General features: G+C 40.4%; 12 protein-coding genes across 24 annotated transcripts in view; 6 read left to right on the top strand and 6 right to left on the bottom strand.

Moving 5' to 3' along the window:
• Window positions 1-1,573: 1,573 nt before the first annotated feature.
• On the top strand, window positions 1,574-15,572 carry LOC124397359 (cohesin subunit SA-1). 4 transcript variants are annotated; one of them, XM_046866937.1, is made up of 32 exons: window positions 1,574-1,707; window positions 2,880-2,936; window positions 3,063-3,165; window positions 3,508-3,693; window positions 3,941-4,037; window positions 4,201-4,277; window positions 4,401-4,605; window positions 4,770-4,921; window positions 5,076-5,273; window positions 5,357-5,455; window positions 5,540-5,619; window positions 6,092-6,199; window positions 6,416-6,515; window positions 6,880-6,994; window positions 7,079-7,182; window positions 7,269-7,355; window positions 7,512-7,604; window positions 7,913-8,113; window positions 9,311-9,378; window positions 9,578-9,671; window positions 9,956-10,039; window positions 10,543-10,635; window positions 11,133-11,286; window positions 11,590-11,726; window positions 11,942-12,043; window positions 12,225-12,355; window positions 12,486-12,596; window positions 12,723-12,877; window positions 12,960-13,101; window positions 13,427-13,507; window positions 15,019-15,118; window positions 15,352-15,572. In XM_046866937.1, exons 2-32 carry the CDS (start codon window positions 2,908-2,910, stop codon window positions 15,397-15,399), a joined length of 3,534 nt encoding a protein of 1,177 aa, XP_046722893.1. In that variant the 5' UTR covers window positions 1,574-1,707; window positions 2,880-2,907; the 3' UTR covers window positions 15,400-15,572. The 4 variants fall into 4 exon arrangements, 3 of the variants coding, with proteins under 3 accessions (XP_046722893.1, XP_046722895.1, XP_046722894.1); XM_046866939.1 differs by having other exon boundaries at window positions 9,578-9,665; XM_046866938.1 differs by having other exon boundaries at window positions 1,624-1,707; window positions 2,851-2,936.
• Window positions 15,573-16,704: 1,132 nt separating this feature from the next.
• On the top strand, window positions 16,705-24,008 carry mcm7 (minichromosome maintenance complex component 7). Its single transcript, XM_046866697.1, has 15 exons — window positions 16,705-16,948; window positions 18,692-18,771; window positions 19,085-19,249; window positions 19,379-19,503; window positions 19,641-19,821; window positions 19,926-20,063; window positions 20,159-20,308; window positions 20,421-20,535; window positions 20,637-20,768; window positions 20,854-20,937; window positions 21,031-21,242; window positions 21,699-21,964; window positions 22,072-22,240; window positions 23,163-23,272; window positions 23,620-24,008. The coding sequence occupies exons 1-15, from the start codon at window positions 16,918-16,920 to the stop codon at window positions 23,828-23,830; spliced, it is 2,169 nt and encodes a 722-aa protein (XP_046722653.1). The 5' UTR covers window positions 16,705-16,917; the 3' UTR covers window positions 23,831-24,008.
• Window positions 24,009-27,265: 3,257 nt separating this feature from the next.
• On the top strand, window positions 27,266-32,072 carry and3 (actinodin3). The gene is made up of 5 exons (XM_046866470.1): window positions 27,266-27,285; window positions 29,273-29,326; window positions 30,315-30,359; window positions 30,461-30,606; window positions 30,936-32,072. The coding sequence occupies exons 2-5, from the start codon at window positions 29,278-29,280 to the stop codon at window positions 31,668-31,670; spliced, it is 975 nt and encodes a 324-aa protein (XP_046722426.1). The 5' UTR covers window positions 27,266-27,285; window positions 29,273-29,277; the 3' UTR covers window positions 31,671-32,072.
• A 2,110-nt stretch (window positions 32,073-34,182) lies between these two features.
• cops6 (COP9 signalosome subunit 6) lies at window positions 34,183-37,401 on the bottom strand. Its single transcript, XM_046866228.1, has 10 exons — window positions 37,285-37,401; window positions 36,605-36,730; window positions 36,379-36,510; window positions 36,125-36,213; window positions 35,960-36,022; window positions 35,791-35,838; window positions 35,584-35,698; window positions 34,822-34,914; window positions 34,632-34,732; window positions 34,183-34,497 (listed from the first exon to the last, which is right to left on the bottom strand). The coding sequence occupies exons 1-10, from the start codon at window positions 37,325-37,327 to the stop codon at window positions 34,357-34,359; spliced, it is 951 nt and encodes a 316-aa protein (XP_046722184.1). The 5' UTR covers window positions 37,328-37,401; the 3' UTR covers window positions 34,183-34,356.
• A 508-nt stretch (window positions 37,402-37,909) lies between these two features.
• On the bottom strand, window positions 37,910-46,353 carry LOC124396967 (ellis-van Creveld syndrome protein homolog). Its single transcript, XM_046866376.1, has 21 exons — window positions 46,216-46,353; window positions 45,071-45,230; window positions 44,163-44,258; window positions 43,972-44,061; window positions 42,546-42,730; window positions 42,197-42,281; window positions 42,011-42,076; window positions 41,414-41,542; window positions 41,168-41,320; window positions 40,807-41,023; window positions 40,513-40,655; window positions 40,037-40,135; window positions 39,733-39,945; window positions 39,547-39,656; window positions 39,339-39,468; window positions 39,104-39,262; window positions 38,884-39,019; window positions 38,693-38,795; window positions 38,350-38,455; window positions 38,172-38,251; window positions 37,910-38,010 (listed from the first exon to the last, which is right to left on the bottom strand). The coding sequence occupies exons 2-21, from the start codon at window positions 45,227-45,229 to the stop codon at window positions 37,968-37,970; spliced, it is 2,502 nt and encodes an 833-aa protein (XP_046722332.1). The 5' UTR covers window position 45,230; window positions 46,216-46,353; the 3' UTR covers window positions 37,910-37,967.
• On the top strand, window positions 41,484-64,386 carry LOC124396966 (limbin-like). Of its 4 annotated transcripts, none has more exons than XM_046866374.1 (22): window positions 41,484-41,576; window positions 46,617-46,781; window positions 47,629-47,683; window positions 48,433-48,489; window positions 49,269-49,449; window positions 49,609-49,709; window positions 50,066-50,131; window positions 50,213-50,347; window positions 50,434-50,582; window positions 50,816-51,026; window positions 51,123-51,263; window positions 51,363-51,538; window positions 52,020-52,179; window positions 52,265-52,432; window positions 52,571-52,854; window positions 52,962-53,169; window positions 53,261-53,467; window positions 53,934-54,130; window positions 54,230-54,317; window positions 54,389-54,527; window positions 54,609-54,704; window positions 55,551-56,446. In XM_046866374.1, exons 2-21 carry the CDS (start codon window positions 46,759-46,761, stop codon window positions 54,647-54,649), a joined length of 2,787 nt encoding a protein of 928 aa, XP_046722330.1. In that variant the 5' UTR covers window positions 41,484-41,576; window positions 46,617-46,758; the 3' UTR covers window positions 54,650-54,704; window positions 55,551-56,446. The 4 variants fall into 4 exon arrangements, with proteins under 4 accessions (XP_046722330.1, XP_046722329.1, XP_046722331.1 ...); XM_046866373.1 differs by lacking the exon at window positions 41,484-41,576 and adding an exon at window positions 46,402-46,496; XM_046866372.1 differs by lacking the exon at window positions 41,484-41,576 and adding an exon at window positions 46,417-46,516.
• On the bottom strand, window positions 60,716-68,569 carry otop1 (otopetrin 1). Its single transcript, XM_046866381.1, has 6 exons — window positions 67,395-68,569; window positions 66,452-66,588; window positions 64,676-64,734; window positions 64,338-64,471; window positions 62,808-63,721; window positions 60,716-62,720 (listed from the first exon to the last, which is right to left on the bottom strand). The coding sequence occupies exons 1-6, from the start codon at window positions 67,789-67,791 to the stop codon at window positions 62,550-62,552; spliced, it is 1,812 nt and encodes a 603-aa protein (XP_046722337.1). The 5' UTR covers window positions 67,792-68,569; the 3' UTR covers window positions 60,716-62,549.
• A 2,813-nt stretch (window positions 68,570-71,382) lies between these two features.
• tmem128 (transmembrane protein 128) lies at window positions 71,383-73,720 on the bottom strand. The gene is made up of 4 exons (XM_046866385.1): window positions 73,570-73,720; window positions 72,952-73,084; window positions 72,299-72,460; window positions 71,383-71,786 (listed from the first exon to the last, which is right to left on the bottom strand). Exons 1-4 carry the CDS (start codon window positions 73,670-73,672, stop codon window positions 71,687-71,689), a joined length of 498 nt encoding a protein of 165 aa, XP_046722341.1. The 5' UTR covers window positions 73,673-73,720; the 3' UTR covers window positions 71,383-71,686.
• Window positions 72,970-99,671, top strand: zbtb49 (zinc finger and BTB domain containing 49). 4 transcript variants are annotated; one of them, XM_046866378.1, is made up of 10 exons: window positions 72,970-73,100; window positions 82,774-82,840; window positions 83,314-83,483; window positions 84,512-84,674; window positions 85,060-85,969; window positions 86,158-86,204; window positions 86,328-86,401; window positions 86,533-86,615; window positions 98,368-98,529; window positions 99,127-99,671. In XM_046866378.1, exons 3-10 carry the CDS (start codon window positions 83,332-83,334, stop codon window positions 99,588-99,590), a joined length of 2,055 nt encoding a protein of 684 aa, XP_046722334.1. In that variant the 5' UTR covers window positions 72,970-73,100; window positions 82,774-82,840; window positions 83,314-83,331; the 3' UTR covers window positions 99,591-99,671. The 4 variants fall into 4 exon arrangements, with proteins under 4 accessions (XP_046722334.1, XP_046722333.1, XP_046722336.1 ...); XM_046866377.1 differs by lacking the exon at window positions 72,970-73,100 and adding an exon at window positions 82,110-82,229; XM_046866380.1 differs by lacking the exons at window positions 72,970-73,100; window positions 99,127-99,671 and adding exons at window positions 82,110-82,229; window positions 98,836-99,120.
• On the bottom strand, window positions 78,729-82,225 carry lyar (Ly1 antibody reactive homolog (mouse)). The gene is made up of 8 exons (XM_046866384.1): window positions 82,085-82,225; window positions 81,879-81,993; window positions 81,270-81,377; window positions 80,595-80,678; window positions 80,260-80,521; window positions 80,108-80,173; window positions 79,122-79,207; window positions 78,729-78,971 (listed from the first exon to the last, which is right to left on the bottom strand). Exons 1-8 carry the CDS (start codon window positions 82,204-82,206, stop codon window positions 78,837-78,839), a joined length of 978 nt encoding a protein of 325 aa, XP_046722340.1. The 5' UTR covers window positions 82,207-82,225; the 3' UTR covers window positions 78,729-78,836.
• A 1,607-nt stretch (window positions 99,672-101,278) lies between the features above and the next one.
• Window positions 101,279-105,935, top strand: drd5a (dopamine receptor D5a). Its single transcript, XM_046866382.1, has one exon. It carries the CDS (start codon window positions 101,553-101,555, stop codon window positions 102,918-102,920), a length of 1,368 nt encoding a protein of 455 aa, XP_046722338.1. The 5' UTR covers window positions 101,279-101,552; the 3' UTR covers window positions 102,921-105,935.
• A 29,326-nt stretch (window positions 105,936-135,261) lies between these two features.
• slc2a9l2 (solute carrier family 2 member 9, like 2) overlaps window positions 135,262-135,986 on the bottom strand; it is a 97,401-nt gene continuing 96,676 nt past the window's right edge. For all 4 annotated transcript variants that reach the window (XM_046865726.1, XM_046865724.1, XM_046865725.1 and 1 more), the window contains exon 13: window positions 135,262-135,909. In XM_046865726.1, coding sequence (XP_046721682.1) covers window positions 135,619-135,909 — 291 coding nt within the window. In that variant the 3' untranslated portion in view covers window positions 135,262-135,618. The remainder of the gene's footprint in view (window positions 135,910-135,986) is intronic.

Raw genomic sequence — 135,986 nt, forward strand, 5'->3', positions numbered from 1 at the left:
ACTATACTCAACATAGAGTATAAAGACAAAATATTCTTGTAAATATATTAAAATAATTATAGTGTTTTAAATTACGTAAATCATCAAGCTGATACATACATCAGGACACCAAACAGAACCTTTCCTATACGTTTCCACATAAACGTGAAACTGTACCTCTGCTAACTTTAATTGGGATGAAATCATCAGAGAATATTTGTTTTGTGAATTGGTTCAATTAAAAGTAGACATTTCGAGCTTTCTATTCATATATTCATTATGTCTGTTAGGCAGGTATTCACAAAGATTCAGGTTGCTTTATTTATGTGTCTGTGAAGAGAGGAGTCTGTTTTCTTTATTTTAAAAAGCACAGCGTTTTGTTGTTATTATGAATGTATACAAATAAAAGTACGTAGACCCTTTACAAATTTAAATGATATATTGCTCTTATCTAAACGATCAAAAAAGACAGAGTAAGTTAGCTTCGGCGTTATGAGGAAAAAAAATGCCACAAAACGAGCCGGTGCGTTTGTCGACCCCAGAGAGTTCATTGAAGGATGTGTGCATCATGGCGGATTTTGGTGCTCATTTAAGACTTAGCACATCAATAAAAACCAAACTCTGTGTTTTTTTTAATATCTTTATAATGTTTGTTGCTCTGCAAGTTTTAATTTCGCGTCTTTTATATTTGAATATTTTTAATAAAAAAAATTGCCAAACAGAAATGCATGCTGCATTAATCGCGCATCAATAATGTGTGTTGTTAATTTTGACAGCCATAATTAATATATTAACACAAAATGAAGTTCAAATTTTGTTACTTAATGAATGTATTCAGGCTGAACAACCACCATATTGAACACAAGCAGAGAAAAGATGATGACGATCAGGTGATCAGGAACGTCTCTGTTCTCAGTCATGTTTTACATTCCTCTGTCTCTGCCACGTTAGCCCCAGACTTCTTGTTTCCTTCTGACTTGCTCATTGTTAACTATGTAAACTAGCCTACATCTGTGGTGTGTAGGAGCCAGGAAATTATACACCTGTGGTAGATTGAAAAAGCCACACAATGACAGATATTTTACAAACTGAACTAAAGTAATGAGGCTGGTTTGAAAATGTAAGAAGTAGAAAGTACAGATATTTGTGTAAAAAATGTAAGTGTTAGTAAAAAGTCTACTTAAGTACAGTAACAAAGTATTTGTACTTCATTACTTCCCACCTCTGGACTGCAAGTCTCTGATATAATGATATAATGATAAAGACATGGCGTGAACTAGATATCAACAAGATGTGGTATATATTTTATAATATTGTATATTGTTTATATTTATATTTTAGATAGATATATTTATATATTCATTTAGAATCTATATAAATATAAAACAAGAGGAAAAAGCTCAGTATGGTCAGTAAGTTACACGCCATCTTCTGGAAACTTCTCAATTGGGCGCCAAATGTATGACCTGTAATTGGCGCGCAGTGCCTGGCAGCGTTGCTGGGCAGAACGCCCTAAAGCAACCAATCAGCGCTTTACCCTGTGTTGGTCTCGTCCAATCGGATTAAGTGACGTGTTAACCAATCAGAACGCACAATTTCTTTGAGGCGATTTTTTTTTTTTTTCGCGCGATTGAGGTAAAGTAGCTGAACTCCTGACAGACGTGAGAGCAAGGGTTAACAGGTCCGTGCTGTAAAACCAGTGCTGTATTGAATCAAAATATACTTCTGGTAAGAAAAATCACCACAGTATTCTGTTAGTAACAATAGCTAAATACAAGAATGCAAAATGTGTAGATTTACTACACAGGAACATGTAGCTGTGTTGTAATCCGTCATCTCTCTCTTTCTATTAATTTTAGTTCATGCGCTTTAAATAAACCCAAAAGAGAAATATCATTTTAGAGGTTTGACTATAATTGAAAACATTAGTTAACTTCTCCACAGTTTTAACTTTGATAGTTAGCTGAGAAAAAGCTAACAGTGCTGACTAGCCTAATATGCTCACTATTGATTTTGGCAATAATTTTGGCGAATTTTTTGTTAAAATTATAATTATATTGTATTATTTTCTTCTAATATTATTTTATTAAGCAAAAAAAAAAACTTGCACAAATTTGCAGGCTGTTTGAATGTTTTTCCCAGTCAGAGTATATATATACGGCGGTTATTAAAAAATAATGAACCGACTCATTGATTTAGTTCTCAAGCTTCGTCATTGAATGATTCAGTTTATTTATAATCAGTTATTTAAATAAAAGTTGATTGTGAGTATAATACTTGTGAGTTGGCTGGAGTTTTGTATTTCTTTTCCTTAATAAAATATTGTGTAATGAAATTGGTTCATTCCTTTTTAATAACCTCGTATATATTTCTGACTTAAAAAAAAAATGTGAACAGGATGTGAAGCTTTTATATCTGCAGGAATATATGCTTCTGGCGCTGCTGCCACGTGATTGGCTGATTGGATAATTGTATGAATAAGCATATGTACAGATGTTCTAGTTAAAGTGGCTGGATGAGTGTGTATCAGAGAACAGGGTTATCAGGGATATACTGTGATGTGATTGGACAGTGGAAAAAGCTTAAAGTTGGTAAGTATTACATAATGTGGTGATCAGAAGTGGACAAAGCAGTGATATAAACTATTTTGGTTCTTGTAAAAAATTGTATTACAGTGGTTTAATAGCTGCAAATTATACAAAAATGTAAAAATTATGCATGGTGTAGCCATATTTGTAATTTCCACTTATAGTGGATTGGATTTTTTTTCTCACTAGTTGGACTCCAGTTACTTGATCAGATTGCAAAATTTTTCAAATCTAACGAAGGAAAAATGGTAATGACCCAGATTGTTTTGTCATAAACAATAAGGTAATACAAGCTGTCTTATTTGGATAAAGGGCCGTCATTGTCTCCTCAACTGACAACATGGTGCTGGCAGAGTGTGACCTGGACAGGTAAATAATTAAGTAAGAAGTTTACGGCTTGAAGACTAAAACCATGGTGTCTGTATAACAGCTGGCTTGTGTGTGTGTGTGTGTGTGTGTGTGTGTGTGTGTGTGTGTGTGTGTGTGTGTGTGTAGTTTGAGTCATGAGGAGCCAGATGATCTTTTAGAATCAGATGACAGCTTTGAACCTAACATGAAAACTGCAAAGAGAAAACAGGGACCAGCTCCAGGAGCAACTGTGAGTATAAGTGCTTTTTAACTAAACAGAGGCAAAAAATAGCAACCTAGAGCCTTCTGTACCCCGTATGTGTGTTTCTTTCCGATTGTAAAACTCTACCTCTGAAAACATAGAGTTCTTCTGGAGATTATATGTTGGATAGTACTCAATTGTGCCATGGCTTGCTTGGGTATAGTAAACATAGAGGATTATGGGTATTTTTCTGATTGATGCCATGCTGCTCTGTTCACTGAAAAAGCATTACAGGCTCATTGTCTTTTACACACAGACACTATTGCAAACCTTGTTTGTATTTCGAAAAGTGACTGTTGTGACTAAGCAGTCTGGTCTTCTGTTCTTTAGCTTTCAAAACGACCTAGACTGAAAGCAGGCGCCAGCAGCACCTCTAATTCTTCACTCATTCGCACACCTGGATCTTCGCGCACACCAAAACACACGCTCGTCCCACAACCTGAGAGGGACATGACGGAAACGAGAAAGAGAGGGAGCATTTTTGAGGCTGTGATCTCAGGACGTTCTGCACTGGTGGTGAGAGAAAAGGGAACGTGATAAAAAAATCGGTGTGATTTGGATGACTGACGATGAAAACGTGCCTGGTGCAAGGGAAACTCTTTCATCGAGTTAATTAAAATTATGATTTTTATAATTTATTTACTTTTGCCAGTTCTGTGTGGAATTCTGTTCGTCTTTTATGGATTTTCGTATGCATTGCTAAATGCAAACGAGTTGTGTTGGTAAGATGCTTTGCACTGTATTTTCTAATTGGTTGCTGCAGACTGTTATCGATGATTGGCTGGACGATTATAAACAGGATCAGCAGGAGGGCCTTCTGGAGCTCCTTAATTTTGTTGTTGAGTGCTGTGGATGTAAAGGTAGGTACTCCTTTATCAGACTAGGCACCAGCATATGAAAAACAAGGAGTACAACACAGCAGCACTAGACGTAGTATTAACATTATGCCATCATCGGATGTATGAAAGATGGAGTATCTGAAACCTCTGATAACGTGTATGTGATTTTACTGTCGTGTCTTAGGCATCATAACAAGGGAGATGTTTGACGTCCTGCAGAATGCTGACATCATCAGTCACCTGACCAAAGAGTTTAATGAGGCGAGTTGTGTGTGGTTGAGGGGTGTGGGTAAAGGACAATTTAAATTGAATAAAGGAACCAGATTTGAATCGGAATGTATGTATCTAATATACAAGTCTTAGTCTCTGTTCTCTCTGCTCCAGGACTCTGTAAGTTACCCCCTGGCAGCAGGGGGTTCTCAGGGTCGACGCTTTCACGATGGACTGTGTGAGTGTGTGTATCAGCTGGTGCAGCGCTGCAGAAACAGTCTACTCTATGATGAGTATGTGTTTTCTGCACTGATTGCCTTCCTCACCGGGCTCGCGGATTCGCAGGTCCGAGCCTTCAGACACACCAGCACACTCATTGGTGAGGGTTTTCAGCAGTTTAACTAAAGTTTTAATTCCTATCCCAAAAGACAAACCTCGAACATTCTGGTGGAAAGAATAAAACATAAGGACGGTTGTGTGTGTGTGTGTGTGTGTGTGTGTGTGTGTGTGTGTGTGTGTGTGTGTGTGTGTGTGTGTGTGTAGCTATGCGCCTGATGTCTGCTATAGTGGCGGTGTCTGCAGTGGTGTATGCTCAGACTGACACAACACAAAGACGCTATCAACTGGAGAAAAACAAGAATGCTGCACACAGAGCAAACGAGAGGCTGGAGGAGCTCCAGATCTCCTACAATGAGGTCTCTCTCCAATACACACACTCACAAAATACTCAATGTTTAAACAAGTCTATAAAAGTCTGTAAAAAAAATTTTTTTATCTAGTAATAATTCAGCGGTACGATTATCAGTATACTAAATAAATTACTGTTTTGAACATTGTGTGTGTTTTTAGTTGTTGGAGCAGCAAGAGGAATTGCGCTCTCTGATGAACGGGATCTTTAAAGGAGTGTTTGTTCATCGGTATAGAGACAAAGTTCCAGAGATTCGTGCAGTCTGTATGTTGGAGATGGGGGTGTGGCTTAAAGAAAACCCTGCCTACTTTCTTAATGATGGGCACCTCAAATATCTAGGCTGGATGCTGCATGACAAGGTACACACACACACACACGAACTGCTGAATTACATAAGAAAAGTGTGTAATTATATTAAGTGTTGTTATTTGTGTGTCCACAGCAAGCTAGTGTTCGATTGCAGTGTTTGTTGTCCCTTCAGAAACTGTATGCAGAGCAAAGTTTCATTGGCCGCCTGGAGCTCTTTACCAGTCGGTTTAAGGTATTTGTGTACATTACGGGCTGTTTTAATAATTTTTATTTTGCTCAGTGTGTGTTATCCTTTAGTGGGTGTGTGTGTTTAAAGGAGAGATTGTTAAACATGGTGCTGGATAAAGACCCTGATGTTGCTGTGGAGGCTGTCAGACTTCTGCTGATCATTAAACAGTGAGTGTGTGTTAGTTTGCTTTTGCAACTGCGTGCATGTACTGCAATTTATCAGCATCATCGTAAATTTCAAGAATGATAATGATACAATAAGTGTGTGTTTGGGTCAACCTGGCTTCAGTGCAATTCAACTGTAAACATTTCTTCGATATATATGTATTTATATATTTTTGGGACACAATCTTAAAAAATATTAAATCCTCGTTAATTCATTCAAGAGGCGCATCATGGCATGGCTAATCTTATCATGTTTCTTGTTTTATTCAAACCTGATAAGAATATTTTTTTTTTCTATTTTGCATTCTGTCAGCAATCAGCATTATGTTAAAATGCCCAATAGTAATAGTTTTTCACAGCTGTGAATTGTCTGTCATTTTAAGATTAGGCTCACAGCATTGATATCTAAACATTACAAATATCCAGACAAGGATATAATAACATTGATTTTAATAGCATGTTTGTATTTGAGCAGAAAAACAGATGATGGTCTGTCAGAGGAGGAGTGTGTGCGTGTGTATCCACTAGTGTTTGCTGCACATAGAGGACTTGCTTATGCAGCTGGAGAGTTTTTATACCATGTGTAAGTTTATCACCATCATCATCATTAGAGGTCGTCCGATTAATCAGTTTTGCCGACATATTCAAAAGACCTGAATGCATGTCTTTTCTTGAGGAAAATAAAAAAACACCTGTAGTGTACATTCAAGTGTGTGTGTGTGTGTGTGTGTGTGTGTGTGTGTGTGTGTGTGTGTGTGTGTGTGTGTGTGTGTGTGTGTGTGTGTGTGTGTGTGTGTAGGCTGTGTACTGAAGTGGATAATTTACTAGAAGAAGGGGAAAAGGGGAAGCGCAATGTTATATTTCTCAACCTGCTCACATGCTTCTTTATTCAAAGCAAGGTAACATCAATATTACATCACATACAAAATTTTAGAATGTCTTTCTAGTTTTTCTTTATTTTTTCATCTGTGGAAGACGGTTCTTCCATCTACAAAAAAGCTTAGGATCTCAAACCAAGAACAACCTTTACCCACATCGGTTTCCTTTCAAACAGGGCAATTAATTTCTTTGATAGTTTTATTTTACTAAAAGTATTTTACTTTGACAAGAAAACTAGCATTTCCATAATTTGTGCTGTTTTTTCCATTCATGACCATAAATTAGTCATTTGTAAGGAAGCATGATATACGCAAACTTTGCCATCCTGGTATCTAATGTTCCATATTAAATTCTGTTTGTATTGTTGATGTTTGTGTGTGTCAGTATCATGAACATGCTGCGTACCTGGTGGACAGCCTCTGGTGTGTAGCAATGAAGGAACTTAGAGACTGGGAGACAATGACATCACTGCTGCTTCAGGAAAATGGGGAGGAGCAAGGTATGTCTTTGCAAGTACAAATGTTGAATATGTGTCAGCTATGGAGGATTATTAAGTGTTGGTGTGTGTATGCGTCTGTGTTAGGGCTTAATGATGATGAAGAGGCAGCCTTGATTGAGCTGATGATGTGTGCAGTCAGACAGGCGACAGAGGGAACTCCACCTACAGCTTCGGCCCCTGGGAGAAAGGTAGAAGAAGCAGGGACAGACGAAGGAAACATGAACCTGGCTGATACACTAACTGATGAATCAATGTGCCTCTGTTTGGTTTTTAGAATTTGAAAGGCAAAAAGCAACAAACTCTGGAGAAAAAACGCATCACCAATCACTTCATACCACTGCTGCCTCAGCTCCTCACTAAGGTAAACCGTCACGCCATATGCCTCAATATTTTAAATTATCAAAATAATTGATTCCAACACATGTTTCTGAGATACATCAAGACCCTGACTAGGACAAAGATAAATGAATTATATAATTCTTTGTTAATATTAATTTATAAGTGAAGATATTTTTAGTTCTCTGCAGATGTGGATAAAGTGATTCGTTTGCTCAAAGCTCCTTTGCATTTCGATTTTGAGGCTTATGGCAGCACAGGCCGTCTGGAGAAGGTGAGAACTCACAATGGTTCATTTGTTTACAAACAACAAAAATGCATAAGTCATATCAATGTAAAGAAAAAATTGAATCATTGTGAAAGGATGGAGCAATGGTTATTCGAGTTATATGGAGAATAATATTGGTTGCTAGTGGACATTTCTTGGGTTTCTTGTTATTTTTGGAACAGAATAACAGTAATAAATCTTTAAATCTTCCAGTTAAAAATAATACCTTGAAGAGAAATGTATATATTTAACTATATTCAAGTGTTAGTGAGCCTAAATCTTTCTTTCTCTTTTTCATGGATTGGCTGGCTCAGTATTTGGAGCTGCTGTTATCTCAGGTGTGTGAGATTGTGGAGAAGCATCATGAGGAGTGTGTGCTGGAGGCATGTGTGCGTGTGTTGTGCGTGTTGTGCTGTGACCAGTACACTTTCTCCATGCGTGCCGAAAGAGTCGTCAGCCAGCTACTCGACACAACTGTGGAAAGATTTAACACGCATCTCGCCGATGTTCTGCAGGTAACAAGTTGCAAACCCTGCTATAATGTGCACACACCTTATCGATGTACGCAAAATACACATACACCAACAGAAAATGACTGTAGAGATCCTCATATTGATATGTTTACATGTACACCAAATTGGTTCTAGTTTGGCTTGTACTGTAGTTCACACATTTTATTTCAGTTGAGTCTGGTGGTTAAGTTTGGCAAACCTTTTCGCCATATAGTTTTTTTAATTATTATTTGATTTGATTTGATATAGTATTTATCCCCAGATTTAAAACGTGCTCCACTACCTGCTCTACGCAGCCACTACGAAAGAACATTTTAAACGCACTCTTTGGCCTGATTCTACTCCTCGCCCCTCACTTTTTTCTCCCAGACTTTAGCGGGTGGTGCATCAGTAATAATGGTCCGTGGGAAACGCAATGCTCAGTGTTTAGTTAAATGGACTAACCGAAGCATCGAGGCAAATTAATTTGGCTTAATTCATTTTGATAATCGAATTGCTTAAGTTACTTGAGCCCTACTTGTCTATAAATTACTTTTCACTGCATTTTAACATTTGTTTCCATTATCGTTCTGTGTTTGTTAATGCATACATTTCTTTTTAGTAAACTTGTGTGCTTTTTACCCCTGTGGTCTTGCTAGAGGTTGGCCGATTTTACCTTTTTAAATCAGCACCAATAGTTGATTGCTTGAACTACTGGCTATTAAGGAAAATCCATACTCATATTTATTTTATTTTATTTTATTTTTTTCCCCTGATTCCAATGTCATTAGGGGAGTGGCCTCCAGAGGCAAATCACTGCCACCACATGCCGTTTGTTTTTACACTTGAGATGGAGAGCCGCATGGAGAGCGCTATATTATATTTATTCTTTCTTATTAATGAATATATTCATCCATTTATTTTATTTAGCACTTTTCATGAGTAGGGTTTTTTTTTGGTTTTTTTTTTTTAAATAAAGTTCAGTACCAGTTTCCATGGAGTGATATGTTTGTTTGTTTGTTTTGTTTTTTTTACCCAGTATCCATTTTAAAAGCTTTTAATTGAAAGGCAGACCTCTAGTTCTTGCTAATCTGATTCAAATCTCATTTACACTGAATAATTTAGCGTACTTCATTACTGAGAAGCCACAGTGCCCTCTGTTCTAAAAGTGTCTTTATGATGACGGTTGTCCAACATCATCTAATGGTGTGTGTGATTCAGGGCACAGCTGATGAGGACGATGTGTACAGGGCTGTGTCATCCCTGAGGAGACTGGCCATTTTCAGCAGGTGAGTTTGTGTTTTTTGATACACTGACACAAAACAAAATTTCAGCACAGCAACAATGCTATATGCCAACCGTGTTATGCCAACCGTGTTAATTGGAACAATAAAATCTACATATTTACAGTATTAAAATATTTTTAGCATTGACTGATAGATCTGAAAATACAAGTTATTAGTGCACTATGGAATTTGTGTCTGCCAGCGCAAGAGATCTGACTGGGCTGAAGCTATTTGAGCCTTGCTTCCTCCTGTTAAAGACTGGAGTGGAGTCCAGGGAAGTGGATGCCGAGGTAACGGTACAGTTCAGCTTTGTGATTGGGTGTGAAAATTCACATTTTTTATTATTATTTATTTATTATTGAAATACACTAAATTCTTAATCGGGCCTCAGCCAGGTCCTGTGTATTGCGGTAAGGTGTTTTCTGAGTTGTGTTTGAATGCGTTGACGTGTAGTAGTTTACGGTTATATAGTTAATAATTGTTTATGCAGGTTGTACAGTAATATTATAGTTGTATTAAACAATGGGTGCATTATATTTTAAGTCGAATTGTGTATTTTTATTTCTATTGTTAATTGCAGCTGATGTTGTGTGCACTGAAGTGCGCTGCTTTCCATTTGCTGTGGGTGAAAGTGAAGATCTCACAGACACCTCAACCTGAGAAGGTTCATTATCTCTAAACATTTGTTTCACACAACAAATAAGTCTACTTAAGTCTACTTTCTCAGTCCCAGTAATAGACTATTAAAAAGTCCGGACTATTATTATGCACATTTAAATAATGTGGCTAATATTTTAATAGTTGTATTTTGTTTATTAACTGAATGTGTACTGAGAAGCCGATATTAGTATGATGTTTATAATAAAGTGGCCAGAGTGTGTACATATATACTGTGTTTCTGAATCTGAAAGTAAATAAAGTTTTTCCTGTTTCTGGGTTGATATAAGAATCCTGGTTAACAGCAGCTGTAAATCAGACAACTGGACATATAATCTGCTTCATCAAAATTTTTAGTCTAGTGTTTTGTCCACTGTAGTGATATGACTGATCTTACACTTTGAGTCCAGTGTGTTTTACATGTCTGAGCACAATTGGACATGTTGATTGTTAAATACCTATTAAAGCATTTGTGTTTATTGGCTTTCTCTTTCTGTCTTTCTTTCTCAGGTGGATGTGAAAAATCTGTTAAAGCTGGTTCGTTCGTTTTTTGTGGTGTGCCAGAGTTGCTTATCTCTGAGCAGCAATGTCATCAGGAACCAGGTTCTAAGCAGCCACACACACAAATTTCACACACATTTGATCCTGTTGTGATAAACGGAATAAAATCTCTATATAAGGGGGTGGTAATGATAGACACATCATGTCCTTGGAGGCTCTCTTTTTGATAGGTTTGCATTTAACACAATACATTTAATCATCAACTTTACTATTATTAGCCTATTATCTATTATCTAGGGTGCAATAAACATAAAGCTTAATTAAACCCACACACCCTCTCCTAAAAAAAAAGGAGCTGCTTGTGTCTCGAATGAGTAGAAAAAAAAGATCATATTATATTTCTAATAATCACTGTGGTTTTCACAAGCCATTATGCTGAACAAGTATAAGGCATAAGAATAAGTATTAATTATACGAATAAGGCATACATTAAAACTGAGAGTCACTGTTAGTTCTTCAAAGGGGCGTTAAGAATTTAATTCTCTCTTTTTTTTTTTTTTTTTTTTTTGTCCATTACTTTCCCTGTTTGTCCATCTTAGGCCTTTGAGAGCGTGTGTGATGTGTTGGTGGTGTTTGGACACGGCAAAGGTGATGCTCAGAGTGTGTGCGTTTCTCCTGATGACACACTCCGAGCTGAGATGGCTTCTTTCCTAATGGATTACATATTCACTGATCCTGAGGAAGAGGACATAGGTACACTAACTACTATTGCGTGGCTAAAACCGTCTACCACACAATAATGGTTTTTCAGTTAAATGAAGAGTTTAAAGCAAGGCGGAAAAACTAGCGGTATATCGGCAAGACCGATTAATCTCTAAACCTCTACACGTTATCACACTTATTGTGTGTATGAACATTTTGTAGTGTGTGTTACTTTCTGTTCGTTCTTGATCGTTAACTTTTGCCAGTGTGACTAAGCATTGTATCTGATCAGTATTAGTATCTGTGTGTGTGTGTGTGTATATATGTTATATAAAATACAGTACTTGTGTGTAGATGTGGACGAGGAAGAGGAGCAGAAAATCCTTGCTCTCCAGCGCAGAAGGAATCAGCTGGCAGGTTATTGCAAACTTATCATTTACGGAGTGCTGGAGCTCCGAGCAGCTGCTGATGTCTTCAAACACTACAGCAAGGTTTAAAAATTATTCAAATTGACAATTTCTAAAAAATATTATTTTTCTGTATTTTTGTGTGAGAATTTGCCCTAAATGAAACAGTGATGTGTTGTAATAAATTATTGAATTAATAATAATAAATTGAATTATTTTTAATAAGAGATGCTAACAACAGCATCTGTATTTTTGAAATGGGTGAAATTGGTGTGGTCATGTGACATGTTTGTGTGTAGTTCTACAGAGATTTTGGTGATATAATTAAGGAGACTCTGAGTAAGTCTAAGATTATGAGCCCAGTGGAGAGTGCGAGGACGATCTGCCTCAGCCTGCAGCAGGTGTGTGTTTCTGCAAGTTTGAGCCCTGGAATTATAATTTTGCATCCATGTATTTGTGAATAACTTGGGGTTCACAACTGAACAATGTTGAGAAGCAGTGATGAAGATAATATCCGTTGCGCTTAAATTACCAAATATTATACTGTTGTTAATATTACACACATTGTGTGTGGGTGTGTAGCTGTATTCCTCATTGGGTGATGAGGGTAATGATGAAGAGAGGAAAGACATCAGGGATGTGGCAAAAAAACTGGCAATGAGCTTTGGAATTAATCTTCAACACATCCGCAAACCACTCGTCGCCCTGCACCAGTAAGTGCAAAAACACACACACACACACACACACATACACATCTAATTGTGTGCATAATTGATTTTCAGAATTCTCAATTTTAAAATTTAATTTGCATATGCATTATTGTATGGGTTTTGTTTTGCGTAGGGATGGCATCCGTTTTGCACTGAGAAACACTGATGATCATCCCAATACTAGCTTTCTGGAAATCCTCAGCGAATTCAGCCACAAACTCCTAAAGCAGGACAAGGCACAGCTGTGCGTCTCATGCCAACACTCACTCGATATTAAATGTGAAAGTGGATCATATTTTAGTCAGATCATCATCTTTACTCTAATTATGCTCTACTGAAATCTGCCCAATCTTCCTCTGTTTTGCTGCAGATCGGATTACCTGCACAGTGTGTGCAAGAGTGTGTGTGTGAGTGTAAACACCGAGTATGTGAGCATGTACGAGCGCTCGCTACGCTCGGGATCCAGAGAGCCACCTGTTGCCTCTTCACCACACACACCAGCCAAGAGATGCAGAACCACACAGAGTATATATACACACACACACACACACAGTGATTTTGGTTTTATCATGCTTATGCATTATAGTGTGATTGTGTGTGTGATTAGGTTCAATGAGTAGTGGTTTTGACACTCCGGCTCTCACCTCCACGGTCATACAGAGCCGAGTTACGCGCACACACCAGCAATCTTTGCCTCCGTCCACAGAATTCAGCTCAGATCAGGCATCAGATGATGACTTTGTAGAGGGGTAACATCTGTCTTTCTATCCCGTTTGTCTCTATCCATCTGTTGGTTTGTCAATCCTATGGTCTACGTAAAACATGAGTGTGCAAACTTTTTCATTACAGCAGCTGTATAGTAGCATTACAGCAGGTTCCTTAGAAATTAAAAATTTTCCATGAATGTTTTTTTTGTTTTTTTATATAAACCAACATGATTAAAATCATGTGTATTTCCTTATTGGTGCAGCTCTGACATTGTCAACCTCTCATTCATTCCTACTGTGTGTGTGTGTGTGTGTGTGTGTGTGTGTGTGTGTGTGTGTGTGTGTGTGTGTGTGTGTGTGTGTGTAGGAGTGTACAGAGGAAGCTGATGTCTAGCAGGAGGGAGCAGGAGAGTTCTGAACACAGCGACGTACAGTCTCAGCTCCACAGGTATGTGAACAGTGCGACAAGTTCAGTAACATTGGACGCTCCCAGTATTAGCAGCATGATGTATTTATTTGTATATCAGCAGTATATATTTGTTCGGCTGTCTCTCACAACCTGTTTGCATGGGTCTAAGTTTGGATCCTGATTCGATTCTCGCCAAATGCAACTATGTTAAGCTGGATCACAGTCTGATGTTTACCTCGTTTTCCAAACGAGCTCCATCTCTGAGCCAGTTCCAAAGGGGGATGTTTTCAGCCGTAGATAACATCAACTGACTGTATAAGACTATAGAAAGGACATGACTCATCATCACCCTCTGGTTCTCATGGCAGTTCTCCCTCTCCGGTGTTTTGTACTCTTTTAAGATTTATAATCACACTCTTGATATCACCCAAATGAGGATGGGTTCCCCTTTTGAGTCTGATTCCTCTCAAGGGTTCTTCCTTATAACATAAGGGAGTTTTTCCTTGCCACGGTCACCCCAGGCTGCTCATCAGGGATAAATACACACATCATTCCCTTTAATTCTTAAATTCTGTAAAAGTGCTTTGAGACATTGTGAAAAGTGCTATAGAAATAAACTTGAACTAGATATGTCTTACAAATGTGACCTATTTGTTCATGGATCTAGAATGAGCTTTGAGATGCAGCATGTGAAGGGTGGGTTACATCAGGTTAAGTTGTTTTGTATTTCTCTCTCTCTCTCTCTATAAATGATATTTATTTAAGAACTGCTAGAAAAGGCTACAGTCTTCTTTACTATTGAAGTGTGTTTGGCTGCCATTCTGAGTGAGAATGTGTGAAAGAAAGCATTCAGCACCACAGCTAAATCCCTCTGCCCTGTGAAAAACTGAAAATAAGGGGGTGTTATGCCAATGTTGTTTTTAAAACCTATGCATAACTCCCTTATTTTATTTTATTTTTATTATTTTTATCTATTTCAATCTTGGGATTTGGTGGTGTTAGTGACATTTGTAGCATTTGGCAGACGCCCTTATCCAGAGTGACTTACAACTGAGCAGGGGAGGGTCAAGGGCCTTGCTCAAGGGCCCAGCAGTGGCAGCTTGGTGGAGATTTGAATGTGTGAACTTCTGATCCAAAGTCCATCCATCATTCATGCTTTGACAGTAACTTTCCTATTGTTTATGCAGTATCTTTAGATTTTATATATATAATCTAAAGATGTCATCCCTTTGAATTAATCATGCAATAATATTCTTTTCACCTCCGAAGAGTAATGTCTAAGTTATTCATTTCTATAGAATGATTAGCACCAGTTCTACAGGATTTTGAAGATTATTGCTTTAACTGCAGCATGTTGTGGGCTAGTATGGCCATTTCCCAAGTCATGGGCATTGTTATAGGATCTGTTAACTGTATAGGATCTGTTAAGTTTTATAAATTGAGGTGAAAATATAATAGTTGACAAATCTGAACACCATCTGCTGAAGGTGGTGTATCTTATCTTTGTTAGGTGTTTAATAGTAGTTTATTTGTGCTGTGTGTTTGTCCAGGCTCTCTCTGATTGAGGAAGACTTTGAGGAGGAGGAGGAACCTGACATAGAGGACTATGATGATGATGAAGACTCAGATGGTGTTGGTGCTGTTTCTCTGGTGAGAAGAAAACAAATCTATGATTGGGTGTGTTTGTTTAGCTGAGCATGCGGATTTGTACTTTATATTTACAACTGTTAAGTCCTTAAAATAAGCTCTCGCTCCCCCTCTCTCTGGCGCCGCACTAGTGGCAGCCTGATGCAGTAGCGTCCACACCATCATGGTGTGTTTTTCCATTATTTCCCTTTGGGATTAATAAAGTTAATAGCTCTTTCTCGCTCTGTCTCCTGCAGCCATCAACACGCCACTCCACAAGTTACCTGGAAGAGCTGTTCGAGTGAGAAATCCACAACCTCGCACACTTCTTTACTATGAGACCACAACTGTTTGTTAGAGCTGTTTCTTTTTGAGTGTTAAATTTTGAGTTCTTCAAAACACATATTCACTGTACATGATAATGACTGTTGTCATTAGTTAAAAATTGCTTATGGCTTAAATAAAGATGTATAAAATATCCGTTGGCTCAGACCTTGAAATCCAGATTGAGTAAAAAAAATTACAGTGGACACTAAGCTTCACCCCGTCTTGCCCAAAAATAAAATTCTTCAGAAGCATGTCTGGGGTGAAAGGACCTCAAGAGGAACAGGAAGTTGGCTCAAACTAAAGTCACGCTGACGTCTACCTGTGGGGGTGTAAACATCTGCTGGGGTTTTTGTACAATAAAATTAAGTGAGGTTACAGACAAACTACAGCAAAACCATTAAGAGAATATGAAATAAGGGAATAATATCAATAATGAGTCAAAAAGGTTAATTATTTACATGTGCAGAAAGTATATATAGGATTAGGTACTTTTTTTTTTTTTTAAAAGATTGTATGTATATATTACAGTAGGTGTGCAAAAATACGTAGTGTGCAAGTAAAAAAATAAATACTAGAAAGAAAAAAAAAAAAGAAAATTAGGCAAATTCCATTTGACAATAAACTTCCTGCTGGTATTAACTCGTTAATGCCATTTATTTGTGCTTTCCATCAGTTTATCTTTTCAATATTTATATTCAGGTGATGGGCAGTAATAAAGCACTCTGAACTCATTCATAGGATAGCAAACGCTTCTCAAGGTTTCAATTTTATTTTACAAAGAGTTTTACACAGTTCCCCAGTTAATAGTCGTTAGTGGATGAGTTTCCCATACTGGCCAACAAACATGTACATACACAATATTGCAGGCCATTTAAATAGTTTTCTAATGTGTTTAGGCAGTAGTAGTATATCACAAAATTAAACGACTTTTCAATAATCCGATAACCTGTTGAAACGCCTGAAGCTTTTTAAATGGTTCTTCGGTTCTTATCTAAACACAGATCTTTGATAATAGATACTGGGCGCCGCCATTTTAATTTCGGCTTTAAAGCTCCACGCTCGCGCGTTCCAACCCTTTTGTTCCGGCAGCCATTTTGGCGCGCTTCTGAGCAAACGATGCGATTGGGCACCGCTGTCACGTGACGCGTTGCGTCCCTCTCGATTTTCGCGCCACGAAAAAATCCCGCCCACTAAAACCCAGACCGGCGTGTTTTCATTGGTTCCGACTGCGGGCATCCGGGCGTTTTCATTGGTCTGGGGCGCAGGCTGTCCGCTGTTCTCATTGGCGGAGAGTGGGAGAAGACTCGCGCCAGTTTTCGCAGTACTCCTTGCTTAAGAGAAGCGCGTGGATCCGGGCGAAGGAAAAGGGAGATTATATATTTATTTATATATATATAATTATTTTTTAAAGCAGTGAACGCGTTTAGGGCTGATTTGTGCCACATCCTGTGTGGATTTTAAGTGCTCAGGTGTCTGAATCTTGTTTTCGGTTAAAAATGGCACCGAAGGACTACGCGTCGGAGAAAGGTGAGTGAGTTCAGGAGCTCACAAGTTGCTCCATTTTTATAGTTGAGCCGAGATTAGTCAGTGCCAATTTGCTTTATGGTAGTTTTATAATACGGACGTTGAAATGCGTCTCGATTTAATGTTGTTTGTGTGTTGGAGCAGATCAGGCAGTAGTCGATTGATGAACATTTCTCTCTCGACTGCATTTCACTGCACCGGGTTGCAGTAACTCGGCGCTTTCACCATAAAGGCCATTGTTAGCTTTTCTGCTAATAAACACAGCGCCTTTAAAGAACCTAAACGCAAACACACTTTATTTCTTTTTGTAACTTTCCGATCTCTGTGTAACATGTCGTGCATCCTACATACATCAATTATTAATTAAACCCCGAACAATCCAAAGTTTGGTCTCTCCCATCCCGTGCGCTGTGAGTTATCCTGTAAAGAACCCGGATGGAGGGGCTGGACTAAAGGTACCCGGATGGACCTCCTAAAACAAAGAGCGGGGAGAGCGCGTGCTCAACCGTGTAAACAGTGCTCACGAGCTGCGCCTGCACCTTCCTGGAAATGCGTTTATACAACAGCGCGTTTTAAAAAATACATTATTTAATCATACACTTTTTAACGAACACGAAAATAAACCTCCATGTTGAAGGAAAATGCGGGTTTCGATTAAATCCCGAGCCGCACTGTGGAGGAAATTGTGATGCTTTGGCTCCGTCTCAGAGCAGTTTTAGTGCACTAGGTAGGGGCCGTGTATTAGCGTGTTTTCGGGCCGTTGTAGCGCACTATGTGTTGCGGTGGTGTGGCGTTTGGGACACGGTCGCACTAATGGGGGGGGAGCCGTGACGCAGCCGGAGCTTCATCTCCCCTCCCCCAAGTGTTCAGAGTCCGCGCGCGGTGTTCTTTGTCCCTCCAGTTATTAAAACCGGGTCGGAAAAAACGCTCCCGGGTGTTTGTTTGCGGCGAGGCGTATGTTTGTGTGCGTGCGTTTAATTTTGTGCAAATCTGTTATTACGGATTGATGGGGCACTATTTGAAGCGTCGCGCATCTGCGCGTGCGCACGGCGGAAGTAGACGCCTGCGTTACGGGGCTCGGCCAGCCATGTGCTCCTTTGTTTACAAAAACAGCGAAGTTGTGTGTACATTCACGATGCAGCGAGTAACGGGCTACAGACCTGCGGCTCACCGACTAATCCACCTCATCCTCTAATTTCCCAGCAGCGGGACAATCTCTGGATGCTGGTTTGTACAAAATCAGCCAAATCTGAGCTCTTTGTAGGTGTATGTATATATTGTTATTAGCTTTTAAAAGATGGCTGAGAGTAAGGCGGTGCTTAACTCTTTGAAGTGTGTGAATTCCTAAAAAAAGGTTTAAAATTCATCTTTAAAAATAAAAATTAATTATATATCTGTACTATCGGTATAATCTTATTATTAATAATGTATTTGGTTTGTCTCGTGCCCGAGTGTGCGTAATCTACAGTGATTGTATATTTATGTATATATTTTATTTCGATTATAAATGGCTGAGGGATTTTGGTGTTTGTGTACTACACTTTGTTGTTACTTCCTCTGCAGGGGGAGGGGGGTGGGGGGGATTGTGCTTGGCGGGGTCACGTGACTCACTGTTTGTCAACGGACGGGCTCGCGCAGTGCAGGTTTTGTGTCCCGCGCGCGCTCTCGCCCACCAGAGGCCCCGCCTACTCCTGCATGACGACTCCAAAGTTTGATTGTTTTTTTGTTGTTGTTGTTTTTTTGCAGAAAAATGTAAGCGCTTCCTGCAGGAGTTCTACACTGAAGATGACTCTGGGAAGAAGGTCTTTAAGTATGGCTCTCAGCTGGTGAGAACATTTGCTAATATTTTGTTACATTTGAGATAAATGTTGGCGAATAAAACACAAATGGTGTGGGTGATGCACACACAGAAAGCCGTACACAGTCTTTAAGCTGAACGCAGGTATTATCCTGCCTTTTATATATAGTGTTTTACAAAGCTAGATTTAAGTTTCATGTTACTCGTCATACACACACACACAAATACTGTTGGATGTGCATTATGGGAGCATTAACAAATTTGGGGTAGACAAACCATTTGGTATCAAGCCTTGGTGTGTTTCTTCTCTTACACAATGCCTTATTCTTCCCCTTTTGTAGGTATCCTTGGCTCACAGAGAGCAGGTGGCATTGGTGGTGGATCTGGACGACGTCGCAGAAGAGGAGCCGGAGTTGGTAGAGAGCATTTGCGAGAATACCAAGCGATACATCGGGTTGTTCTCTGATTCTGTGTATGAGTTGCTGCCCGAGTACAGAGAGCGCGAGGTACACACACGTACATACACACATACGTGTGCACAAGACCGCATTGCTTGGGTGCCCGAAATCACCCCAGTGTGCGATGTATGTCTGAAACTGTACATTTAGGGCTTCTTTTTGTGTGCCTAATGTCAGGTGGTGGCTAAAGATGCACTTGACGTTTACATCGAGCATCGCTTGATGATGGAGGGAAGAGGTCGGGACCCTGCAGACATGCGTGATCCCAAGAACCAATACCCTGCTGAGCTTATGAGAAGATTGTGAGTGTGTGTTTGGTGCTGTGTACATCAATGAATATATTAATTTTATTTGTTCTACACAAATATGACCGGGGTGAAACATGCCACCTGTTAACAAGTTATATACGATTTCTCTGCCATGTCCGTCCTCCCCTCAGCGAGCTGTATTTTCGTCCTCCGTCCGCCGCCAAGCTAAAGGTCATCAGGGATGTTAAAGCGGAGTCCATCGGAAAGCTCGTGACAGTTCGAGGCATCGTTACCAGGGCATCCGAGGTCAAACCCATGATGACCGTTGCCACCTATACATGTGACCAGTGTGGTGCGGAGACTTACCAACCGGTATGATGATTGAAAACGAGCGCAATATCCCCCAGTTATCTCATAAATATACTATGGGTTGTATTAAAATGCGTATAGCTAATAACGTTTTTCTTTTGCGACAGATCGCATCTCAGAGCTTCACGCCACTGATCATGTGTCCAAGTCAGGAGTGTGTGACCAATAGATCCGGAGGCCGTTTGTACCTTCAGACGCGGGGTTCAAAGTTTGTCAAGTTCCAGGAGCTGCGCATCCAGGAGCATGTAAGCAAGTTGCAAAAATCGTATTTCGATCTGTTTGGTGACTATATAATTGATCGAGTTTGTACGTTCTTTGCTTCCTTGATGCACGTGTCCAGAGCGAGCAGGTGCCCGTCGGGAATATTCCACGCAGCATGACCGTGTCGGTGCGTGGCGAGAACACGCGTGCAGCTCAGCCTGGAGATCACGTGACCATCTCGGGAGTTTTTCTTCCTCTGCTGCGAACTGGATTCAGACAGGCTGTACAGGTATGCACACGCACCTGTCTTCTATTCAGACAAATGCACATGCCATGTGTTGAAAACGATATTCCCTGCACAGGTTTTTTTTATTCCCTCAGCACGCTTATTTGTGTTTCAGGGGCTGTTATCAGAGACCTATCTGGAGGCGCACTCGATCACTCTGATGAATAAGACCGAGGATGATGAACTTGGGCTGGAGGAGCTTACAGATGATGAGCTCCGGCAGATCACAGGTATGTAGAATGGAGACGTGAGGATCGGCTCGCGAAATCACAGCTGGACATGTTTTCCCGTGCTGATGTTTATTGATCGCAATGTTCTGTGTTTGGTGTAGAGGAAGACTTCTACGAGAAACTGGCAGGTTCGATTGCGCCAGAGATCTACGGTCACGAGGACGTGAAGAAGGCGCTGCTGTTGCTGCTTGTAGGTGGAGTTGAGCAGAACCCACGTGGCATGAAGATCAGAGGTGTGTACATTCTGTTCTTTCTTCAGAAAACGTTTAACGACACAGAACTGCATGGGCTTGAACGTTTAGTGTGTTTTGGTTGTAGGTAATATTAACATCTGTCTGATGGGAGATCCCGGAGTGGCCAAATCTCAGCTGCTGTCATATATCGATCGCCTGGCACCACGCAGTGAGTACACTCTTCAACACCAGTTTTATTTACAGAATATCAATGTTTTTTCAAAGGAATCTAATGGTGAGTGTGATTATTTCCTCTCTCTAGGTCAGTACACCACTGGGCGTGGTTCCTCAGGTGTGGGCTTGACCGCAGCAGTAATGCGTGATCCTGTTACGGGGGAGATGACGTTGGAGGGTGGAGCTCTAGTGTTGGCCGATCTGGGCGTGTGCTGCATCGACGAGTTCGATAAGATGGCTGATGCGGATCGAACCGCCATTCACGAGGTTATGGAGCAGCAGACCATCTCCATTGCCAAGGTAACATTTGTGACAAGATATCATGTTGACCATGAAAAAAAATTGGTGATGGCAAGCCAACGGCTTCTAAGGATCAGATTTTTGCACATCACGACTTCGAGTTCTTTGTTATTGGTGCCAACCAATAGGTCCTCAGAGCTTATATACAGAGATGCCATGCTACTTTATTTTATTTATTCATCACTGTTGATTATTTAAACAATTATCTGGAAGTTTTATATACTAGGTACTACGTTAACACATTTTAATACAGCGTAAATCATTCGTCGTGCAAGTAAAGCGGAAATGCGGTAACGGTGGCTAAAGCTGTGTTTTGATTTATAGGCATTTTCCAATTAACGGTGTGTAGTGTCTGTGTGGTCTGCGATTATATTCGTTGGAATGAAAATTAATCTAAATAATTTACCCAACATATTTCTCCTCTTATGCGGTTCTTTTTCTGTGCGTGTGTTGCAGGCAGGGATAATGACGTCTCTGAACGCGCGCTGCTCGATCTTGGCAGCGGCGAATCCTGCGTTTGGCCGCTACAACCCACGAAAAAGCATCGAGCAAAACATCCAGCTTCCGGCGGCACTCCTGTCACGTTTCGACCTCCTTTGGCTCATCCAGGACAAACCAGACACCCAGAAAGACCTGCAGCTCGCACAGCACATTACGCACGTCCACCAGCACTGCAAACAGCCCCCCATGCACTATACACCTATCGACATGAAGCTCATGAGGTACACACGCAAGCTTCTAACGTCTTTCGTTCATACTTTTATCTGTTTACTGTCATGGGCCGTCCCCTTGTTTTACCACATCTCCGTTTTTTTTCCATCCGGTTTAGACGATATATCGGCAAGTGTAAGAGTAAGCAGCCCGTTATCCCCGAAGGCCTGAGGGATTACATCACGGCTGCGTATGTTGAGATGAGGAAGGAAGCACGAGTCAGCAAGGACACCACGTTTACCTCCGCTCGCACTTTACTGTCCATTCTGCGCCTGTCCACAGCCTTGGTACATACATGTGTACACACAGTTCCCTTTTTTATGTTTTTATGCGGTCACACCCTCTCTGGTTCGAGTTAATGGTTCGTGTGTGATAAAGTGCTTACAGTGCAGGTAGTGTGTCTCTGTTCTACTGCATTGTGGGCACTTCTGTCTTACACCAGCCGTGTCACTGTAACACGCCCACCATGGATTATCGGACTCGACTGTCCATGTGGGGAAAGTATGGTTTTATTGGTATTTAGTTGACTGTACAATTAGTGATTTCTGCACATGTCACACTTCATATTTCCAATGCAATGCAGAATAATTGGGTATGGATATTTTATACCAGTGTTTTTGGTGAATTATTATTTTTCTGTCCTCAGTAATGTCCATATTGATTAAAGCATTATTTAATGCAGGACTAGGAGTCATGACTTCTCGGTCTGTGAGGCTGGGTGTTAAAAGTGCTGTTTGTGCAGGTAGCTAAACACAAGCCCTACTGCAGAGCCAGCACTTCACACACACGGCTGCGCAACACACGCGTCAAAGCAAGAACGTTTCGATTGAGCAGCAGCTAGCAATTTTGACCAGCAGATGGAGCCACGCGCGTTCTCCACACTCTGGTTGTCGCGGCAGTGGTCAGCTTTGCGGGGTCGGCATTCAGCCTTGATCACTCGCCGCTGTGCAAACCCATGCAAAACTGACTACACCTCGAATCAAACGTATTTTGGGGGTGGAGCTTGGAAGCAGCACGAGGCCAATAGAGAGAGTAGCTGGTGTTGAGAGGCGGAGACTTGGGCAATTGCTGGATTTTCCATAAGGCATTGCACTTGTCTCGGTCTGACAGTGCCGGCACAACTCGCTGTGGAGCACCTCAACGGTTAACGCTTGTGTAACGGATGGTGTGTGTTTCACCGAGACTAATTGTGTGAGGTGTGGGTTGCAGGCACGTCTACGTATGGTGCAAGTGGTAGAGAAGGAGGACGTAAACGAAGCGATGAGGTTGATGGAGATGAGCAAAGACTCGCTGCAGCCCGACAAATCAACAACCACCAGGTAAAAGACGAGATGACTTTTGTTTAGAGTAATGCCTAAATATATGAAGTACACTGTGAGAAAAGAGATCCATCAAATCATTTGTTGTTGTTTTTTACTTTATGGGCTTTGCCACCAAACCATGTTCTACACTAAAATCATTCAACGAGGTCAGAACCTCCGAGAAAATGGATCTGGTAGAATTTGTTTTTGGACTGAGATTCCAGCGGTATGGTCAGACACAGTGTAGCATTAGATCATGCAAGAAATGGGTCTCCTCAACAGCACAACAGTAGTGATGGTGTCTGGAGGGATTGGTACTAGTTTGGGATTAGTCGTAACTCAACGTCTTTTTTTTGCGCCTCCAGGTCCCAGCGTCCTGCCGACGTGATCTTTTCCCTGGTGCGCGAGTTGGTGTCCGAAGGCGGGAAGGTCCGGGCGGTGCGCATGGCCGATGCCGAACACCGCTGTGTGTCGCGCGGTTTCACTCCGGCCCAGTTTAACGCTGCACTTCAGGAGTACGAAGAGCTCAACGTGTGGCAGATTAACAACACCCGCTCACGTATCACCTTCGTCTGATTCACACGCATACGCTTCTTCAGTCACACGATCCGTGTGTTCTCTTCTTAATTGGCTGTGGCTTATTAGCATATTGCTATCGGACATTTGTTATAGCCTTCCTGTTCATGAGCTAATGTTGAGTTTGTTTTATTCTGTACATATTTCTCCCTTAATAAAGCTTTGCACATAGATCTGACGCCAGCCTGTATGTTTGTGCAGGAATCATCGTCAGTCAACAAATCACATTCTGCTGATCTTCTGTGTATACGCATGGTTTCAACCAGGACAGAGAGAGAATTCATGTGCTTTATGTACTGCACTGTTGGGATGCTGTTGATACATGGATAGAAATAAGGGGGATGCAAATATCTCCTGAGTCAGACTATCATCTATCACTGTATATGGCTAAATAACCTTTTTATCGTTTAGTTACGTTAGCAAATCGCCTGTATTATTGTTTCTGCAGTGTTAGTGCTGTTTGTTTGTTGTACTAGTAGCGTCCTATAGGTAAATAAGTGAGTGCAAAAAGGGTTATTTGACCGACCTTTGACCATTTTGGATCAATTCCAATATCAAATCAGTTCACGTGGTGGTTACAATGATGATGATTGACATGATTCCTGTTAATGGGTGGATGAACTGGTGGACAGATGGAGAACATGGAAACAAATTCCTTGTTCTGTTAAAAATGAAAATATTTAGCCAAAATATGTAATAGCAAAACCATTGTTTATTTTAAATGTACCCAGAACAAAGTAAAACATATATATTCAAAACAAAGATTTCTCAGCTAAAACTATAATCATATTCTGGTTTATAATAATGCTATAAATAAAATACAATACCACAATAAAACCCAAGTGTTTTCCAACCCGGTCACCTCACAAGTGTTATGTAATACTTCGATTGATGTCTTGGATGTTATTTGCTACAATACATCATTTATTTAATAATGAATTTATTTAGTCTTATGTACTCTTTCAGTAATAATAAAGTCTCTTATTCTCACACACGATCATCATTAGGCTGGACCCAAGAACCAAAGCAGACCTATCAGCAGCAGTAGAAACGTTAGGTGTGGCCAAATCAGCAATCTCGTACCTTCTTAAGAAGAGGGACTGGCATCTTAACAACGGATAGTCAAACATTCTTTCCTTGGTGAAGAGAAACCACGTTACAAAATCTAGTCATCAAAACATTTGAGGAGGTGGGCATATCCTTGTCCGAGTCTTCAAAGCAAGGGATACTCTCACCAATATAAATACAGAGTTGAATTCAAGATGAAAACCACTGTGAAGAGAATATAATGTACAGATTAGACTTCTGTAACAAGATTTTTTAAGACAGATGAATCCATGTAAAATTTGTACTGGAATTACAGGAAGAGAAAATGGATTAAGAAAGGAAAGGCTTATGATACAAAGCATACCATTTCATCTTTTAAACATGCTAGAGGCAGTGTTAAGTCATGGGCATGTACCGCTGCCAATGGAACTGAGGTTAAATTTGAGTTAAATTTTCTGCTCAAGTTCAGTCAAATGCAGCAGTATTATAGGATGTAGGGTAAGGAGGCCTGGGTTACTTCCAAATTCATCCCAAAGGTGCTCAATAGGGTTGAGGTCAGAGCTCTATAGCAGGTGGTGCTTCGTAGTACATACTGTATGTTTGTCTGATTACAATCCAAGCTGCTTTTCACTTACTGAAGACTACACTGATGCTAGAAACACTCACAAAAAAAAACAGCTAAAGTAAAGACTTGGCAAAGCAAAGCCTGGAATGAAGTATAAAACTGTCTCTCATGCAGGTGTTACATGTAAAGTGCACGTTTTAAATCCTATTCACTTATCTATTCAAGTGCTGCATGCTTTGTCAGGACTCTCTAGTTTAAGATGAAACACATAAAATGCACACACACAAAACGCACACACCTGCATATCGTTTGTGTGGGTTGCACATGGCAGGGCAAGCGTTGTGTCCCAAACTGCACTGCAGAATATGCAACATAGTGTAAAATGCTATAATGTATTATAAACACCTACATTTTCCGACCATATGTGATTCTTTCCTAAACTACGAAGTAGGAGGCACACAATTGTATTGAATGTGTTTGAACAATTGTTTTTGGAGACCCAAACCTGTTTCAGCATGACAATGCCCCTGTGCACAAAGCCAGATCTTTGAAGATATGGTTTACATGGGTTGGAGTGGAAGCTCTCCTGTTATAGAGATGGCTGAACACCATTGGGATGAATTGGAATGCTGACTGAAACCGAGGCCTCCTCACCGCACCTACATCAGTACCTGACACCTACAACAACACTAACACCCTTGTGACTAAATGAGCACAAAACTCCACAAGCACACTCCAAAATCTAGTGGAACATCTTCACAGAAGAGTGGAGGTTAATATAACATTAAATGGGGATTAAATGTGGAATGGGATGTTCAAATTTGACCACAAACCTTTGTCCATATAGTGCATAGTATAATTTGGGACACAGCCGCAGTCTCTTCCTTTGCTTAAGAGTGTGTTTCGTTTTTAAATTCATGAACATTTAGCACTTGCATGTGAGGAGGCTTGGGGCCTATTTCATTATAACATCTGATTTACGGCAGTTTACCTAGGCACACGCGCACACACACACACACACACACACACACACACACACACACACACATTCCACAATACTGACCACTGACAACTGATCAAACACTATTATGTGTGTTTGGAGTACATGTGTGGGCATTTTATTTATCCCCACATGGATGGGGCCTTGTAAGGAAATTTTTTACATTGCAGCTTTATTATTAAAAGGGCCTTTTGGTTTTTGTGTGCATGTTTGGTTTTGTGTGTGTGTGTGTGTGTATGTGTGTGTTTGATCTCGCTACACCCTGTACTGTGGAGCTCTTAAATCATCAGCAGTGATAGTTACAATCCAGTTAAAGTGTGTTCGGCACTTTTGAACACATCCGGAATGCGGAGCGGTTTTATAACGTCGCCTACAAACATCTGGAATTGACACAACGCTTCATTTTGTGTGTGTGTGTCAATGCTGTGTTTGACACACACTGTCAGTTTTACAGGGCTGGACAGACACACTAATCACTACACACAAGTTAAAATTATGGCACCGGCCATTATTTTTCATTTTTCTTTCGCGTGTATGCGGTAGCCCCGTTCTTTAACGAGTATGTGTGTGTACACGTGTGTATGTGTGTACGTGTACCCTGCAGCTAGTCTGGTTTACTGCCTATGTGTAGAAAGTGCTGAGTGCAGGTTTTCCTTTACACTTTTATTAGAGCGCCATAGGGGAGGAAAGAGGCGGAGCCGTAGTTGGGGTGGGGCTGTTGTGGGTGGGGTTTCTGAATAACAAACAAGCCAATCATTTATTCGTTTTGAATGAGTGACAGGCAGGGCTGTATTTAACACACCTGAGCATGATGCTGAGCAGGAACAGTGGACTCTGTGCAAGGTGAGTTTACACTACACTACAAGCTACACACGTGAATTTTCTATGTATTATGATTATGCAGTGGCATGCAGGCGTTAGACACTATTAACAGTATAAAATCTCAAGACCAATTGTTCAGATGTGATATTAGTGATCAGAATCATTAGCTCTTAAAAATGGAAGCATAACAAAATACACATTTTTATGTCAATTTTGTATGGCAACATTTCTTATGTCAATTCTTACTAACCACTTTCAGGTTTGCAATTTCACTGCTTAGCTTGGGTGTTATAAACATCTACAAGCTGCCAATTTGAGGTAATAATAAAAAAAGCCTATTGAATACAATCAATCAGTTTTATGAGTTTGCCTTTATAAAATAAGTGTGCTTAGAATGTGCTTAGAAACGGAACGACAAAGTTTTCATGTATGAAGTTTTTTCACACCATAAGTCCATAACTATTACCATCACCTCCTATCAAATAATTGGCAAACAACTTGTACAAACAACTAAATATGTGTTGTATAGTTGGAACCTTTATTTTATAGACTGTAGTTAAAAAAAAAGCTCGCTGACGTTTAACCCTTAGCTTCTCAGATAAACCTTGAGGACTAGTTCTAGTAACTTTCTTGTTTCCTCATATATTTGCAATAAAATAGAAATGTAAATTAAAAGAAAAAATGATAAATCAAGCTAAAAAAATTCAATTTCAGTTGTCTGTTCAAGGACTAATAACCATGAATGGTTCTTGGATTCATGTTTTTTTTTTATTGCTCACACAATAATGGTGTCTTTGATTGAACCTTTAGTTTTTTCCCCCCTTAAATTACATTTAAAGTGTTTTTACTTTATTTCAAGGACACCTGCAGACACACCAAGCTGTAAAATCACTTTCTTTCCATTTTCTCTATCATATGTAATGTTTTTCCTTTTTCACCCATGTCCTCATTCCTTTTTCACCATTTCACCTTTAGTAACTTGGCTGTGTTTTTTTGAAAACTTTAAAAATTTTTAAATAGCGACTTTTTATTATTATTATTTTTTATTTTTTTTAAGCCCTTAATATTGCACTTTTTTTGTGCCATTGTGAATTTTTTCTTTTCCTGACATTAAAGTAAGTAAGAAAGTATTTAAGTAAATGAATGAAATAAAATACAAATAAATAAATACATACAACAACTACTACTACTAATAACAAATATAAGACACCTCATTATTACAATAATTAGCATGATGATAATAGCATTTTATACTTAAAAAAAATGCAAATGTGAATCTAAAAATGGATTACTGTTCTCCTTAATCAGAAACCATGCGCTCTGTTTACAACATCAGTTAGCAAGCCATAAATTATCAAACATCTGGACACAACCACGTTCTGAGGGTCTGTTACATTGTCTTGATATTTGTATATAAACTACATTTCCTAATTAGGTTTCATAGCAAATGATGACCAATAAAAAAGGGTGCATTGTAAAATATATACAAGCTCGGTTTTGTTGTACCTTGTAAATTAGATGCTCAGAACTTACAGATGTATTCAAACTGTTCCTGCCCTCCAGCGCTAGTTTTTTCCACACACTGAAAGGTTCCTCTACAGCTTCCCAGATGCTTCATGGGTTCTTGAAGGTACTTAAGGCTTCTGTAGTGAGACAAATTAGCTAAAAGAAACTTATTGTTTTTGTATCTGCAAAAGATAATCACATTTACAGAATGTGGTAGATGCTCTTATAGAACACAGAAGTGCATTATGTTCATCATCTCTAAATTGATCCTTACACCAAAAGGTCAACTTATAAGAAAATAATTATTTATTTTATTTAAAAAATAATGCAGGTATAAAAATAAACAATTTAATAATAATATAATTATTTGACCATATACAGAACCTAAACATTTGAGCTTGAGCTTGGCTTTAGCTATAGAAATACCATTAATAATTATGTCAGTAGAAGGTCTACACAATGACAGTAAATAGAACAATCATGTTTGTATGTCTCCACACAGCCATCATGGTCCTGAGGCTCCTTTGTGTGTTGTGTTGCGTCGTGCTGCTGCCACGTGAGTATCGATTTCCCATTCACTTTAAAAGATAGAATTAATAATGCAAACAATAAAATGTTAATAGATAATAGGCTTTCTCACAATTGAGTAAAACAAGGGGGTTCATATAACATTTTGTAATCCATTCACCATTCTGGTGTAAGGAATTTACAATTTGGAAATTAAAAGGTGGGGTGTATCGTCTTTTCATTACGTATGGTCAGCATAATTTCACGACTTAATATGCACAACATTGTAACACAGTTGTAATACCCGGCCATTAGACTGGTAACTGTATATCGTTTGAAAGCACTTTCACTGATTGGCTAAAAACTCAATTTAACGTGCAACTTACTATTTTCAAAGCAGTCTAGAAAGACTTAAATATTGTATTACTGGAATATGACTGGTGTGTAACTGTAACCCTATGTGTTACTGTAATGTGATTGGTGTGTTACTGTAACGTGATGTTTTACTGTAATAAAACATTGGTGAAGACAAGTAGTCAAGTAGGTTTTTATTATCATTTCAACCATATACAGTGTAGTACAGAGTGAAATGAAATAACTTTCCCCAGGACCAGTTATACATACATCGTAACCTTCTGTGCTCCTTTAATGTGATTGGAGTGTTACTGCAACCTGGTGTGTTACTGTAACATTATGTTACTGTAATGTGAATGGTGTGTTACTGTAACATTATGTTACTGTAATGTGATTCCTGTGTTACTTTCACCTGATGTGTTATTTTAATGATAAATCACTACTGTTACTGTAACGAAATTGGAGTGTTACTGCAATGTAATGTGTTACTCTAACCTGATGTGTTACTGTAACATGATTGGTGTGTTAATGCAAAGTGATATTTTACTGTTACTTGATCACTACTGTAACTACTGTTATTTCAACCTGATTTATTACTGTTGTGTGATGTGGTGGATTACGGTTATCTCCCACATATAACTGTAATGTAAATTATGTGTTACTGTGACCTAACTGGTGTGCAGGATGGTCAGAGGCGAAGTCGCTGCTCAACGCCATCAAACCGGAAGGTAGTCATCTTTGACAAGAAAGATTGTCATGCAATTACACTCTTCTCTCACTGAATTGACATTCATCCAAGTTCCTTTGCCCCTGTTTATCTCTCTTTTAGATTCGGATTCAGTGAGTATAGATGCGGAACAAGCTAATGGTTTTCTTTCACGCTCTCGGCGTAACGCAGACCCGCGTTGGCACCGGCAGTATCCTGACTTCCAGTCCTACTATCGCTACTACAGCAGCATCGGCCACACCGAGGGGGTAAACACTGAGCCTTGCACAAAACTTAACAATCTATACAAAAACTGTGTAAATATTGCAAGTTTCAAGGCTAGAAAGCAGAGTATTACAATTACTGTATCACTGACCTGAAATCCTGAAAAACCTGACCTGGAAAAGTTCTAGAAAAGTGCTAGAACTGACTAGCTAATAATTTTGGGTGCTCTATTAAATGCCTAAACATTGAGTGACCTCCACTGACTTAGCTAGATAGTTTTTTGGATGATGTAACAGCATTTCAGTGGACCAGTCAGAGTCAAGGTATAAGATATCAGAACCTATATTGATCTTGCTATATTCTCCCCACATAGCTGTATGAGATCGACCGGATCCGAATGCTGTATCAGCAAATGAGACACCTGGAGCAGGTGTACGGTCCTGACGCTGCCAATTTCCAGAACAAGCTCGGTGTTCCGGCGTTGCCCCGATGTGACCCGTCCAAAGACAAACACTGCAAACTGCTCCCTCCTGCTTCCTCTATGAAAGGCCCTGCTCCCCCTCCTGTCCCTAAGCAAACCCCTGCTCCACCCCCTGCTTTTGTGAAAGGCCCCGCCCCTCTGATTCCCTCCCAGGCTGACGTTATTTACCTGTGCAATGCCAAAGATCCTCTGTGCAAGCCTCACATTGTGTACCTGCCCTCAGGGTCAGTCCCTGTGCTCTGTGACCCCCGATACCATCCTAGCTGCAAGCTGCAAGGCCCACCTCCTCCTGCACCTGTCTCGGTCAAAGGCCCTGCTCCTGCACCACCTCCCGCCCCTGTAGTCCATAAAGGAATGGAGTATGACTGTGACCCCTACTGGGACCCTGACTGTCTGATCAACAACCCTCCCCGCCCCATGAAGGGTAAAGCTCTGCCTCCTCCACCTGAGCCTGAGCCTGATCCTGAAGAGGAAGACGAGGAGGAGGATTACGACACACCAGCACCACCTGCTCCCATTGTTAAAAAAACCGCCTACCCATACTACGGTTCTCCTTATCCATATGACGTCCACTCAGAGCTTTACAACCCCTCTCGCTTTACTTACCCTTCCACCAACACCAAATAAATTGGCATATAATCACAGGGTAGATATGATACTTGGGTATAACTATTCATACACAAAAAGGGTGCTATATCCCGAGTTTTTTTTCTCTAGCATAACATGATAAATCATCTATGTTGCCGCTAGGCATCAATAGACGTTGTTCCCCTCAACTTCTGCCATTGTAACTTTTTACAGGTCCTTGTGATGTACATGCATTTGCCTTTAAGCTGCACCAAAGTGGACACCTCTTTCCTGTGTCACTGCCACGTGGTTGCGCTGCAAGTATAACCCAGGCCTTAGACCATTACAACAAAAACACAACACTAAAGCTCCGAAATCGACACCGTTTGCCATCTTGACACAAGATATTTGTTTGATGTACATGATACACACCCATGTAAAAATAAACCTACTTAAAACAAACTCGATGTTTCTTGTATTGTGTTCTTTAGCAGTATATGTGAGCAACGTGGCAGTGTCCTGCAGTGTATGTAGCTCTGCAGGTCGTCCTGCTCGTTAGAGCTCTGCTAATAACAATAGTGTCCTGCGGTGTGTGTTTATTAGTGTTAAAAACAGCAGCTGTTTTCTGTTAATGCACTTTTTCCACTGATCCCTCACCCACATCGCAGAACACTTGGGTATAAGGATAAAAGTCACTGCCACGTCTCTTTTGCTCTTTTTTACACAAAAAAACGCTCACACTCAAAAAACTAATGAGAACCATACCTGTTGGGATAGACGCCAAGGTTATAATCGTTAACGAAAATCAGGAAAACTACAACGATCAATGAAACAATTGTTAACAAAAAAAAAACCCAATTGCAGTCATTTCTTTCTTTTTTTGGTGAAAAAAAAAAAGAATTAAATATTTATGTTCTCAATTTAAGTCGTTTTATTTATTGACCTCAACAACACCAATGTAAAATAACTGATCAACCATTAGTGGATAATCCAACAGTGACTTCATCCAACATTCTGGCTTTACTCCAAGATCTTCATATGGATCACTTAAGTGCTTTGCAAAAGCAAGAAGAGAGTGACAGGAAATTGGGAGTCCCACACATGTACTCTTCTTGTGTTGTTAGACTGTGTGCAAAATCTTCAGACATCCATGGCAAAACACCTCCACTGAACCACTCCTCCTCCGATCCTGCCCCACTCTGCTCTACCTGCACCATGTTCTACTAGATTGTCTGTAATTTCTATATATGAATTGCTCTAGTTTGCATCATTTGTTCAAACAGCTCCAGGGTGGACATTTCTTTGGGAGAAAATACCACCTGTGATTTAGGCTACCAGGACTAGTTGGATGTTGATATATGGTATTGTGAGATTGTAATGACTACACTCCAATAAAAAGCCGACTTTTTCTCCTTTTTGTACGTTCAGTATTCAAAAAAGGGGCAAAGGTGTCGTGATTCACATTTTGTTTTCCAAAAAAAAAAAAAACAGTGTATACACAGAATGTACTGTGATAGAAGGGTAACTGCAAGAGTAATAGAGAAAGTTTATAGGACTGGGGTGAGACCTGCAATGTTGTATGGATTAGAGACAGTGGCATTGAGTAAAAGGCAGGAGGTGGACCTGGAGGTAGCAGAGCTGAAGATGTTGAGGTTTTCGTTGGGAGTGATGAGGATTGACAGGATTAGAAATGAGTTTATTAGAGGGACAGAGCATGTAGGACGTTTTGGAGACAAAACGAGGGAGGTGAGATTGAGATGCTTTGGACATGTGCAGAGGAGGGACATGGAGTATATCTGTAGGAGAATGCTGAGCATGAAGCCAAAAGGAAGGAGGAAAAGAGGAAGACCAAGGAGAAGGTTTATGGATGTGGTAAAGGAAGACATGCAAGTAGTTGGTTTGAAAGAGGCAGATATAGAGAACAGAGTAGTATGGAGAAGGATGATCCGCTGTGGCGCCCCCTAATGGGAGAAGCCAAAAGAAGAAAAAGAAGTATAGACAGAATGAACCCATTAATGTTGCAGAACTATCAGAACTATAAATGACCGGCAGGTGGCGGTATACACATTAGAGCGCATAGTCGCCGTAGCCAATTAGCAGCAATGGAACCTCAACAGCCAAATCAACAGGTAAGAAAACAAATCTATTTTAAAAGTTTCAGCAGCGATGCAATTGACTCTTGAGGGTGTTAAGCATTGATTAACGTTGATAAAAAGTAAATAATATAGATTGAAATTCAGTGTGCTATTAGCATTCTGAGTCTTAATAGCATTAGCATCACAAAAACAAGCTGAATTGTTTGTTTTTGAGCACTTTATACTGCACATGTTGCTATTATTAAACACTAGAAATCTCGTGGTGCAGGATGTTTGTTAGCATCTATAATAAGGACCAAAGGGGATGAATGTTTGAATGCACTGCTTTCCGTGTCCAACTGATTCTTCATCCCTTATCATTTCATCATGGAAATCTAAAGTATGTTTTACCAAAACTTGAGGAGTATCAATAAAACTAATACTAATATAATTAATCAGCATGGAGTAATCTCACACACACACACACACACACAAGATTTCTCAAAAAAACAGAATGGCATTTATTAACTGAACACACACTTTACAGCACAATACATCAGTGTGTGACTTGATTGGTGATGAACTGAAGTTGTATTATTATATAACAGAACCGAAATAAATTTACACAATCCCCTATGAAACCTGTACGTGAACAGATGTGTGAGTGTGTGTTAGAAGAAGAGCCCCCTCATGCGCCGGCCGATCCCCTGTCTGTCGTACAGCACGTTGAACTTGTTGATGAACTGGTTCATGCTGTTGCAGGTTTTCGTGATGGTGCCGAGATACGCCATCAGACCCACGTCGTTACATTGCTGCGAACACAAACACACATATATAATAGTTGATCTAATAGGGAGCAATCTGATTATTGAAGAGATTATTTTTTTTTAAGAACACGCTCATGTCAGAAAGTGTTGTTCTGAATGTGTGTGTGTGTGTAACTTGCATCATAGAAGTCGGTCTTGAACTTAATTGTGCTCAGTACAGGGAGCCGGTGACACAGGGCGTTCGCCTCGCGCAGGATCTCGTGGTTAAATGGAACTTCGCCTACACGTACACACAATACAGAACACGCTCGGTGTGAGAAATGCGGTGATGAGACTGTAAAGGAGTGTGTTGTGCGTCGAGTGTCTCACCGGCCTCCACTGCTTTCACATACTCCAGTATCAGTTTCACTCGACTGTGCAACATCTTGATGGCACTGTGTTGAGCTATGAGGTGTTCAGCAACTAAACGAGAGAAAAGGAGAGCGAGAATGAAAGGGTTTAGTAACTCTAATAATAAGAAGATTCAATGGAAATAATTCTGGTGCACATGTATTTATAGAATGCCATTCACACTATCACAAGTATTGTATTTAATATTTCAAAACCTCCTCAGATTGACTTCAGCAATATTTCTGTCATGCCAAAGCATCTCTACTTACTTACCTTCCTGCATCTCTACCTACCTACCTACCTGCTTACCTACATCTCCTCCTACCTACTTATTTCTTTCTTTACCTAACTTCTTGCATGTCTACCTACCTACCTGCTTACCTGATTACCTATATCTCTACCTACCTACCTACCTACCTGCCCCACTCCCTTTTTCCTGTAAACAGAAAAAATCCAGATACAAATAAAGTCACTGTTCTGTTAATAATTCAAGAAATCCAGGCACCATGATGCCCCACCACCATGCTTCACAGGATGAGACACTAACATTTGTGTGAAGTGCTTGTGCTTCCTAGAAACGTAGCATTGCTTGTTTATGTCCCATTTGTCCTCTGAATGTTGTCGTACAGGCCCAGTGGAAAAATCCATTTGATCTTTTGATAATTTACTGTACAGATCTGGAGGGTGGTGTCGTTTCATTACAAACGCTGAATCAGCATGACGCTCGCTGATACACCGTACCTGTGGAATTCTCTCCTGTTCCTGTCGACGTCATGCGCGCTACGTGATCCACTCCGATTCGCTCGGCCTCCTCTGTCGCCAAAGTGTACGGCAGCTCTGCGAAGAGCATGGTCGCCTAGCAACGACACATCACCCCGATTAGAGTCAGGACATTAAAAAATAGTTTGCCGCTATCATCATCATCATCTTTATGATCCTTATCCTCACCTCCCCGTTAATGATGTCGATCACGGACTCGTACACGCTCACAGGCAACTGGAAAAAAAAAGACAGAGTGAGTTTGTGTGTGTGTGTGTGTGTGTGTGTGTGTGTGTCTGTGCACGTATCAGATAGCGTCTTGAGCGTGTGCGAGTGTGTACACGAGTACACGTCTTACGTCTGTGTGTTTAGTCATCGGGTTGAGCTTCAGGAAGAGTGGACTCTCGATGATCTCACACACCTGCAACACACACGGACTTAATGAGCTTTTTTTTCTTTTCAATAGAACACAGCAGACATTCTAATGATGTACATACTGAGCATGCTCCTCAGCCCCAGTCACCTGCTTATGAATGTGGATATCTGATTGGTCAGGAAGGCCACCGGTCGTGTACCAGCCGAGGAACTCCATGTCCTTAAACACCTGCTTGACTAACACACACACACAAACACGCACACAATGACAAAGGTCACTTTTTGTTAGAGCTGTGTAGCAAGTAGTTGTTTATTACTTTTTGCTCACTGGGCTGGGTTTGTCTTCCAAAGTAAGCTTTTGTGTGTGTGTGTGTGTGTGTGTGTGTGTGTATATATACTTACACTGCTCCTCCTTTGTGTAGTAATATTCCTTGTCAATGTGAATTCGGTCCTCTACTGTATGGAACAGCAACTCGAACGAATTCATCACCTCGATGTTGCGACCCTCCTGCTTCCCAATTAAAGCACCGATCACTGAGACACACACACACACACACACACACACACATTGAACAACTGCCAATGCATTATTACAGCTCTCAGCTTAGAATCTCTCTCTGTCTCTAACCTTGTATCACTCGGCCCTCTTGTGATCGTAGTCTGACCCAGTGGTCTGAGATGTTCAGGATCACGAGAGGATGAAGTGCCACAGACACGCTGCCGGTGACACCAGACGCCATGACACCGGGGCTCGCTGGCAGTACAAACACACACACACACACACACACACACACACACACACACACACACACACACACACACAACTGATCTTAGATCCATCCTTAAAACATTAAATTATTAAATTACATTTAATTTATAAACACAGCCTTTAGTGTTTTACATGCAGACTATATGATATGCTATATGCAAGATTATAGCTCGTAATCTTGTTCTAGAAAGGCATTTAAATGATTACTGATCAAATTATTAATATGATGTTATCTTGGCTGTTGTCAAAAACAACACAGTCGAGCCTATACACCACGGACCAATCACCACACAGAGTTTGAGGGCAACAGCGGCAGGCATCCAATCCAGAACGTGCTCAGGTCTGCGCTAGCCAATCATCGCTAAGCACAAGGCTCCTCGGTCAGCTATTTTTTTGATTGTGCAGACAGCTCTGATTTTAACGGCTCGCTGTTTTATTGGCCTACATACGACATTACAGAAAGATAGCAGTATGAACTGCGTAGCAATATTGCCGAGAGAAAGCGCGGGTGAACACAACTCGGGGACGGAAACACTCACCGGCCGCGTCCACCTCCATCCCTCCACCATTACTCGCCGCCATCTTTGCTTGAGTACGCACTACGCATGCGCGGCGTTTAGCGGGCGTTCACTGCCTGAGCGGTGTGATACACGCATGCGCAAAGTTGTTTTTTTTTTTTGTTGTTGCGCATATTCGCTTTCTCGCCCCTACATGGCGCTATTGATTTCTGGAGACGAATTTATTGCATTTATAAATTTTTTTTCAACATTAACAAAAAACTCTTTTTTTGTAGCCATCTCTAAAAAGATGTACTTTAATGAATTAATTTATAAAAATACGATGCCACATTAACACAGGAATTACTGAGGGTCCTCATGTGAGAATTCTCAAAATGCTATTATTCTTAAACGGAAAAATAAAATAGAAAGACTATGTGGTTTATATTAACTTTTTTAGTACAATTCAGTAGCCTTTGTATTTACCTTTTCTGGAAATTTTTTTAATGCAGCTTGTTATTTAAAAACATAATTCATAATTGTCTGCATTGCTTATTCTAACAAGAGGGGGCGCTGTTGTGCATTATTGTTGGTGCTTAATAAATGCAGCGTCGTTTTGATTGTTTTTGTTAATGACAAAAGATCATACAGTAGTACGTTTATAATATAGAAGAAAAACAGAAGGTTTTTTAAAAAGGTTTTATTAAAAAAAGTTAAAACATTGGTTAAGATTGCAGCATCTCTTCCTGGGCCTTTCTGTTCATCAATCTTCTCAGAGAGAAAAACAAAGAGAGAGGTTAGGAAGAGACATTAGATGTGGAACAGAGATGACAAATCCTTTTCCTTTAAGCAAAAGTATACATACTCGTGTTTTAAAAGACTGTGTGTGTGTGTGTGTGTGTGTGTGTGTGTGTGTGTGGGGCTCGGACCTGCATTTCTGTTCGTTTGTGTTTTTGTGACAGGAACTTGTTAGAGCAGAAAGTCGAGACAGGAAGCTCTCCTCTTCTTTCTAAACACACAACATCTTTCTATAAGTCTGAATGCTGTGTGACCTAAACAAACTAGTTCAAGTGTGTGTGTATATGTGTATGTGTGTGTTTGTCTCACCTGGAGCTCCTGACTGATGGTTTGTGTTTGGTGTTGAAGGTCTACCCTGTCACACACACACTCTTCCTCACAGTGCAGGAGAAAACGTTGCTTTTGTTGCTCAACTCTGAAACACACACACACACACACACACACACACACACACACACACACACACACAGATTTCCATCTCCTTTATTTCAATGGCAGCCAAGAAAAACAATAAAAACATGGGTATTTAGTGAAAACACTAGGTTGTGTGAGACACAAGATTAAGATGCTCATGAAATTGGGTGTACCTCCAAGAATACCCCCTCCAAAACCTATTGTGTGTGTGTGTGTGTGTGTGTGTGTGTGTGTGTACCTCCTGTAGAATTCAGCTGAATGTGGTTTCCTTGCCCAGTGGTTGAGCTCCCTCTGTAGAGATCTCACACACTCTGCTGTCTTCTGCCATCTCTCTCTCAACTCTGTGCAGCAACACACACACCATAAATCCGACAGAAAGATAGCTAGGGTTTAAAGAGATAGTATAGGACGTGTACGAACGATGCATACGTGAGTGTTGTTGCGATGGGCGGAGCTGCGTTGCCATGACGACTGTTTGAAGATGAGAGTAGTAGTTCATCACGAGAGTGGAAACGGAGTCGCGCGAAGCGCACACGCCGTCACACAGTGCCTTCATAAGCTGATCCTGTAAAGGCGGAAAGAAAAAAAAATTTGTATCCCTCGTACATCAAACTGCATTTTATCGAATTTTATCGGATCACTTCCCCACCTTCTGTCCATCATCAGCCGTTGTCTTGTCAGACGCTACCGAAGTGATCGATCGCAGTCGAACATTGTGGGCGAGGGCGTGGCCGATCAGATACTGCCCGTGGTTACGGAGGAGTTCCGAGGCTGCTTCGAGGTCCAAAAGGAGCTCCTGATGGAGACTCTGACCAATCAGAGAGCAGCGCAAGTTAGTAAGTATGTCAAGTGTGTACGTGAGTGTTCCTATGTGTATATGTTACCTGTGTGTCTGAGTCTGAGAGCCGTGTAGTCGTCATCTCTTTCAGTGTCGTGTTATAGAAGTGTTGAGTTGTTAAGTGGTTCTGGAGGTCTGACAGCAGGAGGCGCTGTTTTCCTCCAATCACCGCAACACTGACGGGAAAAAAAGAAGCTCAGAACAGTTCCGGTATCATCAAAACCAGGAAGTCAAATGAATATGTCACCTCTCACCTGTCCCTTAGGTCTTTCTGTTTACTAATTACCGCTACAGTGACCTTCATGTTCTGGTTGCCAAAGTGATTAAGTGCGGCAGTAGCTAATGCTTCCTGTTCAGCCCAAACCTACGAAAATATACATATATCCATTAATACAAGTATTTCACACACACACACACACACACACACACACAAAACACACCTGCTTGCTTTGCTCTAGCTGTTCTCTAAGCATCTGTAGCTGTCGGTCGGCGTGGCTTTCCTTCTGCTGCATCTGATTGCTCAAATTAAGTTCCATGCTGTTCAAAAGCGTGCAGCTGTGTTCCTCGGAAAGGGCGGAGCTTTTAGTGAGCATGCTCACGACACAATCTCGCCACAGCGTCCGGACACTTTTTGAACAACAACCCAACGAATTCTGAAACGTGCACACACACACTTACACGTTAAGATTTTATTTCGATCTTATACGGCTAGAGCTTGTGTAAGTCAGACATTCCAGCACCCACATTCCAAAGCTCACACACAGCATCGGATACCCTCCTGTCTTGCTGTAGCTCAAACTCTTGTCTCTGGGTCCAGTGCTGTAATGCCAGCTCTGCAATCAGCTGAGAGACAGAGAGTGACATCATCAGTACCATGGATTTGTCATATTTAGTAGGAAGGGTTTGTCATCTCTGTGTGCGGAAGTGAGATCATGTTGTTTCCGGCGTGAAACAACCGTGTGAGGAGAGCTCGGTAACACAAGTTGCTCACAACCACGTCTTTTGGCACACTGGCTTATGAAGGTTGGTGCTTCCTGTGACTGTGCGTGCAGCCTTGTGCTGCCATCTGTTGGCGTGTTACAAAACTAGTCTTGAAACTTTTTGATACTACGTCGTACTTCATATTCGTATGCTGGTCATATTTGACTACAGTTACAGGTTACATGGCAAGCTGCAGATCAACAGGCAATTATAGCGCCAACGGTATCCGGGTGTGTTACCTTGGCGACCTCCTGAGCGTTTTGATGATCATGTGTTTGGATCTTGTGACCCTCTTTGTTCTGAGTCTTTAGCATCTTCCTCAGCCTCACATCAGTCTTCTTACAGTGATCACTGACCAGCTGCACGGTGTGATCTCTGACCTCTATACACACACACACACACACACACACACACACACACACACACACACACACACACACACACAGTGTTGATGTTTCAGCGCTACTCGAGGTGTGTTAAATACTGTGTAGGGGTGTGTGTGTGTTATAGTTTGAAGAGTGTGTAATGCATACGTTCAGTGAAACGCTGCAGCTCATTACTCATCGCGCTCTGAAGCTCGCTGATCAGCTTCTCCATGTGATCAAACTCCAACTGTCCGTCAGCCGTCAGCTCCTCCACTGATTGGCTGGTGAGCTGCATTATATGTTCCGCCTCCTGGCTCATTAAAGCAGTCCTAATTCTGAGCCAGCCAGATAACTCCTCCCACCACTGCTGTCTGTCCCACAGTGTCTGTTGGAGGAGGAGAGAGAGAGAGAGAGAGAGAGAGAGAGAGAGTGTAATTTTCACTCCATCTTTCAAACATCTCTGTCTGTTCACCGAGCATGTTTATATGGTGTTTACTCTGTGTGTGTGTGTGTGTGTCATTCCGTAAACCTGAATGATATTGGAATGAATGGTTTTCAGCTGTTTTTCCACCAGCAACAGGCAGTTGACGAGTGTACGTGTCACTTCCTGTGTGCCTTCATTCAACTTGCTGCTATGGCAATGTTGACAAAGTCGTTCCAACTGTTTTGCAAAACTCAGAGCCTACACACACACACACACACACACACACACACACAGTTATGTACACTTACCATAATGCTGATCTTGTATGTGCACGTGCGCATGTTCAGTTACCGTATTTAGTGTGTGTTCCAGGTTCTCTCTTCCTGCTGTTTCCACTTCTTCCATGGAACACATTGGCTCCGCCCCCATTTTGGACCCGTCCAGTCCAGGAGACGGTTTCCTTTTCAGCTTCTCGAATTCCTGCACAGAGTGACCATGTCTTCTTCTTAAGCAGGTCTTTTTATTATTATTTCAAATGCACACACAATTTAGTGGGCACTTACTGATCATACCCATATGTGTGTATGTGTGTCTTGTCACACAGTTGGAATAGAATTGCAAGATCTAAACCTGAACACCTGGTATCCTTAGTGCCTGACCTCACTATTGCTCTTATTGGTGAATGAGTGCGAATCCTTACAGCCACACTCCGAAACATATTGGAAAGTCTTCCCAGAAGAGTGGAATTTATTATAACAGATAAAAGGGATTATGGGGTGTTTGAAAGGAAAACAACGTACGTGTAATGATCGGGTGTCCAAATACTTTTGGAGTTGCCTTGTTTATAGTTTAACCAACTTCATGTGATGCAACATCTTTTCAGTGTCCATTATGTAACTTGTGAACACACACACACACACACACACACACACACACACACACACAAACCTTCTCCTGCTGCTGTATGAGTCGATGGTCTGTGCTGAACAGAACTTGTACAATCCGGATAAAAATCTGTAATAATACAAATAATAGACTAGTTTATAATATGTGTGTATATTATATAGTATATTATAGTATATTATTTGTGTGTGTGTGTGTGTGTGTGTGTGTGTGTGGTTGTGTAGAACCTACTCCCCACTGTTCCTTTTGTAAAAGAGCCATATCTCGATGAAGGTTCTGCAGCGTTACACACAACAGACTAGGTCTTCTCTCGTCGCTACACACACACACACACACACACACACACACACACACACAAAATTTGTTTTGTTTAAAACCGTTTCAACCATACTGTATATTAAAATTACATTTATTCTATTATTATTACTCATAGGAAAAAAAAATTACAATAAACAATATTAATAATAAAATACATAAATAACAATAAATTATCTTTTGAGAACAGCTGTAGGATAAATAGAATAATATAATGAAATTAAATCTGACTTTATATGGTCCTAGTGTCTTAGTGTGAACTCACTCAGAATAGGACAGTGTGTGTGTGTAGTGTTGCGCTCTCCTGAACGTCAGGTTCGCAAACGTTTTGCGGACGGGACCCGACGAAACGCTCTCGCCTTCATGCTCATCTCCGCTCTCATCCGGCCAATCGGAAGACGAGGTGGAGGAGCCGTGTGGGGAGGGATCCGAAGCTCCGTCTGCTAGTGGCTAAGAGTCAGGTAATGCGAATAAGACGTGCACGGAAACTTTTATGCACAAAGCATGTTTACGCTGCACCACAGAGCACTCAAACTGTATAACAGGAAACCTATGTATTGTAGGTTAAAAAAAGATGTTTGAGATGTATCCATAGTAACAGGCGCATTACTGAATCGTACAAATTCTCGAAAACGAGAGCCAAAAAAGATAAAATAATGACCGGATTCACTAACTGTAATCTTATCCAGGCTATTTCGGTTCTTTCACAAGCACCTTAATATGAACTGGACCGAGTTTGAGATTCGTATTTCATCATTGGTTCGATTAATACATTGTTACATTGCCGATCCATCTAACATACTCGTCCACTTCACTGCTTCTTAATGAGTCTATACACTGCATTAAGACTTACGATCTATATTCATAGCCATAAAAATCTTATTGATCTCATTTTAAGAATAAAAAACTATGTATATATGTAAGATTAATATGATTGTTTGAATTTTTTTTCTTACATAGTAAATCATAAAATGATATGTTTTACCTGCAAATTAAGCTCAATTGACATCAGAGACATCGTTTGAGGCCTTTATTTTAGTTGTAATAACTGGTTTTAATGTTGCCCAGTAAAAAATGCTCCATAATCACACTTAGGACTTTAGTATTATTCATTCCAAATGCTCGTTTTATGTCAACACTAACCCAATTATTTACAACCTAATAAGCAGCAAGTTATAATTTTGCTTTATTCTTGAATCGTTGCTACTGCGTGCCAGAAGTCTTCATTTGAATAAAAAATTGTTGGCGATACGAATGTATGCGTGATCTTGATTTCAATAGTAATCTTGTTTTTAGTGTAAATGCTTTGCCTCATTTTAAGACAGAATATAAAATGATGACGTTTCTTAATTTAAGAGGAATTTAAAAGGAATTTAGTAGCTCTGGGATTAAGATCTGAGAAAGTAAGAAAAACAAACTGTGCGAGGAAATAATTTAAAAAACTAGTTTTAAGTTAATTCGACTCAATCGACTGCTTGGAAGAAGTGTTTTTATGCGTATTTTGGGACGTTTAGTTATTTTCTAAAGATATGTTCTCTTATTTCAAAAAACCTTACCGAGTGTAATTATCTTACCGCACTAGCAGATCATTCGACTTGTTTCTAATCTGTATCTTATGTTACTGTTTAAAGTGTAAACAACATCTTCAGAGGACAGAACACGTGAATATGAACATATTTCGGCGATCTTACTCTGTATCTCTGATTAATAGGATAGACCACCCTCGCCTTCAGTGCAAACGCACTGACGTCGTTGATTACAGGACTGTCCGAGTGGCTCACCTGAGAGACAAGTGGACAGAGAAGTGAATACTGAAACGATTAAAACAGAATTAGTTTTTGTTTATATTTAATTGCTTGTGTCGGTGTGCATGTGTACAAACTGTTTCAACAGGCTCCGTGTTCCATCCCATGCCACCCTGCTGTATTTCATCGTCTCTCTCATCCACATCCATAAGGCTCCACGGGTCACCTTTGGACTACACAGCACGGATGCAGCAGCATTACATTTTGCCTTCACTTGAAATAGTTTCATCATGACAAAGCAGGATCCTTGAAGATATGCTTTACATGACTATACGGCTCTGACCCTCAACCATATTGAACACCTTTGGGATGAACTGGAACAATGACTGGACCTCCTTACCTCCATCAGTACCTGACTTCACTAATGCCCTTGTCGCTGAATGAATCTCCACAAATTCTAGTGGAACATCTTCCCAGAGGAATGGCACACAGATACTAAATGTGGATTGGAATGTTCAAAAAGCACATACCAATCTCATGATAAGGTGTCTACAAAAATGTAGATTATATACATTGACGCTATGGAGTTGCTGTCACAGCTGTAGTTTGCCCTACAAATGTATCACCAGGGTAGAGCCAATTCTAGTGATATTGCGGCGTCCTGGTCTAATGCGATCGGAAAAGTACGACCTTTTTGGGGGAAAGGACCAAAATAGTGGACTAGAGACCTTATTGTGCAAAAGGTAACTTCTTCCAAAAATACATTTCCAAGATCAGAGAGTAGATTTTCTCAGTTAATGTTAATCTGGTAAACTATTTCCATGGAAAATGAGAAAAGAGTCCATTTCGTGTGCTGGATTCTCTTTTATGTGTAAAATCTGTCCCTGTCTTGACCACATTGTTTACTGCTATAGATAGTTCTTAATCTAGAAACACTTATTACAATTCAAAAAATTCGAAGGAAACTGATGCAGTCATGAGGGGAACATGCATGCTGAATGGCCAAAAGGACAGTTACTCTATAATGTGTGTGTATGTGCGAGACCTTTGCAGACAGGCAGTAGGGTTTGAAGAGGAGTACGTGTATAAGTATGGCGGCGATCATTCCCAGCAGCAGTCCGGAACACACACTTCCTAACAACACACCCGAGTGAAGAGACACACACTCTGCTTGCTGGAGCAGCATGTCGTCCGAGCACTCCATCCTGCACACACAAACACATTACACTCTGTTATCAACTGTTATCACTTATGTTTTTTACCTATTTATATATAATTGTAAACACTTGTTTGTGGATTTTGCTGTGGATTTAGTTATTGTTCCCCAGGGACCAATTAGCAATTACCATTTGTTTCCTACTGTTCCCCACTGACTAATCATTGATGACCTTTGTACCGTAATGACCAATCACTGATCAACATTGCTCCACAACAACCATATCACTAATCACCATTGTTCTCAAATGACCAATCACTGATCAACATTGCTCCACAACAACCATATCACTAATCACCATTGTTCTCAAATGACCAATCACTGATCAACATTGCTCCACAACAACCATATCACTAATCACCATTGTTCTCAAATGACCAATCACTGATCAACATTGCTTCCCAAATGACCAATCACTAATCACCATTGTTCCCTAATGGACAATCACAACTCACTATTGCTGCTCAGTGACCGATCACAAATCACCATTGTTCCACAGTAACCAATGACTTAATCACTGTTGTTTTCCCATAACCAATAACTGATCACCATTGCTTCCCAGGGACCAATCTCTAATCACCATTGTTCCATAATGGACAATCACAAATCACTATTACTATCACTATTCCCTAATAACCAATGACCACCATCCGTAATATACACACTCGAATCATCACAACAAATATTTCGTTATCAACACATTTTATGTATTTCTGTGTGGACCTTTAATGTAACAGACAAATGTGCAGATGCGCGCGAAATAATAAATCAACTTTTCTGACAGGACACGCCCACTTTCCGTTGCTACGGTACCTTGTAACGGGCTCAAAACTACAGTTAAAATGACACTGTGCGCATGCGCAGAAAGTTTGCCATCGACCGTAAGAGTTTTGCTAGATAGTTTTTATGATCAGAAAGGAATATAAACACTACATCTGAACCCACAGATATGTGTTAGGGTTTTCGCAGCTTACCTCCTGCGCGTAAATGTAGTCCAGCTTGGTTAAAAACCAACATGATCGAGCGCGCAGAGATTTGGGGATTTCACTTTTTCATCACACAAACGGAGTCCGATTGTGACCAATAGGACTTCCGGCCTTTCTCAGGCTAGCCAATTGGATGTAATGGGCGGGGCCTCAAGTTAGAATTCCTTAAGTTTTGGGGAAGATGAGAAGTCTCAGGCTCCACCCCTTTTTCCTCAAAAACTGAATAACATGGAGCAGGAAAAGCGGAAGTGCTTTTTAAATCCGTTGTGGTGATTTGTTTTTATTTTTTGTAAGCTTTTTAAATGTATTTTAAAGGTCCATATAGTGACATATGGAAGAGCATTGCGTTTATGACACTTTTTTTTCTTTCTTCTTTTTTCCCTTTTTAGCCCGGACGTTATATGCATTGGTCCCGCGCGACCTGCTCCTACTACTGCGCGTGCTGTGTCCTGCTGAGTTCGGCGCGAGCCGTTCACCGGCATCACGACGCAGCGCGGGCGCGCGCACTTAAACCGGAGGATAGCGTACGGGATGAGCGCGTCACCGCGGGCCAGGTAGCGCAGTGCACGCACACTGGGACGTTTTGCAAATGCGTGCATCTTCATAAAACGTGACAGTGTTGCGCCGTTATGGCTTCCAGGCTTGCAATCAATTAGTCTAATGGAGGAAGCCACTATAAGTCAGTAACGGTCGTGCATTATGACACCACGGCTATAGAATCCATCATTATTCACAAACAGGAATCTCATACAGCAGGGATGAATAGCGTCACTAAAGCAAGAAACCCAATGAACACAAAGTCTCCTTTCACTGCAGCCACAGCTGTGCTCACTTCATACATCATCTCTAGCAGTATCTTTTGAGATACTGAGATTTGCAGTATCTTTTGAGTTCTCGGCCCCTGGCTATTACAGTTTTCCAGGGGGTTTGAAATAAAATCAAACTGTGTGTTTATATTGTGTGCAAATTCTACAGGAAACCAAATCAATTTCTTGCTTGTGCAGTTTGCTACAGATTAAGTTGGTGAACTCTGACTAGTGCACTCTCTGACCATCCAATTAAAGGACCTGAAAGGCCGCAGTGTCTTCCAACTTGAAATCTGATTGGTTAAAGCAACAGTTTATTTGTCATGTATTGGAAGCTAGAGGCACCCACACTTCTCAAGGCAGATTTCTTTGACCCTGATTGAATAAAAACTCACTTAAGCACTCAAGCAACTACTGGAAGCAGTGCAACCAAGACATACACTAAGAAATGCAGAGAATAGACTTTTGGGATTAATTAAATACATATTTATTAAATATTATAATATACATATTCATCAGTGATTCCAATAGTGTTTATTCCAGCAGAGGATTTCTTGACTTGTGTAAGCACATTCTGTGTTACTGTTTTGTGCAGTGCTCCAGTGGACTTAATCAGAAGAATTAGTCTAATCATTTGGACCATGGTGCAGGTAAAACACACTTTTATTAAATTTCAGCATTCAACAGTCTTATTACTTTGAGACGGAGCCAGTTGATATAAACTGAAACTGTGCAGTGGCTGAGCTGCATTACTGGAACATGTATTTTATGTTGCACTTGGTGCTATTTAACTGATTCATGTGTGAAGCTTTATATAATATAAACAAAAATGACACACATTCTACATAGTGTAGAAAGCACTTTCCACTTTCACTTGAGTACAAGTACAAAAGTATTTGCCTTCAAATGTACTTAAGTATCCAAAGTACTATGATATATTATGGCTATAATGTTTACACACACTTACACATTTGTATTACCCAAATAGGGTCTAACAAATGTAGACTATTACATTTTTCCATGTTTTTATTTTTATTGAATTAATTCATTTTTGTTCTAATTTAATTGATTACTCAGTTTAATCAAAAAAATAAAAAGTGTATTGCATTAATTTGATTTATTCTATTTTATATGTATAAAATATTATAAAATAGGATTTTAGATATTATTTGACCAAACAGGCATTTTATTAAAAATTGTTTTAAAACTGTTCGAATGCTGATGATCACAAATGTTAATAATAATAAACTGCGTTAATAAAAAAAAAAAAAGACACTCGATTATATGTTTTGCACCGAAATTGAACCGACCCTTGAATATTGTGTTTTCTGTTTACCAGGTCGCCTCACATCAGAACTCTAGAATCTCTGTGTGATTTATATTTACTTCCTCTTTGCAGATGGGGTCTGCTGTAAAGTCAACAGAACTTGGGATCCAGTTCCTGAAATGCGCTCAGGTACTGCCATCTATCTAACTCTCTCTCTCTCTCTCTCTCTCTCTCTCTCTCTTTCTCCCTCTCCCTCTCTGACACAGTTTTCACCCATCTATGTACATCTTTTTTGTTTTTTGCCCTCACTTGACTCTTTATGAGTTATGTAAATATATAAATCTCCTCAATGTCGATCCCCTCTTGCACTGAGCACGGTCGCTTACTGAGAGGAAGCCGGCGTGCAGCTCTACCACACATTCTGATCGCTGTTGTCCTTTTCTTTAGATTCATTTCTGTATTTGCTATAGTGTCAGTGGTCCTTGTGTTTTCCCATTCAGACACACAAACAGAAAGACCACTGACAAGTCATGCTGACACTTGGGTGAAACATTACCACCCACTGCAAGCCACACTGGTGACCTGCCATAGCACATTCAGCAGTAGACCACCGAGAAGTACCACAGAGTGCCACAGGAGGTCTTTCTTTCCTGTGGACATCAAACATTATAACTCCTCCCCCTTCTGTGGAGGAGGGTTAGTGGTCATAGTGGTCATAGTCAAAGAATAATAGATGCACTTGCTTTACCTCTGTAGGTGTATGTTTTTGTTTGACAATATCATGTGCAACATCTTTTTTTGTAGAACTATAATGTGAAATAGCAGTAATACTATTACACGTTTGTATTCATTTTGCTTGGAGCAGTCTCTGGCACATGAATTTCCTTCGGGATTAATAAAGTGTTATCTTTTCTTATCTTAACATGTGCTTTTACTAGGTATAATCTTTTTGTGTGTGTGTGTGTCAGGTGGTAACAGAAAGTGAGTTTCCCCTGGTAAATGTCTACCTGGTGGTCAAAAACCTTGAGGATGGAATAGAACTATCACAACTCAGTATACGCGACACCATCTCTGACCTGATCAGCATGCAGAGCAATGGGAAAGTGCAGGACAAACAATACCAAACCTTCAGCACAGACACACTGCATGGTAAACACAAACACACACACATACACACTTACCCTATTCTTTGAACACACTGAACTTACTGCCTGGTATATTATTCCTTTTATTTTTTGAACATCAATTTCACTTCATAATGTGTGTGTGTGTGTGTGTGTGTGTGTGTGTGTGTGTGTGTGTGTTTAGCTGGTTCCAGTTATTCTGTGTCATACACAGTGAGTCTGAAAGGAAGTACAAATGAAGATCTGTTTTTGCCGGCTTTCCTCACCTTCTCTAGCATATCTCAGGTACACACACACACACACACACACACACACACACACACCCTTGCTGAAGTTACATTTATACTAAACCCAATTTATCTTTATTGCTTAAGAATCACAAACTCATCTCACTGACTCACTCGCTGAGTCTCCTATACTGCTCTATACTTTAACTCTGTATTTCCTCTTCATTGACTGAGTCACTGATCCACTCATTCACAGTGTTTCATTCTCTGATGTTCCAAAATTGACCCACTGACTGACTCACAGAACCACACACCCACTGTATTTCTCACTTTCTTTCTCACTGACTCACTGATCCACTCCTTCCCTCATCACCCACAGATTGTTCAAGCTTGTGTTTTGTTTCTTTCATCCAGAATGATATCAGTTTATTCGGCCCCGTGGTGGCGAATTTCACTCTGAGGATAAATACTACAGACAAGGTGAAATGCATTGAAGTGTGATTCTGACATCGAACACGGGCGCTACATAAGAGCGATACATTTCTGACCTGTCTTCCGCAGGTGTGTGCGGCTTATGCCGTACACTTCGCAGGATTCTGTGTGGCTTTTCTGATCTCCACACTGCTGCTGTCTTTCGCACTGCTCACCGCCAGCTGCTTCTACAAGAAGTGCTTAATGCGCACTCGTCATCATGGGGTAAGACGCACACATGCTGTGCACAGTGTTGATGTTTCAAATGAAATTTTTGGAATAAATGCTGATTAGCACTGCGAACGATTTAGGAGAGGCGGCGCTTCCGTGTAGAGGCGGAGCCAGAGGAGGCTGTTTCTAACACCAGCGACACAGCCAGTGAGGACGCTGCCTTTGAGGATCGAATCATTGACATCATGGCCCTTGAGGATCCACAGGACATGTTGCATTCTCTGGACAAGTAAGAATATGACCTTGATGATTACCACTAACCCCACTAACCATTCCTGAACCCTTGAACCATCAAGATTATTAATAAGGCTTAATAATACTTAGACTTGTCCATATATACACACGTGTTCCTTATGTACATTTAAAGAATTTCAGTTGCTGTTAGGGGGGTGTGGAGTAGAGCAGAAACATGCATCATGCCAGAGTAGCTTCTTTGACCTCTCTGCCATGTGTCTTCTTCAGTTTGGAGATGTCCTGTCTGTTGCGCGGTGCCGTGATGGCGGAGTGTCTGCGTGCACAGATGCTGAAAGGCATGTTCAGGGTGTTAACAGCCAGCGTAGGCGGTAACGAAGTAAGCATGGTGGACCTGCTCAGTCACGTGACCGACATGCAGGAGGACCAGAAGTCACAACTTAACACGCACACTGCCGTGGAAGCGTGCGCCGAGCAACAGGTGACACAGACACACACTATATATATAATTTGGCCTGTTTGAACCAGTTCCGGTCACATGATTTGTCCGAATATTTGTGCGTATGCGTGCACGTAGGATGCGGATCATCGGCGCTTGGAGGCGTTACGCAGGAGAGAAGAACTTCACAGCATCATTTGCGAAGAAATAGAGGAGGCGGCCATGTCGGGAGGAACGCACTTGGCCAATCAGCTACTCCACAGATACTATACCTGTCAGGTATCTCTCCGAAAGGTTTACGTGATCCTAGCAGTGATCCACATGTTTCAGGGTGGATTCTTTCTTTAATAGCTAACTTTTGAGATGCTCCACCCACAGGATCAGCTGGAGTCCTTGCTAGATCTGTTCATAGCCAATCAGAGAGCGGCGCTGAGCGAGCAGCATGCGCAGCGGCGCTTCCTGTTGCAGGGTTTGCAAGATCTCCAGCGTTCAATGTGCGACATGTTCAGCGTTTTCTCTCGACACATCGACAGCTGGTTTGGACGCATCCGCAGGTAGGTTCCTTCAATTAAACACAACCAGTTGGAGATTTACATCCCCTTGTCCTTTTTAAACTACACTAGAATCCCCCACTTTATCTCTGCTGATAAAAAAGTAACAATACATTTTTTCATAAACAACATTTTAATTGAGTTGCTTTTTACTTTTGACCCGTAACTTTACTTGTACTTAAGTAAAATTTCATTTAAGTAACAGTACTTTTACTTGAGTTGAATATTTAATTACTCTTTCAATCTCTGGCAGAACGTTTTCATTGGCGTTCACGCATGATGAAACGCTGATTTAGTGTTGTTTTGCATGCATTCTCATTTTGATATGTGTGTTTGGAGCCATCATCGTCTAAAACACGTGTAACCTCCTGGCAGATGCAGTTATGTTGGTAGAGATAGAAACAGTTCGAAGTTTTGACTAAAACCAAATAATTTCTATTCGCTTGTTTAAGTTTTTGTGTTCGGAATATTTGTGTGTGTGCAGGGAGGGTGTTCTCTCCGATCAACACTGTGTTCAGCAGTTGGAGCACGTCCAGTCAGAGCTCCAGCGTGTCCGAAAAAGTTTTGAGGAAACGCTGGGTAGAGAGCGTAGCTCGGCTCATTGTGACATCATCAAAACGAGACGAGCGCGCATCGCTGATGCGGTACATACCACAGAATTTACAGATTAGCTTTCACAGAATTATGACTTTACATTAGTTAATGTATTTCTGTTTTGTGTGTGTGTAGCTATGCGAGCAGAAGCGTGAGCGGCAGGATATGGTGTGTGGGAGTGTGTGTGTCGGGCCGCTGGAGGACTACCTGATACGCTGGCAGTCACTCCTTTGTGCTCAAAACACACACCTCTCAGAACTTATTACACACTTGGACCAGGAGGCAGCAGCAAATATACGCCGGGTACACACACACACACACACACACACACACACACACACACACACACACACACACTATCATGCGTTATACACATACATACAAATATACTCTTATTTCCTGTCCTCAATTCCGTGTGTGTGTGTGTGTGTGCGCACGCAGGTATTGGTGTGTGTATTGCGAGATGCTGTAGCCGACCTGAAGCAGGTGGAGTGCGAGACAAGTGAGTCACTGCAGGACGCAGGTGTCCCACGTTGGCTCCTCCTTCAGATGAGGGCGGGATCAGTGGTCGGCGGATGCCTGGCCGACACCGAGGCGGAGCTTGGCGTTCGGAAGAGGGAGGCGGCTAAAACGCTGCGGCTGACACGCAGCACAATTCAGCAAATCCGAGAGCAGGAGCTGAAGCAGCAGAAAGAAAGGAGGGAGAGGATACACACATTCTGCAGGTGTGTTTGTGTGTCTCTGTGTAACACAACAAAAAAGGCGATTCGCGAATCTTTTCATCTCTAGTGTGTGTCATATTGTTGTATATGTACCTTCATCTCTTTTTCAGGAGTGTATGGGAGGGTCAGTGCTCTCTGTCTGAGATTGATGTACTGCGCTTGCAGTTGGAGTACGTGAAGAGTGCGTGTCATCTGGATCGCTGCCTGGTTCTGCCACGAGAGTGTGGCTGCAATACTCCGACCAATCAGATCACACAGAACAAACACGCTCTCGGCCATGCCCCTGGTGACCCCTGCCCGATCTCCACAAATGCACAGGTGAAATATCAGACTTGTGTTTTCATCCGTGTTTGTATGTGTGTGTGTGTGTGTGTGTGTGTGTGTGTGTTTTAAAATGTACCCTTTGCAGGTTTGCGTGTGCGAAGAGGAGATGAGTGCGTGCGAGGACAGAGTGGCGATGCAGGTTGCGGCTGTGCAGTGGGACAAAGCGGAGCGGAAGAACCGGGTTCTGGAAACGCACTTTGCTATGCTGACGCTGCAAATGCTGCTCATGCAGACCGTCTCCTGCACACCTGCCGAGGAAGAGCTCTCGCACGCCATACACACACACAGCCTGGTGAGCCCGAATGTTGCTTTCCTATTAAATAAACCATCATTTGCATTTCTATACTGAAAAACACTCACCTAGTTTCACCACTTTACATGGAATCTGACTGTGGTAGCACATTTACTACCGGTTTGATGTGATGTTCTGTAAAGAATATTAATTGGTTGATTTTGCAGAGACTGAGGCCATGTCCAAACTAATATGTTTACGTTTGAAAAACGTCCATCGCCTTCTGTCCACACGTTTAGACGATGTGGAAAAAAGTGGTGGGAAAAAGAATGATAGAATTCAAAACCAATTAGGTGACCACTTGTTTCTTGTGGACGTGGCTTTTTGCTTGTCGGTGTGTAGCGTAATTGTGGGTGTGTGATATAAATATACCTTTGTTTCTAATCTATCAGGAACAGAAGAATATATTTACACAGCAAAAAGTTTGACATGGCTCTTACTTTCTCGGCATTGTCTTTCCATTCAGGCATTGGAGGAGGCGGAGCTACTTTTCCAGAAGGAGGAGTCTGAGTGGGAGCGCTCCATGGATGCGCATGGTCACAATGAACTCTTGAACCCTGATGAGGAAGACACGTTCCGAGTGAACACAGAGTGCCCAGTCGCCGAGTGCCTGCAGGAGGCACTTTGTAAGAGACAGCAGCTGACACACACCCTCACTGAGAGGTAAGATCACACCGGGAGGAGGTCATGTAAGGAGTTAAGGTGTGTGTCGAATATACCTACTATATAAAAGTGTGTGTGTGTGTGTGTGTGTGTGTGTAGGTTGAGGATGGAGATCAGGAGGCAGCAGGTGATGGAGGATCTGAGGGAACAGCATGAGTTAAAGAGGCTTTACACACATTTTGATCAGGTAATGTGTGTGTATGTGTGTGTGTGGAGGATTTACATTCGACTCTGTTGAACACAATTGTGTGTCTGTAGGATCTTCTCCTTGTTGCCCTGCTCGTCAAAATCACTGGTGTTTCAGAACCAGTTCTCCAGCAACTCCTGTGCCTCCTGCTGCCTACACAGACTGAAGAAGAACTACAATCCTCATACACACACTTGCACCTAAAGAAGGGTAACACACACACACGCGCACACGTAAATACATTCTCAGTCTTGTAATAATGCATATTGTGTATTTGTTTATCGTGTGTAGACGGATATTTGGACCCTGCTGCCATCTGGTGGACAGACTAAGGAATGAGGTTGTCAGCAAAAACAAGTCACATGGCTCTTACACATATAGCGACAGGTGAGGAACATTTCGAATGCACTTCTTATTAGTGTATCAGTAACAGATAAGTGAAAATATAATGCACACCAGATCTCTGTGTAATTAAAAATCATGCATTTTAAGTATATTTTTGCCGACATGAAGACAAAAGTTAGCAATACAGAACGTAGTAAATGTCGAACAAACACAAAATTCTAACTTTGAGCCATGTTAAGAGTTTAGTTGTGAGTGTATGGTGAGTATTTAATAATGAAATTGGACATACTGAGATGCATGAGACACATGCATTACATTACATACTCAAAGTAGTATCATGTGTGGACAGATGTGCTGGATCACCACAGATGGCAATGCTCTCAAATCCATATGTTTCTTTTTACCGTTTCCACAACGTAAACTATCCATCTTTTTAGTGCAGCCTCCTCATCATCCTCATTTGCGGGATTTGTAAAATGTCCTGCGACTGAAAATAGTTTTCAAAAGAAAACCCACCACTTCAGGTCGACTCTGCACCATCATCTGCAGACTTATTTAAATATTGCGTGGGAAAGACAGATCTCATCGGTTTTCCAGATAGAGAAGACAACTGAGGTTGCCAAGTTTAAAACGTAAAAACGTAGCCTAGGACTTTTCAGTTGTGAATAAACTGTGATGATGCATGCAGGTAATTTGCATAATGTCAAAATTCTCCTGGTTTAAATATTGACAAAAACTTTCAACTCCAGTCTCTGATTTTAAATACAACCCTTCATTGTTTATTAACGCCATTCTGTTCTTTGAGATTTGGTGTACTTGGGAGAGAGAAGCTGTGAACCTTCAGTGAGTTAAACTTCCCTGACTCCTGTGATGCCCTGTACTCCTCAGAATGCACAAGAAAAAGCAGAAGCTCATAGAAAAGCTCTTCTTGAGATCACATGCAGACGATTTAGAACACAACCCGCTGCCAGCAAACAGCCAACCCATTACTGCACCTACTACACAAAAGGAAGAAGCTTCTGCTGTGGTGGGAGAAACCAAAACGGAGGAAATAGTGTGTACAAGTCATGCTGGTAAGGTGGAAGTGGCAGCAGGTATTGAAATGACAGAAGAAAGACTCTTCACTGTTTGTTGTGCACCAGGAGGAAACCTGGAACACACACACACGGGACCTGGTACACACACTACACAAACACAGCACAACGCAGAAGCATCCCACGTGTCACAGAGTCGCAGGAGGCGGCGGAAGTTCAAGTTGAAAAAGGGAGCAGTGGCTCCTTTAGAGCAGACTTGATGAAGTTGAGAGATACAAAGAATTAGAAATCAGAAGCAAGAGAGAATGATGGATGGAAACAGAAATAAATGTAAGAGTGTGTTGAAAAAAAAATCTTTTACAATCTTTTGTATTTTGTCCAAACATTTCTTTAGTTTTGAGCACATGAGGTTTTATAAGAGGACCAGTATTTCCACGTTGCACATTTCCTAAAGGATTACCATTTGTAGCTATAATACAATCCTTTCAGACCTCTATTGTGTCTTGCTAACTAAAGGGTTGGCAAGCATTAAGCATGTAACCAGCATGTAATTAGAGGGTTCCGGTATCTCTGGCTCCAGCTGGTCCTTCTAAACGCATAAAGACTTTCTCACCAAGGATTATGTTTGTGATAAGGTCTTGATTAGGAGTGTGTAATGGGCACATTTTCACTCACCCTGAAAATCGAGTTCATGTACAACTTATTTGCTTCGACGGCTTCACTACGTAAATAAAAATTGATTTGTAATAATTACATGTACCCAGTTCTTTTAGTAAAGATAATTGCATGTAAAAGTTTACGTAAGCCAGATCCAAACAAAATAATTACCACAGAATGTTTTCTTGTATTTGCATGTGTATGTGTTCATGACAATAAACCATTTGCAACAACACTTAAAAATGAGCTCAGGTGCCACCCAACTCTCTTGATCGTTGCTGAAATGTTACTACAACTTGATTGGAGTTCACCCACGGAAAGGTTTATTGATTGGACACGATTTGGAAAAGGGGCACACCTCTCTATAGAAGGCGTCAATGGTCACTGTGACTGATTGGCTACATGGAAGACTCTCCTCAGCACAAAACCCGAGGAAGCTTATTTGGAGTTTGCCAACAGGCACCTGAAGGACTTTCAGACTGTGTGGAACAAGATTCTCTGCTCTGATTAAACCAAGACTAATTATGTGTGGAGGAAATCAGGCACTGCTAATTGCCTGCACAAAACCATCTGAACAGTGGAGCTTGATGGTGGCAGCCTGATGCTGTGGGGGTGTTTACCTTCAGCAGGGACTGGGCCACTGGTCAGGGTCGAGGAAAAGCTGAATGGAGCAAAGAACAGAGAGATCCTCAATAAAAACCTGTTTCACAGCCACTCAACACTGGGCCAAAGTTTCAGCTTCCTACATGTCAATGACCCTAAGCAGACAGCCAGGACAACACAGGAGTGGCTTAAGGACAACTTTGTGAATGTCTTAGTGTCCCAGCCAAGCCCTGACTTGAACACTATTTAACATCTTTGGAGAGACCTAAAAATGGATATTCATCCCCATCCAACCTCAACCAGCTTGAAAGGATTTGCCATGAAAATTTGCCAGAAAACCCCCCATTCCTGGTGTGCAAAGCTTGTTGCATCATAAACATAAAGACTTGAGACTGTAATTGCTGCCAAAGGTGCTTCAACTAAGTACTAAATAAAGGGTCTGAATATTTATGTACATGTGATAATTCAGTGTTTTTATAAAAATAATTTACACACATTTTTAGAATTCTAGAATTTCTAGAATTCCCTTTTCACTTTGTCAAGTACGATGGTTTTGCTGACAGCTGCCGTGAATTTCTCCGCCAATGCGACGTGTTTAGAGATAAAGTGCGCCCTCCTTCTAAGGCTGCTCACTGGAAAAACTGTGAATGGGTGTCGGCTGTCTGGGACAATGATGAGGTGCGAGGCTTCTATGATAATTTTACCCAACTTATTCAGAATGTATTTAAATATCCAGCTGGTGAGCTAGATATTTCGGGACTATTAACTGCATCAAAAACTGAATGGACAGGGACATTTGCCTCCCCTGCTGTTCCTTGTCAATAGAAAGCCCAAAACCCACTAAACCAGTCCACATCCAAAGAGCATATAATGACCTGAGGGTGGTCTTTAATAAGGAGCGGGCTATGACATTACCCCCTCATCATCCATTGGACTGCAAGGTTGAACTGCTCCCCAATATGGCACCAGAGACCAAAGCAGTAAAAGAATACATAGAGGAGGCACTGGCAGCAGGATTTTTCCATCCCTCCACGTTCCCAGCAGCAGCAGGATTTGATTTAATGGAGAAGAAGGATAGGGGATTGAGGCCCTGCATTGACTATTGTGGCCTGAATGTCGTTACAGCTTCCACTAATACCATCTGCCATTGAACAGCTATGGGAGGCACAACTTCACCCGATTAGACCTCTGCAGCACATATAACCTGATCCGGATCAGGGAGGGGGATGACTGGAAACTCCCCTTCCATACCACAAGGGGGCACTATGAGTGCCAGGTAATGCCTTATGGCCTGACAAATGTGCCAGCTGTATTCTAGGCCTTAATTAATTAAATATTTTGGGGGCCTACTAACCTCTTGTGTCATCGTGTATATTGACGACATTCTAGTATGCTCTAAGGGCCTATGACCGCCACATCCATCAGGTACGCTTAGTACTAGAATGGCTGTTGCGGCACCAACTCGTATTAAAAGCAACGATTCACGTCTGCTAGCATCCCCTCATAGTGGAGGTAGATACCTCCAGCTGCAGTATTAAAGGCATAATGTCCCAAAATCATTGCAGCCCAGGAAAACTCTTCCTGTCTGGATACTTTTCTAGAAAATTAACCCTGGCGCAAAGCAATTATGATGTGGGGAACCGGAAACTACTTTTCATTAAGGAGGCACTAGAGGAGTGGAGACATTGGTTCATAAAGAATACCAAGTATTTGAACCCCCATCAAACCAGGTGGGCCTTATTTTTCTCCACATTCAACTTCAATCACCTACCACCCAGGCACAAAGAATGGCAAATCAGACACTCTTTTACCCATAGACAAGAAACTAATGCCTGAACCATCTTGCCATCTTCGGTAATCATCGCACCAGTCCGCTGGGATCTCATAGAGGAGATACGACAAGCACAAGCCAACGAACCCGCTTCACCAAACTGCACGCATGACAAGCAGTATGTCCGTGCTGAGCTACGTTCCAGAGTCCTAGAGCGAATCCACACCTCAGTCAACACTGGGCACCCAGGGATCCACCTTACTACCAGCGTTGTTCAAAATGCATTCTGGTGGCCGTCACTTCCAACAGACATGAAATGATACTGCGAGGTTTGCGCTCAGGTCCGCACTCCCTAATCCCTCAACAACCATGGTCCCAAAAATCAGCAAAGGTTTATGAATATACTGTATATATATTCACACTGTCTACTGGTGAAAATATGGCACACCTGCTCAGTAGATAATAGATACTATGTGGAAAGTGTAGGTGATGTTTCAGACCAGAAAAACAAACTTGTTTTCAGTAGGGAAAGAAACAGATATTATATCGGATATTATTAAAAAAACAAAAAAACAATACAGAACATACATTCATTGTCAATTAAAATAAATCTATTGAATTTATTTACTTTCATGCCTTTTAACTACACTGACATCAGCATGCATATATTTGTTAAAAAATTCTGAAATGAAAGTTTGCAAATTGTACCAAATTGAATAATAAAGTTACTTTTAAATTATAAATATGAATAGAAATTTAAGGTAAATTTTTATTAGATTGTTTTTTGCTTTAAATTTTATATTTATTATTTAAAATTTATATAAATACCCTTTATTATGTGTTTATTATCTATATTTATTTCCTATATTTATTCTCTTTTTTATCTGTTCTCTACTGGCTTCAGCAACTGAATTATTGTAAAAGAGTGTAACATGAGGTGATAATTCTCTAAAGAAAGTGTGAAAGGTTTTAAAGACTCACAGTGCATGCATTACACTGTAATTTATGTTAGGGGTTTACAATAAACCAAACCTATCTAGAGCAGTAGATCATTTTACGTGCCAAATCGCAACCTGAGATACACAGTGAGAACCATAATATAAGAACAAACCCACTACAAGCATTGTTTCTAAATTCGCATTACCTGGATGAAGTGTCTGTACACTGACATGTTCAACTACAAGTAAAGAAGAAAATGTTCTGATATGCATTAGATTACTGTTAACTCTCTATAAGTCTTACTTAAAACTACATTGCACTATAATCTGAAACTAATCCCTGGAATAAAAAACAAACTCCTGTTTGTATGGATGTGTGTATGGATATACAGATAAAAGTATTGGAACACCTGATGTTTTTCAAGTTCTTCTCCAAACTGTTACCACTCTACAAATTGTACAGATGTGATATTTTTTCTTCACTTGAAATAGGAGACCCAAACCTGTTCCATTATGCCCAATGAAGATATACTTTGCATGGGTTGTAGTGGAAGATCTCTTGCTGTGAAGCTCTGACCTCAACCCTACTGAACACCTTGGGGGTGAATTGGACCGCTGACTGCACCCCTTGAAATAGGACCTTGAACTTTACTGACACTATTGTGGCTGAATGATCAAAAACCTCCACAAAATCTAGTGGAACATCTTCCCAGAAGAGTGGAGGTTATGATAATAGTAAATCAGGACTAAATGTCAAATGGGATGTTCAACAAAGCACATACCAACCATTTTGTCAGGTGTCCACAAAATGTTGTCCATCTAGTTCATCTATACCGAGAATAAAGTCTACATGTCTTTGGAAGTGTTCTGAAGTGATGAATAGCATGGTCCTAAATATATTTTTTCCAGAAGAACAGCAAATGGGGACTATATGTGGAATGGGTTGTTCAAAGAGCACATACCAATCTTTTCTATTCCTGAATTTAATCCCATACAGCAAGAAGAACCCCAATCCTACCTACAAGAATTAGTTTCAAACACAAAGGCAGATTTCATTTCATTGCTTTATTTCGTATTGCTCATTAATCATGTTTGATACTTATAAACGTATGCAAAAGAACAAAACAAAGAGTTCCATTTCCAAAAGGGAATCAATCTGAATCATGAGTTTTAACTTCAACTCAATATAATAATTGAATGAATTTGTCCCAAATCAAATTTTTACCTCAGAACTGTTTCTTCATATAAGTTAAAACTGTGCATAGTTGAATACTGTCCATTCAGAAACCCGGACCAAACTACTTCTTCTCTAATGAAATTGAAATAAATGTAAAACCATATCTCAAGGCTTATGTCAGACCTACATAAATCCAAAGCACTGGTGCGTTTCTCATGCGAGACATGTTCTGTGTGACAAAGTGTGCAGAAAGAATTCAAATAACACCTTAAAGCTTCACACATTAAACAAACAAACAAAATAATTCGCTATAGTGCTGTGTGCATGGCTGTGGTCTCTCGTAGAAAAAATTCAAGTCTTCAGCATCACTGGCACCGAGACGCACAAGAGAACATGATCCATGATCCTTCGCAAAAAAAGTCATAACAGTGTTGTTGTTCTTTTTCTATTACAGAAAGACATCTGAAGTAGAAATGGCTAAGGAGAAGCCGTGGCTGATTTTCATGAGATGTGAATTTCTCATATGAAAGAGAGAGAGGGAGAGAGCACACAGCTAATACATTGTACAGCTTGCATCGTAACGTTTCTCCCAGGTAATGAGAACAATAGCAGAGATTCAAGTGATTCAAATGAAAACAAAAAAAACTCCAGAATGGAGTGCTGAGATATTAACCAGCACCAGAAATTGGGAAGAAATGAAACCCACTAGACTCCCTGAAAAGCCCAGACTAACCCTGCTACATTTCCTTCCTAACTGCTTTTCTACACTGAGTAATAAATTGTAAGGAATGAATAATATGCTTTAATATGAAGAACTCGCTCACAAAACCGGGAGTTTAAAAGGTTAGGATTGTCAGAAGACCTGATGTGTGTGTAGACACTCCTCCAGCCCTGCTCACTCTGGTGCTCAGGAATGAAATCGTTCCCTTAGATCTGTGTTTGTCCTTTGCTGGTTGGAGTTTTGTGTTTTAGAGTTAGCACCAATGAGCACTGAGAGAACACCTGTGGTGTAAGAGCACCTGTGGAGCCGAGTAATGATTTGACGAGTGTGTTGCAGAGTGTGTGCGAGTCTCTGAAAGGGTGTGTCGTCTGTTTCAGAAATATAGGATTCTTCTCACTGGAGGAGGAAATCGACACGCTTTTCATTCTGAAGGCCAAAGGTTTGTCTTCTGTCCAACAGAAGGCGAAAAAAGGACCCAAAAGATCTCACCATTTAGTTCAGTGGACAGAAAATAAAACAGATGGCTTTCTGACCAAACACAAATCGAAAACATACTGTATATATATATAGACTTTTAGTATAACTACTATAAAGAGAAAGCAAGCTCTTGCTTTTTCATCTCATCAAAATTAATAAACGTTCTGTTAAATCGCAGCCAGGAGAAATCAAGTGTGGCAAAAGTGTCGAGATAGTGCCAATAGTTATGCTTTTTGTCCAGTGATGGACAGAATACTCAAGAATTTCATCATCACAGAAGAGAGAAGCCAAGAGCTGTGCTTCCTATCCAAACATAGCTGAATAGTTGACTAATACATTCATACATCCTCATTACTGATCATCGTCTTCTTCATCTTATTATTGAGGAGGATATATGAGAAAAAGGGTATTTTTTTTTAAAAGAAGGTACCCCTGGTTCTGAGAACTTAATGGAGGGAACGGTTGATAGTGTCTGCAAAAGAAACACCACACAGGTATGGAGGCGGGGCCTAAATTTTCCGGAAAACTTCGAAGAGGACAGCGACGGAGTGCATGCGGTAGAAGAGGCTCATGGGAAGGGCGAAATTCAGCACCGTGCTCCAGATGGGGAATCCGAACGACTGTTCCTCCAAACCGTTGTCAAACTGTGGACGGCATCCGAATGCAGGAAGGATCCAGAGCTACACACACAGAAGCACTTATTTGAAACGATTACAGGTAGTGAAATAGCAAAGGCGATTTTACAAGGCATTATTGACGAGCCTTACCGAAATGTTGCACATAAACAGGAAGATAGCGATGTTTTTCAGGACCTGCCTCTGTCCGTTGGGCGTCTCAGGCACTACGAGTTCATGAGGGCGCAAAACGGTCCCGTTGTTCCTGTCGAAAGTTTGCTTTTCGTTCTCGCACTGTTTTTCCGGTGACTCGTATGCGTGGTTAATGATTCCATCGTACACGGCAAAGATTTTCTCGTTTCCTTGATTCGGGCTTAGGATGGAGTTATGGTTGGCGCGGAGGCCAGGCCGATCTTCATGCTCGCGTCGTCGCCTGTAAAGCGACTCGATGACGAACAGGTTCTGCACGCACTTCTCCAAAACTAAAAGTATGGCATATGCTAAATTGGCCCATCGGTAGATAGGTGAATTGGCAGCCCCACCCGTGGCGATGACGCTGCACCAGCAGACGAGCCAGGAGCCAATGGAAGAGCCGAGCAGCAACTTAGAATCGAGCGTCCTGGCTGGATTTGGTGTTGTGTCCGTGGGCCAATCCTCGAGGCGGTAGATGACCAAGCCGACAGCGCCGGCGACACTCATGCATGCCAGAATGACGATTTCGAACCAGTAGAACATGGAGATGGCTGCATGGCGCGCCTCAAGTGATTCCTCCACGTGGATGATGTAGATGACGAGCACCGTGATGGCACTGGCAAGCGCCAGAAGCCCGAGCGCTGGCCCAAGCATCAGGAGGGGTCTGTCTCCTGAGCCGTTTATGAACTTTGAGGATGAGGCGGGCTTTTGATTGGTGCGTTGGTCAAGGTTTCGACCGACATTTTTCCACATGACGAAAAGAAGCACAGAGACTAAGATGTGGTACTCGATATTGAAGGGACAGAGATAGTACAGACTGCTGCTGAACATCGAACATGCACTGGTGGTACAGTTGCAGTTAGGCTGATTGCCCTCTGAGAGAGAGAGAGAGAGAGAGAGAGAGAGAGAGAAAAGAAAACAATTCACTGAAACATGACTTGGCATAAATTACAGATAGAATTAAATTACAAAGATATAAAAAGTGTATATGAATGTAAATGTATGAGGTGGTATCAAAAAGTTTTAAAACTAGTTTGTAACACGCCAACAGATGGCAGCACATGGCTGCACGCACAGTCACAGTGACCACTGACCTTCATAAGTCAGTGCGCCAAAAGACATCCTTCTGTGTACATCAGAAGCCATGCAACTGGTGCTACTCTCACCACGTTTGCCATTCTGACCACGTTTGCACCCTGTCACCGAGCTCTTCTCACACGTGAGTTTTTTTGCTGAGAACAGCACGATCTCGGTTCCGCACCCACCCTACTTGCCAGATTTCCAGCTCAAAGGACACATTCGAGAAGTGACACTAGGGGACTATTTTGAAGATGCTAGTTTGTAAACGTAGATTAATAAAGTACTTTCTTGCCATTGGAGCAAGTGGAAAGATTTTGATAGCACCTCCTATATGTAGTAGAAGTGATTGTATATGTAGCATCTCAGCTACTGTAACTTCTGAAGAAGGTGTGTGTGTGTGTGTGTGTTTACCCCCGACAGTAAAGTTGTAGAATCCAACTGCTGATAACCGTCTCTTGTGGTCATTAAGAGCGTGTTCGGCTTCGGTCATCACTCCGTTACTCCAAATGAGCAGGTTAGTGAACACAGCATGAATCACGCCAAACCTAACACACATTTACATTTCTCTCATATGGCTGACGCTTGTATTCAGTGTTTGTAAACAGGGTACAACTGAGCAGTTCTCGGTTAAGAGTCTCAACAGGACTTAACAAATGGTAGCTTGGAGAAAGTTCGGGATTCGATTGAATGACTATTGCACTAGTAAATGGTTTTGTTAATACAGAATTGCATCGTTAATACAAACTTACCTCTCGAATGTTTCATAGCGCTTGATGACATCCTTTACATGAAACCAGAGGAAATGAACCTGCAACAATTTGAAAGAAAAACACCATCAATCACTATGTTGTTTCAACAGATCTGAATGATAAGGTTAAAAGAACAATAGTTCAATAGTTCAAAAACCTGAGCATAAGATTGCTATGTGCTTTTTGAACATTCCATTCCATATTTAGTGCCCATTTGCTGTTATAGTAACATCCACTATTGTGGAAAGATGTTCAACTAGATTTTGTGGAGATTTGTGCTCATTCAGCCACAAGGGTATTAGTAAAGTCTGGCATTAACGCAGGTGAGGTGAGAAGGCCTGGGGTGCAGTCTGCGTTCCAATTAATCACAAAGGTGTTCAATAGGGTTGAGGTCAGGGCTCTATAGTAGAGGATCTTCCACTCCATTCATGTAAAGCATATCTTTATGGAACTGGCTTTGGCTGGAAAAGGTAATTGTCCCAATACTTTTTTCTGTACAGTGCATGTAGAATTTGCTAAAAAAAAAAAACGGTGGCATCAGCACAAGGGTATTACGTGGCTGAGAAATCCGTACAGATGTATGGAAGTTCTCGTAACATCATTACTGTTTGACGATGCTCGTGCTCCTCATAGCGTTCTCCAAATTGTGTCTGCAGTTGAATAACTGCTGTACAAAACCAAAGATCATGTTGCTCCACCTACTTAACAGTTCTTACTTATCCCTACTTAACTTCTTTACTCATGATTTATTTCTTATTCATTTTATTATACAAATATATATATACAAATATATATAGTCAAATAGGGCAGTGGGAAGTGCTACACAAACACACTGAAGGGATATAATCATATAGGAATTGCATTATTGTGAATGAATAGAGCATGTGTTCTCAATAAATACACAAATAGAAACGCTTCTGCATTAAAAAAAAAAGAATCCTCCTGTTCTTTGCCACACCAGCTTCAGGTGTACATCCGAATCCAGTCCCAGATACAGATAGTGGAATTCTGTTACACTCCTAACACACTCTTTTATTTCTATAGGCACTTTTTTGCGAGGTAGGAAGAAACCGGAGAACCAGGAGGACCCCACACAAACTCGACCCGGGTACTGTAATGCTGTGTGGTGTTAATTTTTTACTTGACAACTAATTTCTAATTCAAGTTCAAATGGAAACCGTTGTCTGATTCACAGATACTCGGCTTTTTTCTTTTTTTTTACGAGAATCAATTTTAGCAGAATGAGTCATAATGAAGTTTACCAGGATCAGCGGCGACAGAGAGCCTTTTATCGGAGCACAGAGCACTCGTTTGTTCTCCGCAGACCCCTCACGATATAAGACCCTCTGATTCAGAGATCAATTACAGCCCTGAGCAGCGAATCAATTACGACTCCATATTTCAGCTCAAACTTGAAGACATGTGATCCCTAGGAGAGCTTTCAGGCTACATGCACACAGATAAGAAACGATACGCGCAATGTCACAGTCAAATCAAGTCATGCATGGGTGGTACTTCATGTCTTTCATTGAACCTACATGAATACACTCTAGTGTCAATAATGACCAGTAATAGCCATTTCAGCGCATAGTCAAATTTTATTTAAATAGTGCAAAGACAACAGTTTGGTGCTTGGTGGAAATTCTCATGGTGTTTTAACACTTTGAAGAGCGATGTGCTGGCTATCTCAATCACAACCCTACTTCATACACACATATCAGCCATCTGAACCTGCACTATGAGACACACACATACATTCGCCCAGGCCACTCTTACCTGTGACACTGTATGAAGTGCATGTATGACCGGGTAGACGCCCAGCACAGGAGACACGCACTCCTGATAGCCTACATAATTCCCAACACGGAAAGCATCTGTGATGAGCGAGAGCAAAGCCAGCAGAGTCAGACCACCTGTATTCAAAAACACAAAAATCATATATATCAACTTTTTAACAGGAATACATGGTGTTGAATGAATATTTCATCCTCATCAAACCATTCAGTGACCCCTCATGACCTGTACATGGGGGTGGGATCATCTGAGATGAGACCACTCCCTATTAGGATGGAAATGTTTCACTGCTGGGACTATAGATGGAAAGATTTGCACTGACCCTTCTATGTTGTACTCCTATCACTATAAGATGTGTCTCGGCTCGGCTCGGCTCGGCAAAATTACCCCCAATCCACAATGTTTCCGCTGTTTCCACTTCCAAGCAAATCATGGCACAAATAAAGCTAAATTTGGTTACACTTTTGGTACCATGCAAGCCAAGCTGGGAGCCAAGCGTAGCATTGCTTTGTGTATTGTTTGAACAATTTCATGATTCTGATTCACTTTTGTTTACCCATTGTTATGATTAAAAAATGTTCCTTGGTGGTACTATCAAGGATACACCTTTTTAATACCTTCAGTATGTAAGGTATGGAAGTGTATTTGAAGGACCATTGACAGGCAATGGAATCTAAAAGACCAAAGGATGTTATCTTGAGAAAAAAATTTAGTTTGGTTAAGAATATAAATCATTATCATGGAACCAAAAAAAAAACATTGTTGGATGCTTAATGATGTCCTAATGGTCCCTATTGGTGTCCAGTTGATACCAAAATGTGACCTAGATTTGAAGTTGTGTATTACTGGTATCTATCTGCCTGTTCTTTTGGTGGATTTTAGTTACAGTGTTCTTCACGAATGCGCGTCAAGCGCATCTGGGTACCTCGTATCCAGCTGGTGGCCGCGTTCGCGTCTCTCTCCGGCGGCGCGTTGCGCTTGCGCTCCAGGCGCACCACGTAGCAGATCATCCACAGCAGCTGCACGAGCATGAGCGTGGACAGGAAGGACAGCACCGTCTCCTCGGTCACGGTCGGTCCCTGGTACGCGAGCGCGAGCATGAGCGCGAGACCCACGAGCAGCAGGTTGATGCCGTACTGCGCGCTCAGGACCTCGCCGTTCTTCTGCGGGTACTTCCGACTCAGGCTGCCGCGCAGTGTAGCCAAAATCTTCATCTCGCGCGCCGAGGAAGTGGATGATGATGAGGAGGATGAGGAGGCTGAAGACGAACTGGGACAGTACTTGTTTACAAACTTTACATCGGGCCCGCTGTGCTCCACCATGGTGTCCTGCAATCCAAACGCGCTAATTGGTGTGATTGGAGATGTCTGCTAAGGTGTTTGTAAGAGCGCGTTTCCAGCATCCGGTTCTTGTTCGCTGAAATCTACCTATATACCCCCTCCTTCTTCCACCTGTAAATCTGCAGATTAGGAGCTGGAGGTCGAGTTTCAGTCCTCTTTAGCGACTTGGAGGAACCGGCGTTGCCAGATATTCATCCAACACCATACATCACTCCATCCTTTTTTTTTTTTGGCTTGAACAAGCTGCTTAAAATGCGCTGAAATCCGATTTACAGCGCGTTACGCAGACGTGCCAAAATAAAAAAAAGATAACCTGAAAAACGCTATGAAGCCTTTCTGCTGTGCGTAATAACGCGCGTATGTTATCTTTCCATCTGGCACGAGAGCGTGCAGAAAAATGTATGAATATAGGCGCTTTTTTTGGGCTTGCACTCTTCACCTCTGCGCAGCTCCGTGTGGGTCCAGTGGAAATGAACTGAGGCTTATTTAGCTTTTCTTTCCTCCTCGGGTCCTGATGGGAAAAAAAGGGGGGAAGCGGGGTTTCGCGTTTCACTGGTCGATGGTCAGTCCGACAATGGCCCTTTATGAAATCGCCTTTGTGCGACACGCAACGCCGACATGGCTCAGGTAACCTTCCAAAAAAACGCAAAAAAAAAAAATTCCTTTTCTCCACATCTCCATATCCCATCCCGAGTGTTTATTTGATTATACCAACAAGATCGAGAAAGAAACTAAATACCAAAACAAATCGGAAACACCGTGAATCCAATAAACTGTTGGTTTGCTTTTATTTGATACCAAAAGAATGAATCCGGTTTAACTGCGCGTGACATTACAGGGTCCACCCTGATTAATGTGAAATAGATACAGGTGAACAAAAACACCTATTATGACAACAATCATAGGAGAACTTTCCGACCCTTAAGAGTCTCTCTCACACAAACACACACAAAATAAATCAAAGGTGGGCGCGTAAAACCTGCCCAAATCCTCCATCAATACCATTAACACTCCCAATCCAACTCCTGAGCACGTCTGGTAAGATGGCAATCTTTTTTTTTTCAACAAACATATAAACCCTCGTCTGCATTTATCCAATCAGCCTGACTTGTCGTCAGTGGTGGATAAAGAACACTCAAGAATCCACAAGTGGCTCAAAATGATCAAAAACCCGAATGCAGAAACGTGTTAAACTTGAGGCGGATAGACTACAAAAGACCACATCAGGTTCTGCTCTGGTCATTTATGAACAGGAATCTGCATAACATTATGACCACCCGCCCTAATATTGTGTTGGTCCCCCTTTTCAGACCTTGACCCATTGAGCATTACCAGCATTGACTCCTTCAGCAATGAGTCTGTCGGATCGGACCTCAGGGGCCAGCCTTCGCTCCCCATGTGCATCAGTGAGCCTCGGCTGGCCGTGACCCTGTCGCCGGTTTACCACTGATCCTTTCTTGGATCTCTGATTGATAGATACTGACCACTGCAGACCGGAAACATCGCACTAGAGCTGCAGTTTTGGAGATGCTCTGACCCAGACGTCTAGCCATCAAACTCACTCAAATCCTTACACTTGCCCATTTTTCCTGCTTTTAACACGTCAACTTTGAGAACAAAATGTTCGCTTGCTGCATAGTAAACCTCACCCGCTAACATGTGCCATGATGAAGAGATAATCAGTGTTATTTACTTGACTGCTCATAATATTATAATGTCATAATGTTATGCCTGATATGTAGTGACCAGTTTTTGAACTTGATGTGCAGGAAGCAGGAAAAATGCTATAAGGATCAGAGTGACTTTGAAGAGGGCTTAATTGTGATGGCTTGAAGACTGGGTCAAAGCATTTAAAACTAGTGAGCAGTGTTTAGTACCTACTAAAAGTGCTCCAAGAAAGGATAGTGAACTGGTAACAGGCTGGTGGGTGACAGAAAGCCCTTCTGGTCAAATCTCACAGATGGGCTACTGTAGCACAAATCTGTGAAAAGGTTCATACTGATGGAAAGGTGTCAGAACATCACCTGGTGCGCTTGTGTCGCATAACTGAGGCATAGAGATGCCATCTGGAATACACTATGCAAAGAGAACACTCAGGCTCTGTTTCTTTAGGACTCATGGAAAAGAACATATGTGGGCAAGGAGCCAAGCTGTGGCAATTTGAGGGTATCATGTGGCTGAGGGAGTTGGCAGTGCTGCTTTCTAGCTTCTTGAAGCACCAGCGGTGATTCTACGGTTCGAGTTTATTGGTTGGTGTGTGGCACAGAAGTTGAAACTGGGTTAGCAGTTGATGGAATCCAGTGCAGTTTGGTGCTTTGTGTAAAATTGGTTTTGTTTTCACTCTCACGGTGCTTTTACATTTTGAAAAGCAGATGTGCTAGCTATCACAATCACAACCCACCTTCATAGTCAAACATCAGGCATCTAAACCTGCACCACGAGTCTTTCAGAATATTTAGCATTGTCAAATTTAGCTGCAGATGCTTTTTTTGGTCTTCTGGGTCACTCTTTACTGAATAAAGTCATTCAATAAGTTTTCAGTTGGATTGAGCTCTAAGCTTTGAGCTCTGACTGGATCATTTTTGGTTTTAAATCACTCACGTGAACCTTCTAGCATTCCCTATAACACGCCACTCTCCAATCCTTGGCCTCTTAGTTGTTTCTCTAATGCCCTCTTTACTCACTCATTGATTTTTGGTGCATTTAATAACCTTTAATATGCAACATCATGGTCATGCCACACTGGCAGTTTGATTAGGTATATTTTCTAACAAACTCTGGAAGCAGATGTATGCAAATTAAGGTGATCTGACACTTAAATTGCACCCAGGTGAACTAACTTCTGAAGGCAGACAATTAAGGGGGGATTCACAGCAACATATGAGGGTTATAACTTCTTTTCTGAAGTAAATGACTCTAAGATACGTGTGTGTAGCTCATGCATTGAAGTCTCATTTAGTGTTTAATTCCCAGGATTCCAGGCATCTACTACAACCGTGACCGAGATTAAGTACAGCTCTACATAAAGTAAGATACATGTTTGAACCTACATACAGTAGTCAATTCAAAAACAAGTACAAATTAATGCACATTTAAAGACCTAAAGCTATAGCTCAAGTTCAAACTCAAAAGTATTGGGACACCTGACTTTTTCAGCCATAGCTGCTGCTTTCCCAAAAATGTAACCACGACCTTGGAGGCACACAGTTGTATAGAACGTCTTTGGATGCGATAGAATTAAAATTTCCCTTTACTTGAACTAGGAGACCCAAACCTGTTCCGGTATGACAGTGATCCTGTACACATCTCCTGAAGATATGCTTTACATGGATAGGAGTGGAAGATCTTGAGTCACCTGCTATAGAGCTATTAAACCCTATAAAACAGCTTTTGGAAGATTTAGGAAGCTGACTGCAAATTTTCGCAAAATCCAATGGAACATCTTCCCAGGAAGTTAACTGCGAATGGGGACTTAATGTGGAACGTTAAAAAAATGTCCACACACTTTGTGTATATAATGTTCCAAGCTATAAAAAATGTGATTGGAAATACATTTACACACCCCAAAGCTGGTTGTAGCAAATTGTGTTGTTCTGTTACGATGAGATATTTATTGGACCGTGCACATAAAAATAAGTTACAATCGAACCCTGAAACATAAAAAAAAGATGCAAAAGAAGATGAAACATTACTGCGTTAGGAATCTGCGTCACAGTCTGACCCAAAACGGAAAAAGAAGTCAGCTCAGTTCAGACAGCACAATGACACAAAGCCCACAGACAAAGACGACATAGTAGAAGCCAAAAATGTCTTAAACATCAAAAACACTGCTTTTTTTTTCTTTTTGGGAATCCGATCGCCCGTGTACGTGTTGCTTTTATCCGAGCAGTGAGATCACCATCACGACTCCCATAAACTGAGTGAAGAGAATCACAGGGGTGAAGAAGGACCACACAGGCCACAGTGCAATGTTAAAACTGTGAACAACAACAACAAAAAAAACAAGGATTAGATCAGGTAGAGTGCACAAAACATTCCAAGCATTCATGTCTTCAATGTCCAATTATATAGTTAAAGGTTCTGGCAACCCCATTTGTGCCACTTTTGTCATTGGATTCTGCATTCTGATTGGTCAAAAAGTGTTGATTACTGTAGCTCCATCTGCAGTTCTAGCAATGAGGCATAATCACAGATTTATACTGATGTACCAATTCTAATGATAATTACATTCAAAACATGCTGCTGTTAAGAAAAGGGAAATAAAACGCCACCTTTTGGACAGAGTAATGACTAGCTGCACTTTCTTCTTATTAATTTGAAATCTGAATCAAAATCGGGGCTGTTGAGGAGCCTGTTGCCTGTTTAAAAGTATGGACAAATGTTTATGGACACCTGAGCATAAGACTGGTAGGTACTTTTTGAACATCCTATTCCTCATTATGTCTCCATTTGCTTGTATAATAGGTTTGGTATAACCGCACACACTGACCTGAAGGAGGCGGCGATGAACGCGGAGGTGGTGATCGGTGGGATGGCCGGGTACTCCTGATCATAATGCTGAATTCCCTTCAACCACTCCAGGTACACAATGCAGAACAGGGCGAGGCACAGACAAACAGTCAGCAGCACCAAACCCACATTAAACCACCAACTGCAAAACATCACAACGCACAGTTTTTCCCTGGTTTTAACTTGGCCATTGTCCATTGGTTGAATATTGAAGAGCTAAAATTTGAAAGTCAAATGTACATAGTTTTAGGTTCTAATTTTAATAATGAAAGCGATCAGAAGGTTGTGAGGTCAGATCTCAGAGTTGCCACTGCAACCATTACACAACCAAAACACATCAATTAAAACCTCACACAGTTTTCCTCTTGAACACCAACCAAATGTCCCCATGAGATCAAAATGGTCATTTGATCCCCACCGAGATATGAAATATTTAAAGTGCGTTCTCTCGTGAGGACAAGGCGTACACTCTTAAATATGATTCGGGCTGGAAAGTGTTTTCTTCCTGATGCTGACAGACATATATATATATATATATTTATAAAACACATGCTGTGGCATAAGAGGAATAGCACACGGTGACATGAGCCAGCTTCAGGATGACCAACATTTCAATCACGTACACACTTTCACCTTTTGATTTCTTCATTTTCCAGGATGACGCCGAAGAAATCCACGTAGTAGGTCAAACTGATGGAAGCCAAAATCCAGAACACGGAGTGACGGTTTAAGCGTGGGAGCGGTTTGGAGTCTGCCTTCTCTTTGCCTGCGATACAGTCCAGGTGAAATGAGACACAGCCAAGACAACATGTAATAACTAAACTCATGATCAAACACTCAAAAGTTATTATAGACCCATTACAATAACATCAGCACACAATACTCTGGAGTAAAGCTGTGTAGTGTTTGTTATGAACTGTGAGGTGTTTATTTCAGTTTCTTATGTTAATAGGGTCTGTGCACTTTATTATTATTATTATTATTATTATTATTATTCAGTTGTTTGACACCCACTGTACATGAAATGAATGACTCTTTAGTCAAAGCTACTACGAGTAGGACATTACAAGTACAAGTTTAATTCATGTTAAACAAAGACCAAACAATGGTATTTAAACGGTAACTTCGGATACATATGCAGCTTTAGACCATCTTTAACCACCTTTTTATTTTTTTAAGAAAAACATATTTATATATAGATTTTTTACTTTGTTCGTTTTTTGGAAGCAGGACCGTTTTTGAAAGACTTACTCTTCTCGTCGTTCTCCGATTCCGGGTTCAAAAGAAGCCCCGCATCTCTTTTAAATCTGTTTCGAAGTTGTGCTAACTCTGTATCTGAAAATCCGCCTGCCATTGTTTTTTTTTTTTTTAAATTGTTATTTCCTCGTCCGGGAAATATGACGTAAAATAGAAGCGACGGAGGCTAATGGGAGTTGTAGTTACTGATACTTTGTTACTGTAATTAAGTCGATTTTCCTGGTATCAGTACTTTACTCTTCTTTTCTTACTTTATTTCTTTACTCTTCTATTCTTACATTTTTAAAACAGGCTCGTTACTTAAGTTTTAGTCTGTCACTGGTGTATCATTTCCTGGTTCTCACACACCACAGATGTAGGCTAGTTTACGAAGGTAACAAGAAGTCTGTGGTTAATGATGGGACAGAGGGAGTCAGTGATGTAAACATGACTGAGAACAAACACATGATCACATCATCATCATCATCTTTTCACTACTTGTGTTCTATATGATAGATGTTCAGCCGGGATACATTCTGGATTCATTACATAACAAAACGTTCAATTCTTTTGTATTAATATAGTAATATGATGTGAGGTCCAGTTACCAGCATGACACTAAAACAGGTAGTGGTAATGACTACTTTTTACTTAACCACATGTCAGAGCCCAAACCTTACTTTACCTTGAGTAAATAATTGTAGTGAGTACTTTAACTTTTACCCGAATATTTTATAACAAATCAGTATCTGTACTTCTAATTGAGGGAAGGATGTGTGCACTTTTGCCATCTCTGACCAGATTTAGTATTATATCATTAGTTGTTATCAAAGGACACTGTCTGTCTGTCTGTCTGTCTGTCGGTCATCTGGTCGATCAGACTGTCTGTCTATTTATCTATCTCTCTATCAATCTGTCTGTCTGTGTGTATATCTATCTAATATTATATTATTAGTTGTTATCAAAGGAAGAATCTTTTTATCTGTCTGGTCTGTCTGTCTGCTTGCAAGGGCAAATAAGACAAAATACAATCAATGTGTAAAGACATACAATGCTCCATTTTTTATTATTTTTTAACAGCAGTAGTGAGCACAGCAACAACAGACTATGTCCACATAGCCACGGGGCGAAAGTAAATGTTGCGATATATCATATCAAATCGTTATATCATATCAAAATTAATGCCATGGATCCTCTCATTTATAATTTTAAACTATCTAAAAATAAATAGAAAATATGACTGTAGTTTGGTGCCTAATACAGTTATTCAGTGATCTATAATGAAAGACATAAAGCTGCTCCTTATTTTTCAAATCTGCTGGTCGAAGCTTGGGCATCTTTGGTCTAGTCTTTAGTAACTGAAAGGAGCTCCATCATTTATTTATTTATTTATTTGGAACCCCATTAGCTTCCACGAGTGGTCGCTAATCTTCCTGGGGTCTATTTTACAAAATCAAAACATATTATACACAATCACACCACACTTTTTACAATATGTTATTTAAAAAATAAATACAATTCAATTTGTTGCATTGTATAATGACATCATGCAAGACCATGAGTCAATATACAAGTCAATATACAATGCAACACCACACAAAAGGGGAAATTTTTAGACTGGCCAAGTCAATCATCAGAACCGTAAGCCAACAGAGAAGGATTTCACAAAGAGAAGAGGGTGAAATTTCCCCTAAAATTTTAGATTATTGATGCCAGTTTGATGGAGTTTAGTGGAAGCCAAGGAAATGCAACCAGATATTAAGTGTCAGTTACTTTAAAAAATAAATAGGACTGTAAATGACTGCACAAATACACTACAGTGCAGGAAGAAGCTGTGGTGTTGGTGGTGGTAGCACAGATGCTCTGCCACCTTCTGCCAGATGGTACAAGGAAGAGGACACCTTTATACAGGTGTGAGAAGTCATCAACAATGCTGCCACCACTTGGCGTACCAGCAGAGCCAGAGAGATCCTGATGATCTTCTCAGCTGTTCTCCCAGTCTGCTCTTGGGTCACGCAATCTGAGACCAGGTTCAAAGAATGGAGTAGCAACAGAGCAGCAGCCAGGCAGCAGAAATTAAACACTTCCTATCTCGGTTTGGCCGAGGATGCCAATGGAAAGTGGCCAGTGCACCTGTTACCCCAACACACAGCTGTTAGAGGAACAGACACACCTGCGTGGGTTCAGAAGGTCAGGTGTTGGACCAGAAGCCAAGGGAGTGGTGGATTTCTGTAGTTTGCCTGAACACAAGAAGTATTAGTGTCTGTGAATCCAGACTGCCAAGATCAGAGAGGAACTCAATCTCCTTGGAGAAAGAGAGAGAGAGAGAGAGCGAGAGAGAGACACAGAAAACGAGATCATCCTAGAAAGAAACTGAGCATAAGTAATAAAATTTAAAGTAGCTCAGAATCCATGGTGAAGAATATTTGCTGCTCTCTCCAGACTACTCGGATAAAAAACGAGTCTGAAAACTCAGCGGCTCAGTGTGTGTAGGGAGTAAAATGACCTGACTTTGATAAAGTTCTATCACAGGCACAGTATTGTTGGAGCAGACGTTGCCCCCCCGGCACTCTCTCACTCTCTCTCTCTAGAGCAGGGGGAGTAAGAGTGTCAGGTTCGGCCGAGTATTGCATTCACTCCGCTTCCCCAGGGTCAGCACAATGGCTTGCTCACTCGCTAACGTCACCCAACTCTCCAGAGATATTTTTTTTGTTAAAAAAAAAGGTTAAAAAACAACAATGCAACATCTATAGACAGCTCGAGCCAGCACGGCAGGGGTGTGCCCGCAGGACAAATAAGCTTTTTACTAAAGAAAACGAATAAAACGCTGGTAAATTTGAATCGTGAATGGCAACCTAAAAGGTCATACTGAACTTTCCATCAGCTGACCAAGCAGGCATCTATGGGAAACTGCACACTCACTGGATCAGGTGTACCAAATTCCAGGAACTTCAGCCTCTTTGGGTTGGACATGTCACATATGTTCAATCCACACCCCTATCTCAGCAAACAAGCTAACAAACATTAATACAGGAACTAGCAATAAACAGGATAACTACAGAGTATAATTAGTTAAATAAATAATCAAACAAATAAATGAATAAATACAAAGAAACAAATAGCAACAAGAAAGAAACAATGACAAACAAGTATTATTCTGGCTAACAGTGAACTTACAACAAACTAGCATTATATTGGATGAAGATTTTTTTCATTGGAGATACTCTGTGCAGCTGAGAATGGTTCCACATGAGCAGCCCGAAGATCCATGAAGTTACTAAACAACTCAAAAACTATTAGGATCGATTTGGTCTGTAATATTAATAAAAACAGTGTACTATAATGTCTTAGGACTGCAGTTTGCATTCTGAAGTCTCCATTGGCACATTAGGGATACATTTATAGGGGGTAAACTTATTGGCATAAAAAAAACAACCCATATAAATTCATACTTTATAACTCATTTATCACTGGAAAGCTGCTTTTTGACAGTGTCTGTTGATTTAAAAAATAAAAAATAAAAAAAGGTGCTATACAAGTATAACTAAATTAAATTACAATATATTTTGCAGGCTAACAACAGTTATGTAGTATTTTTTAAAACAGGATTAACACAGCAACCAGCATTGTGCTAAACAGGATAACAACAGCTTAGACTGACAAAAACTAGTGGAACGCAATATAATCTAATGTAATATAATGTCATTTATTGTAATATAATTATAATATGATAGTATTTATAAAAAACTAAAATAGTTTACAACATCTAGCATTGGGTTAACCACAATGTAACCATGTAGCACCACATTAAATAGGCTTAACACATTAACTAAAAAATTTACATTTGCGGCATTTAGCATACGCCCTTATCCAGAGCGACGTACAAAAGTTCTATACAGGCCAACAACGAAATAGTATTAGAAAAATATACTGAACTAGCAAGGCTAACAATGCCCTTAAATTAATTCAATAACAATAACAACAATAAACTAGCATTATGCTATACTGGCTAACAACATCGAGCAATGTATTAACCAGGATAATAACCACATAGCACCACGTTTAACAGGCTTAACACAGGAACTAGCACTGTACTAAACAGGCTAACAACAAACTAGCATTATAGTGGCTAATAATGACCAAACATTATATTATAAAGCAGAACACTATGTATTACTGTATAAATCAGGATAATAAACTAGCATCTGTATAAAAACTTTATGTAGCTTTGTGTACTTTATGTAGCTCTATGTTGTTGTTTAGTGTAGCACCAGGGTTCTGGAGGAACGTTGTCTCGTTTTTACTGTGTACTGTGAACCACTTGATTTGCCTTGAAAACCATGCTAGTAAATAGGTTAACACTCAAGCTAGCAGATATGTTTGAAAACTGCCTATGAAGTGTACGTTAGTCAAACAAAAGTTGAAGCTACTGTTGCAAAGTTCTTCATTCCTTTTATCATAGACATGTATAAACTCAGAAAAGTTATGAAAGTGTTAGGGGAATAGATTTTGTACGCCAAATCGCATGAAACACACGTTTTTCAACAGCTTTGTTTCTGATCTCTAATGCCAGCTAGCATGAGATTGTTGACACTAAGCTGCCTGAGGCAACTCTTTTTATATGATTACAGTGTTTGAGTATTAGTGATGTATCGGGTAAAAGAAATAACTATGGAGAATGTGAGTTTATTTTGTAGATTATATACACTTATATTTATTGTATATTGTAGCTAGTCAACATGAAATTAAAAGTAGCATCAGCTAACTTACTTGTAGTATAGTAATTTGTGTATAAATGTCAGTTGTTAACAAAAACAAATTTATATATAATAAAGATATACATTTTCTGTGGAGTTTTTAATCACTAAACATTTGATTTACTGATTCGCCAAGTATTAAATCAAGCACCAAAATACGCCATGGTGCACACATCCGGCAATTAAAACCATCCGTGTGGAAACATTGCAAAAGTTCTGTTCGGTGTCCTGATGATTTTAAAGCGCCATAATTACTTTAATACATATACAAGAATATTTTGTCTTCATGCTCTATGTTGAGTTTGGTTCCCTAATAATTAACATACATTTGCATAAAGCCTCCACATTTGTCTATGGAAAAAAAAAAGTATGTGTGTATGTGTAACATTATAAGATTCACTCCAGCCAGACAACATATCTTTTTTTAGGAAGAACGTTTATTTTAAGAAAAATATACATGGATGGGATGAAACTGTGTTTGATGGACAGGATAAAACGGTGTGGGAAAAATGTGCAAAAGAAGCATTATTTAACAAGTGTGACTTTTTCTTTCAGGATCTTAAACTTTGGGTTTTTTAGCTTCTTGTTGAACAGAGAAAACAGCTCCTCCTCGGATTTATGGTTGTCTTCTGCACTGAAAGCATAATACGCTGAGAAAACCTGCAACACACACAAAACTTCAAATTACTGTCCATTTTTTTGCTTTAGGAAAAATCCTCAGTTTAACATATGAGTGAGAAGATTTTATGCAAATGTGGGGCGTTTTGTGCATCAGTACAGGAAGCAGTGTGTGTGTGTGTGTGTGTGTACCTTTTTGCGGAGCTTCTTGAGCGCGATGCCTTCTTCTGGAGCCTGACGGAGAACTGCCTTTATAGTTCCCTTCCAGTTAAACTTCCCTAAACATACAAACAAACAGTTATCGTTATTATGTCTATATACACACATATACAACAACACTGCCCTCTACAGTCAAATGGATCACAATGCATTTATTATTATATATATATATATAAAGTGCAACCCCCCCATCCCCCCATTTAGTCTTGCGAAATACAAAAGTGCTTCGAGTCTCTAATAATGAATAAATCAACACTGGTTCTCTAGATTACTAAGTTAAGTCACATAGTGAAATATGTGGTGAATAAAGTGTGCGGATTGGAGCGCATCCGTCCTGGGCTTGTGATGATGAACGAATACTGAACATCACATCATGTATTCTGTCTCTTGTATCGCTAGTGCTCGTGCCTGTTGTAGTGGTTAGTGAAGGTCACATCTGTTCTAGAACATTCCGTTGTAGTGTTGGAATTCTCCTGGATGTCTGAACAAATGAATCAGGACTAAAAATGAGAGTAAAACGACACGGTCAAAGGTTTGTGGACACCTGACCGTAAGGTTGGTATGTGCTTTTTGAACATCCTTTTCCATATTTAGTTCCTGACTGCTGTTAGAATGATCTCCACTCTTCTGGGAAGATGTTTTTCCAGATTTTGTGGTAGATTTTTACTCATTCAGCCACAAGGGTGTTAGTAAAGTCAGGTACTGATGTAGGTGAGGAGGCCTGGAGTGCAGTGTCCCAGTTCATCCCACTGGTGTCCCAATAGAATTTGAGCTCTATAGCAGGACATTCAAGACCTTCCATTCCAACCAATGTAAAAAAATATCTTCATGGAGCTGGCTTTGTGCACAGGGATATTGTCATGCTGAACCAGGTTTGGGTCTCCTAGTAATATGGATTTAGGATCACCTCTACTAAGATATACTACTTTGTAGCGTATGTAATGAAAAGAGGCTTCTACCTTTAGTGTTGGACTCCTCTTGTGCTTCCTCTTGTTCATCCTCTACTTCTTTCAGGTTTTGTCTCTCTAAAGAAAAAACAGATCACTTTTTAAAAGAGCACATGCTTTTCAGGACCGTGTGCCAGGACAAACACCCGATTTAATATGCTTACCTTCACATTCCTCTTTCCTTTTCTTCCCCTTCACACTCTCTCCTTCCTCTGCTTTTCGCTTCCTCTTTTTCTTCTCCCGAGGCTCTTCTACGCCATTCTCTCCGTTCTGCTCATCTTCCGTTCGCTTTTTTTTACCCTTCTTCTGTCGCTCTTCTTTTCTCTCTCTCTTGTTCTTCTTCTGCTTCTCCTCGCCTTTGACTTGTTCTTCCTGCGCGGGCGGCGCTGGTGGAGATGCGTGCTCGGGCTGGACGGCTTTCTTATCCTACAGGACGGATATAATCAGCGTCTTGGACACGTGTGAGCGAGCGAGTGTAAATTGAGAGTCTGATACTTACAGGATTTTGAGAAGAGGAGAAGATCTCCCAGACTTGATCCTGCAGATTGGAGTCATAAATCCTCAGGCTGTTCTTTATCCAGTTCTAAAGGGGGAAAAAGAAAGAAAGAAAAAGGGCTGTCAATCGATTAATCGCATGATTGTTGACTCGCGATTGATCGCAACTAAATCGCACATTTGTATCTAATTGTACCTTAATTTAATTGTACGTTACGTTTTTTTTTTATACTCTAATCAACATGCACATGGGCAAATATTGATGCTTTATGCAAATGTATGTTTATTATTACTGAAGCCAAACTCAACATAGAGCACGAGGACAAAATATTCTTGTAAAATGTTTTAAATTCCGTAAATCTTCAGGACACCAAACTGAGCTTTTGCTATGTTTCCACACGGACGGTTTTAATTGCCAGCACCATGGTGGATTTTGGTGTCGATTTGAGACTTGGCGCATCAGTAAAACAAATGTTTAGTGATTAAAAATGATTTTTTCTGGTGGATTTTTTTTTTAAGTAAAGAAAGGAATAAATGTGTGTTGCATTTAAGGATTTAATTTAATTTGTGGATATATTTTAGAGCAGTCAGTGTGCAGTTTGTAGAGCAGTACATATTTACTGTCCTCTGTCAAAACGGTGTCCAAAGTGTCAATATATTTGACGATGATGGTTCTTACTTGAAACTTGGCTTTCTTGCGTGGGACGTTGTCGTAAGCTGCGACCTGCTGGAGCACAGAGCGCAGTTTTGCGCTCACACCAGGCTTATCCATCGCCGACTGGACACTCTGTACACACACACATACACACGATCAGAGCTGTGTGTACACTATAAGCTGGTTGGACTAACAGCAGTGTCTTATTGTAGAATGTCAGTATTTTCATGTACGACTTTTATTTATCAGGAAACCAGATTGCCCATTTGTTCCTAGACAATAGACTCTGTGAAATTCTGGATTCTGACTGAAAATGTTTTCCTGAACCCTCTCGTTCTAACAGGTCATCGATGCTTCTGTGGAAAGCGATTTCACAGGGACTTAACAAAGACGGTGGAGAAAATACATAATGGTTGACATTGTTCCAAGGAGACAAAAACTCTCAAGTCTGAATGGATGTTGCACTTCTGGTGCACCAGACTGCATTGTTAACTTCAACCAAATTTGTTATATGGTAAAAACAGGACCAGATATTTTCTTCCCTCCTTCCCAGCTTATTCCAGGAATTGTAGATATGAAAATACATCTGGATTCTGTGTAGGATTTGAGTAGGATGACGCATGGCTGAAGTACCTGAATCCACTGCTGCTGCTTCACATCTCCTTTGTTTGCTTTGGCCTCGTAGTTCTTCCCTCCATACTTCTGATCCTCGCTGATGCACTTCACGTGGCTCTTATAGTCCTCACCCCTACAGACACAACGTTGGTGAGAAGCTCATGGAGCATCTATAATGCACTGGTTCTAGTGAACAGGGTATAGGGAGTATGAGGGAGTCTTACCAGAAATCTTTTCCACAGTCAATACAGGAGAGGACCTGGCATCCCCGGCACATAGACGTGTGTTTTTGTATCTGGGCTTTCTTCAGCGATTCTCCACACGCGTTACAAGTGAAAAACACCATCGTGGATCAGCAAACACACACAGGTTTCTACACACTCACACAACAACTCTTCAGCACTACTCTCATTGATTATTATAAAACTAACCCGACTTCAACAGATTACACGCACGCCTTCACGTGCACCGGACGATTAAATAGGAATCAAATAATAATAATGATAATAAAAAACCCCGCTTTTGATCACTTTCAAATCAAAACCACGCCGGCAGCGCAACGCATCGGTGTTTACGTTCCGTGCAGGAACACCAAATCCACTAACAGTTCCGCTGTACGTAACACAATTAAAATTATTTTTCTAAAACTCTATAACATGAATAAATAAAATGTACAGAGAATATATGGATGAGGGCTGAACTATTTCTGATAATATTGTCATTTTAATACAACGCCGGCTTTGTAATTCAGTGCATCGCAGAAGCATTCGACGTCCGTGCAGAAACAAAAAACACTTATAGTTCGGTGGAGAGATAATCTAAGCAAAACAAAAAGGTGTAAAGGTCATAACCTGCATGATATTTAAAATTACACCAATAACCCGTGTATTATATTCTTTTTTTTTTATAACAGCAAAACCAGCCATCTGCAGCAGGAAGTGACGTTTCATATCGAGAGTGACTGGTCAGCCGAAGAAAAGGTAAAGCATAAAAACATAGCCGTGAAACATGAACTCTGCTTTTATTAGTTTACAGCGCAGACCTGCTTATTTGTTATTTATAATAGATTTAATGTTAATGTGCCCAGATGTGTTTATCAGCGAGCTTTTGCGTGCTAAATTTGCACGAGTTGCTCAATCCGGAAGTCCAACTTTGTCTTGGCTGGTCACTGTAAACATCAAGTTTTGTATCAGACTCATGGGCAATGTTTATTTTTTAGACTTTTTTTTTTTTTTTTTTTTAGCAATTATTTATATTTATTATATACACTGTCCCAGAGCAGGTTTAGAGAAAACTAGGCCATGATGGAGGACATTATTATTATTATTATTATTATTATTATTATTATTATTATTCATGCATCATACAGTATTATTGTATTAAATCCATAAAAGCAGGTTAAGTAATATGAACCTGATTTCTAATGGACAGTGTATTTGTGTGTCTTCTGCAGGTCGTGTGTGTGTGTGTGATGGAAGGGCTGTACACACACAGTGTGTATCTGCTGCAGGAGCTGCAGGAGCAGAGGATCCAGGGGCTGCTGTGTGACTGCATGCTGGTGGTGAAGGGTGTGTGCTTCAAAGCACACAAGAACGTCCTCGCTGCCTTCAGCCCCTACTTCAGGTGTGTGTGTGTGTATCAGTGTATTAGTATATTTGGGGGACAGGGACCAGTGCATGTTGATATCACTAGGTTTTTAGTCAGTGCATGTGATTTTTGAGAGACTGCTGTTTCCATGCAACAAACTGGGTAAAAGAATTGGACTGACTGATACGCAGTTAAGTCCAACATGGGACATTTTTGGTTCGAACAGAAGAACTTGTGTAAGACGGAGAGCAGGAGAGGTCAAACATGAAGGCTGGAGAAAGTAATACCAAACCAACATACCATTCCATATTAATTTTCTGTTGCAAAAGCTGACGCTGGAGACTCCTTCCACTAAATATCTCCTCTTCATTATATACAAAATTCTACACAGACACACCAGAGGTGTAAAAATTACCTTACAATCCTGCTTGAGTAAAAGTATATATACTGCAAAACTTATTCCAAGTTAAATAGTACTCCATAACTCACATTTGCACTACTGTACATTCCACCCATACTTATACTGTATATACTGTACCATGCATACATATATACTTATACATAACTATATCATGCCATTAAGTATATTATCTTCTAATCTTTGCACAGTATATTGTATATTACTATATATACACCATAATTTATTACCTTCTGTACAATAATCACCCTCGTCTCTGTATATAAGGACCTCATAGCCTATTTATCTTACTGCTATTTATTGTAAATAGGCCACTTATGCACATCTGGTTAGATCTTTTAATAAGGCAATTAACAAATGAAATTCCAGTATTATGTCACAAAGGAGAAGAATTACAGAATAAATAAGCCAAGGTGGGTAAAGCCGACGGGCAAAATGTCATTGGTAACGCTGATTGTCAAAAATATAGTGGAGTCAAGAGTAAATACATCGCATCATAAATGTGATTGAGGAGAGTGTAAAAGTTGTCTACATGTTTGATACTATATTTTACTGAAACATCTAATCCATTCTGTACATCAGACAGACATCTTGAATGTAACAGCGGTGTAGGATGTACTGAAAACGTGTGTGTGTGTGTTTTCAGATCCCTGTTCCAGAATTCTCCAGCAGTGAAAAACGACGTGTTTCATCTGTCTATTCAGGATGTAGGGGGCATCGGACAGATTCTGGATTACATGTACACTTCTCACCTGGAGCTTAACCCAGACAACGCGCACACACTGCTGCACGTGGCACAGAGCCTACAGGTACGGCAGGTCGCTGATACTGGCTGTGTGGTAAAAACGTGTGGAAGTATTTTCACCTCATCGTTTAAAAATACCAGGAGCAAAACCTTGCATCTTGTAGGAGAGTAAATCAGGGAAACTTATACACTAAATGGACAAAAGTTTGGACAGTTAGAAAAACCACATATGGCTGGAGAAATCAGGTGTCCCAATACTTTTGTTCATACAGTGTATAATTTTGGCCATATACAGAGTATTTCAAATGGCAATATACGATGCATATAAGCAATACGGATAATGTCAGATGAATCATCTGGTTTCACTTCTTATGAATTTAGCTGAATGAAAAACTATTCGTGAAGCCCCTGAATCTAAATGTACCTCTCTGGATTTTTTTTTTTAACAGGTGTCTAACATTCTTAACATGTGCACCGCGTACTTAAAGCCTGCCACCCCACCTCTTTCTCTGCCCGATTGTGTCCTGGGTGGCCTTTTACCCGCAGAACCAGACTTGCAAAGCCCCGCCCCCAACGACATCACCAATCCCAACGTTCAATACAGGCGACCCCAACAGACGACCGCGATGTCAGCGGCCCCACCTACGGGCAACCTGGAGGCTACTAGTAGCCTTCCAGCTCATGGTTACAAGCTAAGGAACTTCTACAGCAGGCAGTATTTTAAGGAAGTGTCAGAGGAGCAGAATAGCGCCCAAGGTGCCAATCAGAGCCTTGCGAAGTTGCCCACGAATCCAGACAACCAATCGGTGCATTTGGCTGCGACAAGCAACTCGATACCACCGGACACAGGAAATCCTGGTGTGTGTCAAACCAGTGTGCCGGTGATGTCCCAGACGCTGACATGCTATACAAGCTCTACAGTGCCCGCCTCTTCATCATCATCATCGACTTCCTGTCCTAATGCTCCTGTGCTACCTGTCAGCGTGGCAAAAAGCACCCCTGCGTGCCCGAAAAAGGCTGTCTATCTCAAGAAGTTCAATTACCACGTTTTGGATGAGGTGGTGGAGCCCGAAGCTATGATTGACAGCTGCAGTTCAGAAAGAGACCAGCAGGTGGGGCCAGAGCACAGGCAAGAACTTGTCAGCCTAGACACTCCCACTGAGGAGCCGGCGGAGGAGCCTGAACCCAGGATAGTGACCAACCCTGCTACACCACAGCGGGCTGAGCAGACGTGCCCACAAAATCAGGTGTCGGAAGAGTCCAATGTCGCGGAGATGAGTAACAAGTGCTGCTGCGAAGTGTGCGGCAAAACATTCAAACACCCCAGTAATCTAGAACTGCACAAACGCTCACACACTGGTAAGACAAAACACACACCACTAATAACCTCACACTTACAATGAAGAGGCCACGTCCCCTTTTTTGATAAAACAAAGGCCACACCTCCTTAAATTTACATATTAGTATATAAGATATAATGATATTCTATGTGTGTGTGTGTGTGTGTGTGTGTGTGTGTGTGTGTGTGTGTGTGCGTGTGTATGCAGGTGAGAAGCCATTCCAGTGTAATGTGTGTGGCAAGAAGTTTTCCCAGGTGTGTGTGATTTACAACTGCAGTTCAAATACAACACAAGCTGTGACAATAGTTATGTTCAGTCTGACTGTGTGTGTGTGTGTGTGTGTGTGTGTGTGTGTGTGTGTGTGTGTGTGTGTGTAGGCGGGAAACCTGCAGACTCATCTCCGCCGCCATTCAGGAGAGAAACCCTATATTTGTGAGCTCTGTGGGAAAAGGTAAGTGTGTGTGTGTGTGTGTGTGTGTGTGTGTGTGTGTGTGTGTGTGTGTGCGCACACCCACATAAACATTCAAAAAATGTAACTTCAACAACGTGCTGCAAATGCTTAAGTGTATGTGTGTTTTTCAGTTTTGCTGCATCAGGAGATGTTCAGCGGCACATCGTGATCCACTCAGGAGCCCGACCTCACCTGTGTGACATCTGTGGACGAGGTGCTCCCTCTCACGCACACACACACACAGATGCACACACACACTTACAAACACGGAGAGGATGAGTTTGAAGTCATGAACACAGCCGTGGTAGTAGGAAAACCCATGTGTAAATATGAGAACACCAAGAAAATGGGTATAGAGGGGAGAACAAGAAAGGACCCTTGATCCTTGCAGGTGATGGAGTCTTTGTAAACTGGCCACACTAATTCCAGGATTCGTGTTCGTAGTCTTGCGATTGGCTTTTTTCCGAAGGTTGCTGAAAGGTCAAGGAGAATGAGGCTGCATGATGCTTATTAAATAATGGCCACAATGGCAGTTTTTGTGGGGTCTATTCAGGGTAAGACAGAGAGACACACAGTCAATTATTAATAGTGTGGTCTACAATGTGACGCTAGTCTGAGGGGTCCCTTGCTGTCTTGAATGTCGTCTGTACACAACCATAGGTTATGGAGGCTTTAATGTTCGAGTTAAAGGGGAGGATTTATCTACAGCAGACTTGAAGATATTGCCACTAACAAGAGTCTGCCAACAACATGAGAACAAAAGGAAAATCCTGACAGATCGAGAGACACCTCACTTAATTCATCCCAGAGAGAAATTCACAAACTGATCTCGGATTTTTTCTGATGTTGAATAATTGTAAAAAAAAAAAAACATCTAAAGCATACTTTTTTTTTCACATCTCCAGTAATGACTATTTCCCAGCTTCTGTGAAATGAAGATAATTGAATGAACCTTTCAGGCCAGGTTAGTGAAATTAAGGTCAGCTTGTTCTACCTCTCCTACGATACCTCGATGAGCTTTGACATTTCTAATAACGCCATCGTGTACCTCTCAAAAGTTAGGAGAGTGGAAAAGGGGCTTTGGAGGCCGGTTTTAATTTAGTGAAGCTGTTGTTTAGATTGATGAAGGATATGGCCTTTAGGTAAATAACAAACCACTTTTTTTTGCTAATTACACTTTTTTGCGGGACAAAAAGGCAACCCGGACCAAAAAAAATTTGTACGAAGAAGTATTCTGGATTATTATTAGGAATTAGCAGAAATGGTAAGGGCTTGGCGATGATGAAAGACCAACAGTAAGAATGTCAGAAGTTGTCTAAGGGATAAAAGGTTGGAAATGAGTCACCTGTGTGCTATTTGCCACTTGTCCCTCAATAACGATTTCTTATTAAGTGAAAATGTAGTCTGATTTATTCCATTTCTAACTTGGATAAAGATCAGGATTATTCCGGAAAAAATAAATAAATTCAGATCAGTGTTTTGAAATCATCCTGTACTGTTGACATTTTGCCTCTTTCTAGATGTACATAATTATTCACGCCATTGATGTTTGTATGTGGAATTAAAATGGTATTTGCTTTATGGGATTTTTACTGTGTGTGTTTAATATATATATATATATATATATATATATATATATATATATATATATATATATATATATATATATATATATATATACACAGTACAGACCAAAAGTTTGGACACACCTTCTCATTCAAAGAGTTTTCTTTATTTTCATGACTATGAAAATTGTAGATTCACACTGAAGGCATCAAAACTATGAATTAACACATGTGGAATTATATATGGAATTATATACATAACAAAAAAGTGTGAAACAACTGAAAAATGTCATATTCTAGGTTCTTCAAAGTAGCCACCTTTTGCTTTGATTACTGCTTTGCACACTCTTGGCATTCTCTTGATGAGCTTCAAGAGGTAGTCACCTGAAATGGTCTTCCAACAGTCTTGAAGGAGTTCCCAGAGATGCTTAGCACTTGTTGGCCCTTTTGCCTTCACTCTGCGGTCCAGCTCACCCCAAACCATCTCGATTGGGTTCAGGTCCGGTGACTGTGGAGGCCAGGTCATCTGGCGCAGCACCCCATCACTCTCCTTCTTGGTCAAATAGCCCTTACACAGCCTGGAGGTGTGTTTGGGGTCATTGTCCTGTTGAAAAATAAATGATGGTCCAACTAAACGCAAACCGGATGGAATAGCATGCCGCTGCAAGATGCTGTGGTAGCCATGCTGGTTCAGTATGCCTTCAATTTTGAATAAATCCCCAACAGTGTCACCAGCAAAGCACCCCCACACCATCACACCTCCTCCTCCATGCTTCACGGTGGGAACCAGGCATGTAGAGTCCATCCGTTCACCTTTTCTGCGTTGCACAAAGACACGGTGGTTGGAACCAAAGATCTCAAATTTGGACTCATCAGACCAAAGCACAGATTTCCACTGGTCTAATGTCCATTCCTTGTGTTCTTTAGCCCAAACAAGTCTCTTCTGCTTGTTGCCTTTCTTTAGCAGTGGTTTCCTAGCAGATATTCTACCATGAAGGCCTGATTCACACAGTCTCCTCTTAACAGTTGTTGTAGAGATGTGTCTGCTGCTAGAACTCTGTGTGCCATTGACCTGGTCTCTAATCTGAGCTGCTGTTAACCTGCGATTTCTGAGGCTGGTGACTCTGATGAACTTATCCTCCGCAGCAGAGGTGACTCTTGGTCTTCCTTTCCTGGGCGGTCCGCATGTGAGCCAGTTTCTTTGTAGCGCTTGATGGTTTTGTGACTGCACTTGGGGACACTTTCAAAGTTTTCCCAATTTTTCGGACTGACTGACCTTCATTTCTTAAAGTAATGATGGCCACTCGTTTTCTGTACTTAGCTGCTTTTTCTTGCCATAATACAAATTCTAACAGTCTATTTAGTAGGACTATCAGCTGTGTATCCACCTGACTTCTGCACAACACAACTGATGGTCCCAACCCCATTTATAAGGCAAAAATCACACTTATTAAACCTGACAGGGCACACCTGTGAAGTGAAAACCATTTCAGGTGACTACCTCTTGAAGCTCATCAAGAGAATGCCAAGAGTGTGCAAAGCAGTAATCAAAGCAAAAGGTGGCTACTTTGAAGAACCTACAATATGACATATTTTCAGTTGTTTCACACGTTTTTGTTGTGTATATAATTCCACATGTGTTAATTCATAGTTTTGATGCCTTCAGTGTGACTCTACAATTTTCATAGTCATGAAAATAAGGAAAACTTTTGGTATGTTATATATATATATATATATATATATATATATATATATATATATATATATATATATATATATATATACAGGGAGTGCAGAATTATTAGGGAAGTTGTATTTTTGAGGATTAATTTTATTTGAGGATTTAATTTGAACAACAACCATGTTCTCAATGAACACAAAAAACTCATTAATATCAAAGCTGAATATTTTTGGAAGTAGTTTTTAGTTTTAGCTATTTTAGGGGGATATCTGTGTGTGCAGGTGACTATTACTGTGCATAATTATTAGGCAACTTAACAAAAAACAAATTCATACCCATTTCAATTATTTATTTTTACCAGTGAAACCAATATAACATCTCAACATTCACAAATATACATGTCTGACATTCAAAAACCAAACAAAAACAAATCAAGTTTATTTGTATAGCGCTTTTCACAACAGACATTGTCTCAAAGCAGCTTTACACAAATCAACAGTGATGGTGAATGGTGTGCATTTGTCCCTGATGAGCAAGCCGTGGCGACTGTGGCAAGGAAAAACTCCCTTAGATGTTATGAGGAAGAAACCTTGAGAGGAACCAGACTCAAAAGGGGAACCCATCCTCATCTGGGTGACATCAAGAGTTTGATCATAAATCTTTCAACAATACAGAACACTGGAGAGTGAGAACTAACATGATTACTGGAGTATAAGATTATAAGTAATGTTCTTTCTGCAGTCTTAAACAGTCTATATGGTTAGTAGCTCCGAGTTTTATAAGCTCAGCATTTGTGATCACCACAGATCCAGCATCAGCTTCTCCATGCCAGAGCCTTTAAACACTCCAGGAGGTCCAATGTCAAAACTCCACACATGTAGCGGGATCCAAATGGCACTGGTACGTCTCTAGATGGTTCAGGATGTTTGTGAGTTCGGCATCTACTTCTTTAAAGGTCCGTAATCATCACGAGGTGGGAGGTGACTGAGCTGGAGCAACCTCAGGATGCCTCGGGATGGGGAGAGAAAGAGAAGCAGTGGAGAGGAATTAGCGTAGCTGCTGTTCATGATATTAACAGCACAAGTTGATAATGTGCATGTGATCAGATGTTCTGGAGCACAAGGTTATGATGTGATGTGTGTTATGTGTAGGCTTTGCTAAAAGATACGTTTTAATCTACACTTAAATTGGGTGAGTGTGTCTGAGCCCCGAACACCGTCAGGAAGACTATTCCAGAGTTTAGGAGCTAAATGTGAAAATGCTCTACCACCTTTAGTGGACTTTGCTATTCTAGGAACTACTAGAAGCCCAGAGTTTTGAGATCTCAGGGAGCGTGGCGGATTGTAGCGTGTTAAAAGACTGGATAGATACACGGAGCCAAACCATTTAGTGCTTTATAAGTGAGAAGTAATAGTTTGTAGTCTATTCGAAACTTAACAGGAAGCCAATGTAGGGACGATAAGATCGGGGTTATGTGATCATATTTTTTTGACCTTGTAAGAACTCTGGCTGCTGCATTCTGGACTAACTGAAGCTTGTTTATTAATGAAGCAGGACATCCACCTAGTAACGCATTACAGTAGTCTATTCTGGAGGTCATAAACGCATGGACGAGCTTCTCTGCATCGGATATAGACAACATATTTCTTAGCTTAGAAATATTTCTAAGGTGAAAGAAGGCTGTTTTGTAACCTGATTGATGTGATTTTTGAAAGACAAGTCGCTGTCTAAAATAACACCCAGGTCTTTTACCGTTGAACTAGTGGTTACAGAACATCCGTCTAAATGCAGGTTGAGATGCTGGAGCGCCTGTATACCAGTTTTGGGCCGATGAGCAAAATCTCAGTCTTATCAGAATTTAAAAGTAGAAAGTTATGGGTCATCCAATCTCTTAGTTCCTTAACACACTCAGTCATCCGGGTTAATTGAGCTGTATCGCCTGGTTTAGATGAAATATATAGCTGAGTATCATCAGCATAACAATGGAAGCTAATTCCATGCCTTCTAATAATATTTCCTAACGGAAGCATGTATATTGTGAAGAGCAGGGTCCTAGAACTGAACCTTGCACGCCATAATTTACTTGCATTAGCCTGGATAGCTCTCCATTCAAATCTACGAAATGGTAACGATCGGACAGGTAGGATTTAAACCAGCTTAATGCCTGTCCCTGAATGCCGATGTAATTTTGTAAGCGATCTAGGAGGAGATCATGGTCTATAGTGTCGAATGCAGCACTAAGATCTAGTAAAACCAACAGCGAGATGAAGCCTTGGTCTGAAATCAGTGACCAATATAGCCACCTTTCTTTGCAAGGACACTCAAAAGCCTGCCATCCATGGATTCTGTCAGTGTTTTGATCTGTTCACCATCAACATTGCGTGCAGCAGCAACCACAGCCTCCCAGACACTGTTCAGAGAGGTGTACTGTTTTCCCTCCTTGTAAATCGCACATTTGATGATGGACCACAGGTTCTCAATGGGGTTCAGATCAGGTGAACAAGGAGGCCATATCATTAGATTTTCTTCTTTTATACCCTTTCTTGCCAGCCACGCTGTGGAGTACTTGGACGTGTGTGATGGAGCATTGTCCTGCATGAAAATCATGTTTTTCTTGAACGATGCAGACTTCTTCCTGTACCACTGCTTGAAGAAGGTGTCTTCCAGAAACTAAACCCAAACCTGTACTCCACCTCCACCTTGCTGGCGTCTGAGTCGGACTGGAGCTCTCTGCCCTTTACCAATCCAGCCACGGGCCCATCCATCTGGCCCATCAAGACTCACTCTCATTTCATCAGTCCATAAAACCTTAGAAAAATCAGTCTTGAGATATTTCTTGGCCCAGTCTTGACGTTTCAGCTTGTGTGTCTTGTTCAGTGGTGGTCGACTTTCTGCCTTTCTTACCTTGGCCATGTCTCTGAGTATTGCACACCTTGTGCTTTTGGGCACTCCAGTGATGTTGCAGCTCTGAAATATGGCCAAACTGGTGGCAAGTGGCATCTTGGCAGCTGCACGCTTGACTTTTCTCAGTTCACGGGCAGTTATTTTGCGCCTTGGTTTTTCCACACGCTTCTTGCGACCCTGTCGACTATTTTGAATGAAACGCTTGATTGTTCGATGATCACGCTCAGAAGCTTGGCTATTTTAAGACTGCTGCATCCTCTGCAATATATCTCACTATTTTTGACTTTTCTGAGCCTGTCAAGTCCTTCTTTTGACCCATTTTGCCAAAGGAAAGGAAGTTGCCTAATAATTATGCACACCTGATATAGGGTGTTGATGTCATTAGACCACACCCCTTCTCATTACAGAGATGCACATCACCTAATATGCTTAATTGGTAGTAGGCTTTCCAGCCTATACAGCTTGGAGTAAGACAACATGCATAACGAGGATGATGTGGTCAAAATACTCATTTGCCTAATAATTCTGCACTCCTGTATATATATATATATATATATATATATATATATATATATATATATATATATATATATATATATATATATATATACATACACACATTTGTTGGTTGCATTTACCCCACTGTGTCAACACGAGTTTGATCTTTCTATTACTAGTTACATTTGGCAGCTTGGATGGAGATACAAAAGCACTCATTTACATTAACATTTAGCAGACACCCTTTTCCAGAGTGACAGACAAAAGTGCTTTAAATCAGTGAATTAATATTGGTTCTCTCTCAAGTCTCTTTAAAGCTGAAACAAGAAACTGTACTTGGTTCCATCCTTTCATTTTCACCAGCCCTTTTTCCTTCAACCCTGACCAGTTTTTAAAATTTTGTTTTTCACGAAAGCCATTTCCGCAGCACGATGCTTCCACCACCATGTTTCATGGTAATAAGTTATAATTGTTGGGTCTCATCAAACCAGAGAACCGGTGTTGTTTAAAGCTGCAGGTGTGCTCATATTGAGATCGACACTTTAAGTTCACCCAGGTGGACTTCATTCAACTAATTAGGTGAGTGATAAGGGAGAGTAAGAAGTGAAAGGATGCCAGTTCACAGAAATTGGAGTAAATACAAATGCAGTCATGTCTTTTATAGTTTGTAACCAATTTGGCAAACCATTTTAGCATTATGGGCTGTAACATATAATCCAAATCCATTACACACACGTGACTCTCAATCACATCTTGTTAGGTCAGATGGCAACTCTACATTGAGTATACAAATATGTGATGCCCCATGACTCCATCCAGCATCTTGTTCCCAGTATTTTTTTCTTTCAGAATAGTCTCTGGAAGCACTATTAGTTCCACAAAGATTCCTCTGTCACTAGAGAGGCATAATGCAAAACTGCAGGTTGAGAAAAAGCGAGTTTTACAAAAACTGGTCTGTTTGGATGCACTGGGTGGTTTAGACAGATTATAAAGCACGTGAGTAGATAATCTCAGCGAAGATTATACAAATAGGTTTTGACAACATATATAAAATAGCATGAGAGGAAAGAAGCAAACGGAAAGATAAAGAACGTTCGAATCTGCAACAAACTGCATTATAAGTAAAAGCTGTTGGTGTTGGATGGGAGACCTTGCATACGCGGTATGGTCAAAAGTATTGGGACATCCAAATTTCCAGCCATATGTGGTTCTTTCCCAAATTGTTAGCACAAACTTGGAGGTACACAATTGTATAGGATCTCTTTGGATGTAATCGCTTCACTTGAATGAGGAGACCCAAACCTGTTCCAGGAGGACAATGCCCCTGTGCACAAAGCCAGATCCATAAAGATATGCTTTACATGGTTTGGAGTGGAAGATCTTGAGTGGCCTATAGAGTGCTCTTTACATTATTACCTGACTTATGGCTGAATGAGCACAAATCTCCCCAAACACACTTCAAACTCTAGTGAAACATCTTCCTAGAAGAGTGCAGGTTATTATAACAGCAAATAGGAACTAAATGTGGAATAAGATGTTCAAAAACTATGCTCAGGTGTCCACAAACATTTGAACATAATGTATATTTATCCATGGCTCGACAATGAATCAGAATTGTGAATAATTATATGAAAGACTAGTGTGATTATCCGAGGCATTCTCTTCTTTATACCATTCTGTTATATTTTTTTCTCACAGCCATTAGTGTGCTGTTGCACTTGGATCCACAAAATAAACGTCTTAAGACTTCAAGAAACAATCTGATGCTACAAATGAATCTTTATTGTATATTTGTGTTTTAAGCTGGTGATTAGCTCTGCTAGCTACTTTATTTAAGCAGTTTATTCATATTTTTTCAAATACATTTTCTTTTTTAACTAGCTGCTAAATAGATTTTCTTTTCAAATGCAAAAGTGATGAAATAGGACTGGGCTAATTAGTATTTTTCTGTTAAAGCTGTTTTCAGTGCTAAAGTGAGTGATTAAGGATGTGTCTCCTGTTTATTATTTGCCTGCTGAGGTTCACAGTGTTTTTGAAGTTTGCACAAAAAAAGGGTTTGAAAATTAGCACAAATTTCATGTTTGTTAATATTGAATTTTCTAAAATTCTTCTTCTTAACTGTTCTACTTATTTCTCCTTTTTAGAGAAATTCTTAAAGCTGGACATAAAACGCTAAAGAATCCATAGCGCTTGCATTACCCACTAGCAACTTCCTGGTTAGCGGCTAACACAAGCGCTATGAATGCTTTACTCTGCACGCACAGTCACATGGAGCACTGACCTTCATTAGGCAGCATGCCTATTCTGACCACGTGAACACTCTCTCACACGTGAGATTCTCCCCCCGGAAACAACATGATCTCATTTACGCACCCACCCTATGCGCCAGATTTGTCTCCGGGCGGACTTCGCCCTCTTCCTGAAGATAAAGATCCAGCCCAAAGGTTGCCATTTTGACAGCATTGCAGAGATCCAAAAGAAAAAGAAAACTTTTCAGGACACATTCCAGAAGTGTCAGGAACGCTGGGAGCGCTGTAATGCTGTGCAAGGGGACTAGTTTTAAAGTGATAGCGTTTAAGCGTAGATAAATTTAGTAGTTTTTTGAAAATAGAGGTAAAATGTTTGATACTACCTTATATACAAGTATCTCCCAATAGTGAGTACAGCCCTCACATTTCAGCAACCACTTGATCTTCTCAAGGGACAAAACTGTAGAAATGAATGACTGTTATCAATGTGCAGCTTGTACCAGTACAGATTTACTGTCCTCTAAAAATAACTCAACATACACCAATTATTATTTCTTATCTGCCATATGGTGATCACGTTTGTTATTGATCCAGATCCTATCTTTGGGGACAGTAGAAATCTTCCTACACGCCTTTTTATTGATTTTTATCATTCATGAGAAGAAAACAAACAACATATCATACAAACGGTAGGCTTTAAATCCTAGACCTGGGACTGTATATCCTGAAGCTATACAAGATAACTTATAATGCTGAAAGGAGGCAATTAGCAAAATTGACACACAAATGCAAACAACCTTTTTCTACTACTACTTCTTTTGGCTGCTCCCGTTAGGGGTCACCACATCCGTCTCCATATCACCCTTTCCTGCCTCTTTTAAACCAACTTGCCCCTTTGCCACCATGTCCCAGGTTTGCTTCCCAAGCAAGGAACCAGCCCAGCCACTGGGTAATTACACAAGCCAGTGCACACTCATGTCCCGCTCCAAGCCTCGATGAAACTGTGAGGTTGCATCAGGAAAATCATACAGTAAAAAAAAAAGCCTGCAACAAAGCAAATTTGCAGACCAGTGATCTGTTGTGGCGACCCCTAAATGAGGCAGCTAAAGAAATGACAAAACCTCTGGAGCAGGAACAACCAGCACATATGCACACATTGGGTAACCTTTTGACACCAAGCGAGATGGCCGTGTTTTTCATCTACTCCGATTCCCATTCTACGATTTGGCTAAGTTCCCGAATTGCTTAATTCTTGGTGTTTGTGGGAAAACGAGGCTGATTTTTTTCAGTCAAACTGATTAAATTCAAAGTTATTTCTATACCACTTTTAAAAAGAAACATTGTACCAAAGCAGGTTTACATAAATATCTAGAATGTCTGAGTCGTAAATAAGTTTAACGAATGAGCCAGAGGTGACAGTGGAAAACTCCCTGAGAGGATCTGAGGAAGAAACCTTGAGAGGAACCGACCTCTAAAGGGAACTCATCCTCATTTGGGTGACGCTGAATGTTCGTTCATTAGGGTTCCATGATTGTCCATCGATGGCAATGTCACTCGAAGCCGTTGTTGCATCCCGTCCACAATAACTACAGTTCAAATCCATCTTCATCGTTCTTCAGTTTAACCCTCTACAATAACCTTTGGCCATCCCCAGCTGCAGCACCTAGTGGTCTCCAATTAAAGAGAGTTCTGGATATCTGGAGAGCAGAAGCAGGGACAATGCTTGGGGTAGAAGACTGGAACACTTACGACAGTGTTTATCCCTGTTACTGTGAGACTTTCGAAGAAAAAAACAACAACACATTTAGCTTGCTAATGAAGAAACACTCAATTCCATACATACAATTTAGTTTATGACCCTGAGCTCATGGCTCCATTTTGCCCCCCAGAGTTTAATTTTAAACCATGGAATCTATAATCCATTTGGTGGGATGGATTAGAGACTTTATCGGGCTGTACGTTTGACCCCCCACCCCTCGTTCTAAGCATTTTGATTTAATTATGCTGCCGGAGTGATAGCAATGCTTACATATAAAAAACAAAAACGCTCTTCAAGACAGATGAAGCACACATCTCTAATGAGCCATTTCGCTGACCAAAATTAAAACCAGTCAGTGACTTTTTCCCCCTCGTGTTGTATCTCTGCTACATCCAAGTGAGATGCAACCGCATTGGTTCTTATCTAAGTATTTACTTTAGTTATTTGGTAACTTCTTAAACGATCATAAATATGATCGTATATTATCCTGATAACTACAACAGTCTTATCTTAATTAATGCTCAATTTTCTGAGTGTCCGATCGAGTTTACATTTCACTGCAAGTTGTATGCCACATATATAACTATGTTTGTGACAAATAAAAACTTGAATCTTGAATTCACCGGTCCAATAGATCCCTTGTCTTAACTGCAGTTTTAAAAAAAAGGGCCTGAGCAAATGTACATCTCGTGGAGACAAGCCGATGCCCTCCGGGCTGGAAATGTGTGTCTAGATGTGTTGTTAAATGCTGTGCAGATTTAAGATAAAGATGAAAGAAGGTAGCTAGAAAAGCATGAAATGGCAATTTTTTGGATCTTTTATAAGTTATAGTGTTCGCTTTTTTTAATTTTTTTATTTTTTTTTATTTTATTACACTAGCATGAAATTTTCCCTTTCACTCGACCCAAACCTGTTCCAGCATGACAATTCCCCCATGCACAATGCCAGCTTCATTAAGATATGCGTTGCATGGGTCAGAGTGGAAGATCTCCTGCTATAGAGCTCTGACCTCAACCCTACTGAACACCTTTGGAATGAATCGGAATGCTGACTGCACTCCAGGCGTCGTCACCTCACCTACACCAGTACCTGACTTTACTAATACAAAATCTAGTGGAACATCTACCCAGAAGAGTGGATGTTATTATAAAAGTGAATGGGGATTAAGTGTGGAATGGGATGTTCAAACAGCACATACTAGGTGTTTACAAATCTATTTAAAGATGGAAATATTTGTGTTTGGGGTGTTGTGTTGCTATGTGTTCGATGTAAAAACAAGAGGCTCTAATAGAAATTGTGTGTGTGTGTAGGCTTTGGCAACCTCAGTAATCTGAAGGAGCACAAGAAGACTCACAGTTCAGAGAAAGAATTTATCTGCGATCAGTGTGGCAAGTCGTTCAACATGCAGAGAAAACTAATCAAACACACAATGAGGCACACGGGAGAGAAACCGTACTGCTGCCAGACCTGCGGTGAGTCACGCTCACACAAACACACACAAACACACACATCTGCCTGCCAATTTATATATTCCTAACTATTTGCTTACGTTTTTTTTTAATTATTATTATTGTTCCAACGTTTTGATGATGCTGTAATACAGTGAGTCTGATCATGAAAAACATCACAGTAGTTATTTGGTCAGTTTTACTGGAGGTCTTCTGCATCATACTGATCCTTCTTCCTGTCAGTAAACCATACACATCAGCACGTGTTGTGGAATTAGCTGAAACACATCCCGACATAAAGCGAATTCTCTGTACCATATTGAATTGCAGAGCATCAGATTTTTTCCATTGGATCGTATTGCACTGAATCGCATTGTGTTGAAGCAAATCGGATCGCACGCATCAGTAGCTGCTTCATATGTATCTTTAATGTATCGTATCGTTGGATATGCAACGAGATGCGAATCGCATCTGCATCAGTTTTTTGCTACCAGAATGTGACATTTTGTCTTTGAGAAAAAGGTACCGCATGTAAGTCTTCTAAGAAAAAATATATAAAGTTTTTATAATTTTTGCACCCTGAGTATGCAAAACGCAGTAACTGTGATGGCTTGTTTTTAGGTAAGTGCTTCGCCGGGTCAGGTGACCTCCAGCGGCACGTGCGTTCGCACACAGGCGAGCGCCCGTACGTGTGTGAAACCTGCGGGAAAGGGTTCACGCGCACCGCAGTGTTACGCAGACACCGAAATTCTCACTGCAATGCCCAAACACGCGACTCTGCCCCCGCGGACACTGACTCGGACCCTCAACACACACACTCTCAACTGCACACCGTAACCCCCACCCAGTCTCAAGACTCTCCTCAGGCTGTTCCAAACCCTCCGGAAAGTTCCAGACAGGCCTCTCACGACTCCGCGTTAAACTCGCCGCACCCTTCCTCTTCGTCGTCTTGTCTCCCGGATCTGCGTTCGAACGCTCCGCATCATTTTGCATCCAAACCCCTCTCTTTGAACGCCAAGGCGCCTTTCTATCCTCCAAGGCCCGCCCTGCACTCGGACTCCTCGTTCAGCTGGGACTCGTCATGAAAATGCCATATTGAGTCTTCGGTGTTTGGCGTCTGTTCATTCTGTTGATTATTGAAGAGGAATAAAAAAATTCATAAATGATGTACACGTGAGACTCGTCATTTCAAATCCGCTACGATCGTAGGGATTTCTGTGAATTCTCCAACGTTGTGGAAATGTCGAACTTTAAAAAAAGGCACATTTTGGACACTTGTGTATGATTTCATTTACCGTGGCCACTAGAGTGCACCATATTCTTATGTCCGGTATGTGCTCACGTGGGGTCTAATGCATTGTATTTAACGTATATTTTTCCTCCTGAGTTGGTTTTCTGAATGCCCGCTCTTTTTGTGCCACGCTAATTTCTGTCCTGGAGTATAATATTGTCTTTCATACTGTTAATACGGTGCTGTTAAGGACCAGACACATGGGCTTTTCTGTGCTTTTATACTCGTGTGCTGTGACCTTGCCTATTTAATCAATGAACCTGTACTCTGTGTGTGTGTGTGTGTGTGTGTGTGTGTGTGTGTGTGTGTGTGTGTGTGTGATCACTGCGGCGTGCTTGCCGTGCCACACTGATGAATACGAATTCGAGACCTGATGTTGTCTTTACTCTTCACTAAACAGACGAATGAAATTTAACCTACTCGAGACCCTTGTCGCCTGGTGTGCCAGAAATCTTTACACATGGTTGCGGAGGAGGTCCTCAGTGTGGCAGGTTCATGGACGAAGGCACAGCGAGCTCCAAAAATCATTGGTAAAGCGGATAAAGGAACAAATATTAACTTATGAACCTGCTTGGAGGAGTGCGGAATTGTTTCACGTCTCCACTCACAAAAAAGGAAGTTCTGCGGGGCAAACATTTCTCCAAGGATCGGGGGGGGGGGGTGGATTTAAGAAGATGAGCACTAGATGTCATCTCCATGGCAACAGAGCCTGTTCTTTTATCTAAATACCAACGTAAGCTCCTGGAGGTTGCTATAAAAATCGTCAGACTTTTGACACTTGAGCACGGGATCGATTTATCGAGCTTGTTATGAATGGATCGAACCTAAATTCTTTCTCATGAACGTTTATGCAAAAATTTGGTAGTTAGAATAAAAAAATATATAATTTTTTGAAAATATTTTTATCCTACTTGAACTGATTGTGGTCAGTTGTTGCTCAGCCACCTCAAGGTTGGTTGTTTTATTATGTGCATGCTGAGACATTTTTCTCCTCACCACAGTTCCTTCTTTGGACCAAAGTTGTCCATTTTCTTCAGATGCAGGAGACCCTGGACAGATGAGACACATGACTTTTCCAGCCTTATGTGATTCCTCCCCAAACTCTTCCTACAAAATTTGAGGCATGCAATTGTATGGACATGCTAGCATGAAATTTCCCACTTGAACAAGGGTCCCAAACCTGTTCCAGCATGACAGAACCCCTGTGAAGGGTGAAGATATGGTTTACATGAGTTGAAGTGGAAGATCTAAATTCGGTTCAATTCTGTTTTGACATATTAACAAAAGAATGATACACAATTTCTTTTGTGCAAACACTTTCTGTCTCTCTCTCCTTCTCGCTCTATCCCTCTTTTATCTCTTTCTGTTTTTTTCTCCATCTCTCTTCCCTTTCACCCTCTCTCCCCAGCTCTATATTTTAACTCTCTCTCTCTCTCTCTCTCTCTCTCTCTCTCTCTCTCTCTCTCTCTCTATTCCATCCCTCCCCTCTCCCTCTCTCTCTTTTTGTGAAGCGGATCTGTTTCTCAGTTCGCGCGCGCTCAGAGCAGAGAGGTGGCACGGAAACTCTTTCTCGTGGAATTAAACAAACTCTGCTGTGACTTTTGTTTTTGCATGAAAATAATTAGAATTTAGAAAAATGGCATGGGCGGCTGCCGGACTGCCCAGGCGCGCGCTCGCCTCTGGAAGCGGAACGCACGCCGCGGCGCCGCCGCTGCACCCGCTGCGCGCGCTCACCTGACCCCGTTGCGCCGTGGCCATGCGGAACCGGAGCGAGGCGGACGAGGAGGACGGCGGCGGCCGCCGCGACCTGGCGCTGCGCGCGCTCACCGGATGCGCGCTCTCGGCGCTCGTGCTGTGCACTCTCTTCGGCAACGTGCTGGTGTGCGCGGCCGTGCTGCGCTTCCGCCACCTGCGCTCCAAGGTCACCAACACGTTTATCGTGTCCCTCGCGGTGTCCGACCTTCTCGTGGCCGTGCTCGTCATGCCATGGAAAGCCGTGGCGGAAGTCGCCGGGTTCTGGCCGTTCGGCGCCTTCTGTGACATCTGGGTCACGTTTGACATCATGTGTTCCACGGCGAGCATCCTCAACCTGTGCGTGATCAGCGTGGACAGGTACTGGGCCATCTCGAGCCCTTTCCGGTACGAGCGCAAGATGACCCAGCGCGCCGCGTTCGTCATGATCGGCGTCACGTGGACTCTGTCTGTGCTCATCTCGTTCATACCGATCCAGTTGAACTGGCACAAGGCCAGCGGCGGAGCGGAGATCGTGCGAGGGTTTAACGGCACCGGCGCCACGGCACGCGCGCTCACCGACGCGGAGCAGAACAACTGCGATTCGAGTTTGAACCGCGAGTACGCCATCTCCTCATCGCTCGTGAGCTTCTACATCCCCGTGGCGATCATGATCGTCACTTACACTCGCATCTACCGGATCGCGCAGATGCAGATAGGCCGAATCGCGTCGCTCGAGCGCGCCGCGGAGCACGCGCAGAGCTGCAGGAGCGGCAGCCGCGCGCTCGTGTGCCAGCAGCAGCACCAGCAGCAGCAGCAACAGCACAGCAGTTTGAAGACCTCCATCAACCGCGAAACCAAAGTGCTAAAGACCCTGTCCGTGATCATGGGCGTGTTCGTGTGCTGCTGGCTTCCGTTCTTCATCCTCAACTGCATGGTGCCGTTTTGCGCGAGACGCCGGGAGAGCAGCGGTGACCGGCGTGCCGGCCTGCCCTGCGTCAGCGAGACGACCTTCGACGTGTTCGTGTGGTTCGGCTGGACAAACTCGTCTCTCAACCCTGTGATCTACGCGTTCAACGCCGAGTTCCGGAGAGCGTTCGCGAGCCTGCTGGGCTGCCGGCGCCTGTGCGCCAAGACGCCGGTGGAGACCGTGAACATCAGCAACGAGTTCGTGTCCTACAACCACGACACGCTGGTGCACAAGGAGATCGCCGACGCCTACGTGAACATCATCCCCAACGTGGTGGAGTGCACGGACCACGAGGACACGTTCGACCGAATTTCTCAGCTCTCGCGCCAGGAGGAAGAGGAAGATGAGGATGTCGTGGTCACGGACTCGGCGGAAATAAGCCTGGGCAGACTCACTCCTTTCAGCAGGAACGGAATTCGCTGAGGTCGCGCGCAACAAGTGAGGAGAGAGTCAGCAGTGGCGGGAATACACAGCAAAATCCAACAGCGTGCAAAAACCTGTAACAGCCACTCATCATCATCATCATCATCATCATCATCATATGCAATATATAAGAATTGAATGCAAAACATTTACAGAGCATTAACCTATAAATATCTTTATAGCCTTTAATGCTAATTTTATTCATTTAAAAAATAGTCTAAATATATAAATACACTATAACATATATGTAGATTATTATAAATAAATAAATAAAGTAATTAGTAGGATAATACAGTAAAAATGCATTATTATTATTATTATTATTATTATTATTATTATTATTAATATAAACAATTATACTGAATGTAGAATTAAGACCTTGCAGTCTGTATATATTATAATGTAATATAAGGCTTGGAAAATCCAAATATTTGTTTATTTTTTACACTGGATTGAAAGCTGTTTGCGTCGCTGAGGTTTCTGTACATGTTAATTTCATACCTTAAGAGTTAAGACTCAACACAAGCACTTTAGGGTTTAATGGGATATTCAATCAAGTCAAGTGGCTTTTATTGTGCTTTCAGCCTAAGATCGACTACAGAAAAATTTTTGAGGACCAGAAACACTGCGATGCTGTAAATCCTGGTTTACACTGCAGGTTGAAAAAGGTTCAGTGAAACCAGCCGTCATGTCCGCAGACAAGTAAACAGGCGAAAAGGCAGTAATTCAGTGCTGTGGGCATTATTTTACAATCGGAAGAACATTAGAATTCATTCACAAATCTTATTGTTTGTTTGTTTGCATTCATACATCAGGAGGCATCTGTCCATTTCACTGTTGCACTCCTAAGCATTAAAGCTACACTGCTGATGATGTAATTGTATTGCACCAGTGCAACATTTCAATCAACAACGAATATGTCAGTTACAAGAATCAGTCCCGTGGATTTTGCTGTGTACTGAAAGCGAAACGTGCAATTAACTATTTAAGGCGTCTTAATGAGCAAGGAGGAAGTGTACCGTTACACCGGCCTCCCAAGCAACAAGGATCTACATGGAACCCGAACGAGAAACTGATGCGCAATATCACGGGGGATTTGTACGGACCGATGTGACTCACCCCAGAAAAAAAAAAGGATCAGCCATTTCATCACTAATCCGACTAACAGACTTTGTGAAAATGGGACGCGGCCTTACGTGACCCGTTTGCTCAGACGGCCTTACATGCAAAAGAAAACGAGTGCAATATTAGTATTTCTCTCTGTGTTCAGTCTGGAGCTTATTCCAAATGTTGAAGTGCCCACAGTCTGTCTGTATGTGTGTGTGGGTTTTTTTTAAATCTGTCTCGCCCGTCATGTTCACACGGCTGCTAATGTAGTGATTGTGTTCTGGTCGATTTGTTTGTTCGTTTCAGACCCCAATCTACGGCACAAGAAGGGCGAAATAACTCAAAAAGTAGGCGTCGCCATAGTTCATAATACATGATTGCTCACTGCCATTAAAATCATTATAATGAATTATCATCACTGCCAGTCTAATTCTTTAATTAACCGCAGACGGCTGGCATAAAAAAGAAAGGATCTGGCATAAACACATTTAAAGGCCATGCATAGGAGCGTGGCATAGGATTATGCAAAAAAATGGACCGAAGGAATGGACAGAAAATAGATCCTTATTACATCGAGCTCACTTTTTCAGAACGTTTCGGTTCACACTGATGACCTGACCATGGATGTAGTAATCGAAGGTCTATATTATCTGCGTTTAATCTGACACGGTTATCGTTTAGTGTGTGCCAGAATCCAGTCAGGATTTTATTAGGGGCGTGTCACACTGCATGACAAGTAATAATCGTAAGAGACTGCTGAAAGCACGCGGCCGAAAGCAGCACTTCATTCATCTTGAGTAAGCGTGGTGTCCCGCTCAGGGTCATGGTATACAGCGGCTGCTCTGCGAGACGCTTTAAAATCTCTAGCAAAAGGTTCGGGGAGAAGTGCCAAACTTTACATTGAAGCACAGGCCGTAGCCTTGTATTAATGTCAAGGATACAGCAGGGGTAAGCTGCTTTTCTCGTTCGTTACATAACTCCAGGCTGTCCTGTTGTGAAGGTTTTTTTGGGAAATAAAGCTATAGACTGTGGCTCCGAAGACTCCAAGGACGCAATCGATGTGCATCATCTCAGTTCTTCTGTCACCCTCCATGCTTTGTGTGCAATATGGTAAAGGAAGGGAGACCCCGGGCATGCTGTTTACAGGGTTTTATTCCATTCATACCACTGCAGTCTGGCCATGATTATCATTTTCAAGTTGTTAACAAAGGAGTGCTTTTAAACCGTTTTCTAGATGGTGGAACATCCACAAGACCAATTAGAACCGGTTCGAACTGTAATCAGATGCTCTCAAAGCATTCGATCATGTTAGAGAGAAATCCGAAAGCACAATTTTCTGAAGGCTCACTCATAGAGGAGAACCTACTGACCGTAACAAAGCACTGACACTGGAGTCCCATCAATGTGAAATAAATCTTGCCAGTTATTTTTCTTTTGTTAACTAATGCAACATTTTTGTGTTTATTATTAGCTCTTCAAAATCACTGTGAATCGACCGTTGCTGTAGAACGCATGCTTTATCGAACCGAGCAAACGGAATAGAAACCTGTGATCCGAATCATACCCGCCGTTCCCTTCCAATCTGCTGCTATAGAAAACGAATCCATGCCTTTCGAACCAGATTTGAGAATTCAGCAGCGCAGTGGTATAAATGTTTTCCCAATACATTCAACACAATTCATTTGAAATCCTTAGGCCTGTACATTGCTCTTCTGTGAAATATAATCCAAATATATTGTCCATGTTGATAAAAGGCAGAGGACGTTTCAGCTCCTGAAGCTATTTGGCTTCACTTTGTACGATCTGTTTACGTTGTACCGTGTACAATCGTCTTGTGTTAACGTTTCTAAATTAGCTAAAAGTTTCATCACCTGCTGTACAGAGGAATAAAACACAATCTGATGATCACACGCTGATGTTTTATTGCGCTTGCTTTAAAAAAAGATTCGTCCCATATTTCGAGAAGAAAACGGTGTCGGACTGCAGAAATGCCTGCTGGGTAAGTTGTGCTTCCAACATCCACAGTGATGAATTTCATTGCCAACTGATAGGAAGATATGAAGTAGCTTTTAATATAGTGACCAAGGAGGTTCCATGCTGGGGAACAAGGTCTGGTGTCTTCTAATACAAAATCTCTGCAATTTCAATTTAATGTTCATATATTTTATTCTGCAATGTTGTATATGCACCAAAGTATCCACTTATACCATATACAGCAACGGTATTAAACTCATATTTTCTGCTAGGTAGCATGTCAAATGCTTTTAACACAAAAATACATTAGGCACAAATCCAACACATGGGGGGACTTTTTTAGAAGCCTGGGAAAACTGGACAGGATGAAATGGGGACAATCTTAAAAGAAAATCCATTTCATAATAACTAAAAGTGTTCGGATTGAGTGTTAAATTCTTTCAAAGCACTTTTCATAAACCACACTGCTTCGCAATCTTGCTGATCATCTAGCAATGCATCAAGGCCCTTCTATGTTCTGGCACTTAGATTTAAGAATAAACTTCCCCTAGATGCCTTAAAAGCCGAATCGCACACTTTCTTCAACCGAACCTACAGATATACATGTTCACAACGTACTTAAATGTGCACAAAGGACAGTAGCTTAGTCCCTGACCCACTGTGTATTCATTAATAGACTCGTCATTTCTGCCAGGTCTGAATAAAGATGTCTGCCAAATGCCATAAATGTTCACTTTCCCTATTAGCCAGCAACTTATTCTCCTTAGACATTAATCTCATGTCCTTAGCAGAACGTTTATTACATTTAGGCTCAAGTCCTTCGTTTCCTATTTTAAATCAGTTATTGTGTCTACTTCATTTTTAAAGGTCATAGAAAAAAATTCGCTATTTAGAGTTGGTTTTTTTTAGATTTTCAGTTAATACACTTTGACACTAAAACTTTTTCACACTGAAATTGCTTTTTGATTGCTAACTCTTGATTCAAGCCCTCCTTTGCTCTGACAAATTTTCTGTTATGCCCACACATTTTCTGAGATTCAGGTCAGAGCTTTATGTTGACCACTCCGATAGTTTGTTGCCTTTAAACCACTTGAAAGTTTGGAAGAATGTTAGAGATTCTAGATACTTCACCTTCCTCCTGATATCGATTTTCAGAAGTTTACCAGTCGCTTTCTAGCAGAATTCCACTAAACATCCTTCCACCACCACCATGCTTCACTCTTGGGATGGTTTGCTTTCAAACGTGACCAACTGTTTGTGCACATACAATTCTTTTGGAACCTTCTGTTGTGTGGGACATAATCCTGAGGAGGAACCTGACTCAATAATAATGATATATATATTTTTGTAGCATTTTCATCCCAGTTTGCTCTTATAATTCCCTCCACTCTTCTAAGAAGATGTTCCACTAGATTTTGGAGTGTGCTTATGGATGTTTGTGTTCATCAGCCACAAGGGTGTTACAAAAGGTGGGTACTGATGTAGGTGACAAGATCTGTAGGTGCAGTCAGCGTTTATATTCATCCCAAAGGTGTTGAGTAGGAATGAGATCCGAGCTCTATAGCAGTCCACTCAAGATCTTCCTCTCCAAAGCATGTAAACCAGATCTTCAAGGAGCTCACTTTGTGCACAGGGGCAGTGCCATGCTGGAACAGGTTTTGGGTTTTCAAGTTTAATAAATGCAAAATTTGATTACAGAGCATCTAAAGACGTCCCATACAATTGAGTGCCTTCAGCTTTGTGTTAACAGTTTGGAAAAGAATCAATCACATATAGCAGGAAAGGTCAGGTGGCCCAATACATTTGGAAATATAGTGTATATTTTTTAATTAAACGGTTTGGTAGAGTTGTTTGGATTTTTCCATGATATTAAGGATAAAGAGGCACTTTGTCTTTAAAGCCGTTTATAGCTGCAAATCCTTGGCAAATTAGAGGCTTTTAAAACCATTGCATCGATTTCTGTTATTAAAGAAACGTTCAGACTTTATGAATGGAGTCTACATACTGTATTTAAACTTTCAACCCCTCTGAATTGTGATATAGTGATTTAAATCAGAAATAAATCTGTGTAGTTGATTGCAAAATGATCTCCAATGTGATTTGTAGATTAAGATGAAACATGTGGGTAAGATTTGTAAGAGTAGATATTCTGTAACTATATAAAGACATTTGTGCTAGAAAGAAGGCTGTAATAATGGGTTGGAGTAGATCTTGAGTGTCCTGCTATAAATCTAAATCGTCTTCCCAGAAGAGTGGAGGCTATTATATAAGCGAATGGGGTCTAAATGTGGAATGCGATGCTCAATAAGCAAATACCAACCTTATAGTTAGGTGTCCACAAACATTTGTTTATAAAGTGTATATGCCTGTCTGCCTGTTTGTCTGTCTATCTTTGTATTATAGGATAAAGTGTACCGAATTGTTCAGTATGAGGCGCTTGATTCATGTATGTGCATTCAAAAAAATCCATTCAACAGACAGACTGGATAATAAAGTAGGCTCTCTGTTTTAAAATACTGCTTTTATTACATTAGGTCTAATAAACTTTTTTAACTCAATCCACTCTGCTTTCTACAAAAAAAATGTTCTGGTTCTTATGAATTAGACGAAGCTACAGAGATTTTAGAAACACGTTCCTTTTAACCACAGCCCGATCCTGTAATCAAAGCCACCAGTGGGAAAAGCTTTAACTTCCAAGCCACAAACCCATTTCATAATTCACCTGAATTGTCTGGAGTTCTGTTCAGAGACAGATTGCTCCGAGCTATAAATGCTGTTACTGCAGGATGAAGGTGCTAAATAAAGCGGCATGCTTTGTCAGCCTAGATGGCTTACAAGTAACTTTTGTTTCAGTGTCTGTTTGGAATGTAAGGTGTGTTGGGGGGAAAAAAGTGGTTTAATTATCCTAGATTATAGATACTACATGGTTTCAACAACAACAAAAAATTATATATATATATATATATATATATATATATATATATATATATATATATATATATATATATATATCTATCAGCACTGAGGGCAGCCAAGAAACACAGTCATACACTCCGTTAAAGTCGTAAACACTTCATATTATAAATAACGTCATTCAGTACCGGTGCCTCAGTGTATGAGGAGATTGTTTGCATTTTAGAGTGATGCAAGCGCTGAGTGTATAATTTCCTAATGTTAAGTGAAAGAACCCTGAAAGAAACATCTTCTGCTGCAGGTGACACTGTAGTCTGTGGATAATAATGGGCTTGTGAATGTGAGTCACGCCTGCAGGTAAGCTCAACTTTCGAAACTCATTTCAAGACTGATATGATCTAAAATGCGGTATATTAATATAACACTGCATTGTCCTGTACTGTATACTGTTGCATTGACATACTAGTGGATTTTGATTGTAATAAATTACAGTATTTGGAAATGTATAGTCCATATAGATGTATAGATGTACAAGCACACAGTAGTATAATAGTGTAATGATATCTAGTACAAATGCTAAATCATATATGTATTCTACAGTACATCATATTATAGTAAGGACATTTGATTATTTTCAGCCATATGTGGTCCTTTCCTAAATTGTTACCACAACATTGGAGGCACACCATTTTATAGGATGCCTTTGGATGCGGTCGCATGACGTTTTTCCCTTGAAATTGAACTTAAAGATCGAAAGCTGTTCCAGCATGAGGACGCCTCTGTGCACAAAGCTCACTTCATGAAGATATGCTTGACATGGGTTGGAGTGGAAGATCTTTAGTGGCCTCCTACAGAGCTCTGAACTCTTCCTTATTGAACACTTTTGGAATGAATTGGAATGCTGACTGCAATGAGCAGAAATCCCAACGTAATCTAGTGGAACATCTTCCTAGACGAGTGGAGGTTATTATAACGGCAAATGGGGACTAAATGTGGAACGGGATGCTCAAAAAGCACATACCGATCTTACTTTCGGGTGTCCACAAACTTTTGCTCATATAGTGTATATACAGTGCACTCCACTAATATTTGTACCCTCTGTAAATATGAGCAAAAAACTTTTGTGGAAATCCCAATTTATTCACATTTTCTCATTGATTTCGAACAACTGCAAACAAGAAAAAAGTTATTTTTGACAAAAATCGTTGGTGAATATATGTCTGCCATAATTATTGGCACCCCTATGGATCCCTAAGAGTAATATATATTTGAAGTATTTTCCAATTGACAATTTAAATGTTTTCTTGATGATGTCATAGCTCTAACTCTTGACTCAGTGGATGACATCATTTTCAGCTTGCGTCAGGACACCGAGATGACCTAATAGCTTTGGCGAGGACATCGCTATTCGGCCTCTTAACACTGGAGAGGACGTCTCCTAGGACTTTGTCGCAATGCTTTGTTGCACTGAGGTCATTTCTCAAGTGCCCTGATCTGTCAAAGTTTCCTGTTTTGCCCTCCTGCTTCCCCAAGGCCATCATTCCTGTGCCTTTATCTGCAGAAGTCATTAATCAGTATGTCTCTCTACTCGCTAATTCATAAAAGTTCCCCTCAGCACCCGTTTGATCGCTCGCTATGCAGAAATTGTTTTCATTCAAGCCATGCCTGCATTTGACCTCCATCCATTGCCTGTAATAACCCGTTCTGGTTATCGACCCATACTTTGAGCTGCGATTAGAATCGTGTCTTGCTTTTTCATCTCCAACCAGCACATTTCAAAATACTCAATCCAACATATCTGGCAGCATTAACCAGAGATCAAAGATCATATATTGACTAATACACATAAAAGATCTGTGATTTCCAATGCCACCAAATATACTTATATTTCATTATTAAGTGATACCTCATTCCACACCCTTGAACCACTAGTGCCTCCTCTCACAGTGCACTTATACTTCACAAATGAGACTATACACAGCTATAAAAGAAAGCACTCCTGCCCCGGTCAGCATTCCAGCATTCCGAACCAACAAGCCACCGGAGACTTTAGCCACAAAATGCACACATCCAAACCATATCACACTCACACACTGAGGCACATAATCCACACTTACTGTACCACTGGTGCTGCCAAGTGTTTAAATATACATTTCACATGCCTTTTTATAGCAAAAGAAAACCGATGTAAGGCATTTAGCTTAGCAAACTGCTCCCCACACGCACAAACACACACACACACACACACACACACACACACACACACTTAGCCTCAAGTGCTGTGTTTTAAATAATATACTTAGTTCTAATTTACTATTTAATACAGGCCACAATCAAAGCTTAGAAATCAAAAGAGACTTAAATAATGTTTTGTTGGTCTTCAATGCATTCGGCTTTAAAGAGAATAAAAAAAACCCCCAAGTTTTGACACATTACTTGGAAAAGCTTTAAACCATCCGATTTGACTTTTCCTGACAGCTAGAGATCACCAACGAAATATTTAAATCATAAAGGAATTTTTTAAGGCTTTGCGGTTGAAATCTCATGTTTTATTGATAGGCCACAGGCTTATCATCCAAAAAGTTCAATGTGAGGATATTAACTCCTCACTTAGTTCATCTTTAAAAAAAATGTCTCAGTTTATATTTGACAGTGAGAAGAGCAGGCTTTTAGGTCTAAATGGAAAAAAAAATGTTGAAGACAGATTGGGAAGTTCTCCCAACGTAAACAGTGTCAGTCAAGACAGAAACTCCATACAGAGAAAAAGCCAAGCTCAGGATCAATCTGGGCAAAGTCACAGGGCTGTGGTGTGGTTGGTCATTTTGTAATGTCAATCAAACGATCGCATGGATGTCAAAGTCCATTTTGGTTACGTACCAGAGGTCGATCCGGAGACTACTCTTACCCAAGCTGCTTTGACTTTTTTTTGTTGTGCAATTTGCACAATTTGATTCTTGTCTTGACTCTTGAACTTGTACCAAAGTTACCATAAAAATTGAATGAAATTCTCATCCCTTGTTGGAAACCTTAATATTCTTAATGCAAATGAACAATTACAAAGAAGGCCCTGCGTGGTTATTGTAAATATAAAATATGTAAGTATGGATGTATTAGATAATCACAAATATAAAAATCTTACTTGCTTCCCTACATGGCAGCACCTCCAGGACAGCATTTGATTGTAAATCAGCCTGGACTTTAACTCTGTCAGTCTTCCAGGCTCAAGCAATTTCTTCCCAATCCAGTGTGATTACAAGGGTCCTGGAGGGAAATCCATCCAATCTAACAACTCTGCCCTGCACTTGACAATTCCAATGGTTCCATGACAGGTATATATGAAAAGATAAGTTCCTCAATCCTTCCTGATTTTCTCATAAATACCCATAATTCTATGGGATAGTTGTTTGAGGATCATCTCTTTTACTCACAGAGATTACCTATTGTCTAGGAGCACTATTAAATCTGATCTCTTATTGGAATTCATCAGTTAATCAGTATGAAGAAAAGTGATTATGATGATGGTTAACAACCTTCCATTTGATCCTCTAGTGGCTGAAGACAGTGTATACACTCACTGAGCACTACTTAGTGAGCCAATTGTGCGACAGCGATGCAATGCATAAAATCATGCAAATACAGGCGAGTAGCTTCAGGTAATTCACTTCAGATGTTAGTGTGAGGGAAAAACGTAGTCTCAGTGATTTCGATTGTGACATGGTTGTTGGTAGCAGATGGGCTGGTTTAAATATTTCTTTAAATGTTGATCTCCTGGGTTTTTTTTTTAAGCACAACAGTCTCTGGGGTTTTCTCAGAATGGTGCAATAAAACAAAACAACCAGTGAGTAGCAGCTGTGCAGGCGGAAATGCCTGACTTCAAACTGAATCAAAGGCTACAGCAATTCAGATAACCTTTCTGTACAATTGTGGTGAGCAGAAATGCATTGCATGACACGTTAAATCTTGAGGTGAAGACTAGAAAACGTAGGTCTGATTAACCTTGATACCACGGGGTAGCTATGGCAGGACCAAAAGTCATTACCAACACCTTGAATCCAACCTGCTTTGTGTCAGAATGTGTTGTTAATTCCGAACTTACATTACTTCAATGCCATATCCTGTTTGAGTATTATTGTATCCCTTCATGCCCACAATTGACCAATCTTCTAATGGTGAATCTCCTAGCATTAGCTAGCTACTCTTCAGGGGCACCTTGTCTCAGGAGTACATGGTTCCACAACACCAACTGACTGTATAAAAGTTAATAAGGTCTCATAATCACACACTCTGGTGCTCACAATATTTCTCACTCTCCAGAGTTTTTATGATTAATAATCACACTCTTGGTGTCGCCCAAATGAAGATGGGTTCCCATTTTAAGTCTGTTTTTTTCCCCTCATACCATCTAAGGGAGTTTTTCCTTGCCACAGTCGCCATAATTCATTTATATTTACATTTTTGTTCTATAATTTTTACATTCTGTAAAGCTGCTTTGAGACAATCTCCATTGTGAAAAGTGCTATAGAACATACATACATATACATACATTCAGCAAACAATCCTTTTATCCATTTTCTAAAGTCTGTTGAAACACTGCCTTCCAACGGATACAGTGTTTGTCACATCCAGAATGAGCAAAAGAACAGACTGTGTACTGCAAGTCTCGGGTTACAACGCAGGTCAGCAATCTCTGAGAGAGACAGAGATGGAAAGAGTCCGATGACCTAGAGAGAGTCATTTCACCTAGACCTTGTTTTGCTTTCTCACTCATTCATTTGCCTTCATTTGTAATCAATTATATTTGAATAGCACCTCAGCAACTGACACTGTCACATTACCCTTTTTTTAAAATTTAGAAATCTGGATCTTGGTACTTGATGAGAAAGAAAGGACAGTTGAGAGAAAAAAAACTTGCTGACACAACATGAGGATGACAACCTAAAAGGAACTAGAGGAAACTCAGGAATCGCAATCTGTAAGCAAAATTCTCAGATTCTCAAAGTTTTTCGAAAGGTTAGGTTTGCGTATTATACTGGGAATTTATCACAATGTTTCAAACCTGACTATAACTATCAACCTGGATAACACTGGATTGTGTGATTATATGCTATTGCAGGTTTAGAAAAGTGAAGGCAAACAGGGCTTTGTATCCAGCATGAGTATATGAACTCGAAGAGTTGTAGAAAAAGCACTATAAAATCATTATGATTACATCAGTAGTTGAGAGGAGACACAGCAGGTAAAGGGTGTAAAATTCTTGTGCTGGCATCACATCAGGCTACTGGTGTACATGAAGGGTTTGACAGAGGTACAGAGTAGGTATGCTTATATGCTACAGTGTTATATGAGTTGCCTGATATTGAGCTCTGACCTCAACCCTACTGAACACCTTTTGGATGAATTGTAGGAGTATTATCTTCATAACTGAGGCTGATACGATTCGCATCTCGATGCATAGCCAACCCTATTGCGATGCAGTGCAATCCGATTTCGATTCAACACAATTCAATTCGGTTACAATATTCAATATGGTACTGATAGTTTACTTTTATTGCTTTGGTTCAGACAGACAGCAAATCATCTATTTACTTAAGTGACTTCTGCCTTCTAAGGCATGGCCCTTTCACAAACATGCCTTTATAGTGCAAAAACCAGACGTCCTTTTCCTGTTCTTTCTCCAGTAAGTTACAGCTCTACCTCTGCCATGTTAATCTGTAGTCAATGTGACTGTCAGGCCATGCCTTTTTAGCAGCGGTGGTGCTGAGAGAACGCCCCCCGAGAAACAGTATAGCAAAGAGAAATCAATCTACATATTAAATATTGGTAACAAATTGGTTGGTTACTGTCTGAATAATAAAAGTAAAGCGCATCTACTAATAATTACTTAAATGATAAATCAGATTATTTCCGATGCCCACTTTTTTAAACCGATGGATCACATCGTTAACTTTTATGTCGACTTATATAATCTTATCATCCCTAATGAATTGGAGCACTGGCTGCACCCCAGACCTCTTCACCTCACCCACATCAGTACCTGACTTTACTAAAGCCCCTCTAGCTGTCCACAAACTTTTGTCAGTGTCAGTTGTGTGTGTTGTTGAATGTGTAGAGCCTTGCCAAGAAGCTTATACCATTGTGCGTCTTTTACTGTGTTTTATATTCAGATATTTCGGGTCAACATTGAACCAAACTCTATATTGAATGTGACTTTGATGGTAGAAGCATCTAACAAGCTCCAGAACATTCTACAACATTTTCTCGCTACATATATGAACGCCCTGCTGAATGGTTTCAGACTGTTGCTAATGTGTGGCAAACCAGAAAAGTGTGAAAAGTTTGACATTACTAAGCACCTTCTCACATTTATTATTCTGTCTTCAACTGAGTAAAAGGTTTCTGATACGTTCAACAACTGATATTTCTGAGGATTTTTTGTATTATGTACTTCGGATCTTCGTACTGCAATCCCACCTTACATTGCGGGGCACAGGGGACACGTTTTTAGACTTGTTCCTCTCAGGGTTTCTTCTTAATTTCCATAAAGGGTTTTCTTTTCACTACGTCTATCCTTTTTATCCTTTGAGACCGTCGTCTTCTTTGTTAGTGAAGGACTCACTCGAGGCAAAACGCATCTATGATATACTTTTTAAAGTGCACACACTTGCACAGTCTGGATTATAAATACACAGCAACACACACTCCTAGTGCCACAACACAGGAGTGGAACAGAGGGCAGAGTCATCGGAGAGAGAGAGAGAGAGAGAAGTGCTTTGATTACATGTCTGTGCTTATGACAATCAATACTGCACGGTGTCAAAAAAACTCACAGAAACACCAAAAAAATAGCAGATCGAAAACAGAAGGTAAAGAAAACAGAGTTCGAATTAAGAAAGACGTGCACAAACTTCTTGAGCGTGTTTTACGCGTCGCCTGCTGTGTGTGTAAATAAAACAGATTGAGGATAAAAAAGAAAAGACGAAGACAGATCAAAAGAGTGCTCAGGACCCTTATAGCGTATAAAAAAAGCAAAAATAGATGAAGCGCAGAGGTAGAAGGGCATACTTCGGTTACCTGCCTGAGGTGGAGCTATAAATAATTGATACGTAGCAGCATTAACACTGCTGACGGCATAAACGAAACATTCCTCTCATAAAGCATTTCTTTGGGGCTCTGGAAATCTTTTATTTTCTCCACTTACCAGCATATCCTCATCTGTAAGTCAAACTAGACCAACAGAAAGAATTGTAAAAGCACCATGCAGTGGAGCATGTGATGTTCAGGGGCAGCACTGGCTCAAGTGGTAATGTTCTGGGTTACTGATCAGAAGGTGAAGTTCAAGCCCAGCGCTGCCAAGCGATGGCTATTGTGCATGACCCTTGACCCTAAACCTTCTCTCTGGTTGGCATGTTGACTCATGGCAGATTCTATGTGGGATATGCAAAGGAAAGAGTTTTATGCTATTGTTTCAGTTTTCTTAAATAGTTTGAATGTATTTAATGGCTAATTCTTGGAATCTGTGTCATATGATTAGAGGAACTACTAATTTATTAGCTATATATCAGTATCATGTACTGTTAGGCTACGTCTACACTAATCTGCATACATTTGGAAATGATAGTCCAAAAACGCTTCGTGTTTTCTCTTTAGTTTTTTGTAGTTTTCCAAAAATTGCCACACTTAAATGTCGGAAAACACTTACATCCCTGTACCGAGTTTACGCAAATCGAAAAACGCTTTGACCTACGTCATTTACATTTCGGCTTTTTGAAAAGTCACGGCAATGACTAAGCATGCATCATTGGTTTCGAAAGTTTTCACCGTGTGCACTGTGACGCTAAAACTCAAATTTATCCACTTTAGAAGGCGCTTTCAAAAAGCCACGTTTCCGTTAAATGCAAACGCGTCTCAGTGTGAACAGAATGCGATTTTAAATGAAAATCTGTTAGTGTGGCTTAAAAACACTCCACATCTACATTTCAATCGTTTCCCAAAAGTCGCACACAGAAACTTCGGAAAACGCGTACGTCCCTGTACTGTGCATCAGCAAAACGCAAGACGTCGCTAAACCGGGCACGTGACTGCATCACATAAGGAAAAATGCGTCCTCGTTTTTTAAAATCCTCCGTTTATACAGTCCACACTGCGACATGAAACGGCGTTTTCAAATTTTTCCACTTTGGAGATACCTTTTTCAAAAGGTATGTTTTTGTTGAGTAAAAAACATCGTCTCAGTGTGGACAGAAGGCCATAATGGAGAGAAAAAAATGTATTTTCTACATTAGCTAGATTTTTTAAAGATCAGAACAACAATCAATCACTCTTTTTCTTTGCAAGAGGGCGATACGGAAGCGCAATTTCAGTGACAGCCACAAGTGACAATTCGACAAATGATGCATGATGCCTTAAAATCTGAATGATTCGCTCGTCCGATTCCTCTCACCGCCTCTATTGCCTGTGTGATTGATTCTTTTTTATACTGACATATTTGGTCACCTGTCAAAATGTGTACCCTATAGGGAAAAATAAAGGTTGGGAGGAAGTAGCAGAGATCATTGATTCCTCTGGAGTGTGACCGTAGGGTCCGATTTTGATAGGATTTTATTATTTTTTTAATTGCATTTTCATGATTTAAACACTGAAATCCTATTTGGGTTTTGTTTAAGAAAAACAATGCTAGCTTAGCAGCTGCTAGTTAGGTGATAGCTATGGTAAAATGTTGCCTATGGGTTCAGTATGTAGAGTAATATCGGTAAGCAAATGCCCTTGGGAACAAACTGAATTGAAATACGGAAAAAAATAAATTCAGTACAGATTTGTCCAGAATTGTGCCTTCAGTGTATCTTAGTCGGCAGGAAGAAAGCAGAGTCGAGTGTATTTTTGAGACTTGAGCCTCTCTGATGGTCCTTTCCGATGGCAACATACACCGTGATTTGATTCACAAAAGAATTCCCAAGTTCCTAACCATCCTATATGGCATTTTGTGAACTCTTGGAACGTGTGCTTTTGACATTGAAAGAAGTATCTGATGTATTTGCTGAGAATTATAGTTACCCAGCTGCCTGTATCTGTTAAATACAATGACTCACCTCCTGCAATAAAGAAAGGCTTATTAGATGGGGTGGATGAAATTCTTGGAATACTTCACAGCCAACGGGAAGAACGCAGAACAAGTAAAACTGAGGACACCGTCCATATTTTGCTCAGTAGGGGACTCCACTTTTCAGCATGCACTATATGGACAAAAGTATATCGACACCTGACCTTTACAGCCATATGTCATTCCTCTCAAACTGTTACCACAAATTTGGAGGCACACAATTTGTAGCATATCTTTGGATACAGGAGTCAAGTCAAGTCAATTTTATTTCTATAGCGCTTTTCACAACAGACATTGTCTCAAAGCAGCTTTACAGAATTTAACAGATAAGGTGAAGGGTGTACATTTATCTCTGATGAGCAGCCATGACGACTGTGGCAAGGAAACTCCCTTAGATGTTATGAGGAAGAAACCTTGAGAGGAACCAGACTCAGAAGGGGAACCCATCCTCATTTGGGTGGTTATAAAACTAGGAGCTCCTAAGCAACTCATAAAATAGCTCAGAGTCTGAGGCCTAACACAAGCCATGAGCCAAATTTAGATTTCTTTACATTTCCAATCCACCCTCTCAGAATGGGAATATGACAACATCTGAAACAAGGTACACCTCTCCATTTCCAGATGTATAAAACAATCATTTAACATATACAACAAGCCCTATTCCTAGACCTTCTAACATTGGTGTTGGGCTAGTAATAGGAGAATCTTAGCTAATCTTTTTCATCAATATTTTCTTCTTCTCTTTCTTCTGTTTTATATTAGCAAAGATAAAGCACTACTCTAGCAATGCTCGACTGGTACCACATTCTCTTAGGGTATGAGGTAAGTGTACTTCCTATAGGAGTCCCTGGCTATCTTCAAGCCCCGAGTGAAGGCCTACCTCTTGCTGAAACACTTAAACTAGCACTTTTTCAGGTTTGCTTTGTCCAAAACTAAAGATATAAAATATATGCCTCATGGTTTTGGGCTCTCCAGGATGCTTTTGGCTCAGCATGGTTGTAAAGAGTAGCTATTTGAGTTACAGACTTTCTCTCTATCTCTCGCTCTCTGTCTCTCTCTCTCTCTCTCTCTCTCTCTCTCTCTCCATTATTCGCATCCCATCAGAGCCAAAAGGAATTCTATTGTAATTTTCTAATTGGACGCATTCTTTCATTTCCTTAGTCATTACACAATCTGAAAACACAACCGGTGCGAAAATATCAGAGCGCCACAGAAACACATTTCTCACGAATTCAGTCCGATAACAATAATCCAATTAGCTCCTGTTATTCCTCCTTATCAATACACTTCACACGTGTTAACAAACGCAGTGCTCTGGGTTATAAGAAGGAACTGATAATGATAATTAGGATATTTCTTTTGAATGAATTGATTTCAATGACTTAGTATTATTATCATATATTTTTTCAGATAGCTTGTTGTTGTTTTTCTGTTGTTAATCTCTGTGGTGGTGGTTAGCATGGCAAATTAGAAAATAATTAAAACCTGAACAGAACTAAAACACAAACACACACACAGTATTTCTTTGCCAAGGATTGGTTCTTATCTCTTACAACCTCAAGGACCAAAAATGAGAGATGTAAACGACAGCTTTACAGATCACCCACAAACAATTTGGGCTTGTTAGCATGATAACATACACACATACAGTGAAAGTGAAACTAATTGTCTTGAGTCTTGTCTGATTGCAGGTCCACCTCCTGGCCTGAGATCAATGTCCTTCTGAAACACAGAGGCCGATACCTGATTGGCCGGATTAATTAGGTTATTGATCGGGGTCACTCCAACCACGACAATACATAACAGTATATAATGAGTTACTTTCTATTACCACTCAGAATCGACTGTGTCAAAAACACCTACGGTACATTTACTGCCACAAAACTATTTTATAATTCTCTAAAATCCCATTATACCTGTCATGAAAAAATTCTACTTTTCCCATTGAAATGCTTCGGAGGTCTGCTTTGCAGTAGATTATCTGTAACACCTTATATGGCATCTGTACTGAATGAATCTTAGCAAGAAGCTTCTATATAAAGACTCATTTCCTCCTTAAAAATGCAAAAGCAATAAGTTCTGAAATTGGCAAGAGAAACCATGATAACATTACATTTACGTTCGCCCCCGGATCAGTACTTTCTCTTTGATTAGCCAAAATAAAGAAATGGTAATCATATACAGCTACTATGGTTTTTGGGCAACACATGCATCTTCCTTTTGTTTCTATGCACCAAACTTGGTCATGTAACAGTGATTTATAAGATTTACTTTGACCAAACAAATATATAAATGTCCAGATGTTCCATGTTATTTTTATAGAAAAATCCTTCCTTTGCATAAATGTAGGGGGATTTCTTTCTGACCTTGTGATCCACTTGATCCAGGTGCAGTTCAATAGTATTTAGGTGCAGTGACTGGGCAGGCCGTTCCATGATAGATAGAACTCCAGGCGATTGTTTGCTCTATAAATAACGCTTACAGAGCTTGTACGTACGCATTAGCTCATTGACTTGTTGTATGACTGTATAGTTGTATGGTTGTAAGTCGGCTCTAGTGAGCCGCAGTCCCGTTTGGAATTGTATGGTGTTGAAGTATGGAATAGTAGCCATGTTGGATCAGTATTCCTTTCACTTGGAATAAATCTCCAACCTTCCCTGCTCTTAAACATCCCTAAACCATTAAGCTTCCACCTCCATGTTTGACTGTGGGTGTGAGACAGTCTGCTAACATCATCTCTCCAAATCGTCTGTCCACAGAAAAAGAAGCATGCATATATCTCAAAATTCACAAAAGACTCTTGTAGGTGCTGTAATAAATTTTTCAGGGCAATAACAAATTGCACAATATTTAGCATATTTTTAGTGCATATTAAAACAGTATACGACATAGGAGTGTAGAAGGAAACTGGCTGATTCATTGTTTTTGGAGCTCTTGCTTTTAAGTCTTAATTATTCAACATCAAACCAACAATAAATAATGCGCTTAATCAGTCGGAAAGCGTATTAACCTGATTTATTTTTTCAACCCGATGCTTCTATTGACCAACAGACTGCATTTTGCTCGGAAACTAGTAACAGAGTTCATTTTTTCAGCCCACAATTAGCAAATCAACAAACTGTAAGAAAATAATTGACATTTGAAACATTTTCATTATTTTATTATTGAAATAATTTTTTAATATTGATCCTTTAATTCTAAGAAGAATTAGTTTCTCAGATGTTTCATACGGATGGATGTGTACAGGTAGCCAGATATAAATGAAAAGTAAGTTGTGGGACAAACCTTTTATAACTTGTAATAGATGATGCATGGAAAAGATGTTTCAGGCATGACAGATTCACACGTTAATGCAAATAATATGAGGTTTTGTAGCATTTTATTGATTTTGTTTTTTTATAATGGTGACATACACTAAAAAGTATGACACCTCAGTATAAGATTGGTATTGTGGTATTGTTTTTATCCACAGTGAGTCCCCATTTGCTGTTAGAATAATCTCCATTCTTCTGGGAAGACTAGATTTTGTGGAGATGTGTGTTCATTCAGCCATAAAGGGTGTAAATAAAGTCAGGTACTGATGTAGGGTGGTGATGAGGCCTGGGTTCAGTCAGTGTTCCTATTCATCCCAAAGGTGTTCAATAGGGTTGAGGTCAGAGCTCTATAGCAAGAGATCTTCCACTCCAACCCATGTCATGCTTTGTCATGCTGAAACAGGTTTAGGTCTCCTAGTTCAAGTGAAGGGAGAATTTCATGATACAGCATCCAAAGACATCCTATACAATTGTGTGCCTTCAACTTTGTGCAGTTGGAAGAGCAATTTGAGGAGGAACCATATGGCTGAATAATGTGTCCCAAATTTTGTATTGTGGCTTCACACAGCTGAATGTATAATATATGACTTTTTCCCCACTACATTACATTACAAAAACACTGTATTTCACTCTACAAGGAAGCGAATTCATAACAAGCGTGACTCTACATTTCTGGTGAAAGAGTGAAGAGTTCTTCACTGTTTGTCTGTAGAGTTTTTATAAATCACTAATTTTACTGCACATACTCAAGTCCATTCAAAAGCAAGAACTTCTAGTACTTTTATTCAAATAGAAATTCAAAAAGGAGGAGTTTACAGGATTTTGTCCACCATTGCATTTTTGTAATCATGATACTGTGGAAACAGTTTGGCTGGAGTTCAACTGTAGTATCTTTGTTACTGTCTCTGGACTCAGTCATCAATGCAGGTAATTAATGCTGACACCTGAACCCCACCCCAACTTTGGTAAAGAACATAAAAAAAGGTTTTCCTGCCAGATGTTTCCACAACTGTGAGACATTTAAATTTTTTTTGCAGAGACACACACACTGCCAGGATTTGCTTGTTTTGTTTCGGCATCAGCGTCCTCACATCAGCAATAGCTGTTAGTTGATTTCTGGTTTTTACGCTGTTGTGATTATTAGTGAGATTCACTCTTTTCGCTGAGCGTGACACGTTCCAGCCCTCGGTAGAGATAATGACACAGCCTTCAATTAAACCGAGCGAAAGACCGATTTCTCCATTCCATTTCAGATCAATAATTAAAATTATTATCATGTCTCTGTTTATTATGCAATAAGGTAATTGTAATATACCAAAGGTAGGCAGTGGATTAGCCCTTTGTGAGAACTAATGTCATATTTGTAATAGGAATGCATGGCAATATGGTGACTGTGAAGATGTTTATATCACTATCTGAAAAATATTCATGAGCTTTGATTTATCTTTTCCAGTTAGTGTCCTCTCATTGAGGGTCTGTACATTACAGACTAATGTGTGTGTGGGTGTGGGTATTAACATATAACGTAATCAGGAACCCAGTCAACCCTTTTTTTTTTACATCCGTCTCTAAAAAAACTACTAACAATACAATAAAAAGAAAAGAAAATCTTATTTTTCTTATAGCAGGTCAATGAAGATCTTCCACTCCAACCCATGTAAAGCATATCTTCATGGAGCTGGCTTTGTGCACTAGAACATTGTCATGCTGGAACAGGTTTGGGTCTCCTAGTTCAAGTGAAATGAAAATTATATTGTAATACATCCAAAGACGTCCTACACAATTGTGTGCCTTTAACTTACAATTAAAGTCAATAACTTAAAAAGCAGATATCCTCATCACATACCTGTTTACACAGACAGACCCAAAGTGGACAATCATCTATCATTTGCATCAACAGTTGCTAAGTTAAGTTCTGTCTTTATAGCTGAGGCCTCAACTTACAGAATCAAAATCCTGTGTGCAAATCCTGAAATCCATAAAATGCACTGATCTTCTATTAATATTCTGCATCTTACTCAAACTGTACCCTTCACAAAAATGGAGCTGCAGCATGGCCTTTTGCTGGGTACCAGGCCATTGTGAGCTCTCTATCCATGAGCAGGCAGTCGTGGCTGATTTAAAGGCTCTTGAATTGAGAACCAGTGAGAGATCCCATCTTCACAGCTGAGACCCGCCTTGAACTCCCCCATTGTAAGAAAATGGCAAGTGAAATGGCACGAAAACAAGAAAAACAACCCACGTGGAATCAGTCATGTTACTGTCAGAAGACTGAGTCCTTCCTTTAAACCTTTCAGGGATCAGACTGTGTACACAAGATGCTGTATAGATCACTCAATTCTAACATCTATGGTTTTATTACCAGGTGAAGAAGCTCCATCATGCCAGTTCTGCAGAACTCTTCTGATTCTACAGCACATTTCATTAAGCTTTTCTGCTTTTTATGTTACTGGACACAGGTATTACTCAGTGAGCTTCCTCTCCAAAGCATGTAAATCAGATCTTCAAGGAGCTCACTTTGTGCACAGGGGCATTGCCATGCTAAAACAGGTGAATGCAAAATTTTATTGTAGTGCATCTAAAGACATTCTGTACATCTGAGTGCGTTCAGCTTTGTATAGCTGGAAAGGTCAGGTGACCCAATACTTTTGGAAATATAGTATCTATCTATCTATCTATCTATCTATCTATCTATCTATCTATCTATCTATCTATCTATCTATCTATCTATCTATCTATCTCGCCAAAAGTTTGCGGACACCTGGTCATAAGTATGGTATGTATGGTATGGTGCTTTTTGAGCGTCCCATAGGAGCATTTATCAAATCATCCTTAATATTTGCAAAACAGTAAGTGCATTCTTAAAAAGATTTGTACAAGCAGCACAATACATTGGATTTCTTGCAAAAGCCTGTACTTTTCTCAAAATTCTTAGTTCATCTCTCAAAAGTTAGTATTTGTGTCAATAAACATCACATTCCCATGTGAATGAAAAGTCCATTTGTCATTGTTCACAAACAAAATCATCAAAAAGTTTAGGCATGTTGACAGTATGATGGCGCAGTTTCAGTATTTATTGATATAAACTACGGTTTGGGTTACAATGATTGAAATGCACAAAATTTTATTTCCTTCTGTTTGGCAACTATGAATATCAACAGCACAAATGTATTTATTTGATTGGATTTACTGTATATTGATTGCAAGAGACCAGACAGGATTCACACTTTTACTGTACTGTACAAGTGTTCGTTTGTTTCTTGGTTGTTGATTATTGGTTGATCTGATGCCGTTCACTCGCCTTCATTACTGACATTCAAGATTTATCTGCACAATTCATCAATTCAAGTCACATTAACAAATAAAAGTTTAATAGAAATTTTTGATGACAGATGTTGATAACTGGTTTAACCATTTTGCATTCAATGACGTATGCAATGAACTGATGCTGAGATGTTTTGGGGGTTAAAACCATTCAGGTGAAACCAGTATAATATATTTTGATCAACATGAACATAAACAACTGATAATGTAGGAAACAGCAGACACTTGTACACAATCGATTAAATAAATATACAAAAGCATTCGCAATTTGATCAAAGCAACAAGAAATGTTCTTATGATGAGCACTGGTTTGCTTGTATTTGTTCATGTTTGCGTTTCCTTCAAAAGTTTTAGAAGATAAATGTTTAAAAAAAAAAACCTTTTGTTTGTGTTTGTCCTGGTGGCTCGATTGTTTAGCGTTGTGAGCGAGCTGACTCGTGGTGTGGACGTTTTGGGTTCAAAACTGTCTTTTCTTGTATGAATGTATGTGTACATGTTCACATTTCCTCAAGAGATTTTAAAAGATAAAAAAAGTTTTTAAAAAGCAAGACTGTTTGTGTTTGTCACGGTGGCTCAATTGGTTAGTTTTGTGAGCGAGCTTAGCCGGGGTGTAGATGTTCTGGGTTTGAAACTGGTTCCTTCACTTGTGTGTTCATTTTTCCCTCATGAGGTTTAAAAGATAGATGTTTAAAAGAAAAAAAAGCAAGCTTGTCTGTGTCTGTCTAAGTGGCTTGATTGGTTAGCGTCGTGAGTGAGCAGAGCAGTGGTGTGGATGTTCAGGGTTCAAAACTGGTTTGCTTGTGTGTTTGCTTTTCCCTCAAGAGGTTTAAAGGATAAATGCTTAAAAAAAAGCCATTTTGTGTCTGTCCTGGTGGCTCTGTTGGTTGGTGGTGTGAGTGAGCAGACTTGTGGTGTGGACATTATGGGTTTGAAACTGGTTTGCTTGCTTGTAAAGCAAGTTTTTTTTTTTACATTGGTGTCTCATATGGCTTGGGCATGTGTTAGTCTATGGAAGTTGAATATTGTATGCTAAAACTACTGTTTTACTAAAGTAAATAGGATGAAAAAAAATTATAATGATTTAGTGATTAAAAATAAAATGTAGAATGAAAAAGAAAGAAATATATTAAAATGATATATATATATATATATGTATATATATAAAAATAAATAATATAACAATGTAATATGTATATATAAAATAAGGAAAATGTAGTATATATATATATATAAACAAGAGAGAGCCCAGAGTAGCATAACCCCCTGGTTCACCTCTCCCAGAGGCCCAGGTGGGACAGACCGGACTTTCTCTCTCTTTCTTTCTTTCTGCCGGAGTTTTACAGTCCCACCCAAGTGTAGCACCTTCTGCTCAGTGGTGGCCTTGAACCGAGGTTCAGTACCCGCAATGGGTATCGACGCTTAACCCACTGAGCTATCGGAGCTGACAAGTCGCTTTCCTTTTTTTAGGGCATTTATCTTTCGTTGTACACCACTACTCGTGTAGCGAGAACTTTGTGAAACCTAAAACTATTAGAGTTAGTTCCAGTGTTATCTGAAGCAGGATTTGAACCAGGGTTATAGCTGTTAAAATGTACCAGGCTTAACCCACAAAGCCACCAGCTCCGACAACATGATAAGTATTTTCAGGGGATTTATCTTTCTTTTCAAACCAGCAGCGAACTAAGTGTTAAAGAAAGACACAGCCAAGCTGGGATTCGAACCTTGACTATGGTGCACCAAAAGGGACCAGCCTTAAACCATCGAGCCACAAGCCACATGGCAGTTCTTTCCGGCGGGTTTATATTTTGTTTTACACCACCTTCTGCAGTTAATGTAAAACATATCTTGAGCATGACTCAAACCAGAAACTTGACCAGTGCAAAACCTGAAACTTAACCCAGTGAACCAACAAAGATGTCACACATGCACACTTTTTTAATGCATTTGATCTGTTGAAAGTCATCCCTTGTGTAGAGATGAAAATCATATAAAAGAGAAAACAACAGCATGTTGGCTCAAACCTCAAACACCTGCAGACACACGCCTACATGCACACACTTTACTCAACAAGTTAACAGCTCCCACCACACACTTCATACACACACATACCGATTTAACTGGTTTACCTCTAGCATTAGGAAACACAGTCACGCAAAATAGTGAACATTTTTCGGGGCCAAGCATTAGGCAAAAGAATTCATGATTTATTTGTAATTTCAGTCATGATGTACATGTTTAGACCAAGGGGATGGAATATTCTGACTGTAAGAGAAAAATGTGCAACAAATGACATTTGGGGTCCGGATAATGTGAGCAAAATCTGGTGAAAACTGGATGAGAAGCAATTATGCCAGTTATTATAAAAGCATTATGCGGTTCTTGTAGCTTTTGACCAGAGTTGTTGCATAGTTATAGTTCTGAAGATTCACACCAAGTTTTGTATCACTGGGCTAAGTTGTTGCTGAGATACAGCGCTGTCCATTTGTAAATCCATTTGAAAATATGGCTGCACACAGTCACAGGGAGCACCGACCTTTCTTAAGGTTCAGGATATCGTCCTGTTTACGGAAACTGTGCAACTGGTGCTATTCTGACCACTTGTGGGCTCTTCTCACACGCGAGTTTCTCGCAACATGATCTCACTTTTGCGGGTCCTTCAAAAGAACACTTCCAGGACACATTCCAGAAGCAGCAGGAAGGCTGGGAGCAATGTATTGCTATGCTAGGGGACTATTTTAAAGGTGATAGTGTGTAAACATAGATCAATAAAGTACTTTCTTGTAAACAGAACTAGCCTCGAAACTTTTTGATACCACCTCGTAAGTAGTGGAAAAAATAGTTGTTGACAAAATCCATGATGGTCAACAGGAAGTGAGTTCATGAGGAAAAAAACGATGTGTGAGCACAATTTAGCACAATTTTTCCAAAGCATGTAAGGGGAGAATAGAAGTTGTTACTTGGCAGGGTGTTTTTGTCTTCAGGAATCTAAGAGAAGGAGAAAGAGAAGGTGCAGAGAGATGACCGTTTTTAGCTTAAGTCCTAACAGGAACTCAGCTGTCTGCGTTAACTGTTTCAAAAGGATACAAAAAGTGTGATGTCAAATTTTATATAAAAAAAAAAACAATAGGGTTTTGTTATATTGTAGATATACAGTATATACAGTAATCCCCCTCTTTACCGCGGTTCAAATCTGGCGCCCCCGGTTTATCGCGAAATTGCATTTGCCACATAACTAATTAGTTTGGCTGATTTCCCGGTTTCTTGTGGATATCACAATAGACCAGAAAACTTATATGGAATTGTTTCGATCAAGTTTTATGTTGAAATAATGAAATTTATAAATAAAAATATAATGATGAATTATAAAATGAAGTAAAATGGTAATACAGTACAGTACTGTATACATAAAATAGCATTTTTGGGGTGGCAGCCATTTATTGCAGACGGTTTTGGACCGTATCTTATTGTTATGTTGTATTTCATTGCAAAATCTACACTTACTTGAACTAAGAGGAACAGAGAGAATGATAGAGAGAGAGAGAAAGAGAGCGAGAGAGAGAGAGAGAGAGACAGAAAAAGGGCAATGCTTTGTCAGAGTGCAGCACATACTCTCCGCTTTGTCACTTCTACTTACACACACCGCCGTCTCGTAGAGGACACCTATAGAGCACCAGAAATCATTAGTGTCACACACACATAGAGGACATCTTGTCCTGGATAATGAAGCTACGCTCCTTGCTGATGGATGACGACCAGGCGGTCTAACACACACACACACACACACACACACACACACACGGTTTGCCTGACTCATACACAGCTGGACAAAAGGAAATGAGAAATCATAATGAGGTAAAATCACAAACACTCTCAGGCCGTATTGAACAAATCCTACATAGTACAATAATCCAAGGAGCCAGGATGAGTGATGTCCAGGAACTGGTCCAGTTCATCTTTCTGTCACAGAAAACATCATCACAAATGTGTCAGTACTACGGATGTGTCCTAAACCACCTGTATTTTCCACCTACCATCGTCACACGATATATTCGAGTGCATTCTGGGTATTCTGTGCTATTCCCTGCCAGTGTGCTTTCAGACAAAGTGATAAATGATGACAACCAGACATTGTTAATGGATCTATAAAATCGCTCAACCGGAGAAATGCATGATGGGAAATGCACGTATCTTTGGGAAAGGGAGACAGATAAGCAGGTACGAACAAGGTATTGGACGCCAAGTGAACCAGCTGTGAGGCAACGACAAGGAGAGCAGATTCTAAAAACATTCCAGATTGTTTGTGTGTATTTGTGTGTGCGCACATGGTGATGCATACTGAATCGGTTGCGATGACAACGTCAGAATAACTTAGGAGAGCTCAGCGAGGGCGCAGGAGCAGGTGGCGCAACAATGCAGCTGAAAAATATAAGAGCCACCTAACAAAACAAAAATACCTGAGAAATAAAAAAAGGCAGAGTTGCTCTGTGTTTCTAATCACTTCATTTTTATTCATGATTCCATGAGAGCTTCAGTCTGCCTATGAATTTGCTGACCGGGCACATTCTGTACCCTTAACCGTATCCCTGGATAATCTTCCTCCTCCTTATATGGGCATTGCTTCCTGTCCTTAATTTGCTCTGTACTTCAGTTGGTTCTTTCCTTTATCCTGGGTGATTTGCTGCGTATTTGTAAAGTATTATACAGTTTGTGTAACAGATGCAATTTGGATCCCTGTGGACACACACAAATCTCAATCCAGGACAAAAAGTTCTCGTGCCTGAGCTGGTTATTTTGGTATGTAGATGTAACTGATGTCTTGATGTGTCAATGGTAGTGTGATGGAAACCAGATAAAATTGACAACTAAATATAATTTACCTTACGTTTTGAAATAGAACAAAATTTTACCTTGTAAAATGATAAAAAATCGAGATCCGTATTCTATTTTTCACACCTGAACATCGCTTGTGTACAATAGTGGACAGTAACAAAAGTAAAAGTAATTCATTAAATAAGTAAAGTAAATACGTAGCTTTTCACGTATCTGTACTTTACTGAAGTGTGTCGATTTGGGAGACAATCAGTCGTCCCTTTTTTATTTATGAGGATAGAAACTGCGTCAAACACGCAGCAAGCCAACTATCAGGGTAGAGCGTGCGCTCTGTTTAGAACTTGTTTTGATTGACGCTTGGCACGAAAATAGGAACGCAGCATCAGTTCAACAGCAAGCAGAACATTTTGAGAGGAATAAATGATGGAAGAAACTCCTGACTGTGTGATTTCTTTTGAAGTAGTTGAAAAGAAGGTTTTGGGTTCATGATCATTTGAATGGATATAAATTAGTGTTTGACTCTTTAATATCATTCTATTAATAGATTGATGTGCTGAGAGTCTTTTCACATCAACTGAGTTGATTAAGGAAAGAGTCTTGAGACAAACTTTTACTGTAATTTTACTGAAGTGAGTTTAAAGGGACACTTTTACTTTCACTGGAGGAATATTTTACCTGAGGAGGAGTTTATCTCTACTTTAACACAAGTCCATGGAAGTCCATGAAGTTAATACAAAGTCAGTGGACCCTGTTTACAGCTTGAACAGCCTCGAGTCTTCTAGAACGACTTTCGACAAGATTTGCAGTGTGTCTGGGGAAATTTGTGTTCGTTCGATCGAACAAGAGCTTGTGAGATCAGGTGCTGCTGTCTCTACGAGAAAACCTGGCTGGCATCCGACATTCCCATTCATCCCAAAGGAGTTCGATGTGGTCGAGTGCTTAGGAACACGTCAAGCTGGGTTTTTTTTGGGGGTGGTTGTTCAGTTCTCCAGGAAAATGGGTCTGTTGAGAGGAATTAATAAATTGGTCAGAACGGAATGTTTCTCAGTTTCTCAGCAGAATAACACATGACTGGGCAACACACTGGAGGTTTGACTTGCTCAATAGACTACGCAATAAATTTATCCTTCTCCACTTCCCCTGCTTGATTTCTTACCATTGTAACTGCTTTTACAATTTGGTTCTTTACCTCTCCTATCCTGGATATTGATTTTGGATTGACCTCCAGTCACCGTGTCTGCTTTCTGACTCATATAAACCAGAGCCACACTTGTTCATGTGACCTTTATAAACACGGTGAAGCTACATCTTGCGCTAGTATTGCTTTTTCTTTACAGGCTTTATTGGTATGTGCTTTTTGAACATCCAATTCCAGATTTAGTCTCCATTTACTTGTTATAATAACCTCCACTCTTCTGACAAGATGTTCCACTAGATTTAGTGGAGATTTGTGTTTATTCGTTAAGAAGGATGAAGTCAGGTGCTGATGCAGGTGAGGTGAGAAGAAGAGGTCTGTTGTGCAATCAATGCTCCAATTCATATAGCCGTATAGCAGGAGATCTTCCACTCCAACCCATGTAAAGCATATTTTTATGGAGCTGGCATTGTTCACAGGTTTGGATCTCCTAGTTCTAGTGAAGAGGAAATGTCATTTTACCACATCCAAACACATCCTATACTATTGTGTGCCTCCATATTTGTGGTAACAGTTTGGGGAAGAACCACATTAAGCTGGAAAAGTCAGGCGTCCAAATACATTTATCCATAAAGTGTTTTTTGGCGTCTTAGGTGAGATGTAGAGGATATTGATTTCTCATTATATGGAATGAACATGTCTTGTCTGTACACTGGAAAGGTAAAGAACAGTCAGTATATATGCTATGTTCTTCATTCGTGTGATGATTCATGATGTATCAATGCTGAGAGGTGATTTAATCTTTATTATTATAATCTCTCCATCAAGCTACACATGCTTCTGAGATGCCTCCTGATGGAGAGCTCATCAACTGGAATCCACTCATTGCTGCATAATATGGGTCGTCATGGACCGATGGCGAAAATCCCTTGAGATTACTGTTAATAGTTCCACTAATAAACCATAAAGATCTTCTACAATGGTGTTGTACAATGGATTAGGATTACCAGTGTCACTTGCATTCTCTCATCTGAAAACCTCGACTATAATAGAATAATCCGGTTAAATCCAGATGATGATGAGGTTCCTCTTGTTATATCATTTCAGGCTGTTTTTCTATGCTCCCTTTACCTCTGGCTTTTGCTCATAAAAAAAAAACAATTACTGCTTTGTGACCATTCAGAGTGCAATACAAATGAAACTGTATTCAAATCAAACGCAACATTGCAAATATTCACCCAACATTGTGTACCGTTACAATCAGACGTCATTTCACGAGAATAAAAACATACCATCATGCATATAGGCTGCGATATTATTTACAAATTCGCTCTAATTGGTGTAAAAAAAGACCAGCTGCCAGCCAAATGTCACCAATGTAAATGTAAATGAGATCTGGTGTATCCAGCTGCCATCACTTGGTGTCCAAGTGTCGCATGATCTTAATATAAATACATACGTTCCCTCCCGTGAGGACCCAAGACCCAAAATCCCAATTAAGCCCATTTCTATTTTCATTTGTAACAATGAAAAGGTTCACTAATACCTATACGCTGTTAGGGAATGTAATTATGTGGCAGCTTTGAAATGTATTTTGCTGACACCTTGTCTTTACAAGTTCTGAAATACCTACTCACACACACACACAAACACACAAAACACACAGACACTAAATCCCCACAACACACCTCCTGCTCGCACTCTGTCGATCTGTCTGTCTGTCTGTCTCCCTCCCTCTCAGCCATCTGCTGTGCACCTGATTAAACTGTCGTCTCCAGAGTGAAGACGTCCGAACGTGTCTCCACTCTGGGAGACTGGCTGGACTATAATGTCTGAGTTTTATATTTAGAGCAGTCCCAATTATAACTGTCGATTTAATAACGCCGATGCAATTTTCGCGCCGCGTCCTGATTCTTTCCTTAATGAAACGAGCTCCTGGGTTACAAAAAAACCCACAACTTTTTTATCGATCATCTTATAACATCAACATGTCACTAGTGTTCTAGCAAACAGACCTGAGAAAGCCGTCAATGAGACAAGGCTAACAGATAAATGTTGGTTATAGGCTCCTCAGTGGTGCAGCAGCACCCCATGATCTGACAGATTTACTTATTTATTAATGATTTTATTTATTTATAATTCAATTTGTGCCGAACAAAACCACAGGGGCTGCGTGAGGTTTTAAATCTGATTAGATTTCTAATTGGATTTTAGGATATGACACTATGTATGACCATGTAAATTGGGTTTTGTGTGTGTGTGTGTGTGTGTGTGTGTGTGATGAAATCTCCACAAAATCCACAAAATCTCCACAAAATCTAGTGGAACATCTTCCTAGAGAAGTAGAGGTTATTATAAAAGCACATACAAATCTTATGTGCCACAAACTTTTGCTTATATAGTGTATATTCAGTGTAATGACTAGACTTTGTCTCTATCTAACATAATACTCAATGTTTTACAAGCAGATTACCCCTTCTGATAAAACAACAAGCAACACCAGAAAGTACAGTGACAAACTTTCTTCTTCTTTCGGCTTCTCCCAATAGGGGGCGCCACAGCGGATCATCCTTCTCCATACTCCCCCTGTCCTCAACATCTGCCTCTTTCAACCCAACTACCTGCATGTCTTCCTTCACCACATCCATAAACCTCCTCTTTGGCCTTCCTCTTTTCCTCCTTCCTGGTGGCTCCATCCTCAGCATTCTCCCACTGATATACCCCATGTCCCTCCTCTGCACATACCATCTCAATCTCGCCTCCCTGACTTTGTCTCCAAAACGTCCTACATGTCCATCCTTGTCACTCCTAATAAAAATCTCTGCATGTTTAACTCTGCTACCTCCTGCTCCACCTCCTGTCTTTAAGTCAATTCAGTGACTAGCTAGTCTATTTACTTAATAAATCGAGACTTTTTATGTCGCTACACACCGGGGGGGTTTTTTCATTTATATAGCACTCTTAGTCAGAAGCTACTAACATTACTACTGTATGCTAATCCAAATAACTAGCACATTGCATAATATGTACAACAATAATATAAAATAACAATATATAATATACAGCTGCATTTGTACGCTTGAGGCAATATTATTAATAATTACTTGCAATTATTGCTTGTTCTTACATGTTGGCCAGAGTTCGCTTTGAGTGGTGTAACAATCGAATGGTTTGATAAATTGTGATTGATCAACACTACAATCAATAAAACTGTGAATGAAATAGATTTGAGTTTGAAATTATTATTGATTATCGCCTGCATATATAGCGTGATATTAGCATGATACCTAAATATAGGTGTTCTCTGGTTCGAGTGGCACAAGAGGAAAGAGTTCACCTGATAATCTGGACAATGTTGCTCCAGTGTCGATACACGTGAGAGCGTTACGCCGTCCCATGTGCAGCAGGATGAAACGACGTGGTCAGCTGGATTCATAAGCCTTAGGGGAAAAAAGGGTTAGACTTCTTCACCCTTCCTGGTTGTGATAAACGAGAGCTGAGTTGTGATCAAGTTGGATATGAGGGGGTTTTGGTCAGATTCCAAACAAAGTTGTTTTTATATCAATTAGAAGCTAGTAAATTAAATTGTATATTGCTATTAAAGTATAGCTCCTGTCAAATTGTCAAACCTGAGGTTTACATCCTGACTAGCTATTATGCTAGACAATAATAAGCTAGTCTTTTCAACAGTAAAATACTCACCACTCCTGAAACATAGTAAAATAGTAATGTAAAGAAACCATTTGGTGAAATCTAGTGTCATATTTGTGACTCAACACAAGACTAAATCACAACAGGGAAAACTACGACTTTTCACTAATAAACACATAAGCAGCCGTGTCAGTTATTTTTATACCGAGACAGAATATGTTTCATACTACAGCTAGAAGCGTTGAAAGCTATATGTTGTGTATGCTATAACACAAATGTGTTGCGCAGTTGTGGTAATGTGTATGTATAAACAACAATAACAAGATAGCGATCTATTTACCTTGATGTGTTCTTCAGGTTGGGTCATAAAACTACTTCATACATGAGAAGTGCATTATGTTATTTATACCAAATTTCTGCATTTATTGCCAAAAACACATTTATAAAATGATACTTTTTGTATATATATGGATACAAGTATGTGGACACCTGAACATACGTTTGGTATGTGCTTTTTAAACATTCAATTCCACATATAGTCCCCATTTGCTGTTATAATAACCTCCACTCTTCTGAGAAGATGTTCCACTAAATTTTGTGGAGATTTTGTGCTCATTCAGCCACAAGAGTGTTAGTAAAGTCAGATACTGATGTAGATGAGGTGAGGAGGTCTGAGGTGCAGTCAGCGTTCACATTCGTCCCAAAGGTGTTCCATATTGTTGGAGCTCTATAGCAGGAGATCTTCCATTCCAACACATGTAAAGCAAATCTTCACAGATTTGTGCACAGCAGTATTGTAATGCTGGAGCAGGATTGGGTCTCCTTGTTCAAGTGAAGGGAAAATGTCATGCTACTGCATCCAAAGGCATCCTATAAGATTGTGGGCCTTAAAGTTGTTAGCTGCTCGTTGCTAACAGTGCTAATTGCATATACATATAAAAGAATACGAATTACTACAATATGAAACAATTTTAAAACAATGAATTAAAAAGTGTATTTAAATATGAAAAATATGACTGTATTTTATTATAGCACGTCATAGCAGCAATTAGTGTAAACATTTAAAAGATGTAGCAATTTTACGATTATATTTTGGTGTCAAAATAGCTGCCTTCAAGGCTTTACAGCTAGAACTACAGCATGACCCATGTCTAATGGAAAGAGAAGTGAGGAACATTAGTTTGAATTGAAATATAGTATGCACCCGTAAAAAAATATTTACTTAGCACCAATGTTAGCATGATTTTGCATCAAATTAACAGTAGCATACCTTTAGAATTTAATTCTGCACCTTTGTAGAACATAATATTATGTATTGCTGAACACGTATACTCCTAGAATGATTGTGCAGGGCTAAAAACAGCTCTCTCTCACCACACCGTTGTTTTCATGATTTCTGCCTGGATATTTAGCATTAACGTTTTCAATGTTTAGGACCAGTGCTTTGATCTTTTCTTGTTGGACGTCCAGGACGTCCTCCATCTCCACCGCCATGCTCTGGTGGATATTGTTGATCTTGGCAAAACTCTGGCTGATCTCCACGAAGGTTTTGTTCTTTGTCTCGGGGAGGACAACGATGATGTAGATGGCGGCGAGAACGCACACGAAGACAAACACCAAGAAGGCAAAGTTCTTGAGCGACTCCTACAAAACATAAAGAAACTTGGCTTACCATTCGCTATCTTCATCTTCATCATCATTAACAGAATGACTAAAGGAGC

The sequence above is a fragment of the Silurus meridionalis genome, chromosome 14 (genome assembly GCF_014805685.1).
Source record: "Silurus meridionalis isolate SWU-2019-XX chromosome 14, ASM1480568v1, whole genome shotgun sequence".
NCBI classification, from domain to species: domain Eukaryota; kingdom Metazoa; phylum Chordata; class Actinopteri; order Siluriformes; family Siluridae; genus Silurus; species Silurus meridionalis.

What these genes read in the sequence shown, in the direction of transcription:
- LOC124397359 (XM_046866937.1), top strand. Translation starts at nt 2,908, where the DNA reads ATGGTGCTGGCAGAGTGTGACCTGGACAG. An exon ending in GCTGGATGCTGCATGACAAG is followed by an intron (nt 5,274 to 5,356) that starts GTACACACACAC and finishes GTGTGTCCACAG; the next exon opens with CAAGCTAGTGTTCGATTGCA. An exon ending in AAGCAGGACAAGGCACAGCT is followed by an intron (nt 12,597 to 12,722) that starts GTGCGTCTCATG and finishes GTTTTGCTGCAG; the next exon opens with ATCGGATTACCTGCACAGTG.
- mcm7 (XM_046866697.1), top strand. Translation starts at nt 16,918, where the DNA reads ATGGCACCGAAGGACTACGCGTCGGAGAAAG. An exon ending in ACGTGGCATGAAGATCAGAG is followed by an intron (nt 20,769 to 20,853) that starts GTGTGTACATTC and finishes TTTTGGTTGTAG; the next exon opens with GTAATATTAACATCTGTCTG. An exon ending in AGACCATCTCCATTGCCAAG is followed by an intron (nt 21,243 to 21,698) that starts GTAACATTTGTG and finishes CGTGTGTTGCAG; the next exon opens with GCAGGGATAATGACGTCTCT.
- and3 (XM_046866470.1), top strand. Translation starts at nt 29,278, where the DNA reads ATGGTCCTGAGGCTCCTTTGTGTGTTGTGTTGCGTCGTGCTGCTGCCA. An exon ending in TTGCGTCGTGCTGCTGCCAC is followed by an intron (nt 29,327 to 30,314) that starts GTGAGTATCGAT and finishes ACTGGTGTGCAG; the next exon opens with GATGGTCAGAGGCGAAGTCG. An exon ending in GCATCGGCCACACCGAGGGG is followed by an intron (nt 30,607 to 30,935) that starts GTAAACACTGAG and finishes CTCCCCACATAG; the next exon opens with CTGTATGAGATCGACCGGAT.
- cops6 (XM_046866228.1), bottom strand. Translation starts at nt 37,327, where the DNA reads ATGGCGGCGAGTAATGGTGGAGGGATGGAGGTGGACGCGGCCG. An exon ending in CGATGACTAAACACACAGAC is followed by an intron (nt 35,839 to 35,959) that starts GTAAGACGTGTA and finishes TTTTTTTTCCAG; the next exon opens with TTGCCTGTGAGCGTGTACGA. An exon ending in TCAAGACCGACTTCTATGAT is followed by an intron (nt 34,498 to 34,631) that starts GCAAGTTACACA and finishes TTGTGTTCGCAG; the next exon opens with CAATGTAACGACGTGGGTCT.
- LOC124396967 (XM_046866376.1), bottom strand. Translation starts at nt 45,229, where the DNA reads ATGGAGTGCTCGGACGACATGCTGCTCCAGCAAGCAGAGTGTGTGTCT. An exon ending in TCATACAGCAGCAGGAGAAG is followed by an intron (nt 41,543 to 42,010) that starts GTTTGTGTGTGT and finishes CACTCTGTGCAG; the next exon opens with GAATTCGAGAAGCTGAAAAG. An exon ending in CAGAAAGACCTAAGGGACAG is followed by an intron (nt 39,469 to 39,546) that starts GTGAGAGGTGAC and finishes TTTTCCCGTCAG; the next exon opens with TGTTGCGGTGATTGGAGGAA.
- LOC124396966 (XM_046866374.1), top strand. Translation starts at nt 46,759, where the DNA reads ATGAGCGCGTCACCGCGGGCCAG. An exon ending in TCATTTGGACCATGGTGCAG is followed by an intron (nt 47,684 to 48,432) that starts GTAAAACACACT and finishes TCCTCTTTGCAG; the next exon opens with ATGGGGTCTGCTGTAAAGTC. An exon ending in ACACTTGCACCTAAAGAAGG is followed by an intron (nt 54,528 to 54,608) that starts GTAACACACACA and finishes TATCGTGTGTAG; the next exon opens with ACGGATATTTGGACCCTGCT.
- otop1 (XM_046866381.1), bottom strand. Translation starts at nt 67,791, where the DNA reads ATGGTGGAGCACAGCGGGCCCGATGTAAAGTTTGTAAACAAGTACTGT. An exon ending in GGCCACCAGCTGGATACGAG is followed by an intron (nt 66,589 to 67,394) that starts GTACCCAGATGC and finishes TTTTGAATACAG; the next exon opens with GTGGTCTGACTCTGCTGGCT. An exon ending in CTACAACTTTACTGTCGGGG is followed by an intron (nt 63,722 to 64,337) that starts GTAAACACACAC and finishes TCTCTCTCTCAG; the next exon opens with AGGGCAATCAGCCTAACTGC.
- tmem128 (XM_046866385.1), bottom strand. Translation starts at nt 73,672, where the DNA reads ATGGCAGGCGGATTTTCAGATACAGAGTTAGCACAACTTCGAAACAGA. An exon ending in ATCGGAGAACGACGAGAAGA is followed by an intron (nt 73,085 to 73,569) that starts GTAAGTCTTTCA and finishes ACTGTATCGCAG; the next exon opens with GCAAAGAGAAGGCAGACTCC. An exon ending in GAAAATGAAGAAATCAAAAG is followed by an intron (nt 72,461 to 72,951) that starts GTGAAAGTGTGT and finishes GATGTTTTGCAG; the next exon opens with TTGGTGGTTTAATGTGGGTT.
- lyar (XM_046866384.1), bottom strand. Translation starts at nt 82,206, where the DNA reads ATGGTGTTTTTCACTTGTAACGCGTGTGGAGAATCGCTGAAGAAAGCC. An exon ending in AAGGAAAGAGGAATGTGAAG is followed by an intron (nt 80,174 to 80,259) that starts GTAAGCATATTA and finishes TTTTTTCTTTAG; the next exon opens with AGAGACAAAACCTGAAAGAA. An exon ending in AGAGGAGTCCAACACTAAAG is followed by an intron (nt 79,208 to 80,107) that starts GTAGAAGCCTCT and finishes TTGTATGTTTAG; the next exon opens with GGAAGTTTAACTGGAAGGGA.
- zbtb49 (XM_046866378.1), top strand. Translation starts at nt 83,332, where the DNA reads ATGGAAGGGCTGTACACACACAGTGTGTATCTGCTGCAGGAGCTGCAG. An exon ending in GCACAAACGCTCACACACTG is followed by an intron (nt 85,970 to 86,157) that starts GTAAGACAAAAC and finishes GTGTGTATGCAG; the next exon opens with GTGAGAAGCCATTCCAGTGT. An exon ending in GTACTGCTGCCAGACCTGCG is followed by an intron (nt 98,530 to 99,126) that starts GTGAGTCACGCT and finishes GCTTGTTTTTAG; the next exon opens with GTAAGTGCTTCGCCGGGTCA.
- drd5a (XM_046866382.1), top strand. Translation starts at nt 101,553, where the DNA reads ATGCGGAACCGGAGCGAGGCGGACGAGGAGGACGGCGGCGGCCGCCGC.